This window comes from Thamnophis elegans, chromosome 1, assembly GCF_009769535.1.
Source record: "Thamnophis elegans isolate rThaEle1 chromosome 1, rThaEle1.pri, whole genome shotgun sequence".
NCBI classification, from domain to species: domain Eukaryota; kingdom Metazoa; phylum Chordata; class Lepidosauria; order Squamata; family Colubridae; genus Thamnophis; species Thamnophis elegans.
The window spans coordinates 168,372,933-168,490,535 of NC_045541.1; the positions used below are offsets into that span (position 1 = coordinate 168,372,933).

General features: G+C 45.5%; 2 protein-coding genes across 2 annotated transcripts; both read left to right on the forward strand.

Annotated features, from left to right (window-relative positions):
* Nucleotides 1-29,321: 29,321 nt before the first annotated feature.
* Nucleotides 29,322-62,099, forward strand: YJEFN3 (YjeF N-terminal domain containing 3). Its single transcript, XM_032214148.1, has 6 exons — nt 29,322-29,339; nt 29,427-29,576; nt 37,422-37,532; nt 48,466-48,579; nt 56,707-56,857; nt 61,900-62,099. Exons 1-6 carry the CDS (start codon nt 29,322-29,324, stop codon nt 62,097-62,099), a joined length of 744 nt encoding a protein of 247 aa, XP_032070039.1.
* A 7,160-nt stretch (nt 62,100-69,259) lies between these two features.
* CILP2 (cartilage intermediate layer protein 2) lies at nt 69,260-107,357 on the forward strand. The gene is made up of 8 exons (XM_032214160.1): nt 69,260-69,323; nt 84,197-84,460; nt 86,585-86,776; nt 92,309-92,467; nt 98,558-98,872; nt 100,844-100,952; nt 103,715-103,872; nt 104,977-107,357. The coding sequence occupies exons 1-8, from the start codon at nt 69,260-69,262 to the stop codon at nt 107,355-107,357; spliced, it is 3,642 nt and encodes a 1,213-aa protein (XP_032070051.1).
* The last annotated feature ends 10,246 nt before the right edge of the window (nt 107,358-117,603 follow it).

The window sequence follows — 117,603 nt, forward strand, 5'->3', positions numbered from 1 at the left end:
TAGTTTATGCTTTGGTGTGGGACGTAACCTGTGACTTAATTGAGTAAATTATAAAGTAAAGTTCTACATTTAGGCAAGCAAAACAAAATGCACAGGTACGGTATATGTGGTACCTTGCTCAATAGTAGTAACTGTGAAAGGGATCTTGGAATCCTAGTGGACAACCATTTAAATATGAGCCAGCCGTGTGCAGCAGCTGCCAAAAAAGCCAACACAGTTCCAGGCTGCATAAACAGAGGAATAGAATCAAGATCCCGTGAAGTGTTAATACCACTTTATAATGCCTTGATAAGGCCTCACTTGGAATACTGCATTCAGTTTTGGTCGCCACAATGTAGAAAAGATGTGGAGACTCTAGAAAGAGTGCAGAGAAGAGCAACAAAGATGATTAGGGGACTGGAGGCTAAAACATATGAAGAACGGTTGCAGGAACTGGATATGTCTAGTTTAATGAAAAGAAGGACTAGGGGAGACATGATAGCAGTCTTCCAATATCTCAGGGGTTGCCACAAAGAAGAGGGAGTCAAGCTATATTCCAAAGCACCTGAGGGTAGAACAAGAAGCAATGGGTGGAAACTAATCAAGGAGAGAAGCAACTTAGAACTAAATTTCCTGACAGTTAGAACAATTAATCAGTGGAACAACTTGCCTCCAGAAGTTGTGAATGCTCCAGCACTGGACGTTTTTAAGAAGATGTTGGAAAACCATCTGAAACGGTATAAGGTTTCCTATCTAGGCAGGGGGTTGAACTAGAAGACCCCCAAGGTCCCTTCCAACTCTGTTATTCTATTCTATAATTAACTATGGGAATGTATTAATCTAAGTGCAGCTGCTATGGCCCGATTCACATAACATGCTATGTCAGATATATGCAACCCTTCACAAGTCATGTGTGAGTACAGTAGAGCATTGAATCTTCTGGTTGAAGATAGGGTGGGGGAAAAGGAAGGATCTTGCTTGCAGATTTTTTAAAATTATACTTTACTAAATGTATACAGGTGCCCAATTCAGCATCACCCCATTAAAATGAATTTCAACCAATTAAGCTTTTGAAAAGGCAAGGTATGTGATTCCCTTCATACAAATCTAGATTTTTCTCTTTGTTGTGTTGCTCTTTTATCCTACTCAGCAACAATATGAAAAGGCTGATTATACTTTAACAGCAGAAATCAATTTGCATGCTTTGAGTCAACTCTGCATTTTGGATCACACCTTCAAACATTCCTGACTGGCTTGTGTGTGAGAACTACAACGTTATGTGCTTGATCATCCTTAAGGATTTAGAGAGGCAAGTTGCTATTCCACCTTCCAGTTCCTGCAAATCCAAAATGGCAATATAAACATAAAACTTAGAACTTGATTAAAAACTCATTTAAAGAAGAACTTGACTTTCTGTCTACGACAATGTTTCTCAACCTTGGCAGCTCTTAAAGCTGCCAAAGGTGAGAAACATTGATCTGCAATGTAAAATGCAGGGTCTTAAAATCTGGGTTGCAAAGATATCTAGTTGAGTAATCAAATGTCTGCCAGAAAACAACCAAACTCAGAGAACATCAAGGATTCTATATCGATTGCCATTAGAGGGCAGCAGAGCAACAAATTAGAATTTTCTGTATCACTCTGCTGCCCTTTAGTGGTCATTCAGAGTGTTGCAGCCCATACAGGACAGGTTTAAAATCATATATACAGCAATAAATGGGTGAACAAGCTAGTGACTTAGCAACATTTGTGAATCTAGCTCAGGAGCAGCATAATGGTACCAGTTGCTCCGCCATGCAGCTCCCACAATTCCCAGTCAGGTTTAGTTCCCATGCATCTGGAAGACATTATCCTGGGAAACACCAATTGAAATTAATTCAAATATTTAAGTAAAAGTAGTCCTCAACTTACAACAGTTTATTTAGTGACAGTTCAAAATTACAACATCCCTGAAAAAAGGACTTATGACCGTTTTTCACATTTATGACCATTGCAACATCTCCTTGGTCATGTGATCAAAAATTCAGATGTTTGGCGATTGGTTCATATTTATGACGGTTGCAGTGTCCCAGGGTCATATGATCCCCTCTTGCGACCTTCTGACAAGCCAAGTCAATAGGGAAGCAGGATTCACTTAACAATGTTGTTAACTTAAGAACTGCAATGATTCACTTAACAGCTGTGGCAAGAAAGGTCATAAAATGGGGCAAAACTCAACAAATGTTTCATTTAGCAACACACATTCTGGACTCAATTGTGGTTCTAAGTCGAGGACTACCTGTATACCAACAGTGACTGTATTGCGCACTAATGATGGGCCAGTGGTGGGTTCCGGATCCCGGTGCAACCGGTACGGTACAACGGGGCCAGGCATCCACCACATGAATGTGCGCATACGTGCATGCATACTTACCCACGACACTCCAGCTGCTCAGTGGAGTGTCGTGCTGGCATCATACACTCCGTGTGTGGAAGCCCCGAAAACCGGTAAGGAACGCGGGTGGGTGGGTGGGCCTTCCAGAGCACTGCACTGGAACAGTACCTGGTGCTCCCGGCAGGCACCGGTACGCCCATGCCAGGGCATACCAGTTGTAACCCACCACTGTGACGGGCTATATCTGCAACTAACACAAGCAGAGTTTTAAAGTCTTGTCCTTCTTCAAAAGGGGACAACACTTGGATAGCATCTCAGGCAGGGGTGGGATTCAGCCGGTTCGCACCTGTTCAAGTGAACCTGTAGTTACAGCCAGAGGCACCCGCCTTGGGGCTATCCCGTCCTATATAATCGCTGTGTTTTTGACGCAGTGTGCATGTGCACAAGGCGCGTGCACACATTTTCGATTCTGGGCAAACTGGTTGTTAAATTATGTGAAGCCCACCGCTGATCTCAGGATGGTCAGCAGAGGAATATTACTGCTAACATTTTAACAGCCTTCCAAAAACACAGAGAAAGAGATAAGATCAGTGTATTACAATCATGCCTGTGCAAAGCAGAGCACAGATCCATGCTTGGGAAAAACATCTAAAAACACTGAGATTCTAATCAGCGGGAATCCAATAACCTGCTATGTTGTCATTGTCCAATGAATGCTGGCTTTTCTGCAGCATTCGTGTAACTTTTTCCAAGTTTTTGTACACTTGGAAGGACAATTCACTTTTCCTGCTGATTGGGGGAGTGTTTCCTGTTTGCAGAGACACAACTCAGGGGGAAATATTATTTCCTTTGTTTAAACACAAGCAAGGAGGTGGATTTTCCCATCAGCGGCACTTGGTTCCTACCCTTTTAATTATGGAAGAATGCCTCTAACATGGTTTTGCATAACAACCCAGAATAGGGTTTTGGCTACAGCACAGTTATCTTAGGCAAGATCAAGGGTCTCCAAAGTTGGCCACTTACCTACTTATTTTACAGTGATCTTGGAGACTAAGGGCCACACAAACTCTGTAAAAAACAAATGTCCTGTCTATTTTTCTATATGCTACATTTCCCCCATAACCTTTAACCTTTAGCGAGTGAAGTGAGCATCTGTGTGCAAAGTGCGCGCTCATCAAACCGGTTGTTAAACCAGTAGGATCCCACCCCTGGTTGGAAGGGACCTTGTAGGTCATCTAATCCAACCCACCACCCAAGCAGGAGACCCCATTTCTGACAGATGGCAGTCCAGTCTCTTCCCCCCTCTGACCCTCACAAAAAGACCCTGAAGGGGGAGACTCTCTGCAGCAACACAAACATTCCTTGCACGTATCTGGCCCAGAGGCCGTAGTTTGAGAACCCCTGATGTAATGCAATATAAAAATGCAAATAATTTTTCTGCGGACCATCAAAATTTTCTCGCTGACCAACAGTGGTCCATGGACCACCAGTTGGGGACTGCTAGACTAGATGACCTCCAAGTTTCCTTCCAGCTCTGTTATTCTGTTATAACAGGACTATTGAAATTATGGGGCTCAACAGTACCAACTGGAAGCTCAGCTGGTGTCAGGGCTGCTTCACTTAGTAACCAAGAAAGAAACCACTCAACTCCATTTTGCAGAATTAAGAGTACTTTTACTGGTTATAAGTAAATAGTAGCTAAGCAAAGCAGGATCTGAGACAAAAGCGCACGCAATCATAGATATCAATATGTGACCCATTCCCCTCCCCTTGGTAACCCCAGCCCATAGTCCAATCCAATTACTCCACAGGTGTCATGTGGGAGACATCTTCAGAAATCATCATCAGGTTGGTATGCCGGATAGTTGGCCTTGGCGGCAAACTCCCCTCCTGTCACATGCGCAGTAGATGGTGAGAACAACTCCTTCCTTACAGTCGCTCCTGCACAGAATATTTCCCATGCCCAAATACCATGCCCCCCCTCCCCGTTTCAATGGCAGCCGAAAAAGCAAGCAGCAACACAGAGGCTGACAGCTGGTTCCTGAGCAGTTCCTTCTTCTTCCTCCCTGGTGCCTCCTTGCTTATCTTAATTTCACCAGTGCCTCATTCTACTTTACCCTCAAAGCAGATTGTATTCCCCAATGCTCATTCTGTGACTTCTTTTTTTTCTTTTACTAAAGTAGCTTGTTAAGACATGCAGTGTTCCTGCTGTGCTTTACTAATGAAAGGGAAGATGAAAGGGCACTTTGTACAAATATATGGGGACCCAGTTATATGAGGGCGACATCTGGAATTTGTCATGAGGCACTTATCTTTTCTGTATGCTTTCTCTTTACTTCAAAGGCTGCCCTCTGAGAGATTCAGCAGATGTTATCCAATGCTTTTGAATATACTTACACCCATGAGACCTCAGAAACTAGGATACTTCTTTCAAAGAAATCCTGCGCTGACATAGTAGACTTGGTGGAATTGTTAACACAGAGAGAGATTTAGTGCCAGAGTTTACTGGCAAAATTCAGTGTATTATAGCTGAGGAGATGCTTTGGCCCATTTTTTAATTATTTTGGGGCATGTGTTATAAGGAAATATACAATACAATACAATAGCAGAGTTGGAAGGGACCTTGGAGGTCTTCTAGTCCAACCCCCTGCCTAGGTAGGAAACCCTATACCGTTTCAGACAAACGGCTATCCAACATCTTTTTAAAGACTTGCAGTGTTGGGGCATTTACAACTTTTGGAGGCAAGTTGTTCCACTCATTAATTGTTCTAACTGTCAGGAAATTTCTCCACAGTTCTAAGTTGCTTCTCTCCTTGATTAGTTTCCACCCATTGCTTCTTGTTCTACCCTCAGGTCCCTTGGAGAATCTCCCTCTTCTTTGTGGCAGCCCCCGAGATATTGGAACACTGCTATCATGTCACTCCTAGTCCTTCTTGTAATTAAACTAGACATACCCAGTTCCTGCAACTGTTCTTCATATGTTTTAGCCTCCAGTCCCCTAATCATCAAATTTGAAACAATTGGGGTTTTTTTTAAGTTTTTTTTATTTTTTTACAAACATGAACAGTGTGGCACCTGGGTGTCACACATTCTAATACAAATAAAATTAATAGCATTAGACCTAGTTATCACTTTCAACCAACTTATATATTTCTATTAGTAATAAGAGTCGTGGTGGCGGAGTGGTGAGAGTACAGTACTGCAAACGACTTCTGCTGACTGCCAGCTGAACAATTAGATTCTGTAATAGCTTTATACCATATAATATCTATCTTGTTAACTCTCAAGACTCCTTTTTTGCTATATACTCAAAATGGATTTTATATATATATAGGTGTTGGTACAAGTTGGCATTTTTGGATTCTGCTGCTATTATATTATTATACCGTAGTTATCCTTGGGACGGTGACATTGCTTAGTTGGGGGTGTTCCTTCTTTTGAGAACAGTGCATTGAAATTTCATTTCAATGTGTGCCATGAACCGTGGTGGCGCAGTGGTTAGACTGCAGTACTGCAGGCAACTTCTGCTGACTGACAGCTGCCTGCAATTTGGCAGTTCAAATCCCACCAGGCTCAAGGTTGACTCAGCCTTCCATCCTTCTGAGGTAGGTAAAATGAGGACCCAGATTGTTGGGGGCAATAGGCCAACTCTGGAAACCGCTTAAAGCATTGTGAAGTGGTACATAAGTCTAAGTGCTATTGCTAGTACATATTTATATAAAATGCAATCTAGTCATTATTCAATTATTCCATCTTTTCTCTTATTATCGCTCTTATTTTAGTATATAAAAGCGCATACACTAATATTCCCATTTTCTCTTATTTCTATCTCTTATTCTAACTTTTAATTATGTTACCCTTTGTTAAAAAAACATTTTTCTATGCTACCTAACTTCTAATCATGTCACTTTACCTACAAAAAAAAAAAAAAATAGAAAGGAGAGAGAGAGAGAGGAAAAGCAAATCAAATCAAAACAACACAAAAAATGTAAAATCATCTATCATCTCTTGCCCGCTTCAATACTTTAATTGCTATGCTTTTTTTTTCTTTTTGACTTGTCTCCCATATTCCTCTCTAAGATCTTTATCTCTTTCTACCTCTGCTTCTTGGCTGTTCAATCGGAGTATTTTAACAATTTGGTTTTTATAGTGGTCAGAGTTTTCTTCAGCAAAGACTGGATTGGGCAGGTTGCATTGGACTGCAATTAATCCAGAGGTGGGTTCCTACCGGTTTGCACCAGTTCAGTAGAACTGGTTCGTCAAATCTACCCTAACCGGTTAGAAGAGGTTCCACCAGTGGACTCGGAAAGCAGGCCACACCTACCGAAGAGGTTCCAAAATTTTTTGAAACCCACCACTGGATTAATTGTATCCTTAGTTTAATGAAAAGAAGGACTAGGGGTGACATGATAGCAATGTTCCAATATCTCAGGGGTTCCACAAATAAATGGAGGTCAACCTATTCTCCAAAGCACCTGAGGGCAGGACAAGAAGCAATGGATGGAAACTAATCATGGAGAGAAGCAACCTAGACTTAAGGAGAAATTTCCTGACAGAACAATTAACCAGTGGAACAACTTGCCTCCAGAAGTTGTAAATTCTCCAACACTGGAAATCTTTAAGAAGAGATTGGACAACCATTTGTCTGAAATGGTATAGGATTTCCTGCTTTAGCACGGAGTTGGACTAGAAGACCTCCAAGATCCCTTCCTTCCAACTTCGTTATTCTATATTTTTAGGAAGAGCGTGGACACTTTTGAACTTTGGTGTTGGAGACGTTTCCTGGATAGCCATGAAAACAAAACATTGAACAAATCAATCTGAGAGTTCTCATTTACAGGCACAAATGACTAGACACAAAATTGTTCTACTTCAGACACATTATGCAAAGACTTAGGTCTCTGGAGAAGTCTATTCTATTGGGAAAAAGGAAGGAAAGAAGAGGATAACCAACAGCAAGGGAGAATGGAAATTGATTACAGGAGCAGTGGATGCACTACTGGGAGATCTGAAGGACATACTGGTAATAAATTATCTATCTACTGTCATATGAAAAAGAAAGTACACCCTCTTTGAATTCTATGGTTTTATGTATCAGGACACAAGGAAAAATCATCAGGTCCTTAGCAGTTCTTATAAGTTAGGTAGATATTATCTCAGAACAGGGGTGGACTTTTGGTTAGGTTAGGTTTATTGGTTTTGTATGCCGCCCACTCCCGAAGGACTCCGGGCGGCTCACAATAAACAGGGGAGGGAATAAATAAGACAATACAAACAATTTTAAAATCCACAATAGTCACAATTAAGACGGGTCTGGGTGCTTTAACAGCCCCCAGTCTGCCGGAACAGCCAGGACTTAGTAGCTTTACGGAAGGCCGGGAGGGTAGTAAGGGTCCGGATCTCCACGGGGAGCTCGTTCCAGAGGGCCGGAGCAGCAACAGAGAAGGCTCTCCCCCAGGGGGTCGCCAGCCGGCATTGGCTGGCAGATGGAACCCGGGGAAGGCCAAGCCTGTGCGATTGAATTGGTCTTTGGGAGGTAATTGGCAGGAGGCGGTCTCTCAGGTACCCAGGTCCAATGCCATGTAGGGCTTTATAAGTAACAACTAGCACCTTGAAGCGAGTCCTGAGACCAATGGGCAGCCAGTGCAGCTCGCGGAGGATAGGTGTAACGTGGGTGTACCTAGGTGCACCCACAATCGCTCGTGCGGCTGCATTCTGGACTAGCTGAAGTCTTTGAACACTTTTCAGGGGCAGCCCCATGTAAAGCGCATTACAGTAGTCCAGTCTTGAGGTCACGAGGGCGTGAGTGACTATATGAAGTGCCTCCCGGCCCAGATAGGGTCGCAATTGGTGCACCAGGTGAACCTGGGCAAAGACCCCCCTGGTCACAGCCGATAACTGGTGATCTAAAGTCAGCTGTGGATCCAGGAGGACTCCCAAATTGCGAACCCTCTCTGAGGGGCGTATAATTTAAATTTTTTAGCAAGGGGTTCTCTGTCCGGTTGCATTGTGGGTGTGGCCACACTGGGCATGGCCTAGTCAGCCTCCTGCATCATAGTGGGAGGGGGGGGACTTTTTGCCCTCCCCAGGCCCTGGAGGCTTTTGGAAACAGGCCCGTTTCTGGCCTTCCAAAACTTCATTTTTTTGCCCTCCCTGAGCCTCCACATGCATCCTGCACTTACCTGCATCCAAAACAGGCTGCGTGGGAACTCCTGGGAGGGGTGGGGTGGGCAGGGCCAGCCAGGAGTGGGATTTGGGGGCTTCTCCGAACTGCACAGAATCTTAGCTAGAGGTTCTCCTGAACCCCTCCGAACCCCCAGCAGCCCTGCCTCAGATACACAACAACACATGACATACATCGTAATTTACTTTAGAACAAGAAAACTTCACAACGGCTGCATGTGATTGCTAGGGGTCAATTTAGGCTTGATATTCTAAAGCACTCAAGAGTTTTTGGTTGGACTTACTGTGTGCAGAATTTTCTTGCCATTCCTGGATTAGAGAGCTTGAAAAGCCATTCCTGAATTCAGGATTTGGGAATACTTCCCACACCTTTTTCTAATTCAAAGTGTCAACTCTCACAGACTGAAGGGATGGTTAAGGTTCATATGTTTGGCAAAACTATGATTTCTTTTCACCAAGGACATATTAGGCAAACCATAATGGATCTGATCCACACACAGCACTAAGATGTACAGTACAATACAATCTTGTTTGGAAACCAAAGAAGGAAGATACATGATGGGTTAGCACAATATGTGAAGATAGAGAAAATCTAAGATAAATGTGAGCTAACCCTATACCTTTTGGTACAGATGTAGATTGTTCTTCACCTGTGGTGATGCTGGCTCAGAGGTGGTATTCAGCCGGTTCGGACTGGTTCACCCAAAGTGATAGCGGTGAACTGCGGGTAGGCTCCAAAACGTCCTTTGTAGCCTCGTTTTTGATGCCGCACACATGCGTGCACGCCACACATGCTAGCAAAGCAGGGGTGGGTTTCTTGCCCCGTTCCAACCGGTTCGGTTGGAACAGGGCCGGGGGTGTCCTCGTGCACACACGCGATGCGTGCGTACACGCACGCAGCACGCGCATGCGTACTAGCGTCTGTGCGATGCTCCAGCTGCTCCTGGAGGATTGCGCAGGCGCTGTATGCGTCCTGCGCATGCGTGGAAGCGCAGAACTCGTCAAAACCGGGTAAGGAGCGCGGGCGGGCGGGTGCGCCCTTCGCCGTTCCCGGAAGTTAGTTACTTCCGGGTTCGCCAACGAACCGGTTCGCAGGGACCGCTGCGAACCGGTTGAAACCCACCCCTGTAGCAAAGCGAATACACGGAAGGCCCCATGCATGTGTGGAAGGCACACATGTGACATGAGCATGCACACACACTCACATTTGTGAACTGGTGGTAAAGTTATGTGAATCCCACCGCTACCCTGGATAGTTCTTCTTGCTCGTGTACATCAGCATCAAGGAATTTAAACTGAGAAGAAAATAATAATAATTAAAAAAAAACCAAAGAGAAATCATAATTACAGCACGACATATTACTTAATGCATTAAAGATCAGAACAGGTTCCAACCAGTTTAGACAGTTAAGTCAAGATAATAGAAAATAGCTTGTCTATTTATAGGTTAGGGAATAAATGCAGGAACCTCAATTTCTGGAGGATGGTTTTCACTACATTTAACTCACCCATGTTGAAGAAGAAGGAAAACTTTACCTTCTTACATGTGTAATCCAGGGGTGGTGTTCACTTACCTTCCCTACTGGTTTGCAAATGGGAGCGTCCTCGCACATGCGTTCAGCTTTCCGTGCATGCGCTTCGGCTAAAAAAGTGCCTAAATGGGAGGCCATAGAGCCGTCATGTTGAACCTATGGCACACGTGCCACAGGTGGCACGCAGATCCCTCTCTGCGGGCATGCGAATTGTTGCCCAGCTCAGCTCCGCCGTGCATGTGCGTGTGCTTCCTGCTGGCCATCTGATTTTCAGGTCTCTGCTGCGCATGCGGGAGATGCTCATGCAGGTGTGGGGGTCGCGTGCACATGCACAGGGGGAGCATGGGGGGGGCGCTCCCCTCTCGCTCCATTTTTGGTGCCAGGAGGCTTCAGGGAGAGCCTCCAGAGCCCAGGGGAGGCTGTTTTCGCCATCTCAGAGGCCCAAGGAAAGCCTCCAGAGTCCGGGGAGGGCAAAAAACGAGCCTCCCAGATGTTCCGGAAGTCTGGAAATGGGCCTGTTTCCGGTCTCCAGAGCCCAGGGGAGTCTGTTTTTGCCCTCCCGGAGTCTCTGCAGCCTGGGGAGGGCAAAAACGACCCCCCCAGGTAGTGCAGGAGGCCGAGTAGGCCATGGGGGGTGGGGGAGATTGTGCGCACATTTGCAAGGGGGCAGGTGCATTGCATTGTGGGCGTGGGCACGCGTGTGCACACAATTTCGGCATGCTAAGAGAAAAAGGTTAGCCATCGTTGCCATAGGGCCAGAGTAGGTGGGCGGGGCCAGCCACGATTTCAGCTACCGATTTGGGCAAACTGGTCCGAAGCGGCAGAATACCACCTCTGGTGTAATCACTTGAGATGTTCTGTTCTTTGTTTGTTGTTTGTGATCTTGGTCAGGTAGCTTGTATTGGTTGTCCTGTCTGACTCCAGCCACACAGGTGGCTCATTTGCACACACACTCTTCGTTTCCTGCAGACGCAGGGGAGAGGTGGCCAAAATAGGCCCAGATTGCAAAAGCTTTGCAACTGTAAAGGCCGATTACTAAAATAGCTTTGACGCAGAGAAAGGCTCTGATAAAGAACATGAAAGGTTTTGTGGGGAGATTCCCCCCCCCCCTGCATCCGTGTATATTCTGAGACCTTTTGCAAACTGCCTACATAGAACAGATAGCAAGATTGGGGTGGATGACTGGGGAATTCTGGAAGCTGAAGTACACACATCTCGACCCCTTCGAAGAAATTATTTCTAAAGCTTTCCCCCTGTGCAAATCACCTTTTTTTTCCTTCCACCAGGAGTCACTCTCCATTCACAATTCTTTCTCCATGGATAGCGACTCACAGTCTGTGTCTCTTCTCTGAGCTGGGAGGGACTCAGCTGGAAAGAACAGGTTTGCAAGCGTTGCTCGTGCGGACAGAGTTGAGATTTTTCTGAATAAAATCCTGCAGTGCTGTTGATTACCTTCACCTTTCTATTTTTAGGAAGTCCCCCTCTTTTTTAAAGTCCTAGCTGGCAACCTATTGTAGGAACTGCCTGGCAACGCCCTCCCCCACTCCATTCATTGACTTTTAGAGAAGCAAAGAACCAGATTTCTCAGTTTGGAATAAAAGCAAATGTATATTGCTAAAGAAGAGCCCTAATTTATGAAGACCCCCCCCCCTGCTGTACGTTTTGAGCATGGGAAAAAGGTAACCCACGTATTTTGAAACAAGAACATGTGCAGTTCTGATGGGCATAGAGCTGATTGGATCTATGATACCATTCAACCTTTTTTTATATTTGCAGATTGTCTTTTGAGGAAGGTTGGCCCTTAAAAATACATTTTTGTTCAAGAAAGAAATATCGAGGTGGGCAAGAGACAATGAAAGGATGATTTCTTTTACTGTATTTTGCTGTTCTGATTTGCTTCTCCCTCTTTCACACACACTTTGCTTTTCTCTCTTTTTTTTAGGTAGGTGAGGAAAAGTTTCTTAATTAAGGATGTGATTAAAGGCTAGAATAGGTGATAGAAACAAGAGGAGGGGGAATATCAATGTATGCATTTTTATATAATAAAATGAAGTAATAATAAGAGCAAATGTGGAATAACTGAACAGTAACAAAGTGTACTCTAAGACAAATGTGCATTATTTACTAGAAATATGTAAGTGGGTTGAATGTAATAATTATGATTAAGTTTGTTAGTTTTATTTTGTATCAGAATGTATGATACCCAGATGTCACACTGTTCAAATCAAATCAATGATACATTTATAAAAATTTAAAAAATTGAAAAAAAGAAAGAGAAAGAAAGACAGAAAGGAAGGAAGGAAGGAAAGAAGGAAATAAAAATGATAAGCACTTTAAGTGAAAAGAACACATAAGGGACACCTGTGGATAGTGAAAATGGAGAAAAAAGTTTACCACCTGTACTAGCAGATAATTTGCATGTGAACCAAATTAGAGGAAAATGTTAAAAAATGCTTAGGTGTCACATAGTTAGGCCAGGTGAATTATGGACCATGTTCTCATCTTAATTTTCCTCCAGATTTGTACAGACTGAAGAACATTTATACAGACTGCCACATTCCCACCGACCCTACCATCATCCATGGTCATTGCATTGACACCGAATTGGGCTAGGATAGTGCAGGTGGGCGGGGGGAGCGAGCGATGGAGCGGCTTCCGGACAGGCGGGGGTGAGTGAGGAGCGACAGGGCCTGGGCAGGCGTTCTGGAAGTTACTTCCGGGTCCACCAGTCGAACCTCCTCTCACCGGATCGGTAAATTTCACCATCCGGTTCTCCTGATCCGGTACGAACTGGCAGAAACCCACCACTGATTTGTGTGTTTTGCAGCAGACTCATCTTTATGGCTGATTGCATTTAACGACCACAGCAAAAGAAAGACAAAAAATTGGATCAGGTAACATGATGCCTCAACAACTGCAAAGACTTTACAACTGTCATTCTGGGCTTAATAATGGTCATGGGTTGAGGATTATCTGTAATAATATCTCTGTTTGATGATTTTTGCAGTTGGTGACTGTGGGTGGGTGACCCGAATCTTTCTCTCTGCTTGGCTTCCCTGTTTTACTCACTGCTGCAATGTTACATCATCCTTTTTTCTTGAACCTTCTGACTAAGCAACGAGTTGGTTAAAAACTCAGCAGCAGGAGCAAGAACAATAATAATAATGATAACAAAGATTGATGTTATAAAAGAATGTCTGTTTACTTATTCCAATTTATTAACAATACATTGGCATACGAACAGAAGGACAATACATTGGGTTGCTGCCGGTTCGGCCCGGTTCAGTTGAACCGGTAGTGGAATTCAGGCCTGGGTCACAGAACCAGCAGCGACCCATGCCTGCCATGCCCCTGAACCGGTTCCCTCGCTCACACTTGGCTAACGTCATTTTGGATTTTAGTGACTGCGCATGCACAGTTCACTGTAAATTGTTCTGCACGTGCACAAAGAACAATTTACATTGAACAGTGCATGCGCGCACGGCATGTGCCTGGTGAGCATTGCACGCGGGTTGTAAACCGGCAGTAACGCCAGCAGCAACACGCCCCTGACTCAAGGTTATTTAATTAGATTGTCTAGGTGCCACACTCAAACATTTTGCCTTTGTTACTATAAATAAGTTTAAACCAGGTAAAGTAAAACATTATCAAAATTTTCCATTTGGGGAGGTCAATGTTTCCATTTTGCAGCACATCTGCCACCTTATGGTGATATTCAAATCATTTCTTAGGTTCTTGTTGCAGCCGATCACTTAAAAAATACTATCAATTCTTTATGTCTCACAATGCCATTTGGGTTACCAAGAAAACCTAGTTAAACTAAGACCCAAAAAATAAAAAATAAAAATGAAATAATGATGGATACTGTTAAATAAATGATTGATAATGATAATAATGTAACATTTGTATTGACATGTTAAAAGGGAAATTGGATATAAATTGTAAACGGATTAAGAAAGGAGGACTAGAAACTTTGTTATTAAACATAATTCATTTTTATTTAGAAAGTGTCATAAAGATGTAATGTTGCTGAATGTTATTGAAAATAGATAACAGAATGCCACCATGTGGTTTTGCTTTAAATTTTGGAATATTTTATATAAAGGGACGTAAAAACTATCATAGTCATATGAAGATTGAGCTATGATGATAATAATATATATAAATATATTTGATTTAAAACATGTAATTTGATATGAATTGTAGGTGATGACTATGGAAGGGATGCACAAAAGCTCTTTGTAACCAATTGACACGCTCTTTATAATTTGTAATGGAAGATATTTTTGTGGTGTTTTGTCTGTTTGTGTTTATTCAAAAATAAAAAAAATATTATTTTAAAAAAACCCTAGGCCAACGTAGGATCCAATATAATGGGCTGAGTGGCGATTGGTCTTATTTTCATCACACACAAAAAGTTATGGTCTGAAAAACCAGGACAACTTTCCAAGACCACCCCACAAACTAGAAGTCTCCCGGGCATCTGTTATTCCTTGCCAGCCTGAGTCACAAGGTATGGAAGATAAACCACTCTAATCCTCCCCCCCCTTTGAGAACAGAAAGAGTTAACCACTCCCCCCCCCCAGCTGTGCTTTTCCATTGGGTGACTGCAAAGCTTTCTCTCCCCCCCCCCTTTGATTTCTGTTCTTTGGAAGAGCCAGCCAATCAAGCGCCACCGTGCTTCTGGGGTGCCCACATTGGCGAAACTGCCAGCCGGGGAGAAATTGTTACCGCTGCCCATTTCATTTAATCTCTTCTCATTACTTCTCTCCATCTTCTGTCAGCCCTAGAGGATAGAAAGGAGGGAGCTGTCGAGGGTCTTTTTGGGGGTGGGGGGAGCAAGGGTCCCCCAGGTGTAAACTTGGAAAGGCAGACTCTCTCCCCTCCCTTCCTGCCATGGAGAAACCCACTTACAATTCGACTCACAGCAAGAAGGCGATCCAACCCCTTCATTATCTTAGGTAAGTGACTGTGCACTGAAAGGGGGGCGAACCATTGCCATGTTTCCCCTCCCAGCAGGGCTCCTGTGCCTGCTGGGATGGGAGGCAGAGGTGAGTCACCCCTGTGCCCGTTTTTCTTTTTTCCTGAGTTGAAAGGAACGATCTTAAGTTTGGATGCTAATTGTCCCAGGCAAAGCCAGCCTGGGAGAATCCTAGCTAGGAAGGGGCGTTCAGACACCCTCCTGGGTTATTGAGTTGCCCCTGATAGAAACTAGGGTTGGACCAAAGAGGGAAATCCAGCCTGTGAACGTTGCACCCTATTTGCATAGGGGGAGAATGTTATTTTTGGGGGCTGCTGAGCGAGGGGGATAGTGCAATGGCTGAGATGAACAAAGAGCGAAATTATTGCTAGCTCCTCCAATACAAATGAGCAAATCAGTAAAATATGGTAGTATTAGTTTTGACCCCTTCTTCCCCCCACTAACTCACTCCCCCCCATGCAATTGCATGCTGCGAGTGTTATTATTGTGCAACGGTTAACATTTTCAAGTAGGATCGGGGGGAGATGCCTGAGCGTAGCCCCTAAGTTTGTTGTTGAGTTTGGGGCCCGTCCCCCCACCTAACTAGGCTCTGCAGAATAGAAAGGAAGGATGCGGACTAAAAATAAACCGGTTCACTCTCTTTTGCACACCTGAGAAGCATTTTGGCTGCACGCTCACGAGCGACGCACAGCGCAGAGCCAAAGGATGCAGCGGCCGCAGTTTGCAAGTTTTCTCTCTCTCTGCTTAGGTCCACAAGCACATTCCCCAAAACCTCTATTTTAAAAAAAAACAGCAGTAAGAAGAGGAGGTGGGGGGTTTAACACCCTTTCCCTCATTTCCTGGAGCAGGGATGGCAACCCAAATCGTTCCACCCTCTTTGCCATTTGACAGGAGAGTTATGTGAATAGCTTGGCTTGCCACGATCACCATAGTGACCATCAGGGAGCCGCGTTCATGAGTGAAATGTGGGTGGTGAGATGGGCAAGGAAGGGGGGGGCATATTCTTCCAATGCTTAACAGTTTAGTTGCTGAATCCAAGCTTATAGTTTTCATTTTTCTGCTGGCTAGAATTTTAGTTTTCCATGGATTTCCCAGAATAAGAGGTTTCAAACCGGGAAAAAGAAAAGCTTGTAACGAGGGTGGGGGGAATCAAAAAGAAAAGCTCTTTCAAGGCAGGAGGAAAAGGGTGGATGCCCCCAAAGCACATGCATTTATATAGAATAGGGTGATGCGCTTTCATGCATTTAGAGAAAACTAGGTTCTTTCAAAAGGGACGAGGTGGCTTAGTGGCTAAGACACTGAGCTTGTCGATCAGAAAGGTTGGCAGTTTAGCGGCTTGAATCCCTAGCGTCGCTTAACTGAGCGAGCTCCCGTTGCTTGTCCCAGCTTCTGCCAACCTAGCAGTCCGAAAGCATGTAAAAATGCAAGTAGAAAAATAGGGACCACTTTGGTGGGAAGGTAACAGCGGTCTGTGCGCCTTTGGTGTTTAATCATGCCGGCCACATGACCAAGGAGATGTGTTCGGACAGTGCTGGCTCTTTGGCTTTGAAACAAGAGATGAGCACCAACCCCTAGACTTGGGAACGACTAGCACACACGTGCGAGGGGAACCTCTATCTTTAGGGTCTTTGCAGGACTGTCGTTTGCAAGAGGGCGCAGCACACTCTAAAGAACTCCATGCCACTGAATCATCAAAGCGTGAGGAAGATTATTTTTAGGATAATTTATAAGATAGGATTCCCTGCTTTTGCTCCAAAATGAGTGTGTGGGAGTGGGAAATCCACTCGGTATATACTCACGATCCTACAAAATAGCTTCTAAGGCTCGGGGAAGGAGGCATTGCGGTGGAAGGTTTCTTTTTTAAAAAAAAAATAAGAATGAAGTGTTATCATTATGATGAGCAGCACGGAAATTAGTTAGCCAGAGTTACAGAGGCTTTAGGGCAAAGAGAAGTTACCAGGATCTGCTTGTGCACTGCTGCTGTATTGTTTGAATCAGATTAGTTCTCTTGAGCAAAATCCTCCTGTTTCCCCGTTACTGTAGCAACCGATCCAAAGGATCCATCGAGATGGAAAGCTTGTTTTTGGGGAGTCTCTTTCTGAAAGAAAAAAGGGGGGAAAGTATCTGGAAGTTAGGGATATCGTAACGCATGGGCCTGATGGGCACTTGTCCGGGGCCCCAAGAGCATAGGGGCCCCATACTAATCTGTATATGTTAACCCTTCAATGCACCTTGTATCATATAAATACAGCAACTGTAAGGCTTACTGAGTATTATTGTGTTTTTCAAGCCTCGTGTATTGCTGAAATGTATATCATGTTGATTAGTTGTTGCTGCACAGCAAGTTTTTAATGTTTCAACACCGATTTGGTTGGAAGTGCCAATAAAATAAGTATGTTTAATTTTATCCATCATTTACATTTTTATTCCTATGAGTTGCTGTCGTAGGGGCCCCAATGCACTTTGCCCGGGAGCCATAATGCTATTAAGACAGCTCTGGGTGAGAGAGAAGAGTGCAAACGATTCTTTTCCAATTGCATAGACTGTGGATTATGGGAATTAAAGTCAGATAAGGAAAGGTGATGCAAAAATGAACATTAATGCAAGTAGCCTTTCATTCACAGTCACAATTGGGATCAGAATTTCTGTGGATAAGCAAGGCAGTTGTTAAGTGAGTCACAGTTGATTTTACCATCTTTTTTTGTCATAGTGATTAAGAGAATCAGTGCAGGTGTTAAGCGAATCTTGTGGTCGTTAAGCAAATCCAGCTTCTCCCATTCACTTTGCTTGTCAGAAGCTGGCTGGAAAGATCATAAATCATGATCACATGACCTCCCAAGACATGGCAACCACTGTAAATACATGCCAATTGCCAAGCACCTGAATTTTGGTCACATGACCATGTGGATGTTTGCTGCTGGTTCCGTGGGTGTGGCTTGGTGGGCATGGCTTGGTGGGCGTGGCAGGGGAAGGTTACTGTAAAATCTCCATTTCCTCCCGATTATCTGGGACTCGGGAGGCAGAGAATAGATGGGGGCGGGGCCAGCCAGAGGTGGTATTTACCAGTTCTCCGAACTACTCAAAATTTCCACTACCGGTTGTCCAGAGCTGGTCAGAACCTGATGAATACCACCTCTGTACTAGTGGTGGGTTTCAAAAATTTTTGGAACCTCTTCTGTAGGTGTGGCCTGCTTTCTGGGTCCACTGGTGGAACCTCTTCTAACTGGTTCGGTAGATTTGACAAACTGGTTCTACTGAATAGGTGCAAACTGGTAGGAACCCACCTCTGCTCTGTACCCACTCCTTTATGTATTAAACTCCTAAGGGTCATGACAAAGGAACTGATCTTTCCTGAATAAGAAATCTGTTCAACAGATGTGCAAATTAAAAAGACAATCATAAGGGCAAAATTGTGACAGTAATGTATTTGGGAATGTTAAGAGTCACAGAAGACCTCTTGTAGGTATACAGAGGAGATAATAGAATAACAGAGTTGCAAGAGACCTTGGAGGTCCTCTAGTCAAATCCCCTGCTCAGGCAGGAACCTTATACCAGTGATGGCAAATCTTTTCGGCACCAAGTGCCCAAACTGAAACATGCATGCAGGAGCACCAGGTAGCTGGCTTTTGGGTTTCCGGCACGCACATGCACGCTGGCCAGCTGGTCTTTGGGGTCCTGGTGTGCGCGAAGACCCGCTGGCTGGAGCACATGCACACACTGGAAACTAGAAGAGCAGCTAGCGACAGCGCATGTGCCCACAGAGAGGGCTCTGCGTGCCACAGGTTAGTTGTCATAGCCCTATACTATTTCGGAAAAGTGGTTGTCCAATCTCTTCTTAAAAACTTGGAATACCCACAACTTCTGGAGGCAAGCCATTGAAATTTCTCTTCAGTTCTAGATTGCTTCTCTCCTTGATTAGTTTCAATCCTTTGCTTCTTGTTCTACCCTCAGGTGCTTTGGAAAATAGGTTGACCCCTTCTTCTTTGTGGCTGCCCCAGAGATATTGGAACACTGCCATTCCATAGTCCTTTGGAACACTGATAAGTAGTTCACAAGACTGTTTGGCAAAGGGTTAGGCGCGAGACAAGGGGAGAAATATTGAGGAGTAGTTAAGAAATTATGCGTAACATATCCCTATTTATTTTATTTAGCATATTACACATGGACTAGCTAGATTTCTCCTAGAACAGTGTTTCTCAATCTTGGCCACTTGAAGATGTCTGGACTTCAACTCCCAGAATCCCCCAGCCAGCATTCGCTGGCTGGGGAATTCTGGGAGTTGAAGTCCAGACATCTTCAAGTAGCCAAGGTTGAGAAACACTGTCCTAGAATAATAAAACACAATAAAATATAAATGTTAGAAGTATCTGTGTTCAATTACCAATGTCTAGACCAGTGATGGTTAACATTTTTAGTGTTGAGTGCCCAAAGCACCTGCAAATGCACACATGCGTGCCTCAATCCCCAAAATGCAATGCAAGCACCCCCAGTGCATGCGCCCCATGCCCAGCACATGCGCACATGTTCCCCATACATGCACCCTTCCCTCCCCGCTTTCCAGGCCCAAAACGGGGCATGGGGGGGACTCACGCAGGCCCTGATTTGGCTTCCCCAATCTCCGCAGTTTCTCCCCCCAGCGCTCCCTGGCTTTCTCCTGCATTTCTGCCACCCGTGCCTTCCCCGATCTCTGCAGTTTTCCCCCCCCCCCCCCCACGCACCCTAGCTTTCTCCTCCATTTCTCCCACGGAGAGGCACCTGTGGAGGGTGGAACCTGCAGAGTTCGGGGAAGGCACGGGCGGCAGAAATGCAGAAGAAAGCCAGGGGGCGCAGGGGGGAGAAACCGCAGAGATTGGGGAAGGCACGGGTGGCAAACATACAAGAGAAAGCCAGGGTGCACCGGGGGAGAAAAAGATAGGGCGCGCTGGGGGTGTGTGAAGCTGCAGAGATTGGGGAAGGCCCCACTCCCTGCACATGCGCAGCAGAGACCTGAAGACCAGCTGGCAGATGGGAGGCGTATGTGCATGCGCAGTGGAGCTGGGCTGGAGTGACGGCTGGCATGCCCGCAGAGAGGGCTCTGCGTGCCACCTGTGGCACGCGTGCCATAGATTTGCCATCAGGGGTCTAGACCATCTAACCATTGAAGCACAGCATAGTTTATATGAAAAAAAATCAGATATTGGACCAATACATGCCATCAGCTTACAGCCCGTCATAATGTGATCTACGGCAGTGGCCCTCAGCCGTTCAGGTGTCAGGGACCGGTTCTGTAGAAGGTAGTTTTTCTGCTGACTGGGGTGTGTGGGGTTTTTTTGTACTGCCTGAATGAAGCTTTGCTTGCTCGCATGACCTGGTTCCTGGTGGACCGTGGACCAATGCTGGGGTTGGGAACCCCTGATCTACAGTTTGATGTGGGACCTCATAGTCACACTAAGGGGAAGATACTATGCCCCATACATACAGGGAGTCCTGACCATGCGAGATGCATATACAGGTACATATAGTGTCTCTCAAATTTCAGCTTACTATTTCTTGCAAAGTTGTGTAAGCCCCAAAGGCTTTTTCATTAGGAATATTAGAGTAGGCGTAATATTGGCTAAGTGGCAAAGGTGCAATGTGCACAGTCCAACCAAGAGTCCTGCACATTCTGTGCATTCCCTCCGGCCCTTCATATGATATGCAACGTGCTCTACATGGGGCAGCCCTTGAAGAGCATTCGGAGACTTCAGCTTGTCCAGAATGCAGCCGCGCGAGCGATCGTGGGTGCACTTCGGTTCACCCACGTAACACCTATCCTCCGCGAGCTGCACTGGCTCCCTACTGGTCTTCGGATACGCTTCAAGGTGCTAGTCGTCACTTATAAAGCCCTTCATGGTATTGGACCTGGGTACTTGAGAGACCGCCTGCTGCCAATTACCTCCAATAGACCGATCAGATCCCACAGATTAGGCCTCCTCCGAATTCCATCCGCCGGCCAATGCCGGCTGGCGACTACCCGGAGGAGAGCCTTCTCTGTGGCTGCTCCGACCCTCTGGAACGAGCTCCCCGTGGAGATTCGTACCCTCACCACCCTCCAGGCCTTCCGCAAAGCCCTTAAAACCTGGCTGTTCCGACAGGCCTGGGGCTAAAGAGCTTTTGCCCCCCTCCTCGAATGGTATGGTTGTTGTGTGCTTTTAAATTGTGTATTGTTTTGTTCGTCTTTTTTATCCCTTATCTGTATCCCCTTCCCTGACTTGGATTGTGAGCCGCCCTGAGTCCCCTTCGGGGAAAAGGGCAGCATATAAATGTAATAAATCCAATCCAATCCAATATATTGTGCACAAAAAAGAGACAGATGCTTATAGGTAGTCCTCGACTTATGAAAATTTATCTAAGAAAGATTCAAAGTTATGACAGCGTTGGAAAAAAAAGTGACTCGAGACTAGTCCTCACTTGATTGTGGCAGCAGCCCTGAAGTCACAAGGTCAAAATTCAGGCACGGTTGTGGCCTCCGGGGGGCGGGGGGTGTCACGTGATATCAATTTGTGACCCTTCCAGCAAGTGTCTGATGAGTAAAACCAGTGGGGAAGCTGGATTTGCTTAACAGCCGTGTAACTTATCTAACAACTGCGGCAAAAAAGATTGCAAAATCAGGTGCAGCTCACGTAACAAGCGCACTACTTAGCAATGGAAGTCCCATCTTAGGTGTGGTTGTAAGTCGAGGACTATCTGTACTTCCCAGTTAACTTCTATCCAGGGCTGGGCTTCAAAAATTTTAACAAGGGGTTCTCTGCCCGGTTGCTGGGTGGGCGTGGCCTAGTCAGCCTCCTGCACCACGGTGGAGGGGGGCATTTTTTTACCTCCCCGGGCTCTGGAGATTTTTCTCGAGCCTCCGGGAGGACGAAAATGGCCTCCCCAGGCTCCAGAGGCCTTCTGGAGGCCAGAAACGAACTTCCTGAACTTCTGCTAGGCCCCTTTTTCACCCTCCCTGAGCCTCCCCACGTGCCCTGCACTTACCTGCATCCAAAACAGGCGGCATGGGGACTCCTGGGAGGGACAAAATGGGGGGGGACAGCCAGGAGTGGGATTTGGGGTTCCACCACAAAACCGCGTTCGCCTAAAGCGCGCTCGACGAAACCGCGTAGCTGACGTCATCACAGGGCGACAACAGCGCGGAGACAGAAGCACGCTGTAAACGCTAAACCTAAAATTAACCCCTAAACCTAAACCTAACCCCCCTAAATCTAATCCTAATCCTAATCCTAAACCTAACCCTAAACCTAACCCTTAACCTAACCCTAAACCTAACCCTAAACCTAATCCTAACCCTTAACCTAACCCTAAACCTAACCCTAACCCTAACCCTAACCCTTAACCTAACCCTAAACCTAACCCTAACCCTAACCCTTAACCTAACCCTAAAGCTAACCCTAACCCTAACCCTTAACCTAACCCTAAACCTAACCCTAACCCTTAACCTAACCCTAACCCTAACCCTAACCCTAACCCTAACCCTTAACCTAACCCTAAACCTAACCCTAACCCTTAACCTAACCCTAAAGCTAACCCTAACCCTAACCCTTACCTTAAGTTGAATCGGCTTGCTTTCAAAGCGCTATTTAAAGCGCCCTTCTTTCTCCGCGCTCGCTGTTGTCGCCCTGTTGATGACGTCAGCGACACGGTTTAATCGAGCGCACTTTAGTCGAGCGCGGTTTTGTCGTGCCACGGGATTTGGGGGTTCTCTGAACTGCACAGAATCTTAGCTAGAGGTTCTCCTGAACCTCTGTCAACCCCCAGCAGCCCAGTCCTGCTTCTATCCCTCTAGGAAGCCTTGATGAATGTGCATATATCTCTGCTATATTTTGTCCATAATGCAGGCAGTGTACAGAATTCCCTGGTTAACATATAATCTCCAGGAAATGTAACATCAAATTGCTGCAGGCTGGTTTTTCCGAGAGTGAACAGGTTATAAATGCAGTAAATAAATAATTTGTTTTGCCTCAGGCACAGAAGTAATAACCACAGTAAACTCTGCAGTCTTTAACCAACCTCCAGCATCTCTTCTACCTCCTCTCCTGAGGTGGGTTGTTCCTGGTTCGGCCCAGATCGGACGAACCAGCAGTAGCGGTGGTGGGAGGCTCCGCTCACATGCCCACCCGCTTCTGTACATGCACAGAAGTGTTGTGCGCAGAAGCGCACCCAAACCGGTAGTAAAAAAATTGGCAACCCATCACTGCTCCTCTCATTCAGCTAAATACCAGAGAAGGAGCATCCATGACCAGCATTTCTTAAAAGTCCTACTGCTTAGGGGTCCCTGGACACAGTATGCACAATTTGTACCACCTGAGTGAAGAGATAAGATTTCATCTTCTGTTCCTCTAGCAACAGACCTGATGCTTAGAGGGGGGGGGACCAATTTCTTTTTCTGCTCTAATATTTTAATGTTGTGAAAGGTGGAAGGAAAGATAAGAAGATGTCCATCGGCAATTGAACAGACTCGGTTACAGTGGCGATGGGAGCACCTTTGAGAGACTTAAGTGACCACCTTAGGGGTAGATTGTCACGGAGAAAATCTCTCTGTGTGGTTGCTAAGAGTTGCACTGATTTGATGGCACATAATTAACCTGTCAGTCAGTTAATCAGTCAATCAATTACTCTGCCAAGTTGGCCATCAGAAAATAGCTAAGAAGAAGGAGAAGATGCATGGTTTTCATCTGATGCTCTGCCCCTTTCTTGCCACCTCAGTTGGCCTTTACAGAGCAATTGTGTAGGTGGAAAGAAATGGAGGGAAGGGGGAGGAGGATGTGCCTTCTGTGACTCCATTCTCACACATGCATGCACGTATCGTTTTCATTCAATTCTTTAATATTAATGCACTTCCTACGGCATATCCACTAATTCGCAAAGAAACCAAACTAACCTTGCTCGAAACCCAGTTCCGAAAATGTAGCTGCAAGGTTGGGTCGAGCAACTGGCAATTATAGGTCTGGAAGTCCTCCCCCTCTCCCCCGATGTTGAAGCCATTAGTGTCAGCCTTCCAAGGTAGACCAGACAAGAAACATAACCAGCTGAGGTAAATCTCGTTTATTGTAAGGCTCTATTAACGGAATCTTGCAAGTCTGAAAGTGCAAATCTGACACTTTTCACAACCTGACAAGTTTAGGGAGGATTGTCCCAAAGATGCTTTTCAAAAGGCAACTGGATTTCCCTGTATTTTTTGGACTATAAGACACACCTAAATTTACAGGAGGAAAACAAAAAAAAAAGTTTTTGGCCTCCATGTGTCGTGTTGTCCCCCTCCCCGGCCCCCAGAAGCACGCTGCAGTGTTCCACATATCCCGTTTTCACCAAAAACACACCCGTTTTTGGCCTGCAGAGTGCTTTTCGGGGCCAGGGAGGGCAAAAACGCGATGCACTGAGTGCTTGGGAGCGCAAAAAAAGAGCCCATTTTTGGTAAAAATGGGGTGTGCGGAGCACTGCAGAGTGCTTCTGGGGGGCTTGGAGGGTTCAGGAGGCCAAAAACGTCCCTATTCCATCTATAAGATGCACCTATATATTTACCCACTTTGGGGGGCGGGGCGAAGGTGTGTCTAATACTCTGAAAAATACAGCACTTTATTTTTCCCTTGAAAGCGTTTCCCTTCTCATCTAAGAAGCTTCTTCAGTTAACTTAGAACTCAAGCAAAATGTTTCCTGAATGAGAAGTGAAATGTTTTCAAGGAAAAAAAAACCCAAGGAAGTCCAGTTGTCTTTTGGAAAAGCATCTTTTGGAATAACCAGAACCTGGATGATTGAGTGTCTCCACAGATTGTTAGAGAGATTCTTTCTGAGCTTCTTTCTCTGCTCATTGTACAGCTGAGGACTTCCCCACTCTTATCTGTTCATTCCCTGGGCATCATCTCTTTCTCCAACTCCCAAGGTCTTTCCCACATACCATGACAGTTAGAGCTCCCTGAAACCATGATGGCTGAAAACGGACAGCGCCACTTTTTATGGTTCTGAATGGGAACTTCATGAAAACTACTATAGTGTAGACTTATGAGAGATTGTGGGATGGAAATGGGGAAGGGGTGAAGTTTAGGGGGAAAGAAGGAATAAACAAGCAGGGCCCTTAATGCATTCAGCACCCCAGGCACCGGAATATACACAGGTTTTTAGGATCGGGCCTTTCTGATTTCTGAAGGTTTGATTAACTTTGATTGATTGATTGATTGATTTAGTTTATTTGTATGCCGCCCTTCTCCGGAAGGGACTCAGGGTGGCGAACAACTCAGGGGGGGAAAGGGGACATAAAACATAATACACGTAATTAAAATACACGAGAATCACACAGCCATACAAGTCGAGAGGGGAGGGGAACTCATCAACCCCAGGCCTGCCGGCACAGCCAGGTTTTGACGGCTTTCCGGAAGGCCTGGAGAGAGGTGAGGGTCCGAATCTCCGCGGGGAGTTCATTCCAAAGGGCCGGAGCTGCTACAGAGAAGGCCCTCCCCCGGGTAATAGCCAGGTGGCATTGGCTGGTGGACGGAACCCGGAGGAGGCCGACCCTTTGTGATCTAACGGGTCTTTGGGAGGTAACTTATTCCTGAATAGCTGCTTTTCTACATAAATTACCTCAAATGCAAATCAACACCCTCTTTTTATTTTTAAGCAACATGCACAGGCCTATTCTCTTCTCTGTTTCTTTCCATCCACTTCAGTCCCCTTGCTCTTCCACCATCACCACTAGGTTACCACTTAATCTTAACACTTGTCTTCAGGTTAGTAGGCTCCTAACTCTGGCATGGTGGGCTTGTCTCTTCCACTCACAGTCTTTGACCTCTGTCTTGGTCTCTTTTTGAAAGCTTGTGGTGTCCTCCTTGAGAAATTTCTCAGCCCCCACCCCCCAATCTCCCATAGGGAAGATCCATGATTGTGTTTCGCTTCCTTGATGTGCAGAGGTGTGGACTTCAACTCCCAGAAATTTTTAAAAAATAATTTATTTTATTTTAATACAAACAATCCATCTTCCATTAAACAGTGTGTCGCCTGGGTACAAATGTCTTGTGCGATAACAATTAAGATTTACAGCCTTAGTCATTATTCGTCTATTCTTAACTTAATATTGCTATACATAACATATATAATACTCTAACAGTCCTCATCTTATCTTATTTAAGTCTATTGATATATTTTCTATACTTCACTAATCTACTTTTATTTCTTACTTTCATATTTATTCTCTAGCCATCGGTAGAATAGTTCCCATATAATATAATATTCTGTTTGTTCCTTCTCTTTAATTGCAAGTGTTAGTCTGTTCATTTCTGCACATTCTAATATTTTCCTAATCACGTTCTCATCCTAGGAATCTCTTCACTTTTGTGCAAGTACAATTCTAGTTGCAGTTAATATATGAATAATCAGATATACATTTTCTTTACTATAAGTTCCTGGTAAAATCCCCAGCAAGAATATTTCGGGTTTCAAATCAATGTTCTATTGTATCATCTTCTCCAACCACATATGTATTTTTGTCCAATATTTTTTGGCTTTTTTGGCATCAACTCCCAGAAGTTGATGTACGGACTTCAGCTGTCTGGGGAACTTGAAGTCCGCACATCTTAAAGTTGCCAAGATTAAGAATTACCAATCTATGCATATGGATGGAATTAGAGCCAAAGGTTTCTCCTACGAGTTCTGGAAGGAAAGCAAATGCAGCCAGCTTGGAGGGGTGGGGGATCATAATTTGAGATCAATGAAGTAATCTTCACTCCCAGATTTCCATTAGATCCTCACATCCAATAACTTGCACTTATTTAACTGCTATGCTGTCTGTTCCCAAAGATTAGAATATTTGGAGCAGACCCTCAAGGCTTCCTCCGGACCCACCTCCCTCCACTTTTCCTTTTAACCACCAACAATGGTGGTCAGTAATATGACCTTTCTCTCTCCTTTGTGATCCCTCGGGTTGAATGAACTGACATATGTGAACAATTCTTTCCATCCCTCACCCCGGCCTTTACACCGCCTGCCAGGGCTTTTGGGGGCTGTGAGCCAGGAGTAGAACAATCGGAGTATTGTCTCCATTTTTGCCATGTACAGATTCCTGTCTGTGGCTTCTCTCATTCCAGCATGGAAAGCCCAGAGGTAACTGTAAGGGAAGAAAAATGGGGTGAGGGGAACAGTTTGTACCCATTATTGTCTGAAAGCCAGATGACCTGATCTTGGCTTGTGCAATTAAAATGAATATATGTATAATATATTCATACTCACACACACACACATTACACATGCCCACACATACGCAGCCAAACACTTCTTAATGCCTAAATGTGCAAGCCTAATTAAAAGGTCAGTCTGTACAGGTTGAACAAAGAAACGTGACAGATTGAGGGCATGTATATAGGAGGACAGCCATTGATGCATTTTCACACAGCGGTAAATGCCCAACTGCTTTAATTGCAATAGGAGGGGGGAGTTTTCAGCTGTGTTATTTTAACATTCACTGAACAAAATTATATAGTCTTGTTGGGAGAAATGTCCTTCTGGGTTCGGCTCCAAGTGGGGAAAAAGACACTGGAAACATGGAGGCTGCTTGGAAAGATAGTTTTAATGGTGGACAGCACCACATGGTTTGAGGTCCTGGAGGGGAAATGCCTTGAAGATCTTGAAGAAAAAAGGGCAGAGATGCTGAGAGCCTATTTTATACCCTCTCTTGGGCCCTGCCTTGGAGCTTCCTGTTCCTGTGTAAGAAATGTATTCTGATTGGTGGTCAGACTCCCAAGGGGCTTAGCTAACTTTGTAGGCTGTCTGTGTCCCAGGCTTGGTTGAGCCTTGCTGGATGATGTAATCTTCCCAGGTGCCATGTGGCGAGATGGGTACTAGAGGGCTAATCCTATCATGTCCTGAGGGCCGTGTCTTTTGTGTTGGAAATGATCTGGCTCAGGCCTTAATGGTCCATTAACACAGGTGGGGAGTCTGAGTTTCTTTCTCCCTTTTAGGGGAAATATTCTGCCCTTTGAATATTTCTTAAAATATTTCATTTTCCTAGGAGAGGGTGGTAACTTCCTACAGTCTTGTATGTGGACATCTGGAGAGCTGGAGTAGAAATAGGTTAAACAGGTAGTCCTCAACTTACAATCACAATTGAGCCCAATGTTTCTTTTGCTAGGCAAAGCAGTTGCTGAGGGAATTTTGCCCCGTTTAACAACCTTTTTTTTGCCACAGTTGTTAAGTAAATCACTGCAGTTCTCAAGCTAGAAGCATGGTTGTTAAGTGAATCCGGCTTCCCCATTGACTTTGCTTGTCAGAAGGTCATGAAAAGGTAATCACATAACCCCAGAACACTGCAACCATCATAAATATGAGTCAGTCTAGTTCCGTGATGGCGAACCTATGGCACACGTGCCACAAGGAGCACACAGAGCCCTTTCCGTGGGCACATGAGCCATCGCCCCAGCTCAGCCCCGCCACGCATGTGCGTGCACCTTCCACTGGCCAGCTGGTTTTCAGATCTCTGCCATGCATGCACAGGGAGGTGCATGTGGAACCCATGTGTGCATGCACAGGGGTGGGGCACACATGCCAGGGCGCGTGCGCATGATGGGGGTCTCGCGCACAGGGGACTCATATGCATTCATGGGGATCACACATGCAGGGGGAGCACAGGATGGGGTGCATGCAGGGCAGTTGCACACACATGTGTGTGGGGTTGCACACGCATTACACTATATGTGTGGGTACATGCCAGTGGTGGGTTTCAAATATTTTAGAACCTCTTCTGTAGGTGTGGCCTGCTTTGTGGGAGTGGCTTGCTGGGCATATGACCAGTGGGAGTGGCTTGCCAGCCATGTGACTGGGTGGGCATGGCCAACTTGTAAAATGTGGTAAAACTCACTTAACAATGCTCTTGCTTAGCAACCAAAATGTTGGCTCAGAAACTCTGGCATTTGAAGCACGCAAGTCTTAAAGCTGTCAAGTTAGAAGACCCTCGCATCCCTAACCCTTTAGAAAAAAAAACCCAGGAGTGTTCAAACTTGACAGCTTTAAGACTTGTGGACTTCAACTCCCAGAATTCCTCCTCTCGCTCTTCATCTTGATGATGTGCGGACGGGCAGGGAGAGGGATCTGGAACTGGTTCTAAACGGCACTGTAGATTTGTAGAACCTCTTCTATAGAAGAGGTTAGAACTGGCAGGAACCCACTCCTGGCACACGCTTACTGCATGTGGCAACAAAAAGGTTAGCCATCACTGGTCTAGTTATTGCCTATTGTTTGTTCTTGCATCTGGAATTTAGAAGTAAACTATTTCTGAATGTGGACATTCAGTCAGGTAATTTGGTAGGAAATTCATCAGCACTTTGATTACAGCCCAGCTTTTGAAACAACATGCAAGTAGAATTTTCACTTGCATGTTGAGAAATGTAACTGTCCTTCCCCCTACCCTTCTTTCTTCTGCAGCAGAGCGGAAGCCACAGCTATTGAGAAGGAGCTGCTGGAAGAGTTTAAATTTGGCCATCAGCAGTTAATTGAGATCTGGGGTCATGCTTCTGCCATGGCAGTGACCAAGGTGAGTTCATAGTATCCACGACAGCCAATGAAAGTTTTCCAGATTATCAAATACAATGTAAGGAACCTCATTATCAAGATACTGCTTCAAGGAATCTCAGTTGAATCTCAGTTGGCTGCCCTGGCAGTAGAGATAGTTGGACAGCTGGATCTAACTCAGACTTTCCCAACTTCAGAAACTTTAAGATGGGTGGTCTTCAACTCCCAGAATTTCCCAGCCAGCCGGTCAACTTCCTTCCTGGAAGCTGAAGTCCACATATTTTAAGGGGGAAGTAAGATTGAGAAGCACCGATCAAGGAAACAGCAACAGTGATTTCAGGTCAGGGTCATTGAGGAAATAGTGTGAGGTTGAAGAATAAAAGTGACCGCATGCAGATAAAACAGAATATTTGGATTTTTCTGTGGATATCAATTTTTACTTCTTTATAGATAGAGCTTGACTTACACAACCACAGTTGGGGCCAGAATTTCTATTGCTAAGCAAGGCGGTTGTTAAGAAAGCCGTGCCTGATTTTACAACCTTTTTTTTTGCCAGGGTTGTTAAGTGAATCACAGTAATTGTTCAGTAAATCATGAGATCATTAAGCAAATAAGTCTTCCCCCATTGACTTTGCTGGTTGGAAGTTGTCTGGGAACATTGCCAATAACAATCATATCCCCAGGATGCAACCATTGTACATACATGCCATTTCCCAGCGCAGAAGGGGGCTGCTGGGGGTTTGCATGGGTTCGGGCAATCCTCTAGCTAGGATTCTGCCTAGTTCGGAGAGAAACCCCCAAATGCCACCCCTGGCTGACCCCTTCCACCCCACCCCTCCCAGGAGTCTCCACGTTAGGGGCGGGGTCCAGCTTCTTCTACTGCCAATTCACTCAGGTATGCCTTTTGGGCATGTGTGCAATTCGCGCACGCACAGGCACCCATGCGCAGTAGGTAAAAAAAGCAAAAAACATGATGGCAGCACCTATGGTGCTGCCGATAGAACCGGTTCGGGGGCATGGCTATCTTGACCCCTTCCAGTCTGGCTTCAGGCCCGGTTACAGCACTGAAACCGCTTTGGTCGCATTGACCGATGATCTCTGGAGAGCCAGAGATGGAGGCTATGCGTCCATCCTGGTTCTCCTTGACCTCTCAGCGGCTTTCGATACCATCGACCATGGTATCCTTCTGCGACGACTGCGGGAGGTGGGGGTGGGCAGCACTGTTTTACAGTGGTTCTCCTCCTACCTCTCGGACAGGTCGCAGTTGGTGTTGGTGGGGAGGGAGAGATCGTCCCCGAGGCCCCTAACCTATGGGGTGCCGCAGGGCTCGGTTCTGTCCCCCCTGCTATTTAACATATACATGAAACCGCTGGGCGAGATCATTCGGAGGCACGGGATTAAGTACCACCAATATGCGGACGATACGCAGTTGTATCTGTCCGCCCCGTGCCAACTCAATGAAGCGGTGGACGTGATGAACCGGGGCCTTGAGGCTGTTAAAGACTGGATGAGAGCTAACAAACTGGTGCTCAACCCGAAAAGACCGAGTGGCTGTTGTGTTTTCCTCCCAAAAATTCGGCTAACGTTCCATCAATCAGGCTGGGGGGGCAAAATTTATACCCCTCAGACAGGGTCCGCAACTTGGGAGTCCTCCTGGATCCACAGCTGAGTTTTGACCACCATTTGTCGGCTGTGACCAGGGGGGCATTTGCCCAGGTTCGCCTGGTGCGCCAGTTGCGGCCCTACCTGAACCGGGAGGCTCTCACAACAGTCACTCGAGCCCTTGTGATCTCTAGGCTGGAATACTGCAATGTGCTCTACATGGGGCTGCCCTTGAAGAGCATCCGGCGACTTCAGCTAGTTCAGAACGCGGCCGCGCGAGTGATCATGGGCGCACCACGGTTCGCCCATATAACACCGATCCTCCGTGAGCTGCGCTGGCTACCTGTTGATCGTCGGGTGCACTTCAAGGTCTTACTTACCACCTATAAAGCGCTCCATGGTAGTGGATCTGGCTATCTGAGAGACCGCCTCCTGCCAATTACCTCCCTGCGTCCCATCAGATCGCACAGAGTAGGCCTCCTCCGAATTCCATCCGCCAGTCAGTGCCGACTGGCGACTACGCGGAGGAGAGCCTTCTCAGTTGCAGCTCCGACACTATGGAACAACCTCCCCGTGGAGATCCGTACCCTCACCACAGTCCAGGCCTTCCGCACAGCCCTCAAGATCTGGCTATCCCGTCAGGCCTGGGGATAGGATTTACTCTCACCCCGCCCGAATGTTGAGTGAATGTTGTGTTTTTATGGTTAATTTCTTTTATTCACGTTTCTTTTTCTTTTAAGTCTTGTCTTGCACTCCCTTCCCCCCATTGTTGTAAGCCGCCCTGAGTCCCCTCAGGGAAAAGGGCGGCATATAAATGTTCAATAAAATCGAAATCCAAATCCAAATGGCCAGTTGAGTCACTACCTACTCGTCCAAACCGGCCCAAATTGGGAGGAACCCACTTCTGCTGCCGCGGTCCGTTCATCATGCCAGGTAAGTGCAGGGCCCCCATGGAGACTCGGGGAGGGGGGAAAGCAGGCCTACTGGAGATTCCGGAAGTCCAGAAACACGCCTGTTTCCAGCCTTCAGAGGGTCTCCAGAGCCCGGAGGAAGAAATTTTCGCCTTTCCAGACACTCGAAGAAAGCCTCTGGAGCCTGGGAAGGGCAACACCCCCCCTCCCCGCTGTGGTGCAGGAGGCCAGCTAGGCCATGCCCACCATGGTCATGCCCACACAGCAACGGGGCAGAGAACCCCTTGCTAAAATTTTTGAAGCCCACCCCTGACCCAGGGCCCAAATTTTGACCACAAGTCTATGGGAATGCCGCAGTGGTTGTCAGTGTGAAAACTGGTTGTAAGTCACTTTTAAAAAAAATGATGTTGTAACATTGAATGGCCACAAAACAAGTGGTTGTAAGTTGAGCACAACCTGTGTATCCTCCTAGTTCTGAATCTATGTTCCCTTGCAAAAGTTTGCTCTATACCCGTGATGGCGATCCTATGGCATGTGTGCCACAGGTGGCACTCGGAGCCATTTGTTAGGGCACACAGGGCATTGTCCTGTCAGCTCCAGTGCGCATGTGCACGCTGGCCAGATCACTTTGGCTTTCTTTTGAGGCCGTTTTTTCGCCCTCCGGAAGCTTCCTTGAAGTGCAGAAAAACGGCACTACGGGCAAACCGGAAGTTCGGGAACGGACTTCCGGTTTGCTTATAGGTCCATTTTTCGTCCTCTAGAGCCTTCAGGGAAGCTTTATGAAGGCTACAGAGGTCGAAAATCGGCACTATGAACAAACTGGTAGTCACCATTCCTGAACTTCCGGGTTCCGTTTTTCGCCTTCAGTAGGCTTCAAGGAAGCTCCTGAAGCCTCCGGAGGGCCTCTTGGGGTGGGGGTGGGGGTCGGTGGAGAGGCTTTTTTTTTGCCCTCCCCAGGCTCCTAGAAAGCCTCTGGAGCCTGGGGAGGGCAAAAAAACTGCTCCAAAAATGGGGGGTAGGGGCCTTGCTGGTTGTGCACGCATGCGTGCACGGTGAGGGGGCACGCATATAGCATTATAGCAATAGCAATAGCAGTTAGAATTATATACCACTTCATAGGGCTTTCAGCCCTCTCTAAGTGGTTTACAGAGTCAGCATATTGCCCCCAACAATCCAGGTCCTCATTTTACCCTCGGAAGGATGGAAGGCTGAGTCAACGCTGAGCCGGTGAGATTTGAACAGCCGAACTGCTGAACTGCAGTCAGCTGAAGTAGCCTGCGGTGCTGCATTTAACCACTGCGCCACCTCGGCTCCATTATGGGTGTGGCACACCTGCACACGACCCCCCCCTGCACTCCTCCAGCTTTTGGCACAGGAGCCAAAAAAGGTTAGCCATCACTGTTCTATACTATGTTCCTTATCCCCTTGGCTAAAACATTCTAAAAATAATCTGGGGACTGGAGGAAACACAGACTGCAACTGCATTTCCCTCAATTTCATAAAGCAAACAAAGAACACATTGAAAAGGATTTTCAATGACTAATAGAGATTCTAAAACAGGTGCAGAAAACAGGCTTCTTGAATTTTTTTCTGAACCTTTTAGCAGCCTTGGCGGCCGCGGCCGTAAAGAGGTGACTCCAGTTTCCCCTGCATGACAAAGCTGGTGCAATCGTGTGCCCGCACTTTTCTTTCTAGGATCTAATCAAGGTTTATGCGTACACCTTGCCTGTATGTGAGGATCTAATCAAGGCAGGTGTAGCATCAGTGTAGTGTGTCCTTGTGCAATGTATGTTCACCGGGAAAGCAAGGTTTAGGCTGCATTTGCTATTTTTGGTCACATGACTAGAAGTGAGATGGCTTGAAGCGATCAATTAAATCCCAAACCACAGCCAATCGCTGCTGTCACAGAGACGCATTGGTAATTCCTAGACTAGTCCTTCCTCAAATTTAGCAACTTAGAAGACAGAGCCGAGGTGGCGCAGTGGATAAATGCAGCACTGCAGGCTACTTCAGCTGACTGCAGTTCTGCAGTTTAGCTGTTCAAATCTCACCGGCTCAGGGTTGACTCAGCCTTCCATCCTTCCGAGGTGGGTAAAATGAGGACCCGGATTGTTGTTGGGGGCAATATGCTGACTCTGTAAAACGCTTAGAGAGGGCTGAAAGCCCTATGAAGCGGTATATAAGTCTAACTGCTATTGCTATTGCTATGTGGACGTCAACCCCCAGTTCAGTTCAGTTCAGTTCAGTTTATTGTATTTGTATGCTGCCCTTTCCCCCCGAAGGGGGACTCAGGGCGGCTCACAACTCGAACCGGGGAAGGGGGATACAGACAAAATTTAAAAACAAACATAACAATATATAATTTAAAAACTCACAACAGTCATACCATTCGAGACAGGGGCAACAGTACCCAGAATTCCCCAGCAGGGCATTGACAAGTTGCAGAAAAACTACCCTAGACCTGTGTTGGCGGACCTGTTCGGCCCCGAGTGCTGAAACGGGAGGGCACCCACCAGAATCTGGAAGAGCAGTTCTCTGGTGCATGCACGCAGGAGCACCAGAAACTGGAAGAGCAGCTCCCCGGCACACATATGCATGCTGGGAAGCTGAGCTTCCACTTTCCAGCATGTGCATGCGCATCGATCCCCTGGTCTTCCGGTTTCTGGCGCACACGAGCGTGCAAAAACCGGCTGGCTGGGGGCACATGTGTGCACTGGAAACCAGAAGCTCAGCTCTGGTTTCCCAGTTTCCGGCACTCCTGCGCATGTGAAAACCATCTGGTGAGTTCCATGTGCGCGCCAGAAACCGGAAGCTCCATCACCCGCTGCTCTTCTGGTTTCCGGTGCTTCCATGCATGCAAAGACCAGCATGCCAGAACCCCGAAGAGCAACAGGCGACGGCTGGTGTGCCCAGAGAGATGGCTCCAGCACATGTGCCTTAGGTTCACCATCACGGCTCTAGGTTGATCTACCCCATTTTAAAACTTAACTGTTGCTGGATTTTCCTCTTCGGGAGTGATAGTCTAAAAAGGCAAGATGTCGGTCACAGCAATGTGATGAAGGGCCTGCCCCTTCGTATGTCTGCTTGTTTAACCTACTGTAATATAGAGACTTTCAGTAGGTTACAGTCTGAAGCACAAAACACTGCGAAGAATGTTTATAGCCATCAGTAGTAATTAAAAGTAAAATCATAATACAGCCAGTCAAAAAGAAGGCGCCGTCTCTAACTTAAAGGACTTTTTAAAACCTCTGTTTTTAATCATTTCATGAAGCCTAGCAAAGTAGGGGTTATTGGATTTTGGAGGGAGAGGCAGGGAAATCTGTAGCCTTAGAGAATGGCAATGTTTGGGTTTTTTTTTCCTGCACGGGACACAGAAAGTGGGAGAACAAAATTGGAGGATACGTAGCATTGGCAAAATTGTCAGTTTATATATCCATAACAGAAGCCAACTCAATTTAAGCATGAATAGCTCCCGTGGATGCAACACACAGCAAGACAAATTGAGATATTTGGAGCATGATTTCTAGGGAAGACAGTCAGGAGACCAATAAAAAATAATAGATGACGTGAGTTAAGCAGATATTTAGCTGCAACCCACAGCGCTCAATGCCCATTTGCAAAGTACAAATATTTAGGTCAGCGGTTGGGAAACCAATGGAAGGGAAGGGAAGACAACATCACTAGAAAAAACTGTTTTAAAAAATCAGAAAAAAAAATGGCTGGACTTCATCCCTGTAATCTTTTTTCAGGGGGGGAAAAAGCTGCATTGGGAAACTGCTGCAGGTAGTCCTCTACTTACAACCATTCATTTAGTGACCATTCAGAGTCACAACCCAACTGAAGAAAGAGACAAATTGCTATTTTTCATTCTTAGCACTGTTGCAACATCCCCATGGTCATGTGATCAAAATCCAGTCGCTTGGCAACTGGCATTTATTTATGATGTTTGCAGAGTCACGCGATCGCTTTTTGTGACCCCCTGACAAGCAAAGTCAATAGGGAAGCAGGATTCACTGTTAGTAACTTCACAACTGCAGTGATTCACGTAACAACTGTGGCAAGGAAGGTCGTAAAATGGGGCAAAATGACTTTAACAAATGTCTCACTTAGCAACCGAAAGGTGGGGCTCAGTTGTGGTCGTAAATCAAGCCAAGCATCCAAATTTTATTCACGTAACTGCACGGATGCTGCAATGGTTGTTAAGTGTGAAAAACAGTCATAAGTCACTTTTTTTGGTGCCATTGTAACTTCAAATGAATGGTTATAAGTTGAGGATTACCTGGTATCCAGTCAGCATTGCAACAGCACAGTGGTGAAATTCACTGGTTCTGTGGGCGTGGCTTGGTGTGGCTTGGCAGGTCATGTGACTGGGTGGGCGTGGCCAGCTTAAAAAAAACACCTTTTAAAGCATTTTTAACTACCTGTTCACTTTTTTACTTTAAAAAGTAAAAAAAAAAAAAATTCCGACGATCAGCTGTGTGACAATCACTGTGCTGCGCGATTGTCGGAACTTTTTAAAAACTTTTTTTAGCATTTTTAGACTACCGGTTTGGGCGAACCCATAGCATTTTTACTACCGGTTCAGATGAACTGGCCCAAACCGGTAGTATTTCACCCCTGCAATAGCATCATCTGTTTAGCCAGGACTGGAGACTGTAAAACTGGGTATCATCATTTATGGTTTATGGTTTATGGTTTATTATTTATAGGCCGCCCTTTTCCCTGAGGGGACTCAGGGCGGCTTACAATTTATGGGGAGGGGAATACAAGACAGTAAGACATAAAACAATACATAAGTAAAAATAGAACACAACATTCATTCATCATTCGGGTGGGGACGGATTACAATCTTTATCCCCAGGCCTGACGGGAAAGCCAGGTCTTAAGGCTGTGCGGAAGGTCTGGACGGTGGTGAGGGTACGAATCTCCACGGGGAGATCGTTCCAAAGGGTCGGAGCTACTACTGAAAAGGCTCTCCTCCGCGTAGTTGCCAGTCGACACTGACTGGCGGATGGAACTCGGAGGAGGCCTAATCTGTGTGATCTAATAGGTCGTAAGGAGGTAATTGGCAGGAGGCGGTCTCTCAAGTACGCAGATTTATTTAATTGCATAGTTCAATTGGTTATATTTCCTGATTCCCAACGACACCGGGAGACTTTTTATCAATTTCATGAACTTCTTTCATCCGCTAAATTGAAGAAATATATTGTGTAGTTTGTGTGTTGGGAACTGTGTTGGGATTCTGCTTTCTTCCTGATCTAAGCTTTATTTTTAGCAACAACGTGAACCTGAACAATCTTATTTATTCATTTATTGCTTTTCCACATTCACTTGCTAGGTGTTTTTTGTTACAGGTTTTCCCCAAGCAGTCTCTCTCAAAGAAGCAGCCGACACTATTGGTGATCTGTGGTTGTGAACAGAATGGGGCCATCGGCCTGGCATGTGCCCGGCATTTGCGTGTATTTGTAAGTATCTAACTAACTCTGAATGCTGTGGGGGTGGGCCACTTTTGGATCATTTATATCTTGCCTTTACTATATTTATAAATAACTCAAGGTACGATGGACGGACCTAATACTGTCTTCCTGACAACAACCCTGCAAGGTGGGTCTGAAAGAGAGTGACTGGCCCAAGGTCATCCAGTTGGCTTTCATGCCTAAGACATAACTAGAACTCACAGTCTCCTGGTGATTGGCCCAAAGTCACCCAACCGGCTTTCATGCCCAAGGCAGGACTGGAACTCACAAGTCTCCTTGTGATTGGCTCAAAGGCAGCCAGATAGATTTCTTGCCTGAGGTGATACTAGAACTCACAGTCTCCTGGTTTCTAGCCTGGTTCTTTCATCAGTAGACCAGTGAATGAATGGCTGATGCCAAAGAGCATAGGTCTTGTGTCAGAGTTTGCAGCAGCAATCACATCCAGAAAGCACACACAGGTAACTGATTCAGCAGGATTCACTAACTTCTCTTTATATATATATAATATAACAACTGAAGTACGATACCAAAAGCAAGTTTTCCAACGTGGTAGTAAATACAAGTGAAACACAATTAGAGGAGAGAACAGTTTTAGTTTCAGTTCAGAGCAGCAGACTAGTTTCGAACTCTGCACAGACTCAGAGCTACAGGGCTAAGCTACACCCTGTCTCCTTGCTGTCTCCTTGTTACTGGCACAGCAAATACTGTTTTCAGTTTCCAAACAGTCCCCATTGGCTGACCTGTTGCCATGTCTATTCTGGTCTATGAACAAACTCTTGCCTTGCATAAACTCAGGGAATTGATAGATTGGCTATCCCCTTTGTAGTCTATTTGCAAACGGTTCCCTTGGCCAAGTTTCTGCCCCACTAACTTGAGCTTTTTAAATGCAGATTCTTGCAACCGAGACTCCCTCCAAAATCCTTTATCTCCAGATATCTGCCTTAAAGGCAACAATGCCACCGAGAAAACTTGTCCAAGGCTTTCTGAACTGCTATAGCAAACTTTGTAACTTGCCCAATGCCAAACATTTCTCACCCATTAGCAGGATTGCTACTATCTTGGTATCCATATTCTGTATTCAGGGCCACCAAACATGATACATTCATTTTAATCGTACATATTTTTCCTTAAAAACTACATTTGTACAGTTGCTATTAAACCAAGATGTCAGGGTTCCAAGTAACACCCCCCCCCCCCCCCGCAAACGAAAAAAGACTCCATGGCCAGCAATTCCTTAAAGCTCCATTTTATTAGAGATGTCATATTGGCACGTCTTTGGAGCTTCAGGGCTGCCACAAGAATTGTATCACATAATTCGGTGATTTGGCAATTGAAAAGATCGTTGTGTTCCCATGCATTGAGTAACTCCAGAAGTGCAAAATTGGATTTGTTTAATAAGAACAAGTATTAAACAAATGTTCCTGCCATCCTGCCCAAGATTTAAAAATATATCTTAAATTGACAGATTTACAAAATTGGGATTACAGAATTTCTGAAGAACGTCACCAACATCCTAGCTTTAAGTGTCTTTACAGAATCTTATTTTCTGAGGCTAAGAGGTCTTCGTCTCTGCATTAAGGACCCAGATATATTTCAGAATCTATCACAGAGGTTTCTGATCATTGGATTAAACCAACATGAGATGTTCAGGGTCTTATGTAACTGATAAAAGTCCTGGAAATGACCTTCTGAACCTCCCCCATGCCACCAATTACAAAAGTTTTAATGTGACACAAAGAAAAAACAATACACACAGAAACCAATGTAAAATAGTATCAATTAAAGTAAATTTTGTTTTTGCTGTGATCCCCTCTCACTATTCTTTCTCCAAGTATTAACTAAACCTTTCCCTGCTTACATTTACGAGATTACCAGGGGTGGGCTGCTACAGGTTCGCCCAGGTTCGGGAAAACCCATAGCTAACGTTATGGCTGGTTCTGAGAACCTCCAAATCCCACCCCTGGCTGGCCCCGCCCCCTCGCCTCTCATGAGTCTCCATGCTGCCTGTTTTGGATGGGAGGTAAGCACATGGCCTGTGCACTTACCTCGCATCCAAAAGGCTTGGGGAGGCTTGGGGAGGAGGAAAAACGGGCTTCCTGGAAGTTCCTCTGGGAGGCCTCCGGAGCCCGGGGGAGGCAGTTTTCGCCCTGGCAAAGGCTCGAGGAAAGCCTCCGGAGCCTGGGGAAGGGGGAAAAGCCACCCCCCCTGCCATGGTGCAGGAGGCCGACTAGGCCACGCCCAGCATGGCCACACCCACCCAGCAATGTTCCCTCTAATTTTTTTTCAGTGTGAGCGGAAAAGTACAGTGTTTGAGCGGCACAGTTTCATGCCTGAGCACCTAAGAGAGCCACAGTTTGAACTGCTGTCACGTCTGCTGGACATTTGCGCAACATTCCAAGCGTCAAGCGCCGATTGCGAGCGAGGTTTCAGCCTGATGAATGCCAGGCATGAAAAGTGCCACTCAAAGACTATACTTTTCCGCTCACCCTGAAAAAAAAGAGGCTCTCTGCTCAGCTTTTAGATTGTTAGACTGGCTAGAGAGAGACATGGCACCAACAGGGTCCTGGGTCCTGGCATTTTGCAGGCAACCTGTCCTCTCACATTCCTTTGGAATGCAACCCATCACATGTGAATTAGATTTTGCCAATTATCCTATTAAAAGATAACGCTATTATTCTAAAATACGACTAACTCGATATTAAAAACTGTAAATATGTAATGCTGATAAATAATAGCAGTAATTGTTATTTAGTATGATTAAAATCAGTATTGATATATCAATATAATATCTATCGAAATTGACAATATACACTAAAATAACAATACAAATATATAATGTGGAATATAAATGTAATAAATATAATATATAAATGCAACATAAAAAACTCTCCCCCTTTAAAGTAGTAAGATCAATTAAATAGTCTAGCAAGTTTGGACAATATGCTATATGTTATGTTACTTAAGAATATATATACCTCAGAATCAGATACAACATCCACATCATTTCCAACTGAGTCAATAAAATCATATGCCATGCCAAAACTATTTTAAATAAAGATATGAAATTAATCAAGTCTTGCATTTATTTTTCAAAATGAATGTACAATTTTTTTATTATTTAAGTTTTGTACCCTATCTTTTCTAACTAACGTTAACTTTAAAAAGATGTTATATCAGACTACAATACAAGTAATTAAATGAAGACTAAAATAAGTGTTTTGGCATATTGAGCTTTTTATATTTCTTTCTTATATTGCTTCCTTAGTTGAGAACTTGCTCCTCAGCTTACTTACGCATTAACTGTTTGTTGCTTTTATGGTTTATTCATTCACTGCTCCATCTTCAGTTTTTTTCACAGGGGGCAGGGCTTCCTTCCTCCCTCCCTCCCTCCCTCCCTCCCTCCCTCCCTTCCCTCCCTCCCTCCCTCCCTCCCTCCCTCCCTCCACTCCTTTGGCCACCAATTTTGATCCAATTCTCTCTCTCTCTCTCTCTCTCTCTCTCTCACACACACACACACACACACACACACACACACGTTCTTTTGGGGGGGGTTGAATTACTCCGCCTCACTGTGCAAAGTCGGCTCAGCATGTGTTCGGCCCCCACTTACGCCGAATCAAATCCGCGGCCGGCGGGACCAGGTGGCGCAGTGGTTAAATGCAGCACTGCAGGCTACTGCTAGATCAGCAGGTCAGCAGGTCAGCAGGTCAGCGGTTCAAATCTCACCGGCTCAGGGTTGACTCAGCCTTCCATCCTTCCGAGGTGGGTAAAATGAGGACCCAGATTGTTGGGGGCAATATGCTGACTCTCTGTAAACCGCTTAGAGAGGCCTGAAAGGCCTATGAAGCGGTATATAAGTCTACTGCTATTTCAAAGCCGCCAGTCCTCTTGCTTCTTCTCCTTCACAGCTCCCGCTGGCGCCCCCGCCCATGGCAGCGGCGGTGGTGCCTCCCCCTCCGCTCGGAGCACCTCAGCTGGGCTCTGGGTTACCCCTGCCACTGCCTCCACCTCCGCCGCTTTCCTACTAGCTCCCGCGGCCTCAAAAGCACGGCAGAGGAGGAAGGGGGAGGGATAACGCGGGAGCCAGCTCAGGTGCTCCGCGTGGAGGGAGAGGCACCACTGCCATGGGCGGGGGCGCCAGCAGGAGCTTTGCCGGTGAAGGAGAAGAAGCAAGAGGACTGGCGGCTCATCAAAACAAGTCTGGGGAGGTCCTTTGCGGGCGGCCAGTTCTAGCCGCCTGCAAAGGACTTCCCCACATTTGCTTTGGTAGAAATCTCTGCACGGCAGTTAGAAACTGCTGCGCGGGGATTTCTTTGCATGTGCGCGGCCACGCAGGCGCGCACCTTAGAGGGAACAGTGCCACCCAGCAACCTGGCAGAGAACCCATTGGTGGAATTTTTGAAGCCCACCCCTGGAGATTACCATTTAGATCAGTGTTTCCCAACCTTGGTTACTTTTGTAGGAACTTAGAACCCACCCCTCTCCTAGAAAAATGAAATATCCTGGGAAATATTGAAGGCAGAATATTATATTTCCCTGGAGAAGAAATGGAGAAACATGTTTTTAGGCAGGAAACAGACTTATTCTTAATAGCCTCCACCTTTTAATGGGCCATTAAAAAAGCCTGGGCCTGTCTATTCTACACAACAAAGATCCACCCTTAAGACCCATGTGATGGGATTAAAGTATGCTAGTATTAGCACTTTACCCATCTCACCACAGGGCACCTGGAAGAACCAATGCTCAAACAAACTTGGACTCAAAACACAGCCTACAGAGTTGCCCCTGCATGGCCCCATGGGAGTCTGACAACCAATCAGAATACAAGATCAAGATCAAAGGCCAGAGAGGGCATAAAACCAGGAACTTTCAGCATCTCCCTCTCTTTTCTTCTTCACCCAACATCTGGATGCATATGATCCCCCTTTTCTGTTCAGGAGCTCAAGCCATGTGGTCCTGTCCACCATTAAACCATCTTTCCAAGCAGCCTCCATGTCTCCAGTGTCTTTTTCCCCACTTGGAACTGAACCCGGAAGGACATTTCTTCCAACACTTTAAAACAAATAGAATTCAACTCCCAGAATACCCTAGCCATCATGGCTAACTGAGGAATGCTGAAATTCTTGATGTCCACTAGTCCTAAACTTGCTAAGGTTGAGACACCCTGATTTATATACTACCACCTACCAGGGCTGGCATTATTAATATACTGTACATCTCTATCATCAGACTATTGATAAACTCATCTATCAACACAAGGCTTCGTTGATAGATAAACAGTTATTATATCTCTTTCAGACAACCTAGAGAGAATGAATTTCTTTTTTGGGAGCACTAAATGTCTTTGATATTTGAAATCTGTCAATCCAGTTTCTCACCGTTCCATGTTTGAATAGACATGGTCAAATACATTTGTACATATTGAATATTCAAGGGTTCATTAATATGTATAAGCCATGCAAATGGCCTCGTTGTTTTAAGTACTTCAGCACCCCTGTGCTGGTCAGCAACAGCCTCCTCCGTCCGGATTGGTTAGGACGCGAGGGAGGCTGTTGCTGGCTGAAAGTCTGTTCCTATTGGTTGAAGCCCCAGTATATAAGGTTTGGCGGGCTAGAGTTCTGACTGAATCGCTGTCATACTTATCTGAGTAATAAAGTCTGTTCTTCGTTCACCCTGTGGTCGCATCCCTCCTTGCGAACCTCAAAACTGGCGACGAGGATGGGATTAGCGATTCCGCGACGCTAGGGTGAAAAGAGAGAGACAGGCAGTTAGCTGCCGCCGTCCAGACCGGCAACGAACGCTGCCTGAAGAGGAATAAAATTTTTTTGTGTGGCCTCTCAGTGTCTCTCCCTTCACGACCGTCAGGATGACATCTGCTCTACCTCCTTTTGCCCCCTTTGGTTCGGCCGGTGAATCATGGGAGGGGTTTATGGAGAGGTTTGAGTGTTACCTGATCGCTTCCAAAAATCAAGCTCAAACCGAAGAGGAAAAATGCAGCTTTTTCCTCTCATGCTGCGAACCATCTATGTTCGCGTCAGCGAGAGCCTTGGCAGCCCCAAGGCCAGCATACAAGCTAGGGTGGGACGAACTCATGGCCAGATTGAAGAACCACTACGCACCCACCCCTTCTGTCATCGCTCGCCGTTTTGCTTTCCGCAGGCGAGTCCAAAAACAAAATGAATCAATCAGCCAATTTTTGGAAGCTTTGCGGATGGTGGCTGCCCAGTGCGAGTTCTCAAACCTTGAGGAAAATTTGGTGGAACAGTTTGTGTGCGGGGTCCGCGATGTCAACCTGCGGAGCCGCATGTTCAGAAATCACCGAATTACCCTACTTCAGGCCGTGGAAACTGCCCGAGCCGCTGAACTATCTGAGCAATCCACGGCCGATATTGAGCGGTTGCAGATTGCCACACCGGAGCGACCACCGCCGGAAGCATCGCCACAAGCCCACATGGTCGAGGACGACCTGGCTTATGAGGACCCAGAAGAAGAGGTGGTGGCCCAGATGAGGACTTTGCCTAAGAGAAAGCCAAAACCGCAGCCTGCAGCGCAACAGGCGTCCGCAGTGCCCTGCCGGGGTTGTGGAGGCCGTCATAAACGCCAGGCCTGCCCATTTTTAAATGCCATTTGTAACCGGTGCAAAGGGGAAGGCCACCTGGCTAAGGTCTGCAGGGCCCTATTGCCGGCACCCTCGTTCCTTCAATCTCCCAGCCGTTCCCAGGCGCAACCGCGCCGCCAGCAGCAGCGGCCACCGAAGCGGGCGGAAGATTGCTACCAGTCCACCAGTCAACCATCTAATTTTGACAGTACAGCGAGCCAAGCCATTGCAGGGGCCCGGAAGGTCTCAACCTCCGTCCAGCTGGAAGGTCAGCCGTGCCGGATGGAGGTGGACTCTGGCTCTTCTCGGTCCCTCCTGCCCTGGTCTCTCTTCGCCAAGCTATGCCCTAAAGTGCCCCAGAAACGCCTAAGGCAATCTGAGGTTTCCCTAAGGGATTACCAAGGGAGGTTGATCCCTACTCTAGGATCCTTCCCTATCTCAGTACGTTATGGCCGATTCCAGGGGAGGCTACCCATTCTCATAGTCAGGGATGACCTGCCGGCCCTTTTGGGCCTGGACTGGTTCCCAGCCCTGGGATTATCTATTGGGGGGGTCCACCGGGTGGTTCCTAGCACCCTCGAGGACACCTTAAGGGAATTTTCGGACGTTTTCGACGGCCAGTTGGGCTGTTACAAGGGGACCCCCATATCTTTAAGTTTAGACCCTCAGGTTGCTCCCATTAGGCTGAAAGCCCGTAGGGTGCCTTTTGCCTTAAGGGCCAAGGTTGACGCCGAACTGGATAAGTTGTTGGCGCAGGGAGTCATCGAGCCCGTTGATCATTCCCCTTGGGAGACACCCATTGTTCTCCCAATTAAACCAGACGGGTCGGTGAGGATCTGCGCCGACTACAAGTCGACGATCAACTTGGCCCTTCAGGCAAACCCCTATCCAGTCCCTGTAGTGCAACACCTGCTCCATTCCCTGGGGCAGGGTTGCACATTCGCCAAACTGGATATGGCGCAGGCCTATCAACAGCTCCCGGTGGATGACGATGCGGCGGCCGCCCAGACCATCGTCACCCATCGCGGGGCTTTCCGTTGTCGCCGCCTGCAATTCGGTGTTTCCGTGGCCCCGGGGATCTTCCAAAGCCTGATGGAGCGGTTGCTCCATGGGCTGCCGGGCGTGGTTCCGTATTTCGATGACGTTCTGATCGCTGCTTCCAGCCGCTCAGAACTCATCGAAGTACTGCGGAAGGTCCTCAGTCGTTTCAGGGGCGCGGGCTTAAAACTGAAACGCAGCAAATGTTCATTTGCTGTTCCGAGGGTGGAATTCTTGGGCTTCATGATTGACGCCCAAGGCATCCACCCCACACCTTCTAAGGTCGCTGCCATTAGGAACGCCCCTGCACCCACCTCCAAGGCGGAGCTGCAGGCGTTCCTAGGGCTCCTGAACTTTTACGCCCCTTTTATACCGCACAAGGCGTCACTAGCCGAGCCGCTGCATCGGTTGCTCGACCGATCGGCAGCCTGGCGCTGGGGGAGCCGCGAAGCGCATGCGTTCGCGGCTGTCAAAGAAACTCTGACGTCAACGGCAGTCCTGGTCCAGTACAATGACAGGATGCCACTGACGTTGGCATGTGACGCCTCCCCCTATGGAGTCGGGGCCGTCCTAAGCCATGTCCTCCCAAATGGCTTAGAGGCCCCTGTGGCCTATTACTCCCGGACACTCTCCTCGGCGGAGCGTAATTACAGCCAGATAGACAAGGAGGCTCTGGCTGCAGTGTCCGGGATTAAGAGGTTCCATGACTACCTCTATGGTCGGCCTTTCACCCTTGTCTCTGACCACAAGCCACTCCTTGGGCTTCTGGCAGGTGACAAGCCGACCCCCCCCCCATCCTCTCCCCCCGAATGACTAGATGGACGGAGTTCCTTGCAGCGTATTCTTATACGCTGCAGTACCGTCCGGGCAAGCAGCTGGGGCATGCCGATGCCTTAAGCCGCTGCCCGTTACCGGAGACCGATACCGCCCTAGTGCCCTGTCTCTCAATCCTGTCCATCGCGTCTTCCGGGTTCCCAATTTCGGCCGCGGATGTCGCGGCCTGCACCAAGGCCGATCCGATCCTCTCCCAGGTCGCTTCCTGGGTCTCGAGGGGATGGCCATTGGACAAAGTGGCAGAGGGCTTCAAGCCCTTTAAAACCCGGCAGGCGGAGCTCTCCCTCCACGGGGGGTGCCTCGTTTGGGGGGATCGAGTGGTGATCCCCACCGCGCTACGGCCACAAGTCCTGTCCCTGCTCCATAAGGATCATCCGGGCATAGCACGAATGAAGGCATTAGCCCGTAGCTATGTTTGGTGGCCCTTACTGGACTCAGAGATAGCGGCCTATGTTGGCCGCTGCAACCCTTGTCAACAATCTAGGCCTAATCCCCCAGCCGGGCCGGCTCGTGAGTGGGAGGCTCCGAGAGGCCCATGGTCACGCCTCCACCTAGATTTTGCCGGTCCCTTTCACGGCCAGAATTTCTTGGTCGTGGTGGACGCTTACTCCCGCTGGGTGGAGCTGGTCCTGATGGGCTCCACCACAGCTGAGAGTACGGTCCGGGCCTTGAGAAGGCTGTTCGCGACCCACGGGTTGCCGGACCTGATTGTTTCTGATAATGGGCCCCAATTTATGTCCACCACGTTCCAGGAGTTTCTGGCCATGCAAGGGATTCGACATGCGCCCATAGCCCCGTACCACCCGGCCAGCAATGGCCGGGCGGAGCGGGCGGTCCGCTCAGCAAAAGAGGCACTGGGCCGCATGGACCAGGGCGACTGGCAGGAGAAAGTGGCGGCTTACCTGCTAAGCCAACATTCCACTCCCTGCCCAACGACCAACCGAAGCCCCTCGGAGCTCTTGATGGGCAGGCGTCTGCGGACTCCCCTGGACCGGCTACATCCGTTATATTCAGGGGATCAGCCGAGCAACCTGGGGGTTATCCCTTCCCGTTCATTTAAATTAGGGGACGCGGTATGGGCCCGGGCATTTTCGGGGCCTACTAGATGGGCGCCAGCCACTGTGACTGCCCTGACAGGCCCGTGTTCTTTTAGAGTCGGATTGGCTGACGGATCCCAATGGAGGCGTCACCTGGATCAATTGAGGAGACGCCTCCCACTGCCAGCCGGCAGCCCGGACCCAACCGATGCCGGCACCGCCTGCCCGGAAAAGCAGCTTGAGGCCTTCGCCACTCCAGGCCTCTCCTGTCAACAACCGGGAACTCAATCCGGAGAAACAACGCCTGGGGCCTTCGCCACACCAGGCCCAACCTGCCCGAGCGCCCCCTGCCGGGAACGTCCACCAACATCTCAAGCCGCCGCAGAACAGTCCCCACCTAGGCCAAGGTTCCTCCCTCCCGACACGCCTTCCAAACATGACACTATCGCCGTTGACACGCCACCTCGCCCCTACTCACCAGTACCGTTGAGCCCTCCTTCTGGGCCATCCCAAGAAGGCGTGCCTTGGAGCTACACCCCCTTCCGGGAGGAGCTACCACAAGGAGGTCCTCCTCCGCCGACGACTAGTGTCGAACTGCGTAGATCAGGGCGGGTCCGGCGGGTCCACCCGCGGAGCATGCGTGGAACTGGGGGGAAGGGGTATTGAATATTCAAAGGTTCATTAATATGTATAAGCCATGCAAATGGCCTCGTTGTTTTAAGTACTTCAGCACCCCTGTGCTGGTCAGCAACAGCCTCCTCCGTCCGGATTGGTTAGGACGCGAGGGAGGCTGTTGCTGGCTGAAAGTCTGTTCCTATTGGTTGAAGCCCCAGTATATAAGGTTTGGCGGGCTAGAGTTCTGACTGAATCGCTGTCATACTTATCTGAGTAATAAAGTCTGTTCTTCGTTCACCCTGTGGTCGCGTCCCTCCTTGCGAACCTCAAAAGTACAAACTTTTGCCAAACTAGAGTGGATTTCAATTTACTTAACTGAAATCTTTATGCTGTTTCAAGGACAGAATTATGACTCATTATGTTTTATAATTCGGGTACCCTTACACAGGACTGCTGAAAACGATAGCATCCTGAACCTTGAAAATATCCTAAATTTCTTAGAAGTTTCAACTCCTGGACTGAGCATAATGTCCAGGATTTCTTACAAAGCTGCTTTGAAATGCTACCCAGTTAATTCGCCTCATAATTCATCAGGAAAATCTCATGAGGAATTTCCCAATAACAGTTTGTAACTCTTCTTTCATTATTCCCTCACCTATGTTCCCTTCCATGTCCTGCTTCTTGAATTTTAATTTGAAGGATTTCTGGGATTAAACACAATCACATTAGCTGTGGTTATAATGAGGGAAGTGATTGCCCTTGATGCTTACCTGCAGTCATCTCTTGTTTTCTGTTCCAGGAATACGAGCCGACCATTTTCTACCCCAAAAAGTCATCTAATCCTCTCTACAGAGATTTCACCACGCAGTGTGAAAAGATTGACATTCCTTTCCTTTCCTACCTGCCAGCAGAGGTAAGACGAGACGCTTAATCGCATTTAGGAAAGGAAGCCGATTACAGTAAAAATCCTTTTATTTCCAGCTTTCACACGTATTAATGTTTCCATCCCACCTTTAGAACTATGCGGGCAGAGACTTACATTTTAGCATCTCAGCAAGGAAGTTTTCGACTTACAACAATTCATTTAGGGACTGTTCAGAGTTACAACAGCAATGCAGAAAGGCGACTTACGACTGTTTTTCACACCACCATGCCAGCATCGCTGGGGTCACGTGATCAAAATTTGGATGTTTGGCAACTGACTTATATTTATGACCGTCACAATGTGCCGTGATCACACGGTCACCTTTCGAGACCTGACAAGCTAAGTCCACGGCGAAGCCAGATTCACTTAGCAACCGTTTTACTAACTTAACAACTGCAGTGATTCACGTAACAACTGCGGCAAGAAAGGTCGTAAAACGGGACAAAACTCAGTGAATAATTGTCTTGCTCAGCCACAAAAAACGTGGGGCTCAATTGTGGGCCCCACAATTGACAAGTGACAAAAGTTAAGGACTACCTATAAAATGATCCAGATCTCTTTTTCAAAAGAAGAGTAGTTAGCTGCCCTTCTGTTTAGAAGGAAGTTAGGAAGGATGGATATCTCACCAGCTTTTGTCGTCTGGATGTGTTTGCCTACGGTTCCCATTATCTTGTAGGTGAAAGCTGTGCAAGTAAGACATTGAAGGGCACCAGATTGGGGAGGTACAGAATGTTTCCCTCTTTCTGTGTATAGTAGGAGCTCATAGTCTTAGTTATATATCCTGAGCCATCATTTCCACTTCTGTCTACAGTTTTCTATTTTATTGATCAAATTTTTGCTGTTTTCCCCCTCTATAACATCTTACAATTATCACATTAACATTGTTGTGTCATCATACCTCTATATATCAATCTTATATCATTTCTATATTTATATACGTTTCATCCACAGTTCTATACATTTCCCTATTGTTTCTTGGCTGAATTAACTTTATTCCTGTTATGCAACCATTTATACCAATTAGCCCAAATTTCATAGTATTCAGACTCCTCTTTGTCCTTTAATCTTAATGTTAACGTGTCCATTTCTGCGCAATCTAGAATTTTCTAAATCACTAATTCTTCTGGGGGAATATTACTTTGTTTCCAACATTGGACAAACGTTGCTCTGGCTGGAATCAACAGGTGTATTAGTTATGTATTTAATTTTCTTTCTATAGTTCCCCTTGGTTATTATTGCTAGTAGAAAGAGTTCCGGTTTATATTCTGTTCGTTCCTCTGTAATTTGTTGTATCCATTTCCAAATTTTAATCCAATACTTTTGAGTTTCTGGACAAGTCCACCATATATGATAGAAAGTCCCTTGCGTTTTTTTGCACTTCCAGCAGGTTGGATTCATATTCAGATACATTTTGGCCAATCTCATTGGTGGTAAATGCCAACGATAGAACATTTTGTACATGTTTTCTTTGCATGCTACTGATCTTGTTAATTTATAATTTGTGTTGCAAATTCTTTCCTAATCCACTAGCTCTATATTGTGTCCAAAATTTTTGGCTCACACTATCATGCAACCTTTAACTACTTCTTCTTCCAATGTTACTTCTAATAAATATGTGTACATTTTTATTATCAATTTATCTTCCGGGCCTGTTAAAATTATATCTATTTGTTGTAATTCTGTATAGATTCCATATTCTTTTACATCTTTTTTGTACCTCGATTTTAATTGAAGATATGGCCACCAATCTATATTTATATTTTGCTCCTTTAATTCCTGATTTGTTTTCAGATTCCTTTGAATGTCTAAAGTTTCTCTGTATTTAACCATTTTAGATAGATCTAGTGTATTGGGACGTGTCCTGGCTTCCGTAGTGGAAAGCCATGTCAGTATTTTCATGTAGTGTTTTTCCCTAATTTTATTCCAGACCTGTATCAGTGCATCTCTAATATGGTGTCTATGAAAATATTTTTCTTTCTTTTCCCCCTCCTCCCATAAGTAGAAATGCCATCCCGTTTGCAAATCGTGGCCCTCTAGTGTTAATACTCTTTTATTTTTTAAATTAATCCAGTCCCTGATCCATGTTAATGCTGTTGCTTTATAATAAAGCTCCCAGCAGGGAGTCTCATACCACCTCTGTCTACCGTTTTCATGTGATCTGAATTTGAGGTTGACTCAAGAGTGTTTTGGTTATATTTTAGCACTGATTGCACACGTTTGATTTCCCCAAAGTATAGTGCCCACCTCGGTGCAATCATACGTATGATGCCATCGTTGATGTTTCGATGCATATTTCTGCATCGTTGAATCTATAATGCAGAGCACACTCTGAAATGGCAATATGGAAGAAATACTTGAAAAGGGATTTCAAGAGAACGCTTAGCTTTCATCTCCAGAATTAGTTTTAGAAGTATTAAAGGATAATCACAGATAATCTAGTTACTATGATTATTCTGGGTTCTCAGTAAGTCATCCGATTAAATCATTCTCAACATTTCTTTCTCTACATATAATAAGCGTATAATTTTACCCTATTAACAATGATAAGCTGGCAGAACTTTTGGGGGGGGGGGGGCTGGGTAGGTGAGGGATGGGATACGTGGCCTGTGATTTAAATTATACATGCTTGAACTATATTTGAATTACTTTCTTAGAGAAGGCAGTTGCAAATGTTTCTGATGAATTAGAAAAAGGCTTTAATATTTCTTTTCGTGGCACGACAAACCGCGGTCCACTAAAGCGCGCCCGATTAAAGCGCGTACCTGACGTCATCAGCAGCGCGACAAATACGACCGTGGAGAAAAAAGGGCGCTTTAAAAAGCGCTTTTAAAGCAAGCCGATTCACGTAAAGGTAAGGGTTAGGTTTAGGGTTAGGTTAAGGGTTAAGGTTAGGTTTAGGGTTACATTAAGCGTTAGGGTTAGGTTTAGGGTTAGGTTTAGGGTTAGCATTAGGGTTAGCGTTAGGTTAAGGGTTAGGTTTAGGGTTAGGTTTAGGGTTAGCATTAGGGTTAGCGTTAGGTTAAGGGTTAGGTTTAGGGTTAGGTTAAGGGTTAGGTTTAGGGTTAGGTTTAGGGTTAGGTTTAGGGTTAGGTTAAGGGTTAGGTTTAGCGTTAGGTTAGGGGTTAGGTTTAGGGTTAGGTTTAGGGTTAGGTTTAGGGTTAGGTTTGGGGGGGTTAGGGTAAGGTTTTCGTGTTAATTTTAACTTTACCGCTCACAGCGTGATGTTTTCGTCGCGCTGTGATGACGTCAGGTATGCGCTTTCGTCGAGCGCGCTTTAGTCTACCGCAATTTTGTGGTGGAACCTTTCTTTTAATGCCTAATGGCAGTCGCTATCATCACCTGGGAAGAGGGGGGCATGCTGGAGGACCTGGCTCCCCTTTGGCTCAAACCGCTCTACGGTGAACAGAGGAGATGCCTGTGGAAAAAAACACAAATCTTCGGCTGGCCTCGGCCCGATGAAAAATACTCCAATGTCGCCGCCATGTTCTTCACACATGCGCACCCATTGTAAGTCCAAAGGGTGCACATGTGCAAAGAACATGGTACGACACCAGAGGACTTTTTGCCGGCTTGTGGCCAGCCGCTGCCTCTGAGAGCTGCTTTGCAAAGTGGCTCTCAAAGGGGCAGTGGCTGGGAGATTTCTTTGCCAGCCAGCCGATTCCCAGCAACGGTGGCTGTCTGGGGGCCGCCAAAAATTCCCTTCAGCTTGCCAGAAGGACTCTGGACCAGCCGCAGCCCAGCGGCGGCAAAGGAAGTGGTTCGGGGCCATGGCAGGCCTTGGTCTCTGCCGGTTCTGCGACCCAGGCCTGAATTCTACTACCAGTTCAGCCGAAACGGGCTAAACCAGGAGCAACCCACTTCTGGATTAGTTCTGTCAAGATGGAGAGGGGCTTGGAAAGATCATATTTCTTTGCAGTCATCTGGTTGTTAGCACTCTCCCTGAGAGCTCTTGAAGCAGTTTCCTGTTGCCTTTTGAAAAAGGACCTTTTAGACATCCTATGAGTTCCAGAGGTGGTACTCAGCAAGTTCTGACCAGTTCTGGAGAACTGGTAGCAGAAATTTTGAGTAGTTTGGAGAACCGGTAAATATCACCTGTGACTGGCCCGGCCCCCATCTATTCTCTGCCTCCCAAGTCCCAGCTGATTGGGAGGGAATGGGGATTTTGCAGTAACCTTCCCCTGCCATGCCCACCAAGCCACGTCACGCCCACCAAGCCACACCCACAGAACCAGTAGTAAAAATATTTGAATCCCATCACTGCCTATGACCCAGATGACTGAGAATCTAATCTGTAGAAATTAAGCACAGTTGTGATTCTCTTTGTGACTGCTTTGCTTAATGATCGAGTTGCCGGTGCCAATTGTAGTTGCTAAATGAGGGCTACCTATAATGATTCTGTAGCATGATCTAATAATATGTACCTGATTCTTCTTAAAGTTGAAAAATATTTCTTGATACTAGAATTATCTCTGACTTAGAGATCATTTTAATTCCATATATCTATTTGACACTATGTTCTTTTTGTGCCCAAGTTGGTCTCACCTGCAGGTCATCATTGGTCTAGATCTGCTGGGGAAAGGACCATTATAGAGAGCCTTCTTGACGTTAGCATGCCTCTACTTCTCATGAATTTTATGGGACCAATAAAAAGAGGAAGAATGTGCTGGAAACAAATGAATATTATACAGATTGTATGGAATTTTAGCAACAGTAGAGAATTTTCATGACCTATTTTGCTCTGAGTAAGCTTTGTATTCTATTGCTCAGTAGATAATTGGTTAATTGCTCTGCATTCTTTGAAGAAATGGATGCCTTTTGTGAGAGATATCCAGACCTGAGGATGTATAGCAGTTGCTTTCTTATCTTTTCTCTTTCTGCTATTAATTCAGGGTTATTATGTTAGCTTGACTGATTCCTTTATTCTGCGCTACGGTTAAGGCAGCACGTTCAATATTTATGCTACTGAAAAGAGTAAAATTGAAACACATCCATTTTTAATGGCCATTTGTGATACCTGAGCCTATGTCCCTGTATACATTTGTGAGTTATATGATTTATCCCTTAATTTTTATTTTTATGTACGTATTTAGAAAATTTATATGACCGCCCACTCACTCTTAGTTTTAATGTTGGATTGATGTGTTTAAAACTTTTTCTTTTCCTTTTAAAAAATACACACAGATTGGGGTGAAATGCTATCAGTTCGGGCCGGTTCGGCCGAAGCGGTAGCAAAAAATGCTACTGGTTCGCAGAACCGGTAGTAAAAAATACTAAATAAAGGAAAATCGCACGTTGCACAGCTGAGCTTCGGAACATTTTTTTTTTAACTTTTTAAGCATTTTTTAATACTACAGGTTCCCGGGAAACACGGGGGTGTGGTGGGATCCGTTTTTGCTCCCAGCAGCCTGCTAGGCCAAAAATGGGGGGTGGGGGAGGTCTGTTTTTGCTCCCAGCAGGCTTCCCTGAGGCCTGCTAGGCCAAAAATGGGGGGTGGGGGGGTGCTGAGAAAGAAAGAAAGAAGGAAAGAAAGAAAGAAGGAAGGAAGGAAGGAAGGAAGGAAGGAAAGAAAGAAAGAAAGAAAGAAAGAAAGAAAGAAAGAAAGAAAGAAAGAAAGAAAGAGAATGGGAGGGAGGGAGGGAGGGAAAAAGGAGAGGAAGGAAGGACTACAAACCTGGCACTAGCTTCAGAGGATAATCCAGGGCTGGAAGGGACATGGAGGTCATCTAGTCCAACCCTGATCCAGCAGGACATTGTGAGTTTCTGTCTTTTGATCCCCCAGTTACATGGCTATAGCCACGCCCATCCAGTCACATGACACCCCCAACAAGCCACGCCCAACAAGCCACACCCACAGAGTTGGTAGTAAAAAAAAAATAGATTTCACCACTGACACAGATATATATCTATGTTATAAACATTACATTCATTCTCTTATATATTATTTTGCAAGCTATTGTTTTTTTCTGATGCTTATTGATTGCAATAATTGGTAAAATCATGTCTATTTAGACAGGGCCTAACATTTTATTATGCATCAAAAACCAACAAAAAGGGCTAAGGAAATCCTTATCCTTTCTCCGCATCTCTGTGCAAATGTGGCACTCTGTTGAAAATTTTTGCATGGGTAACCCAGAGTGGGATGGAGCCCATCAAGTGGCTTGTTTGACTGACTGCTGTCACCAGGGGATAGCACTAGCACTAGCAGTAGCACTTAGACTTATACAACCTATTGCCCCCAACAATCTTGGTCCTCATTTTACCCACCTCAGAAGGATGGACAGCTGGGTCAACCCTCAGCCTGATGAGATTTGAACTGCCGAACTTCATCTAGCTGTCAGCTGAAGTAGCCTACAGTACTGCACTCTAACTACTGCACCACCTCTGCCACCTCGGGATGGCAGATTATTGATTTTATGGTTGTATACTGGGATTTTATTTTTTGTAAGCTTCCCAGAGTCACCAAGAGTGAGTGGGCAGTGCTATACATTTTCTAAACAAACCAACAGTTTTATGTGGCTTTCAACTCAATACTTCTATTTCATTTTTCAAACAAATCAAGAGTCCAACCAGCTTCTTCGGATCACGTTTTCTAATATAGCTGCTGTTGCTACTGCCTTCTTGGAAAGAAACTTCAGGAGAAATGGGTTTGGCTGGATTTCGGTTGAAGCTTTCCAAAAGCATTATCCTCTAAATGATTGCTGGATTCTAAAGTTTCCCTAATTTCAATATGGATAGAGGCAGAGAAGGGGGGAGGGGAGGGAGTATTTTTATTTTTTTAAGGTTTTGGCTTTGCAATTTGACTTCACCTCATGAAATGGAAGTTCTTTTCGTCAAACTTGTGGTATAGAAGCCACCCAGAAGTCAAGTGAAAAACAAAACGTTTTGTGAGAATACAAAATCTTCAGTAAAAGCTTACAACTGAAACCTCTAATGGCAAAAATAAGACTGGGGGCCATGCAAAACATTTGCTCTGTTTTTCCTCTTATCCAAAGAGAGCTTCTGCTAAATATCCATGCCATTTAATCTATCACACTGGTTTCACTCATTGACAAGCTGGTTATTATGCATTTCCTTGTTCATTCCTTCATTAGATTTATGTCCAATTTTCCTCCAAGGGTTTGAAGCAGAGGGTGATGATCAAGTTTTTCCGCATGTGAGGCTGTTTGAGCTAAGTAATAGTGAAGGATCTACATCTCTGTTTCTCAACCTGGGCAACTTTAAGACGTATAGACTTCAATTCCCAGAATTCCCCAGCCAGCTGGCTGGGGAATTCTGGGAATTGAAGTCTATACATCTTAAAGTTGTCAAAGTTGAAAAACAGTAGACACAGAACGATCCTAGATAATCAGGAATCACAGATGTTCTTTTCCTTTCGAGATGCTATTTCCTGCCCTTTGTGGATGCATTTGGTCAAGTTGTATTTTCTCTTCAGATCTTCCCATCAATGCCGAAGAATTCAAGATATTTGGGGTAATGAGCTGTCACAGTCTCCCTTCCATGGGAGATGTTACAATGCGAATAGTACTTGTATGAATACCATAGCCCAAGAGAGAGATTCAGGTTTGGCTTGGTGATAATATCCCTGAGCCAATTAAATCTGGTGAAGGCTAAAAACAGAGCCGAGGTGGCGCAACAGAGCCGAGGTGGCGCAGTGGTTAAATGCAGCACTGCAGGCTACTTCAGCTGACTGCAGTTCTGCAGTTCGGCTGTTCAAATCTCACCGGCTCAGGGTTGACTCAGCCTTCCATCCTTCCGAGGTGGGTAAAATGAGGACCCGGATTGTTGTTGGGGGCAATATGCTGACTCTGTAAACCGCTTAGAGAGGGCTGAAAGCCCTATGAAGCGGTATATAAGTCTAACTGCTATTGCTATTGCTAAAGTAATATCAGAATTTATTTGTCACGTAGCTAATGTAACACAATGTACAGGTAAGAAACAAACAGAAACAGATATTAAACTTCCTGTGCAAAGGCTAAATATAAAACTGGATGCATTAAAAAAAAAACCCTGCATGATGAATTCTGAGTAAGCTTGTTTCATTCTGGAAATAATAAGGAAATAATTTGGAAAGCTAACATGGCATTGAATGCAATTTTTTCCCTTTCCTTCTGGCAGGTTCAGCTAATCAGTGATGCGTACAACCTGGTAGTTGATGCCATGCTTGGCGTAGAAGACAGCCTGGGGGAACTGTCGGAGCCCTACTGCACAATCTTGGCAACTCTCAAACAAATTCGGATTCCTCTTGTCAGCCTGGATGTCCCATCAGGTGCGTAGATGAGCGCTCTGATCTCCCTTTGCTCCCCTGCTCACACTTGGAATACTGCATCCAGTTTTGGTCACCACTAGAAAGAGGGCAGAGAAAAGCCATATGTCTAGTTTAATGAAAAGAAGGACTAGGGGTGACATGATAGCAGTGTTCTGATATCTCAGGGGCTGCCACTGTTATGTACGTGCCCCGAGGATGTGGCCACGCACACTCCAGGCAATTGGGAGGGGCATTGGCCAGGGCGGGACATTAGGTGGCCGTTGATTGGCTGCCCCGCTTGACAGCATGCATATAAATAGCTGTCAAGCGGGGAAACTGTCGTTTTGCCTTGGTTCTGAAGTTGTTGTCGGTTGGAAATAAACGGTTGGTTTAAACTGCTGCCTCACCTCAGTCAATACCCCTCTGAGGATTTAATAGCCACCAAGAAGAGGGAGCCAAGCTAATCTCCAAAGCACCTGAGAGTAGGGCAAGGAGCAATGGGTGGAAACTAATCAGGGAGAGAAGCAACTTAGAACTAAGGAGAAATTTCCTGACAGTTAATCAGTGGAACCATTTGCCTCCAGAAGTTCTAAATGCTCCAACACTGGACGTTTTTAAGTAGAGATTGGATATCCATTTGGCTGAAGTAGCGTAGGGTTTCCTGTCTGAACAGGGGGGTTGGAGTAGAAGACCTCCAAGGTACCTTCCAATTCTGTTATTCTATTGTATTCTATTTGCATTGGGCTGGCTCTCCTGTTAGGTAAAGGGAGGCAGCCACTATCCTTGGAATCAGCTTTTGATGTTGTGAAAGGGCAGCCATTTGCTGGTCATTAGATAATGGAGGGGATGGGGCTCTGCAATGCCTCGAGCAATTTCATCCAAACTTGATACACAGATGACTTATTCTCTGGAGACAAATACTGTGGGGGTAAGACACCCTCGGGGTGTGTTTTCTGTTAACACAAATACTGTGGAGGTGACACACCTTCGGGGTGTGTGTGTTCTGTTAAGATACAGTCTGTTGTGCCTTTAAATGGGTTCTACTGTACTGCTGTAAAATTGATTCTAGTGGAGTTGCTATGGTAACGGCTTCACAGTACTCCACAAGGGGGCTCCCTCTGGTAAGGGGGAAAATCCAATATTAGAAATTACGTTTGGTCCGGACATTTTCCCCCTATAAATAAATACCTGGACAACATTGGGTTATCAGCTAGTATATTAATATAAATCATTCCACATCAAGGAATATACTTAATTCATATACTCTTTTAATGTCCTGCTGGAACAAAAATAACTCTTCAGAACCTGAAGTTCTGCTAAAACAACCAGGTCTTATTTATTTTATGAAAAGAAAACAATTTCAAAGCTTACGTTATTGGGAGACGTCTACCAGGTTGGCTCCAAACCACGGGTGAAGCTGGTCCTGCAAGTAACCAGATCCTAAACAATAAAGAGCTTTAAAGGTGACAACTGACAACTTGAATTGCACTGAAAAATCAGCAGGTATCCCTAAATGTTTGAGCCACTGCTTCTGGACCAGCTGCTAGTCTTCAAGGGTAGCCCTCATTGTAATAATCCAAGCTGGAGGTGACTAAGACAGAAAGGATAAATATCATACGTCCCCAATGTTTGATAACTGATGGTAGACTACTCCTGCACATGGAATTTCAGTTTTGCCGTATTTGCCGTGGGCACATCAAATCGACACCATTTATATCTACACTACATTCAATGCCACAACTGTTTCTTTTTAATCAAATATGTTTCAGCAGTTACTTTTATAAAATGGAAATAACCCAGTCCCTTCAACTTCATTTGCAATCCCAAGCCTTGCCTAGGGAATTCTGGGAGTTGAATTCCATATATCACAAAGTAGCTGAGATTGACAAATGCTGGATTAGATAGATTAGAACCGTGATGTAGAACCTATGGCACGCATGCCACAGGTGGAACGCGGAGCCCTCTCTGCGGGCATGTGAGCCGTCGCCCAGCTCAGGAGGCATGCACGCCCTCTGCCAGCCAGCTAATTTTCAGGTGTCTGCCACGCATGTGGGAGACGTGCATGCATGCGTGGGGGGGGCGGGGGTGCACCCCGCACCCCGTTTTTGGTTCCAGGATGCTTCAGGGAGGCCTGCTAGGCCCCAAACCCCCGCGCCCAGTTTTTGATCCAAGGAGACTGCAGGGAGGCCTGCTAGGCCCACAACAGGGCGTGGGGGGTCGCACACATGCATGAGGGGGGGAGTGGTGCATTGCATTATGGGTGTGGGCACGTGTGCGCAATTTCGGCACACGAGGAGGAAAAGGTTAGCCATCACTGGATTAGAACGTCCCTTCCAAGCTGATTCCATGCATTCCTTAAAGCTTTGTGAGTGGAATATTTGTTATGTAGTCATAAAAAAAACACTAAACTAAATTAAATTAGGACAAAATGCTGACTGCTGGCTAGAGATTCTGAGAAGTAGTCTGAACACTTCTGAATACCAGGTAGGAGAAAAGCTGCTTGAAAGGCTAAATTTCACAAACATGAAGCCTCTATTAGTGTTGCCCCCGCGCATTGCCATCAACATTTCCCTGTTCTTTCAAAACATGACATTCCTTTGTTCTCCCTCATCTTCATTTTAATCCCTTCTCCACTTCTTCGTACTTCCGTCCCTTGCCAAGTTCCAGCTTGGCTCGTTGGCACCTGCGGTGGCTGTCTGAAGAGGCGGTTCTTTTGAACGGCGGAGCTTGCTGTAAGAAGGAATCAGTTTTCCTAAAACGAGACATGATGTCATCTTCAGACACGTTTTGCTGTGTCTATAGAGTGTGGTAGCCTGCAACCTGCTTTCACCATCAAGGGAAGGAATTTCTTCTGTGGAAGAACAAACAGGCAGATGAGACATGAATGGGAATAAACTTCTCCTCCCCTAAATGTTCTAATTTCTTTCCACTGACAATGGTATAATCAGAACTTAATTTAATTTAAGTTAAATTAATGGAACAAGAAATGTGATATTCATCGGCACAAAACATTGGTCTGTTTTTAAACAAGTTGGCCAGGGAATTCTGGGATTTGAAGTCCACACATCTGGAAGTGGTCAAGAGTGAGAAACTGTTCTGAAAGAGGCTTCCCGAGAGCATGAAGCAAACTCCTTGTCCCGACAAAAACCCTTTTATTAATTTACTGTGAATTCTGCTCATTCACATCCAGCAAAGTCTTTCAAGGGAGAATTTACAGTCACAGACCTTATCTGGCTTGGAGAACTGACAGACCGATATCGGCAAAACTTGCCAAAGAGTCTCCGATGAACCAATTAAGAGAACTAATTGTCTCCTGCAAACCCCACTCCCCTTTCACTCCTCTTTTATTTCTTCTGGGAGGGGCCATTCATTGTCCACCTGTGGCCTTACTCCCACGTCGACCCCTGATCCTTAGCTGTTCCCTTCGTCTGGCAACTCTGCACATGCACACACTGGGAACAGGCTCCAGCTGTTCGTCTGCCTCACTGATGCCTGACTCTGAAGGCAGCTGATAACTGGCACATGGCTCTGTCCCCCTCTCTGCCTCTGACACAGAGCCCTCATCAGAGCCTTCCCCAGACTCCAGGACTGGCCCATGTTCTTCCCCAACCTCCTCACTGTCCGAATCTGCTGCCAGCTCTGCTGGCCACTGGCGGGCCACAATAGAAACACTGCACTACACTATCCCTGCTATTCTGTTTGAAAATATCCACTGAAGAGATAGAAACCATTCCATGCAATCATCAATTCAACTGTTCACCAGTTGTTTCTGTCAAGGTCTTCCTAATCTCTCTTCGGTATCTACCTCCTTGACAATTCATCCCATTCATTTTAGTGCTACCAGATAGAATCATGGGGTCAAAAGGGACTTTAGAGGCTTCCTAGTCCAAACTTTGCCCAGGGCAGAATCCACAAACTATGCAGCTACCAAACAAGTCTTGCAAATCTCCAGCAATTAAGCTTCCATGACTCCAAGAGCCAAGTTGTTCCACTGCCTGATAACATTCATGGGTGGGAAATTCTTCTTCAGTTTGAGTTTGGATCTGCTTCTTGCCCTCATTTCAGGAGTAATAACAACATTCCCAATGTGGGACCCACGCCCCAAAGGGGGGCAATTTGATTTTTAGGGGGGGGGATTTGAACCTTGTTTAAACCAAGTTAGTGGCCTTTTACGCTTTCTCCGCATGAGTAGAGTTTACTTTTGGAGTAAAGTAAGAATTATATGTCACGGGGGGAGGCATCAGGATTTTAGAGATTAGGTGGGACAAGGCCAAAAAAAACTTTGGGAACGACTGGTCTAGGGGTTAAGGCATCATACTAGAAACCAGAAGTTGTGAGTTCTAGTCTTGCCTTAGACATGAAAGCCAGTTGGGTGACTTTGGGCCAATCACCAGAAGACTGAATTCTAATCCTGCTTTAGGCATAAAAGTTGGCTGAGTGATTTTGGGCCAGTCACTCTCTCTCAGCCCAATCTACCTCATAGGGCTGCCATTGAGAGGAAAAAATAATGGGGGAAAGTGAAGTACGTTTGCTGCCTTACATTATTTATAAGAACAAAAAAGGTAGAAAATAAATAAATAAATAAATATAAATAAAATCAGTCTCCATCCTCTATCCTGGGACAGCCCTTCAGGTTTGGGAAGTCTGCTCCCCTGTGGGATGTGCCAAGGCCAATATTTTTATTTTATTTTATTTAGTTTGTCAAAACTTGTACAAGATAACAGGTATGTATAAACATGGATATCAACAAGGGAAATGAGTACAAATAAATAGGGACAGTAGGACAGGGACGGAAGGCACGTTAGTGCGCTTATGCACGCCCCCTTTATGGGACTCTTAGGAATCAGGTACCACAAAGTATAGATTTAGGAATAGTACCACAAAGCTTCAGCATCTAGAGTTTCCTTTAATTAAAGCTGTAAAAATCTTTGAAAATGGATCATTGAAGGAGAAATAGAGAATACACCCCCCCCTTCCCCTCCCCGCTGGGGATATTTGGATAATTAGAGCTTAGATCAGGCGGTGTTTCTGTAATTGTCCTGATTTTTGCTCTTTCTTTGCAGGTTGGGATGTAGAGATGGGCAGCAGTGATGGAATCAGCCCCGATGTTCTTGTCTCTTTGGCGGCTCCAAAGCAATGTGCCACAAGATTTATGGGCAAGCATCACCTGGTGGCTGGGCGCTTCCTCCCTTACGACGTGCAGAAAAAATTCGAACTGAATTTGCCAGAATACCCTGGCACAGAGTGTGTGGTTTCTCTGTAAAGCAGGGGTGTCCAACCTTGGCAGCTTTTAAGGCTTGTGGACTTCAACTCCCAGAATTCCCCCAACCAGCATGGGGAGTTCTGGGGAGTTGAAGTCCACAGGTTCTTAAAGTTGCCGAGGTTGGACACCCTTGTGGTAGAGCTTGGAATCATCCAGCAGTTTGTGGCTTCTGGATATCTTGGCCCTGCTGAGAATTCCCTGGTTTGCTTCTCTTGAATGTCAAAACGAGATCCCCAGTATTAATCAGTTCCATGTCTAGGCTTTGGAATGTATAATAGTATTGTTTAATTCATTGTAAAAAATCTGGCAAAACCATTTGGAAGAAACGGAATGCTCAGACAACTGAGCCACCTAAGGGGACCCCTCCGGAAAATGTAAATTAAAAGAGACACACATAAATTCCTCTTCAAATAACAGTTATGAAACCCATTAAAATTCAAGCCAGTTTCTTTTTTAAAAATCTGCTGAAAGCTGATTTATGTCTAGGTTGTGTGTCTGTCTGTGTGTGCGTCTGTGCGTGCGTGCTTTTAGGAAAAAAGTTTTTTTTTTAATGAAGGCACACTCAATTTTTTAATTTTTCTTCTTTCTTCCCTGTTGACTCCTCAAAGCAGTCTTTAGCAATTTAAGCCCAAAAGCTGATCTAAATATATTTTATATGTCATACTTTCAGGGGTATGTTTTCTCGAGATGGTCTCACCCATCTGGGACTAGGCCATTGCAATCAAGGTAGGGGTGGCTGCCAGGGAAGGGGCTAATATGCTCACCTCTTGCAAAATTTAAATATCTCACCTTACCCTGCCTTCAGATTAACCCACCTGAATGGAAAGAGCTCAATGTATAGGTGAGGCAAAGGTGCTGGGAAGAGGCATTCAAGTTTGCTACGCCTTAAGGAACAGTTTGGGACAGGAGTTGGACAGGGATGAGCGATGTTCTATTTATTTCTCCTTATTTATATTAAAATTCTTCCCTGCCCTTCTAATGTATACACATCATCAAGCAGGAGGTGCTTAATATCGAAAAAGTGGAAGGACAACAGATAGCTGGGTACAAGTCAGGGCTGGGTTCCAGAAGTCGCTACTGTAGGTTCGCTTGATGTACGCAAGCCCGCATGCGCAGAGCAATAAAAATTGTTCTGCGCATGCACAGAACCAAAAAACAAGATGGCGGCACTATTGATGCAGACCGGAGAACTGGCTCAGGGGCGTGGCAGGCTTGGGTCGCTGCCGGTTCCAGCAACCCAGGTCGCCAAACCACTACCGGTTCGGCCCAACCAGTCCGAACTGGTAGGGACCCACCACTGGTACAATTGCAACTGGCCTTTTTAAAGCTTTCTCTCCCCGCCTCCGCCTTCCCTTCTGTTAAAATGGACATACAGGTAGTTCTTTGACTTATGACGGTAATCGAGGCCAGAATTATGGTTGTAAATCGTGCTGGTTGTTAAGCGGGTCACCATATGATCCTGACCAGTTTTATGACCTTTTTTTGTAGAGGTTGTTAAGTGAATGGAGCGGTCATTAAGCAAATCCATTGTGTGTAAGTAAACACAGGTTTCTGGAAAAAAACGCCATACATCATAGGCTGGTTGCCGAGCTCCCATGCTATAATCACATGACCACATGTGGGTGTGGCTATCGGAACTTTGAATCGGTGTTGTAAATAACACTGGGTGGTCCACCATAGCTTCTAACAGTCGCTAAGCAACCAGCCATAAGTCCAGGTCCACCTGTACCACTAGATGTCAGTAAAGATATAGAAAAAGACTTTTGCTTCCATCTAGTGATTGTTTTAATTTTTTCCAAATAAATTTTTAGGCTTCCAGAATAGTTCTTTTAAGACCATCACCAACCCTTGTGCATAGGGCATAATCTAAAGCAGAGGCCGCCAACTGGTGGTCCATGGACCACTGGTTGTCCGCGAGAAAATTTTGGTGGTCCGCAGAAAAAATATTTGCATTTTTTATATTGCATTAGATCAGAGGTCCTCAAACTATGGTCCCTGGGCAGGATACATGCAATGAACATTTGTGTTGCTGCAGAGAGTCTCCCCCTTCGGAGTCTTTTTGTGAGGGTCAGAGGGGGGAAGAAATTCTGACTTGGGGTCTGCTTCAGCCCCCTGATGCGGAGCTTTGGGTGAAGGCTGGAGGGAAGTGCCGCTGGTGATGAAGAGCCAGAGGACCTTGTTGCAGTAGGACAGCATCATGGTCTGGAACTGGCTGACCATCTCAGCCTGCTGAGCCTTCAGGCGCTGGTACCTGGCCTTGTACTCCTGCAGGTCTTCCCTCTGCTTGGAAAGCCTATACTCCTAGTCCTCAGTGAAGTGCTTCTGCTGAGTCTCCTCCTCGGTCAGATCCAATTTGAACTGAGCCAGCTGTTTTGCCAACTCTTTCTCATGGTGGCTGCTTAGCTCCAACAACTGCTTCCTGTTGGGGCCCTAAGAAGCCCGGGTGGGCAGACGAGGAGTGGCTGGGAGGGGAAGGGTGAGTAGAGGCTGGTGAGGTGCCCCTTGTCGTGAGTGACATTGAGTTGGCTAAGCGCACCCAGTCACATGGCCACCTAGTCACACCCAGCCAACTGGTCATTGCGCAGCTCATATCAGTGGTCCACGGGATTTAAAATTATGAATTTAGTGGTCCCTGAGGTCCAAAAGGTTGGGGACTCCTGACCTAAAGGATCTAATTTATCTGGAGTTTTAAAGGGTTTTCCAGAAATGTCCCTCAGTTGGCCAATCATGGGATGATTTGCGTCTGTTTACATCTGTAACTCTCCCCAAAATATCAAAATATTTTTTGTACACAACCTTAATGTGCATGGTTTGTAATGGAATTTCCCAGAGAAACACTTTGTTAACACAAATGTTCCTGATGTCATATTTGTAAACTTTTCCCAATACAAGCTTTTAAAACATAAATATCACAGATGTCAGCTCTTCTCTTCTTGTTTTTTTTTTAGACAAAACAAAAGTCCTTTTTGTATAGAATTGCCTGAATTACACATTTGGAAGTTTAACTGTGGGGGGAAAGCTGATTAAGACAACTACCAACAAAACATCCAGCACCAAGTCGAGTTGAGCAATGCAAGAAGCCATTAAACTGTTCAAAAAGTGGATTTAAATTGAAATGAGTATGAGAGAGAAACTGCATTCTCCCATAGACAGAGGCAACCAACCGCTTAGTTTGGTATTCAATAGAGATTCTTGTCTAGATGCAACTTGCTCAAGCTTTGAGTAGCTGCTTGCCAAAACTGAGCCAGCGAGTGTAAATTTTCCTCAAGCGTTTACAAGGGCTGTTGTCGGAGCAAGTGTTACGTGTGCTTTCTTGAGTTGTACAAATAAGAAAGTTGAGGTATGGGCCTAACAAATAGACCAGTGCAAAATCTGTTTGTAGTTCATGCCAGAATGAGGAATATAGTAAAACTAATAGATGTAACAGAACACGTATTCTCCTGAGGGATAATGAACAAGAAGCTATTGTAAAAAGTGAATTTGGAGAATTTGAGTAGTTCACAACAAGCAAGGAGTGAAATAAGGATTCATGGGGTCTCCTCCATGTCTCTTTAATTTGGAATAGTCCTCGACGTACAACCATACATTTAGCGACCAAAATTACAACAACACTGAAAAAAGTGACTTGCAATCACTCTTGGCACTTATGACCCTCACAGCTTCCCCCCAAATCATGTGATCAACATTTAGGTGCTTGGCAACCAACGCCTATGGTCGCCATTTGTGAGCATCCCAGCCTGCTTCCAACAAGCAAAGTCGGGGGGGGGGGAGCCAGATTTGCTTAATGACCATTCTCTTAATAATTGCAGTGATTTGCTTAACTGCTGTGGCCAAAAAAAAAAAAAAAAGTTGGAAAATCGAGTGCAACTCAACAACTGCTTTGCTTAGCAAAAGAAATTCCGATCCCACTTGTGGTTGTTAAGTCGAGGACTTACCTGTATCTCATCATAGCAGGGAAGTTTTCTTGAGGGGCGTTGATGTTGTTACCTAGCCCGGTGGAATGGAAGATTTGCAAGAAAAGAACCAAGCTCGGAGGGCGTCAAGGAACCAATAATTCAAGCTTGATCTACACATATTTTCTTCCACTGGAACAATTGTAGAGAGGCAGTGTCAGCCTCTGTTTCGCTACTTGCTTTCGGCTGCCATTGAAACGGGGAGGGGAGGCATGGTATTTGGGAAGGGAAGTTTTAAGTACAGGAGAGATTGTGAAAAGGGAGTTTCGTTCTCACCATCTACTGTGCGTGCTGGAGATAGTGGATGGGCCCGCCAAGGCCAACTATCCTGCATACCAACCTGATGATGTTTTTTGAAGATGGAACTCACCTGACACCTGAGGGATTTGCAGATTGGACTAGGGATGGGGTTACCAGGGGGAGGGGGTTGATATCTATGATTACGCGCCCTTTTGCCTCAGATCTTGCTTTGCTTAGCTGCTATCTTTTCATAACCAGTAAATTTATTATTTATTTATTTATTAATTAGACTTATATACCGCTTCATAGGGCTTTCAGCCCTCTCTAAGCAGTTTACAGATTTTTTTTTAGCAAATTGAGTCAGCAACTTGCCCCCACAGTCTGGGTCCTCATTTCAACCACCTCGGAAGGATGGAGGGCTGAGTCGACCTTGAGCCGGTGAGATTCGAACCGCTGAACTGCAGATCACAGTCAGCTGAAGTGGCCTGCAGTACTGCACCCTAACCATTGCGCCACCACGGATCTATCAAAATGGAGCTAAGTGGTTTCTTTTTTGGTTGCTGAGGGTGGCTGGCTTGACAAGCAGGTTCGCCAACCTAACTCAGAATCTGCGACTCAGAAGACGCAATTATGAGGCTAAATATGGAAGGAGGGGCATCTTGGAGGTGGGGAGAAGAAAATCAAAATCAACGCTGCGAATAGCTGTGGCAGTCATGAGTGCAGTGGTTGAGGGGGGGTGGGTGCTATTTGAGGGACAGCCTATATCTAATAAAGGGTGGGATGTTACGGGTTCACCTTGGTTCGGGAGAACCCGTAGCTAATGTTATGGCCAGTTCGGAGAACCTCCAAATCCCACCCCTGGCTGGCCCACCCATCCTGCCCCGCCAACTCTGCCCCTCCCCTCCCAGGAGTCTCCACGCGGCCCATTTTGGATGCAAGGTAAGTGCAGGACCCACTCGGAGGCTAGGGGAGGGGGAAAATGAGCCTCCTGGAAGTCTCAGAAGGCCTGTTTCTGGTCTCCAGAGCCCAGGGAAGGGAGTTTTTACCCTCCCAGAGGCTCGGGGAAAGTCTCCGGAGCCTGTGGAAGGCAAAAATGCCCACCACTCCCGCCATGGTGCAGGAGGCAGACTAGGCCATGCCCACCATGGCCACACCCACCCAGCAACCAGGCAGAGTGTTTCCCTCCCACCAATTCAGCAAGTATTCCATCTCTCAGGCTGGGGGGTCAAACACTACACCCCTCAGACAGGGTCCGCAACTTGGGAGTCCTCCTGGATCCACAGCTGACCTTCGAACACCATTTGTCAGCTGTGACCAGGGGGGCATTTGCCCAGGTTCGCCTGGTGCACCAGTTGCGCCCCTACCTGAACCGGGAGGCTCTCACAACAGTCACTCGTGCCCTTGTGACCTCTAGGCTGGAGTACTGCAACGTGCTCTACATGGGGCTGCCCTTGAAGAGTATTCGGCGACTTCAGCTAGTCCAGAATGCGGCTGCGCGAGCGATTGTGGGTGCACCTCGCTTCACCCACATAACACCTATCCTCTGCGAGCTGCACTGGCTACCTGTCGATCTCCGGGTACGCTTCAAGGTGCTACTTGTCACCCATAAAGCCCTTCATGGTAGTGGATCTGGGTACTTGAGAGACCGCTTACTGCCAATTACCTCCACGCGACCTATTAGATCTCATCGATTAGGCCTCCTCCGAGTTCCATCTGCCGGTCAATGCCGACTGGCAACCACGCGGAGGAGAGCCTTCTCGGTGGCAGCTCCGACCCTATGGAACGATCTCCCCGTGGAGATTCGTACCCTCACCACCCTCCAGACCTTCCGCACAGCCCTCAGAATCTGGCTATCCCGTCAGGCCTGGGGCTAAGACTGTAACCCGCCCGAATGGTATGAATGTTGTGTTTTAATTATGTATTGTCTTATATGTTAAAAGTTTGTCTCCCCCCCACCTTTTGGGTTGTGAGCCGCCCTGAGTCCCCCCAGGGAAAAGGGCGGCATATAAATAAACTTCTACAATCTACAGAGAACCCGTTGCTGAAATTTTTGAAGCCCACCACTGTATCTAATGGTCTCTGCCTGTCCAGTTGGTCCAGCAGGATGAGCCTAATAGTATGGGGGAATGACCTTAGAAGATGTAGGAAGAGCCGAAGACTAGTCAACTTTCCCGCTAAAAGTTATCTCGGTCCACAGAAAGAGTCAGGGGACTTATGAAAAGCGTTTCAGAAGGGACCCTCCCTAATTTTCCAGAAAGCAAAAAGAGAGGCGGGGAGAAAAACTTTCAGACTTGCAAGATGCTGTTAATGTGTGACCTTAACAATAAAGATAGAACTTGCATGTATTGTCCTGCTTCTTCTCAATGAGGTTGTGCTGTCCACATATTCCGACACAAACTTTTCAAAAACTCGTCCGTTCCCCACCACCCCCACTAAAAATATTGGCGGGCAGGTTTGTACAATGACAGCTTTTTAACCGCGACTTCAAAAGGGATCCAGAAGTCTCTATTCCCTCCTCCTGCCCCGCACACCAATTTAAAAGCCACCTCTATCAGGAGAACTCTTTAGCATGACCTCGCTTCACATTAGCTCATTTGTGGTTGCATTGCCTTCCAGCTTCTGTCCAATTTTAGCAGCCCACACTAGAATAGCTTCTGTTGAAGCCTTCCCAAAAACAATAATAATAACAGAAAAATCCCCTGATATTCTTCCAAGTGCTGCTCAGGTTGAAATGCTCTTGAGTTCTGCGTCTCTCTAATTTCTCCCGTCCAGGCAGTCTATCCAAAAAGGACTCCCGACCAATGAAGGCTGAAGGCTGAGTCCTATAAAAACCTGCTGCTCTGCTCAGCCTAGGATCTTTCCAGCTCAGCTCAGGATCTCAGCCTAGAAGTCCCTCCCCAGAGGTGCAGAGAGAAGCTTTCTGACCCCCCACCCCACCCCACCCCGAAAAAAAGACCTTCTGGAGCAATGACAGGACTCAAACCGGCCCTTGTCTTCATTTCTTTTGTCTTCATCGGCGTCTTGGCTCAAGGTATTGGTACCTCTAGATGTGTGCATGTATTTGTGTGTATGTGGTTAGAGAAAGAGATATATTTTTTCTGTCCCTCCCCATATCACACGACAGACTTTTTATAGATTTGCATAGCTATCTAGGAATTAAAATGGCAACAATCTTCAAGAACAGGGAGGAGGACAGACTTAATTAATTTCATTGTCTTCTGTCCCCAAGGCAGCATACCTCATCCTCTTGCTCCTATTTTTCCCCCACAGCAACAACACTGCTGTGACGTAGGTTGGGCTTGTAAGAGGCTAATTTACCATGCGGCTGCAATTAATGGAGAGTTGATAATTGTCCCTAATTGCTAGATGATATGCTATCCAGAGAAAGAGACAGAATATTTCCTTCCTTTCTAGTGGGGTCACAATGTGAGGTTACATAAGGAAAGGGCCTCTTCCTATGATTTGTGACCAGAACGCACTACGGTAAGAGATAATGAGAGTGAGCTGTTGTGTTGACAAAAGGCAAATATGCTCTTAAAGCAAGTTGTAGCTAACTTGAAATGGTGACTGGCCTTATCTATGGTGGAGAAAGATCTAATAACAGAATGATTAAGCATGGTCTTGATAGAGACAGATAATTATTGAAGGTGGGGTGAGGGGAATGTTCTACTGAACTTTGAAAAGGCATTTTCCTGCCCAGTCTATGAACTCAGATTGCTAGACAGGACAGATCTCCTGGTCTCTTCTATGCCGGTCTCTCCTATATTATTTTTAGAATTATCCAGGGGGGATATCCAGCAGGTTCTGACAGGTTCTGGAGAACCAGTAGTGGAAACTTTGAGTAGTTCGGAGAACTGGCAAATGCCACCTCTGGCTGGCCCCAGAGTGCGGAGGGAATGGGGATTTTGCAGTATCCTTCCCCTGCCATGCCCACCAAGCCACACCCACAGAACTGGTAGTTTAAAAAAAAAGAATTCCACCACTGGATCTATCCATATTTAGATCTATTTATTATAAACAAAGGGCGAGAGAACCCTATTCATTTCAGCAGATTACTTCCCAATTTGCATATTTAATTCGTAATTCGTAATTTAATGAGCTTATATGCCGCCCAATCCCTGAGGACTCTGGGTGGCTTACAAATACAAGATAAAATAAAAATAACAGATAGGGGAAAGAAAACGAAAAACAGTTTAAAAAACACAACATACATTCAGCTTAGCTGGGGGTTGGACCTGATTTATAGATCAACAACCTCAGGCCTGCCGGAACAGCAAGGTTTTGGTGGCTGTTTGGAAGGCCGCGAGAGTGGGAAGGGTCTGGATCTCTGTGGGCAGATCGTTCCACAGAGCCGGAGCAGCTACAGAAAAGGCTCTCCCCCGAGTGGTCGCCAGCTGGCATTGTCCGGTCGACGGCACCCGGAGGAGGCCTAGCCTGTGAGTTCTTATCGGCCGTTGGGAGGTATACAGCAGGAGGCGGTCTCTCAGATATCCAGGTCCAAGGCCATGTAGGGCTCTAAAGGTAATCACCAGCACTTTGTAGCGCGTCCGGAGACCAATAGGGAGCCAGTGCAGCTCGTGGAGGATAGGTGTAACATGGGTGTACCGAGGTACACCCATATTTCAGTCCCTGTATAGCAAAAGTAAGATGGGGACTCCATGGGAACAGGTGGTCTAGTTCCAAATTTTAAATACGGTAGTGGAGAAAATCAACCACAGGCACCCTAGTCCAGAGGAGACCCCAGTTCAGACAGAGACACATAATCTGATCCAATCACTTTTAATGTTCTTACATGTAGCTTTCCCATAATGATTTTAATGCAGGTGATTGTTTTAGTAAAGCTAAGCAAAGGGGAGCATTGAAGCACAGGCAGATGACATCTTAAACGGCTGACCTCCAATCCATGAGGCAAGCAGAGAACTATGCTGGCATAAATTGCACTGCCTGAAGTCTGATCCCTCTTCTATCCCTAGCAGATGAGTAGTGTTCCCTTTGCTGTTTTAACGTGGAAGATGTTAAGGAAACATGTTCAGGCTTTCCCTCTCCTGCTGAGTGTCATCTGCTGACAGGAAAAACAAGCACCAATCAATCTCTTTAACGTGTGGTGGGTCAGGCAAATGCAGGCAGGTATTTTGACGAGCTGGTTTAACCACCAGTCAAGTTGCCTAAGTAATCTGGGTTTAATGCCCTTCTAAAAGAAACTCATCTTTAAAACTAACCAGTTGCAGAGCTATTTAGCTCTGGCTTTTGGAAGGAAGAGGCGAAAAATTGCTAAACCCTAGGAAAGCAAGAAGAGTGAGAAAGAGTATTAAAATAACCCTGGACAATATTGTCCTTAGCAAACTGACAGGCTTTGAAGATACCATATAATAAAGTGGCATGGAATCCCTCTGGTGTTTGTTTCTCAACCTGGCCTACCTTGAAAGACTGATTTGGCTTCTGTAGCAGTAGTGCTAGTGTAGGAGAGGACCAGGCTAAGCCCGAGGGAGGAGTCAAACATGTCATCGGACTTCCTTTGCACCCACACGAGATCTAACTCCAGCCGGCCTTGAATTCCATTGACTCTACCACCAATTTGTTTTGACGGTTAGTAGTTTAGATTTTTGTAGAGACCTTAAGCTTGCAATAAAACTTCATATATTCATTTGAACTTCCTGGATTTTATGATTTCTTGTGCTTGACAGCTACCCTGCCCCCCCAAAAAACCAAAACCAGTGAAGAGATGCCTTTGTCAGGAAAAGCTGTGTAAAAATGATCATTGGTACCAAAATCAGCAATATGCAACTGGCAGAACTCAATTTTCTTTACCCTCTTGATTTGACTTTCTATGCAGCAGTGGGTTAGCACTCTCTCAGGAGACTTATTTTTGCTTTTAAAACACTCACGCTAAATTCTGACTCGTTTAGAGTTCTATCCAAAGAGCACTAAGTCTGAGTAAAGAAGGAGCCAGCGCGTGTCTTGATGGCGTCTTCAGAAAATGGGGAGAAGGCGCAGATCCCTCTGCAGAACCAGATGTTGTGAGCCCAGTGGGCAGAAGGGAGGGGTAGGAAGAGCTGAGCGAATTAATTAATCAATGCCCATCTGCCAAAAACAGCCACTAAGGACTGAAAGAAATCCTAAGGGTAAAACTGCATTGTGTTCCATATTTGTCAGAATAATTTATAAAACTATGAAAGATCCTGACGCACCCGCCTTCTCTTTGAATAAAATCCAGGTAATTTGTGATGTTGGATTCTGCCAAGATAGAGCTCCACTTGTTAATACCAAGTTTCCCCAAAAATAAAACAGGGTCTTATATTCTTTTGACACCACCACCCCTGAAATAAGCGTTTGGCCTTATTTTCAGGGAGGTCTTATTATTTTTGAGGTGCAGGAGGTGGCGAGCATGGTCACCTCCTGGCTGCTACTGTCTTGCAGTATTTTCAGGGAGGGCTTATTTTCAGGGAGGGCTTATTTTCAGGGGAGGGCTTATGCATGCACTCAAAACCCAACTGGGCTTATAGCAATAGCAATAGCAGTTAGACTTATATATCGCTTCATAGGGCTTTCAGCCCTCTCTAAGCGGTTTACAGAGTCAGCATATTGCCCCCAACAACAATCCGGGTCCTCATTTTACCCACCTCGGAAGGATGGAAGGCTGAGTCAATCCTGAGCCGGTGAGATTTGAACAGCCGAACTGCAGAACTGCAGTCAGCTGAAGTAGCCTGCAGTGCTGCATTTAACCACTGCGCCACCTCGGCTCTAATTATCCAGGGAGGTCTTATTTTCAGGGAAACAGGGTATATTGGGCGGCACTGTACCTCCAAAAGAAAGGAAGCATATCACACATGCAAAAACACACACACACACACACACACACAAAGCAAGAGCAACACAGAGAGAATGGTGGAAGAAGACTCAGCACACAGAGAAGGAAATGATAAACTGTAGGATTTTGCTATCAGCCGGTATGCCAAAGGCAGCATCTGGAGAGGTCTGGTTAAGTTCATGGAGGGTCAGGCTATGAATGCTCTTTACAATGACGGTTTGCTGCCTTCTGACGCAGAGGCAGCAAGGCTTAAATATTGCTTGCTGGGAAGCAACATTTCAAGGGGGTTCTTGGCCTCCAACCTGGGTTGGCAAGTTTCCCCAATGCATCCCTGAGGACGGTGGTGGGATTCAAATTGTTTTACTATCGGTTCTGTGGGTGTGGCTTGGTGGGTGTGGCAGGGGAAGGATACTCTAAAATCTCCATTCCCTCCCCATTCCAGGGGAAGGTTACTGCAAAATCCCCATTCCCTCCCAATCAGCTGGGACTCGGGAGGCAGTGAATAGATGGGGGCGAGGCCAGCCAGAGGTGGTATTAACCAGTTCTCCAAACTACTCGGGATCAGTGTTATCTCCTGGCAAATGCCTGGACGAGTCTCTGCAGTATTCTTGCCAAGATTTTAGAAGCGGTTCGCCATTGCCAGCCTTTCTAAGGCTGAGTGAGAGTGACTGGCACGAGGTTGCCCGGCTGACTTCATGCCTTGGGTAAGACTAGGACTTAGCCTGGTACCTTAACCACTACCCCAAACTGGCTTCCCATCAAACAGTACCAGAAGATCCCCTTTCTGAATGAAGTTGGACAGCCATCAGCATCTAGATTCTTGCAGTGACCATAGGTTGATCCTATGGCCTTCAAGGGCCTTTTTGAGCCTTGTGATTCTAGAATGAGCTTCCCCCGTAGGGATGCTTGCTTGTCCATTCCTCTCCGCACAGATGGTTGTCTGAGAAACAGCAAACATATTTAAGTATCTGTCTTGCAAACATTTCTCCAAAGAGCCATCTGTTTCCTACTTTGCATGAAGATATGATCATATCAGAATTGAAGCTTGCTTTAAAAAAAAAAAAAGCAGTTGGGACCACAGTACCCACGGGAGACTAAAAAAGACAAAATAACAGCTTTTAAATTGGATTGGATTGGATTTATTGCATTTATATGCCGCCCTTTTCCCCAAAGGGGACTCAGGACGGCTCACAATTCAAGTCAGGGAAGGGGGTACAGACAGGGGATAAAAAAGACGAACATAACAATACACAATTTAAAGCACACAACAACCATATCATTCGAGGAGGGGGGCAAAAGCTCTTTAGCCCCAGGCCTGTCGGAACAGCCAGGTTTTAAGGGCTTTGCGGAAGGCCTGGAGGGTGGTGAGGGTTCGAATCTCCACGGGGAGCTCGTTCCAGAGGGTCGGAGCAGCCACAGAGAAGGCTCTCCTCCGGGTAGTCGCCAGTCGGCATTGGCCAGCGGATGGAATTCGGAGGAGGCCTAATCTGTGGGATCTGATCGGTCTATTGGAGGTAATTGGCAGCAGGCGGTCTCTCAAGTACCCAGGTCCAATACCATGAAGAAATGTGGTACCAGCCACCATTGTGACTTCCCTGAACTCCCTGAGGAGTAGAGAGGGCAAAATAAAAATATAGGACATTGAGGGGAAAAAGAGACATTTGCTTTTTCTTTTGGACACTTTACTCTTCCTAGAGAGGTTTTTTTTTTTTAAATTATTTTATTCTTTCTTCCCTCGGCTGACATTTGCTCAGTTTACATCTCTGAATTGTGTGACCTTCAAGGTGAGGTACATTTCAGATTCCCAGCATGAGGTTTAGCTGGTTCCGGAAGATTCCCAGCATGGCTGCACAGCAGTGAAAAGCTGTCTGATATGTGTAGGGCAGGCACTCGGTTGCTCTGCTCCGCAGTCGTCCCTGCCACCGGAGTCATGTCCTTTCCTTCTTTCTTTTAATAATTATCAATAATATCTGGGAAAGGAATACAAAAGGAACCAACATTTAACCTTTAAAGCAGCATTTCTCAAGCTTGCAATTTTAAAATGTGTGGATTTCAATCCTTAGAATTCCCCAGCCAGCATGAGAGAGACACAGTTTTAAATAATTATGGAATAGGCCAAGTAATTTCCCTCAACCATTTACTTAGTGAAGTTTAAATGAAGAATATCTTTGCTGAAATCCCCATTTACCATTGAAAAAATTAAATTAGGGATTAAAAAAAGAACATTCCATAAATAATTTCTACGTTAAAACCTTCCGATAACAAGCCCTTTAAATTTTCAATACATCCTGCAGAGTTTTCATTTTAATGTGTTATGAAATAAATACTGTCCTGTCAATCTAAATAAAATAATTCTTTCTTTCTTTTTTTTGAGCAACTGGATTTTTGTCAGAGACTTTATCATTAAGATTATCAACTCTTTTTTTTTTTAGTAAGACATTATTCAAATATTACCACTGGTGGGCATGTTGTCTCCACTGTTCTCTCTAAGGTGCGCGCGTGCGCGGCCGCGCACGTTGCAAGAAAATCCCGCGCAGCAGTTTTTATCTGCCGCGCAGAGATTTCTTAAGGAAATGTGTGGAAGTCCTTTGCAGGCGGCTGCAACTGAATCCGGCAGTGCTGTTGCCTGTTGGAGGAGGAGGAGGCGAACCAGCCTGCCACCACCGCCCACCGCCAGCCCCGCTGCTCTTCCCGCCCCCTTCTCAGCCCCACAGTCCAGCGGTCGCAGCAGAAACTGCTCCGGGTTTCCGCTGCCGCTCCCCGCATTTTCTGGACAGGGTCTCGCAGGAAGGAATCCCCTCTCCAAGGGATCCCCGTCCAGAAAATGCGGGGAGCGGCAGCGGAGACCCGGGGCTGCTTCTGCTGCGACCGCTGGACTGTGGGGCTGGGAAGGGGGCGGGAAGAGCGGCGGGGCTGGCGGTTGCCGGCGGTGGCCGGCTGGTTCGCCTCCTCCTCCTCCAACAGCACTGCCGGATTTCCGCCCAACGCTGCGGGGGCACCAGCGGGAGCTTCGGTGGCTTCACCTCAGCCGCAGCGCTGGGCAGCAAATGTGTTGGTGCTGTTGGAGGAGGAGGAGGAGGTGGCAGCAATAGCACCTGAGGACAGGACAAGAAGCAATGGAAACTTGTCAGGAGACTCACGATGGAAATAAGGAGAAATCTGACAGTAAGAACAATTAAAATCAATGGAATCTTAATTCATTTGCTGCAGGTTTTCAAAAGACTGGACGGCCATTTGTCTCAGATGATATAAAGACTCCTGCCTTGGACAAGGGGCTGGACTAGAAGACCTCCAGTATCCCTTCTGATTCTATGATTTTAAAAACCACAAGCTTTTTACAGCTCGCTTGCAACTTTACCAAATTTAATTCAGCCATTTCCTTTTGTTATTAAATGGGTATTGCTAGTTCAATGCACATGCGCTCCACTTTTAAGATGCTGAAAAAATCCCCATGACCTGCAACAAAATTCATTCTTCCACTCTTATCTTGCCCTAACTTCTGATAGGTTCCTGAAATATAGATCTACAAAATTTAGTGAAAATATTTCTATCTATTTTAATACAGACTCGTAAAACAGATTGGGACAAATGAAATTAGTGCTCTGGGATAATAGCAGGTTTACTCTATTTGGATTTTCAGATAAAAGGTATCTTTTGTGCTAAGTTCTAACAATGTAGTTCTCTAATGTAACTATGAAACAGTCCAAATATATAATTCCCCTCAGGGAGGAATTCTGGGAGTTGAAGTCCACAAGTCTTAAAGCTGTCACGTTTGAAAACCCCTGGGTTTTTTTTCCCTAAAGGGTTAGGGGTGCAAGGGTCTTGTAACAACAGCTTTAAGACTTGCGTGCTTCAAATGCCAGACTGTCTGAGCCAACATTTTGGTTGCTAAGCAGGAGCGTTGTTAAGTGATACTGATATTATATAACACTTTTAATTAAGCGGGTACCTTGAATAAACATAACTTTGAGTTTCAAATAATACTGATTTTGTTGTTGTCTTAGGTGACATATGTGAAAAAAATTCAGGTGCTCAGGCATGAAAATGTGCCGCTCAAACACTATACTTTTCCGCTCACACTGAAAAAAAATTAGAGGGAACATTGGTTGTCTCTTTGTAAAAAGATAGATTATAATTTGCTGTAAAGTAAAATACAGTGCATAGTAGCTGGGTCACACCAATGGACATTTTGAGTTTGTAATTAGGCTCTGTGATTGCAGCTGATGGGAAATGTAGTCCAACAGTATCTCATGCTGGCTGGGGAATTACACCTATCCTCCACGAGCTGCACTGGCTGCCCATCGGTCTCCGGACTCGCTTCAAGGTGCTAGTTATTACTTATAAAGCCCTGCATGGCATCGGACCTGGGTACTTGAGAGACCGCCTCCTGCCAATTACCTCTCAAAGACCGATTCGATCACACAGGCTCGGCCTTCTCTGGGTTCCATCTGCCAGCCAATGTCGGCTGGCGACCCCCCGGGGGAGAGCCTTCTCTGTTGCTGCTCCGGCCCTCTGAAACGAGCTCCCCATGGAGATCCGGACCCTCACTACCCTCCCGGCCTTCCGTAAAGCTACTAAGTCCTGGCTGTTCCGGTAGGCTGGGGGCTGTTGAAGTATCCAGCCCCGCTTCAATTGTGACTGTTGTGTATTTTAATATTGTTTGTATTGTCTTATTTATCCCCCCCCCCCCTGTTTTATTGTGAGCCACCTGGAGTCCTTCGGGAGTGGGCAGCATACAAAACCAATAAACGAACGAACGAAGGGGACAAGGGTAGAGATATGCATAAGATAACTGCATAAGCCATAGTAGTCTTCTTCCGATTTATATGGCACTACAAAACAAGCATGGCAGAAATGATGCCCAAATGCCAGGCTAATGGGTTTTTCAGAAGCCTCTTTGCAGGCTGTAGTTGGAAATCGGATGCTGGCGTAAATAGAGCAGGGGTGTCAAACTCAATTTCATTGAAGGCCACATCAGGGTTATGTTTGACCTTGGGGGGGGCAGCGTGGGCATGGCCAGCTCGACATCACTTGTGTCAGGGGCGCCTTTGGTGGCCCAAGCGCTCTGCCAGCGAAAATGGACTCCAGAGCTCCGTTTTCAGCTGGAACAGTCTCCTACAACTCTCTTGGGAGAGCCACAACCTCCATTTATGCTGGCAGGAGGCACTGTGTGCCAGTCCTTTGCTGTTTTCAGGGTGGCTCCGTGGGCCAGGCCTTGAGTTTGACACGTACTCCCTCTCCATAACAACCCTCTAGGGTAAGTTGTGCTGGGAGAAAAGGACAGACCTTAATTCAGCCAATAAGCTTCCATGGCTACGTGAGGATTAATTCCTCGGTCTCCCTGCTTCTAGTGTAGGATCTTCCCCACTACACCTGATGGCTCCTGAGCAGAGAGGGAGGGAATGGGCCAAAATTAGCCAATGAACTGTCACAGCGGAGCGACAATTAGAATCTGCTTCTAGCCTAGAATCTGCTTCTAGAATCTGCATGCAGTTTTGGTCGCCACGATGTAAAAAAGATGTTGAGACTCTAGAAAGAGTGCAGAGAAGAGCAACAAAGATGATCAGGGGACTGGAGACTAAAACATAGGAAGAACGGTTGCAGGAACTGGGTATGTCTAGTTTAATTAAAAGAAGGACTAGAGGTGACACAATAGCAATCTTCTGATATCTAAGAGGGTGCCCCAAAGAAAAGGGGGTCAACCTATTCTCCAAAACACTTGAAGGCAGGACAAGAAGCAATGGGTGGAAACTAATCAAGGAGACAGGTAACCTACAACTAGAGAAATTTCCTGACAGTTAGAACAATTAATCAGTGGAACAGCTTGCCTCCAGAAGTTGTGAATACTCCAACACTGGAAGTTTTTAAGAAGATATTGGAGGAGCGGCCCCCGGAGGCCTCCTTGGTTCACCGAGGAGCTCCGGGAGATAAAGCGCCGGAGGAGACGCCTAGAGCACTTGTGGAGATCAGACAGGTCCGAATTGAACCGGGCACGTGTAACAGCATGCACCAAGGAGTATACTCGAGCTTTAAGATCGGCAAAAAGAACACACATTGCCTCCTTGGTAGCGTCCGCCGAGTCCCACCCAGCCGCCCTGTTTAGGATAACCCGCTCCCTCCTAAATAGGAGGGAGACGGGGGACCCCTTACAGGGTAAGGCTGAGGAGTATGTTCAGTTCTTGGCGGACAAAGTTGCCCGGTTTCGAGCGGACCTGGACTCCACTCTTGCAGAGCCAGCTGAGACACAGGGGAAAGACTTGGCAAACCATCTCTGGGTTGAGTTTCAGGAAGTTGCCTCTGGGGATGTGGACAAGGCTATGCGAGCTGTGAGTACCTCCACTTGTGTACTGGACCCGTGTCCCTCCTGGCTGGTTGCCAACAGCAGTGAGGTGACACGAGGCTGGATCCAAGCGGTTGTTGTTGCATCTCTTCGGGAGGGGCACTTCCCCACCGAGCTTAAGGCAGCGGTGGTGAGACCCCTTCTGAAGAAACCGTCTTTGGATCCAGCTGTTCTTAATAACTATCGTCCAGTCTCCAACCTTCCCTTTGTGGGGAAGGTTGTTGAGAAAGTGGTTGCTCTCCAGCTTCAGCGTACCTTGGAGGAAGCAAACTATCTTGACCCCTTCCAGTCCGGCTTCAGACCAGGTTACAGCACAGAAACCGCTTTGGTCGCATTGACCGATGATCTCTGGAGAGCTAGGGATGGAGGCTTTGCGTCCATCCTAGTTCTCCTTGACCTCTCAGCGGCTTTCGATACCATCGACCATGGTATCCTTCTGCGACGACTGCGGGAGGTGGGAGTGGGCGGCACTGTCTTGCAGTGGTTCTCCTCCTACCTCTCGGACAGGTCGCAGTCGGTGTTGGTGGGTGGGCAGAGATCGTCCCCGAGGCCCCTAACATATGGGGTGCCACAGGGGTCGGTCTTGTCCCCCCTCCTATTTAACATATACATGAAACCGCTGGGCGAGATCATTCGGAGGCACGGGATAAAGTATCACCAATATGCGGACGATACACAATTGTATCTGTCCGCCCCGTGCCAACTCAATGAAGCGGTGGACGTGATGAACCAGGGTCTGGAAGCTGTTAAAGACTGGATGAGAGCAAACAAACTGGTGCTCAACCCAGACAAGACCGAGTGGCTGTTGTGTTTTCCTCCCAATAATTTGACCACCGTACCATCAATCAGGCTGGGGGGACAAAACTTATACCCCTCAGATAGGGTCCGCAACTTGGGAGTCCTCCTGGATCCACAGCTGAGTTTTGATCACCATCTATCAGCTGTGACCAGGGGGGCATTTGCCCAGGTTCGCCTGGTGCGCCAGTTGCGGCCCTACCTGAATCGGGAGGCTCTCACGACAGTCACTCGAGCCCTTGTGATCTCTAAGCTGGAATACTGCAATGTGCTCTACATGGGGCTGCCCTTGAAGAGCACCCGGAGACTTCAGCTAGTACAGAACGCGGCCGCGCGAGTGATCGTGGGCGCACCTCGGTTCGCCCACATAACACCTATCCTCCGCGAGCTGCGCTGGCTGCCTGTGGATCTCCGGGTGCAATTCAAGGTCTTACTTACCACCCATAAAGCGCTCCATGGTAGTGGATCTGACTATCTGAGAGACCGCCTTCTGCCAATAACCTCCCTGCGTCCCATCAGATCGCATAGAGCGGGCCTCCTCCGTATTCCATCCGCCAGTCAGTGCCGACTGGCGACCACCCGGAGGAGAGCCTTCTCAGTTGCTGCTCCGACGCTATGGAACAATCTCCCCGTGGAGATTCGTACCCTGACCACAGTCCAGGCCTTCCGTACAGCACTCAAGATCTGGCTAGCCCGTCAGGCCTGGGGATAAATTTTATTGCCCCTCCCGAATGCTGAGTGAATGTTGTGTTTTAGTACTTTTTAGTTATCTCACATTTTTTTTTCTCTGTAATTTGTCTTTCACCCCCTTTCCCTTACTATTGTAAGCCGCCCTGAGTCCCCTCAGGGAAAAGGGCGGCCTATAAATGCTAAATAAAAAAAAATAAATAAATAAAAAATAAAATAAAGGATAGCCATTTGTCTGAAGTGGTGTAGGGTTTCCTGCCTAAGCAGGGGGTTGGAGTAGAAGACATCAAAGGTCCCTTCCAACTCTGTTGTTCTGTTCTGTTCTGTTCTGCTCTGCTCTGCTATATTCTATTCCATTCCACTCCACTCCATTCCATTCCATTCCATTCTATTCTATTCTAGCCTAACAGTTTCCAGGGCCCTCTTAACAGCATTATGGACCCCAGGCAAAGTAGTGTACTAGGGCCCCTATGACAACTACTCATAAAAATGTAAATGTAAAATAAAACATATATTTGCATATGTTAGTACGGTATTAATTTTAAAAATGCAGTAAAATGTAATAAATATGTTGCTGTAGTTATATGATACAAGGTGCATTGAAGTGTTAACATACACATATTAGTATGGGGCCCCTATGCTCATAGGGCACATGGGCAAGTGCCCATCAGGCCATGCGTTAAGACACTCCTGGCACTTTTGCCGCTACACCTGATTGACTCTTGGACTGAGAGGGAGGGACTAGCCCAATGAGCTTCCACGGCTGAGCGGGAGAGACTAGCATCTGAGTTTCTCTGCTTCTTATCCAGCATCTTCTTCAATACAGCTGGTAAAATTCCATTTCAATCTGGCCAGTGGGCGCTGTTATTATTTTTAATGGCAGTGCTTTGATATAATGAATCTTAAACGGCTGAGTTTTATGGCCTTCAATTTACCTGATCGATCCCTTGAGAGCTCTGTTTGGTAGCAAGAGAGCCTTCTGGTTTAATAAATCAAGTCTTCCCATGACTCCACGGATGGAGCAGACAGCCTGCTAAAGGGGGAGGGGGGCAATTTGTTTTAAATATATATGTATAAACGTATTTTTATGACTGTAAGTCACCAAGAGTTACCCTATAGTAAGATTGGCAGCCAATAAATTGTATAAATAATACATACATACATACATACATACATACATACATACATACATACATACATACATACATACATAACCAGTGATGGGTTCCTACCGTTTCGGCCCGTTTCGGCCAAACTGGTAGTGGTATGGTGATCTGATTCATGGAACCAGCAGCGATCCAAGCCTGCCACGCCCCCAAACCAGTTTCCTGGTCTCCGCCGCCATCGCTGCCATCTTGTTTTTTAGTTCTGCGCTTGCGCAAGACAATTTTAATTGAACTGCACATGCGCGCACAGCATGCATCCAGCACGCACGTGAGCGAGCGAACCGGCAGTAAAACACCCCTGAAACACACACACACACACACACACAAACACACACTTATGGTCCTATAATCAGCCTTGGTTGTTATCCTGAGGGCGAATAAGGAGCCTTCAGAGAACTCCCTTTTAATTCCATCTCCATTTGGGGGTTACAGCCCCTCATCTACCCTATCTGCCAATCAAAAACTGTAAAGCTATTTAATAAATAATGCAGCTGGATTTCCAACCAGGACTGGATGGTTTAGCTGACTAGGTAAGCCCAGTCAGAATATAGTTGGTCTAGGAGTGTTTTCTAGAGCCAGTGAGGTATATATTATTCAGTAAGCCACTGCTTAACCACAAGGTATAAAAATATTATTTTTTATTTGAACTTGTGGTTTTCTTCACAGATCCGCAGATGAAAAATGACTCTGAGGCAGCCAAGACAAAAGGACCGAATAAACATAAAAAAAGGATAAAAGCCAGGACACGTCTTGATGAAAAAACAGTCGGTGGGTCATCTTTTTAAAAATATGAAGGCTAATTCATGATTTAAGACCTAAGGATACACAGGGCTGCCCACAAGAATGGCAGAGTGTGAATATGGTGGCTTTCACTGGGCAAGCAAAGGCCCCTTTTTAATGTTTGTGATGTCATATGTATAAAAAAGGGGCAGGGTTTTGATTGAAATTGTGGCCACCTTCTTGACTTTTTTGACCTCCCTGGTGGAGACTCCTGTTGCTGTAAGCTACACTTAATCCCCAGCATTCCATTCTATTGCCTTCTGTCTTTTGTTTAGTTCTTCTTAATTCTGCTTTGATTTCTTCTTAATTGTCCTTAGACTAGAAAAGAACATAGATAATTCCAAAATTGGAATTGATAGCTTTCTGGGTTTTATTTTTTATTTTTATTTTTGCAACTCTCCTTCTCCTCTTATAAAACATGGCTCTGAAATCATGAAAAGGTTAAGCTTTATTTTCAACAAAAGCTTTACCGCTGAAGCTTTAGTATTTAGGAAAAAAATCATTACAGGTAGTCCTCAATTTACAATCTCAATTGATCCCAAGGTTTCTGTTGCTAGGGAAGACAATTGGTGAGGTTTGCCCTATTTTATGACCCTTCTTGTCACTGTTGTTAAATGAATTACTCCAGTTGTTAAGTTACTAGTATGGTTGTTAATATATCTGGCTTCCCCATTGATTTTGGTTGTCAAAAAGCCACAGAAGGTGATCACATGACTACAATTGTCATAAATATGAGCCAGCTGTCTGAATCTTGAACATGTGACCATGGGGATGCTGCAATGGCTGTAAGTGAAAAACAGTCATAAGTCAATTTTTTCAGTGACTTTTATAACGGTCACTAAATGAATGATTGTAAGTCGAGGACTACCTTTACAGCAAGGATCTGGGTTAACAATTGTTGTGTTTGCATAATATATGACTGAACCACAAGTCCTTAGCTTATACAATTGATATAACAACTGATTTCTTTCGACACCATTGCTTATAATTATATTTTCTTTATTTTAGTTGTTGTGAGACACCCCAAGTTGTGGGGAACTGAGCATCATATAAACTTGAAACAGAAATGAAATGGAGAAAGCTCATTTGAAAACTTCCTCTTCTGCCCTTCTCAGTGCACATTATGAATCTATTTTTTTTCCTCCCTTGTTTTGATCCCTTGAAATCCGTGTCCTAATAAATGGGGATTCTTGATTTCTCGATGTACCCATCTGTGAAATGGGCCTCTTTCTGGATGGCCTGTTGTGGAAAGCCCTGTTGCAGAGTGGCAACCCTCCACAACACTTCAAAGAGTCACAGGAGTCTTTTTCCTCCTCTTCTACCTGCAGGGGAATGGACCTCTTGGTTCAATGTGGACCATCCTGGAGGCGAAGGGGATTTTGAGACGCTGGAGGCCATCCGGTTCTACTACCCCGAGCGCATCTGTGCCCGGCCCCTCTCTATCCAAGCCCGCACCACTAAGTGGGAGCTGCCCAAGGAAGTGGGAGAAGTTGTGCGCTACAGTCCCCAAGAAGGCTTCCACTGCCTCAACAAAGAACAGCTCAGCAATAGGACCTGCTCCAACTATCATGTCCGATTCCTCTGCCCTGTGGGTAAGTGTGAAAACAATTCATCAGTGGAACAACTTGCCTCCAGAGGTTGTGAGTGCTCCAACACTGGAAGTTTCTTCTTAACTGGACAACCATTTGTCTGAAATGGTATAGGACCGTGATGGCGAACCTATGGCACACATGCCAGAGGTGGCACGCATGCGCGCGCTGGCAAGCTGAGTTCAGCCTTTTTAAAAGCCATTTTTCGCCCTCCCCAGGCTCCAGAGACTTTATCCTCGGGAGGGCGAAAAAAGCATGCAAAAAATGGGGGGTCGCACCTGTCATGTGCGCATGCATGTTGGGGGGGTGTCGTGCATTGCATTATGGGTGCGGCACGCCCACGCACGACCCCCCTGCGCTCCCCCTGCTTGTGGCACCTGAGCCAAAAAAGGTTCGCCATCGCTGTTATAGGATTTTCTTGTTTGAGCAGGAGGTTGGACAAGGTCCCTTCCAATTCTGTTATTAGGGATCTCCTGCTGGAGCCGGGGGTTGGACTAGAAGACCTCCAAGGTCCTTTTCAACTCTGTTATTCTGTCATTCTGTCTGATGTTTATGGTCATGGCATAAAAAGTATGAAAAACTAGGCTTTCTTGAGCAGCCCAGGATAATTGACAAGGTAACTGATGGCAGTCATTTAATTAATTGTGTTATTAATTATTTCCCCAAATTCTGGCAACTCAGGGAGATCTGGAGGTGGAGACAATTTTAAAAGCAGTTTTGGTCGTTAAATTACCTAGAAGCATCCCACTGTTTCTTGGATGCATAATGACAGCCAAGTGTATCTCCCTCCTAATGATAATTACTCTTTGCCCCCAAAAAGGAAACAAAGAAATATGGGTGAATACCTCTTAGTTTTTCATTTGTACTCAAAGAAACAAACAATATATCTGCATTCTTTTCAAAATATAGTTGTCCTTCATGACTCTTTGTAAAGCTCACCTTGCCTTCAGAGCCAAAAACAGAGGATAAATAAATAGCGTTTTTAGCAGTTTTTATTTTTTGATGCCCTTAACGATGCCCAGGATTATTTTTGTCATTTTTTGTATTGAGTGGGTTTTTTGGGGGGGAGGGGGGGAGGTTGGGACTTTTAACTTTGTAAGCCACCTAGAGATATAGCAGTCAGAGAGGCAAGAAAAATAAAAATAATAAAATAAACAATTAAATAAAATAATAAAGTAAAATAAAATAAAATATAAAAAATAAAAATAAAACAGTAATAAAGTAATAAAGTAATAAAGTAATAAAGTAATAAAGTAATAAAGTAATAAAGTAATAAAGTAATAAAGTAATAAAGTAATAAAGTAATAAAGTAATAAAGTAATAAAGTAATAAAGTAATAAAGTAATAAAGTAATAAAGTAAATAATAATAAAATTAATGATAACAATAAAATTAATGATAACAATAAAATTATTATTAATAATAAATTTATTAATAAAATTATTAATAAAATAACAAAACAAATACACGATAAAATAAAAAATAAAATAAAAAGGATGAAATAAAATAAATGAAAATAAATTAAAAAAATAAATAAAATAAAGCAATTGGGTTCTAGGTCCGTGATAATGAACCTATGGCATGCATACCCAAAGTGGCATGTGGAGCCATGTTGGCTGGCACGTGCAGCGTCCCCAAAAACAGGAAGAGCTGGTCTTCTGGTTTCCATTATGTGCATGTGTGCCGTGCGTGCATGTACGCATGCACACCAATAACCGAAGACAAGCTTGCCGGTGCACATGTGTGCACCGGAAACCAAAAGTTCATTTTCCGGAGCTTGCATGCCCACTAGGCAGCTTCTCTTCTGGGGCATGTCCCCGACGCGCGTGCATGTGCACTCCCTTTTTGGCACCGGGTTCACCATCACTGCTCTAGATCCTTCAACATAACATAATCTATGAAGAAAAGCCTTGGTCATCACCGGAGGTGGGTTGCTCCTGGTTAGGCCTGGATCGAGCGAACTGGTAATGGTGGCAGCGGGAGGCTCCACCCACCTTACCCGGACACACGCAAGCAAACCGGTAGTAAAAAAATGGAAACCCACCACTGGTCATCACCCAATCATCATCGTTCTAGACACAATTCTCTTCCTGAGTTTCTTTTCCCCTTAATTTGTTCTGCCCAACAGATCCTGTGCAGAAGCCGGGATGGTCAACCTGGTCTCCCTGGAGTCCCTGTTCCCAAACAGCATGTGGCCTCAGCGGTATCCAAACCAGACACCGGACCTGTCTGAAGAACTCTGCAGCAACACTGGGACAGCTGTCGAAATGCCCTGGGAAATCCATGGAACGTCGGACCTGCAGATCTGAACCCTGCCAAGGTTCGTTTTGGCCATCAACCTACTTCGATTTCATATTGGGACCAGGGTGGGGATCTGGTGGCGATTAAGATATTTTGGAATCATTTCTGACAAAGAATTTAGATAAAGTTTGTCCCAAAGGTGCTTCTAGAAAGTCCAGTTGCCTCTTGAAAAAAAAGCACCTTTGGGACAACCATAACCTGGATGACTGAGAATCTTTGTAGACATTTGGACAAAGTTTCTATGGTTTTTCTTATTACAAAAATGGAGAAATATTTCATTACTCTTCCCTCGCCTCCTTTTTTTATTTCAACCCCTGACATTTTCCCAGCCACATCCTGTCTCAGAATTCAAATATTATTTATTTTTTTTGGTGTCTTGTGACTCCTGGACAAGTCCCTGCAGTTTTCTTGGCAAGATTTTGGAAGTGGTTTGCCATTGTCTCATTGCTAAGGCCAAGAGAGAATGACTGGCCCGAGGTCACCCAAACTGATTTGGGTCTAGGGCAGGCCTAGAATTCAGAGCCTCCACGTTTTCTAGATTGATGACTTAACCACTGCCCTAAACTCCAACACTGGAAGTTTTAAAAGAAAATGTTGGATGACCATTTGTCTGAAGTGGTGCAGGGTTTCCTGCCTAAGCAGGGGGGTGGACTAGAAGACCTCCAAGGTCCCTTCCAACTCTGTTATTCTAAACTGGCTCTCAAGGTCTGAAATGCCATCTAGATTATTATTTTTTCTCTGTGAAACCGCTGACCTTTTTCAAGAAAGGAGAACTCTCTACTTGCCTGGGCAGTCAACACAGCTCTACCACGCCCAGGCCTGGGGTCAAGACATCACCTGCAAGGAATGTCAGCAATGGCCTTGCGGTCTCCAAAGGGCCAGAGAACTTCTGTTTTTACGGGCAAAGCAATTCCTTTCTAATTAACATGATCCCTGCCAAGGTTTCCTGCCAAGTACGTTTTTGGGCAAGCATTAAACATTTTTTTGTCCAGAAGGTCTGACACTCGATCCTTTGTTCTGATGGGGCTAAGAGGTGAATTTGACCCTAAGTACACACACATCTATCAACGTTGTCTAAATTCTTTGTAAAAAAATAATAATAATAATGATCCAAAATATCAGCCCGGCACAGTGTGTTTTCTTGAAGCTGGTGATGGGGATTCCAGGGATGGCAGTTGACCTGTGATGCCCGACAAGGGGTTCCAAGTGAGAAAAGCATGTGCCACTAACAATAAAAACATTGAACAAATAAAGTTTTTCCCATTGCTGCCCTGTGTGATTTGCTACTCCGTCTTCCTTCCTTCTAAACCTCAGGAGGACAAGGGGTTTAATCCTGCCAGTGTATTTATTTTATTTTATTAGATTTTTTAATCTCCCCTTTATTACTTTTATCAACTTTAATTTGCCCAGAACAGCAAACACACCTAGTTCCTTTTTCCTCCACAACAATAACACTGTGAGATGGGTTGGGGCTACAAGAGAGTGACTGGCCAAAATCCTGCTATATTTGTGTAATGTAGCCAGTATGAAAGTGGATTTGCAGGACAACAACACTGCAGAAAGACAGCTGTGTTAATCTTTGGTAGCCAAAAATAAAGGAGTTGTTACATAGCATGTATTTTTTAATAAAATGGGTTGATCAGAAAAGGTCCTATTAGACTGATTTGAGGTGATTTGAGGCCAGTCTCTCTCCAGGATCTAATCTACATTATTGGATTAAGGTGAAGGTAAGAACTAGAAGGAATATTATTTAACCCTGCAGTTCCTAGAGCTAAGGTGGTATATCGATGAATAAAGAAGTATCATTTTGCCAAAATGAATGCATTCCTATTTATTTGCTTCCTCTTCCTGAACTTATTTAATATTTTTTAACATAATGTATCTTACATTAAGAAGGACTAGGGGAGACATGATAGCATAGAGCCGAGGTGGCGCAGTGGTTAAATGCAGCACTGCAGGCTACTTCAGCTGACTGCAGTTCTGCAGTTCGGCTGTTCAAATCCCACTAGGCTCAAGGTTGACTCAGCCTTCCATCCTTCCGAGGTGGGTGAAATGAGGACCCGGATTGTTGTTGGGGGCAATATGCTGACTCTGTAAACCGCTTAGAGAGGGCTGAAAGCCCTATGAAGCGGTATATAAGTCTAACTGCTATTGCTATAGCAGTGTTCCAATATCTCAGGGGATACCACAAAGAAGAGGGAGTCAAGCTATTCCCCAAAGCACCTGAGGGTAGGACAAGAAGCAATGGGTGGAAACTAATCAAGGAGAGAAGCAACTCAGAACCAAGGAGAAATTTCCCGACAGCTAGAACAATTAACCAGTAGAATAACTTGCCTCCAAAAATTGTGAATGCTCCAATACTGGAAGTTTTTAAGAAGATGTTGGATAACCATTTGTCTGAAGTGGTGTAGGGTTTCCTGCCTAAGCAGGGGGTTGGTCTAGAAGACCTCCAAGGTGCCTTCCAACTCTGTTTATTCTATTCTATTCTTATGTGATGTGTTTTGTGGGCTTAAGAGCTTGTCCCTTCCTCTTTTCCCACAGTCATTGTCATTTTTGCTACTACATTATAGTCTTGCTCTTGAGTCTTTAAAAAGTGGCATGCAAAAGCCACGATTAAGACACCTCCTGCTTTTAGATTTGTACAAGAAAAGTCCCAACTCGAAAGGAAATGGAATTGGAAGGACAGAAGGGAGAAAAAAAGCAGAGTTGAGCACGCATTCCTCATTATAATTTTGTACCTCCTATTTCTTCTCTACTCAAAAGTTGGTGCTAAACATTCTTCTCCTTTGCCACTCCAATCTATCTGACCAACGTATATCTATAAAGGGACAAATAAATATATAAATAAAAATTTATATAAACAGACACTTTGGAAAAAGTGCAAAGAAGAGCAACTAAGATGGTTAAGGGCCTGGAGACTAAAACATATGAAGAAAGATTGCAGGATTTGGGTTTGGCTAATCCGCCCCCCCAAAAGGATGGGGGGGCATTGTTAGGTAAGCTCCCCGTTGGGAGAGCGAGTACGTTCAGCGAAGCATTGTGAGAGTTGTGTTGGAGAACACACAAACCAGCATACAGAAACACTGCAGTTTAAATAGGCTTTTACTTTCGTGGAAATAGAGGTATCAGAGTCCATCAAACAGTCCAAGTCATACACGGATAAGACAGTCAGTCATCAACGTCTTTCAATTAAGGGATAATCCAAATAACATAGTCCAGTATCATATAATCAGTCCGGTACACAAAGTTTGCTAACAGTTGCAAAACTTACAATAGCTCACGGCACTTTCTAACAGCCAGCTTCTAAAACACTCAGATCAGATCAGCCCAGCATCTAATGAAGAGAGAGCTAACAGTCATTCTGGCTCCCTCTTATGGCTGATTGAGGAAAAACAGAAACCAATCACATTTTACAGTATGGTTTAAAGAAACAGGTACAACATTGTTACATGATTTATATATTGCCAACCCAACCGTTAGAATTATATTCCTAACAGGCATGATAGCAGTATTCCAGTATTTGAGGAGCTACCACAAAGAAGTGGGGGGGGGGTTCAACTTATTTTCCAAAGCACCAGAAGGCAAGATAAGAAACAATGGATGGAAACTAATCAAGGAGAGAAGCAACCTGGAATTAAGGAGAAACTTCCTAACAGTGAGGGCAATAAAGCAGTGGAAAAGCTTGCCTTCAGAAATTGCAGATGCCCCATCACTGGAGGCTTTTAAGAAAAGACTGGACAGCCACCTGTCTGAAATGGTAGGGTCTTCTGCTTGAGCAGGGGGTTGGACTAGAAGACCTCCAAGGTCCCTTCCAGCTCTATTCGGATTGATTAAAAAAGTGATACAACTCTCTAGTGACATTTAATAACTTGCTGGGCACATATTCTTTTAGGGAATAAAAACTCCAGCATTTTCTCTGTTCAAAATGTGGGTCTGGGTGGTTTTGGATTGGAGAAGCAAGCCAACTGCTTGTCTCTTTTTGCTTACCTTCTCAGGCGCAAGAATTCCTGTTCTAAAACGGGTTGGGAGAGACGTTGAACTTTTACTTGGTTTAACACACACATTTTGTGTGTGTGTGCAGAAGTCATAGAATAAATTTGTAACAAAAAAAGAAATGTGTTTGTGGTTTGGGAGTAGAGGCTGGAGAGGAAGGAGAATAAAAACGGAACTTCTGTCAGCTGTTCCAAAAGAGCTTTGCCAATGCAAAAAGGGCAGTTTGCCTAAAGCCACCTTAATGTTCATACTTTAAGAGGCAAAATGTTCCTTGTGCCAAGACATCTGACCTTCCAAAGTAATCTTCAAATCCTTCCTTGAGGTTGGGATCACCGTAAAATCTGAAGAACATCAGTATAATATGCATTCACAATAATTATAATAAAACGGGTGGGGTTTTTTAGTGATGGGTTCCCATGGACCTCTGTTTTGTTTAAGAAAAGTGGCATGGTTTTATATGAAGACACACCTCAACTAAAACTCTTTCGTGGGATTTCTAAATAAATGGGGACAAAGGTAATCCCCGAGTTTTCTTCATCACGGATTTCGAAGCACAATTCTATGCATGTCTCCACAGGCATATAAGCTACAGGTAGTCCTCAATTTACGACCACAATTGAGCTCAAAATTTATGTTGCTAAGAAATTTGTTAAGTGAGTTTTTCCCTGTTGTTTGTTTGGATTTGCGTTGCCACATTTGTTAAGTGAATCCCAGGCGTTGTTAAATTAATAGTACGGTTGTTAAATGAACCTGGCTTTCCCATTGACTTTGCTTGTCAGAAGGTCGCCAAAGGGGGTCACCTGACCCCAGGACAGTGCAACCGTCACAAATGTGAATCAATTGTCAAGCATCCAAATGTAAATCAGGTGACCATGGGGATGCTGCAACGGTCGTTAAGTGTGAAAAATGGTCATGTCACTTTTGTTATCGCTGTTGTAACTTTGAGCAGTTGCTAAATGAACTGATGTAAGTCGAGGGCTTCGAGTCGAGAGCCGAGGTGGCGCAGTGGTTAAATGCAGCACTGCAGGCTACTTCAGCTGACTGCAGTTCTGCAGTTCAGCTGTTCAAATCTCACCGGCTAAGCCTTCCATCCTTCCGAGGTGGGTAAAATGAGGACCCGGATTGTTGTTGGGGGCAATATGCTGACTCTGTAAACCGCTTAGAGAGGGCTGAAAGCCCTATGAAGCGGTATATAAGTCTAACTGCTATAACTGCTATTGCTATTCCTGTATTGATTGGCAATAGAAGAAACATCTGCAGCTCAAGGTTGAATTGTGGGGTCCTTGGCGCAATGTGAGTTGGGAGATTTAATTACCCAACTAGGTAACATCATCACTGCTACCACTGATGATGTTACCTAGTGGGGTAATAAAATGTTTGCAAGAAAACAACCCAGCTCAGAGAGCAGCAAAGCTATGGATTTCCAAAGGACTCAGTCCAAGTAAAAATATGTAGGGCTGATATCAGGTATGCCAGTTTCAGAAACTTTTGGATAGGTTGTTCCATGAAGGCAAATGCACAATTGATTATTAATGCCAGTGGCTTTTCTTACCCTCAGAACTCCAATGGAGCCAATGGGGAGCCTGGAGTCCTTGCTCAAAAACATGCGGCAGTGGTAGGAAGCAAGTGAGGCGTCGAAGTTGTCAAAAAACCAAGCACTCACATTGTGTGGGGCGTCCCTTGGAGGTGAAGATATGCGCCAACATATCTTGTCCAGGTAATGGCAAGAATCTCTCTGACTGTATTTAACCTTTATTCAAAGGTTGTGTGACTCGTATGCATATTTTTGTGGCCCTCACTGTCATCATTTAACGACACCCCCCCCCCCCCCAATAATCCCTTGCAAAGTGGAGTCTGGGCAACTGAATGGAGCTAGTTTAATGGCCGGATGCCCTTTCTGTCATCAAAGCGGAGCTTTGTTCAGCAGATATATTCTCATTGTGCCCAGAGAGAGAAATATCTGCCTCTACCTAGGATTGAACTCACAGCCTCCTGGTTGTGAGGGGAAAGCTCTACCTCTAGGCTACCGTACCACTCTTTTTTGTGACCCTCAGTGTCCCCACCACAAATTCTTAAAGGCAACGTTTCTGTTAATCTGCATGTCGAACATTTTAATTTAGAACTTGCAGGAGAAATACCAAAGAGAGAAGCCGGGACTTTAATAAATCTTAGAAAAGATGAAGAAATTGCTCCTAAATACTTACAATGTCATGAGGACAAAAGCCCAATTAGCCAGAGAGGAGTCCTAACAGCAGGGAAGGCTCATATTCCCAAATTCAGTTCATGAGAAAGTTGGAAGAAGGAGGCAAATCTTATATAGGCCTTTCCCCCCCTGCCCCCTTCGAAATCCTCACCTTGATTCTAGGGCAGAGGTGGGTTCCTACCGGTTTTGATCGGTTCGGCCGAGTAGGTAATAACTTGGCCTGTCACGCCCCCAAACCGGTTCTATCGTCAGTGTCGCCATCTTGATTTTTGGTTCTGTGCATGCGCAGAACAATCTTCATTGCAAAAATTTAATTTTTCCCCCTTTTCTTTTTTTTTTGAAATTTTTTTTTATTAAGCAAACAACACACACAAAAAATAATCACCTTACATTACATCTTGTAGAAAGTGTGTCAATTGGTTATAATTAGCTTTCGTGCATCTCTTCCACAGTCATTACTTACATTCATATCAAATGTCAAAGTTCTTTTTTTTAAAATATATTTTTATTTTCAAAACAAACATACAAATCCTCCTTCTTTACATACTGTAGAAAGTATATCAGTTTGTTACAAAAGGCTTTTGTGCATCTCTTCCACCGTCATCAAATATAATTCATATTAACTCTAATATCTTAACTCGGATATTTATTATATTACCATCCTCATACCTCCACTTTTATTTGACTATGACTATTTAAACGTCCTTCATCATAAAATATACCAAGATTTAATACATAACCACATACTGGCAATTCATTTACTTATTTATAAAATCCTCCATTAACATTAAATCCTCATATCCTATTCTAGCTAAACATCCATAATATTTAATACCAAAATTTTCTAATCCTCCTTTCCAAATCCCTGTTTACCATTTACATCCAATTCCCTTATATTATACCCATACATGTATATAATTTATTATCATTATCCTTTCTTTATTTAACTATATCCTATATCATAACATTTCCCCCCTAATAATTAAAACTTAGCTGCGTCTAATTTTGTTCTTTTTTATTGTTACTGTTACTAATAAGCTTTATATATAGTCCAAAAGTATTTCTAGACTTCCCTTCACAGATAACATTCAATATTCTTATCCAATTATTACTTATCATAACACTAGACATTGTATACATTACTATCATTATCAATTTTTATTTAATTATACCTATTGTCACTAAATTTAACTAAGTTTAGCTAGTTTTAAATTATACTCTTTCATCTATCAGCCTGTATCTTTCCAATAGCAAAACAATCTAATGTCTTCTACCATTTGTGGATCCAGTCCTCCAAACATCCTCTTGATCAAATCTGTATGGACTCCTCTTAGCAACTCCTTGCTTGTAATATCTCTCATGTAGTCTTGACACCCTCTTTCTGTTTCCTTGTTCAGCTTGTCTTTAATTATCAGCAGTGTTATCAAATATTTTGCAAATAGTATTTCATAGTCCATAGATTCTTTAATGTTTTCTTCTTCTTCTATGTCCTATCCTTTGAAATAAATTTTCTCTCCATTTAATTCCTCTTTCAATATTCCATTCTTTCTTTTTTCAGAAATAAACCAATTGCCGTGAATATCAACAGGTTTAGTCTCTTTATATTCGTCTTCCATTTCAGTTTTTTGAATTTCAATCTCCTTATTTTGTATTTGAAAAACATCCTCAGTTTTTTCATCATATTTTATTGTTAAATGCTCCAAATATTCCAATTTTCTCTCAATAGTTTCCTCTGTATTTAATAATTTTTGCAGTTCTAAAAGTATTCCTTGCAAATTCAAAAACTCTGCGGATGCCATATTCATACACAGTTATTTTTTTCTTAGAAGTCAACAAGATTAAAACATACATTCATAAACTCTCTGTAAGCAAAAACAGATTTCAAAGGGACAGCTTTGGAATCTTATCAGATCTTAAGCCAAACAGCCAGGCAGTAAAACCTTGCAATGTCGAAGTCAAAACAATCAATGTGTAGCTTGCAGAAAGTCACAAAGAAATGTTAGAAGAAGAAAGCTTAATTCATCCATTTGAAAAAGGTTTGCTTAGATTCAATCCATGTAAATAGCATTTAAGAAGTAAGATAACCACTGTCCAGAACCATTACAAAGATCAAATTCGCTGCTAAGTTCCTCTATTCTTTGATTTAAGTTGGTTTTTAGGTTTTATAGGTAGTCTGTTTTTTTAAAAACAATAAAAGTTTCTCACCAGCTGGAAACACTTTCTCTTTCCACATCATTCCGTTCTGAGGCCGCCCTGACTTTGTCAGTCTTGACAAAAGACTGGAATTTTTATTACCGGCTTGAAGACCTTTTCTTGCTTCTTTCGGAGATTTTGTGATATCTCTGAGATCAGCAAGACGTAATCTTCCTATACTTCATTTTAGTAGATTTTTTTTAGTAGATTTTAATAGCATTTATAGGCCGCCCTTTTCCCTGAGGGGACTCAGGGCGGCTTACAATAACAAGGAAGGGGAGTGAAGACAAAACATAAAAAGAAATGTGCAATAACTGAAAAATACTAAAAACACAACATTCTCTCAGCATTCGGGAGGGGCGGAAGAGTTTATCCCCAGGCCTGACGGGCTAGCCAGATCTTGAGGGCTGTACGGAAGGCCTGGACTGTGGTCAGGGTACGAATCTCCACGGGGAGATTGTTCCATAGCGTCGGAGCAGCAACTGAGAAGGCTCTCCTCCGGGTAGTCGCCAGTCGGCACTGACTGGCGGATGGAATACGGAGGAGGCCCGCTCTATGCGATCTGATGGGACGCAGGGAGGTTATTGGCAGAAGGCGGTCTCTCAAATAGTCAGATCCACTACCATGGAGCGCTTTATGGGTGGTAAGTAAGACCTTGAATTGCACCCGGAGATCCACAGGCAGCCAGCGCAGCTCGCGGAGGATAGGTGTTATGTGGGCGAACCGAGGTGCGCCCACAATCACTCGCGCGGCCGCGTTCTGTACTAGCTGAAGTCTCCGGGTGCTCTTCAAGGGCAGCCCCATGTAGAGCACGTTGCAGTATTCCAGCTTAGAGATCACAAGGGCTCGAGTGACTGTCGTGAGAGCCTCCCGATTCAGGTAGGGGCGCAACTGGCGCACCAGGCGAACCTGGGCAAATGCCCCCCTGGTCACAGCCGATAGATGGTGATCAAAACTCAGCTGTGGATCCAGGAGGACTCCCAAGTTGCGGACCCTATCTGAGGGGTATAAATTTTGTCCCCCCAGCCTGATTGATGGTACGGTGGTCAAATTATTGGGAGGAAAACACAACAGCCACTCGGTCTTGTCTGGGTTGAGCACCAGCATCTCGAGGTTCGAGGTTCAAGGTTCATTTTATTTATATGCCGCCCTATTCCCAGCGGGACTCATCTCTTCAGGATGATTTAGGTCCGATGGGACCCCCCAGTAATAAAAGTGTCAACTGCGATCTCAGAGCTTTGAGATCGCACGTCGTCTCGTCATGGCTTCGGCCCCGCCCTCCAAATGTCAAAGTTATTAATAAGTCTTGCTTTCAACATATCATAGTCTCATTTGACTGAAATTGTTTTAGTGTGCTTTTGCCTAGAATAATCCATAGTTAAAAACACAACCACCTAATGGCATTTCATTAATTACTACAGAGTCATCCAATAGCCTTAAACCTTTACAACATATTCTAAACAAAAATTAGCCCCCCCTTTCCCCCCTTTTCTAACGTTGTGCGCACGCACAGACCTTTTTAGGTGCAAATGTTCCTGCGTGCGGAGCGCACATTTGCCATGTGAGCGAAGCGAGCGCACGCAAACATTTTTGTGAGCCGAACCGGTAGTAATGCAGTAGCAACCCACCCCCTGTTCTAGGGGCATAATTAGCAAGGGGAAATCAATGTTTGCATCTCTGCTCATTGCAAAAGGAAGAGATTGCAAGCACACAACGGCGAATACACATTGAAAGGTTTGCCTTGGTACCAGCAAGCTTAAAAGTGCTCCAAGCTGCTTAGGATACAAAAGGAGGATCATGGCAATTTCAGATAGCAGCACAAGCTGTGCCTGGGTGCTAATTAACTAATCATGATTACAGAGCTGAGTTGATTTGCAGCTTTCAGGGAAGCATAGCCTGTACGAAAAAGAAAAGCAGTTTAGGAAGAGATAGGTTGTCAAGCAATCTGCCAGGGAAGAAATTATCCCTGAACGGGAGCGGGGAGGAAAACTCAGGATAGGTAATCAGATGCAGGAAATGCAGTTTTCGTCTTTGGCTGAAGAAAGGTGCCCCCAGCATTCCTCATTTTGCAACATTTGCTAACTCCATGTTTACTCCAGGAGTTTGATCCTGACGGGGCCCAAGAATGACTCAACCTGCCATCCTTCCGAGGCTGGTAAAATGAGGAGCCAGATTGTTGAGAGCAATAGGCAATGTGTGTGTGTGTGTGTGGTGTGTGTGTGTGTGGTGTGTGTGTGTGTGTGTGTGTGTGTGTGTGTGTGTGTGTTCCAGCATAACTCTGCAACGCCTCAAACAATTTCAGCCAAACTTGGAACACAGATGACTTACTCTCTGGAAACAAATAATGTGTGTTTGTGTGGGGAGTCACCCTTGGGATGTGTGTGTGTGTGTGTGTGTGTGTGTGTGTCTTCCAGCATAACTCTGGAGTGTCTTGAGCAATTTCAACCAAACTTGGTACACAGATGACTTACCCACTGGAAACAAATACTGGTGTGTGTATATGTGTGTGTGCGCATGTGTGTGTTTAAGACAGCTGTGTGTGTGTGTGTGTGTCTTCCAGCACAACTCTGGAACGCCTGGCCCGTTAAGGAGAGCGAGTGCAGCATCCTAGAGTGGCAATTGTTTATGATGTCATGGGAGGCGGAAGAGAGAACCTCGGCCCTTAAGCAGAGCGAGTGTGGCGTCTAGAGCGACAATGGTTTGTGAAGTCAGTTCCTTTACAGCTTCCTCTGGAAAGCCAGCCATGACGTTCGTTCTCCAGTGGACCAATGGGGACGTGCCGGATGGATTTCGGGCAAAGTGCCAGGATCATAGACAGGGTGGGAAAGAGGAGTGCATGGGAGGAGAAGTGTGAGGCCAGGGATGATGGGCATGGGAGTAGGGGGAAGAAAGGCCCCTCTCAATGGCTCCCTGTCAGACAAACACTTTGATATCTATAAATACCTGGGCAATGGCGGGTCATCAGCTAGTTCCTTATAAAACAGGGGTGTCAAAGGCAGTTTCATTGAGGGTTGTGTTTGACCTCACGAGGGAGGGGGAAGGGGGGCATGGCCAGGGGGGCATAGCCAGCTCGATGTCTCGGGGTACCCGTGGTGGCCTGAGCGCTCTGCCAGGGAAAACAGAGCTCCGTTTTTGCCTGCGATGGACTCCTACAAACCTCTGCCAGCGAAAATGGAGCTTGGGAGAGCCTCTTGCAGCCCGCCCGAACTCCATTTTTGCTGACTCAGGGACCATGGGCCAGCCCTTTGCTGCTTCCAGGGTGGCCCCATGGGTCAGATCTAAGCACCCTGTGGGCCCGGATCCTGCCCCTAAGCCTTGAGTTTGACACCCCCATTATAAATCCTCATTTGCTCCTCCCCTTCACTAACAAGACCTGACTCTTAATGCACCCTCTTGGTTCTCTCTTCTTAGCTTGCCAGCTTAGCTGCGCCATCGGCATCCCCAACAAGGACTGTACTGGCTGCATTTGTCCCAACCACACACTCTTGGGCACTGTACGGCGGGCTGATGGGATGCCCCTTGCCGATGTCCCAATAGCCCTGGCAGACCAGCCTCTCACCCCCTTGGCCCAAAGCAATCGTTGGGGTCAGTTCACCATCCGTGGCATCTGTGCTGGCAATAGCACCAACGTCACTGCTAAGCTTGAGCGCTTTGCACCAGGTAGCGCCTCACCTGTAGTCAATGGCTCTGGGACCTCTTTGGTGGAGATCACACTCCACAGACTGGGTAAGTGCACTGTGGATCCAGGCTGGGGGTGGGAAAATCGTGGTCATAAGTCGAGGACTACCTATTCCTGATCTGCAGGCTGAAGGAAGCCCCCTCCCCAATTAAATATGGGAAGATTGCTTTATTGTGCAGCTCCCACCCACCCTATAGATTAGAATAGAATAACAGAGTTGGAGGGGACCTCGGAGGTCTTCTAGTCCAACCCCCTGCTTAGGCAGGAAACCCTATATCATTTCAGATAAATGGCTATCCAACATCTCCTTAAAAACTTCCAGTGTTGGAACATTTACAATTACATTTACAATTTACATCAGTTAGTTCCAGATTTTGATAAAGGGCTAAACCCATGGGTCTCATTAATGGTTATTCATTTGACTTTTGTAATCTTATCTTTATTATGATTTATAAATAATTCAAATCAGCAAACATACCTAATACTACTTCCTCCTCTTATTTTCCCCATAACGCCAACCCTGTGGGTCAGGTTGGGCTGAGAGAGGGCGACTGGCCCAAAGTCACTCAGTTGGTTTTTCATGTCTAAGGCAGGACTAGAACTCATGGCCAGCAACTTAACCACTAATATTCTCCGAATACAAGAAATCAAGACACCGCAATCTGGCAGAAAGACTGGAATAGAGACTATAGAGGCAGCACTGGAAGTGGCCCGAGGGCAGCAGAGTTTATGCTCAGAGTTGGAAGGGCTTCAAAAACTTTAGCAAAGGGTTCTCTGCCTGGTTGCTGGGTGGGTGTAGCCATGGTCGGCATGGCCTAGTGGGCCTACTGCACCACCAGTGTGTGTGTGTCTTTTTTCACCGTCCCCGGACTCTGGAGGGTTTCCTTGAGCCTCCGGGAGGGTGAAAATGTCCTCCCCCGGGCTTCAGAGACCCTCCAGAACTTCTGGTATGCCCATTTTTTGCCCTCCCTGAGCCTCCGCGCAGGCCACGTACTTAACTGGCATCCCAAACGGGCAGTGTGGGAACTTCTGGGAGGGTGGGTGTGGCCAGCCAAAGGTGAGATTTGCGGGTTCTCTGAACTGGGCAGATTTTTAGCTAGAGGTTCTCCCAAACCTGTGTGAATCCGCAGGAGCCCACCTCTGGGTAGAGGGCATTTCAATTGAACTCTGGGTCAAAGACACTGAACCCGGCTACTGAATTAACCCATTTTTTTTTCAATAGATTGGCTGGTGAGGCAATCCAAAAGCAGACTGAGTTTGTACTTGGCCAGAAAAAATAATAATCGCCTGACCTTATGAAACAGTATATGATGTGACTGCATCGGCTAGATATAAACTTTGTTGTGTAACACTTCCTTGAAACTCACAAAAACTGACAAATTACACAGGATTCAATTCTGGAATTAATACTGGAGATGTCCTAGCTAAATTGGAAGTTGGCTAGGCAATTTGGAGGCATAGCAAACCCATAAAACACTGAAGGAAGGCAAAGGGAAAACTCATCATCCATAAATTGCCTGTTTTTAGTGAGACAAAGGTACTTCAGGGTGCCGTCGGCCAGACAGTGTCGGCTAGTGACCCCCAGGGGGAGAGCCTTCTCTGTGGGAGCGCCTTCCCTCTGGAATGAAATGCCCCCGGAGCTTCGTATATAATCCCCGACCACCGGTCCTTCCGACGTGCCCTAAAAAGTTGGCTTTTCCAGCAAGCCAGCCTGGCCTGAACAAAACAAAATAAAGTATTGATCACTGTTAATTTTAATTCATTTTTTAAAATTGTATTGTCAATTTTAATTGGGTTTGGGATATTCCATTTAATTTTTTTTTAACTTTTATATTATGTGTTTCCTTTTAATTGTTGTACGCCGCCCTGAGTCCTTGGGAGAAGGGCAGCATATAAATTTAATAAATCTCAAATCACTTTGGTCAGATTAATATTTTTGTTTGTCCTTTCCCTTTCCTCTTTCGTTCCCTTCTGTCTTCCTTCTTCCTTCCCTTTCCTTCCCTTCCCGTTCACGGCAGAACAACTTTACATGGTCACCAGTCCTGAATCAAAAGTGAGGATGGTTGGAGAAAAAGTGAGATTCTGCTGCAGTGCCCAAGGCACCCCTGAACCCCAAAAATATTACTGGTGAGTCATGCTGCAGGTGGAGTTCAGGAGAGCAGAGGGAAAACTCATAGTGGAACTTAAGCCTGTGTCTGCCTCGTTCTCTGGGAATAAAAAGATGAAGTGATGGAGGGAACAAAAAAAAAGAAGAAGTCCTCGACCACTTTCTCTTGCTACTATCATTTTTGCTGTAGAGTCCTGGGAGGAAGTTGCCGTCATAACTTTGGAACTTGCATTACTCGCTCTTGTTTTTAAACCGGAACTTGTGGACTAGCCAGCAATAATCCCAACAGGCAGCCCTGTGTGATAGGTCAGTGCTATGCACCATTTTGCAGATGGGGAGACTGAGGGCTGGTGCTGGCAAACAGGAAAAACTGGATCCCTGACAGGTGGAAGCGAAGTTAAAGAGTTTTCTGCATCTCTTTGCTGCCATCTGGTGATCATTTGTTTTTTTGCAGCCCAGATTTCAGGCTGAGGAAGATTGACAGGTCTAGCATTTCATGGAGAAAGCAACATTCAAATTTATTTCTTTTTCCAATTTAAACTTGCTATTCTTAATTGAGACTCTCAGAAGTTTAAGAGCATCAGATTAAAAAAACAAACAAGCAAAGAGAGTAAGATCGGGTCAATTAAACATAAGCCCGAAAACAAACTATTAAAAACTAATGCCAGTCTATCCTGACACCTGTCACTCACCTGAGACCTTCTAATCTAAAACAACTTTTCAGTAGATGCCAGAAGACATCTGTGGAAACTTGGGACACCCTGATCAATCATAACATTTGTTTTTCTCGGGTCTCAGGCCAATAAAGGCTGCCAGTAAGAACTGGCCTTTATTTCTCCAAAACACAGCTATGTTTTATAGGGCCAAATGATACATTAAACTATTCCATATAAATGTCTTTGAAAAACAAGCCTATAAAATGTTGAGATTATACAATGGGGGAACATGGATCAAAGCCCTTTTGAAAACGTCACCAAAATATCCATGTAAAAAATAAATAAAAGAACTCTGTGTGTGTGTTTGTTGTGACTACAAGTGGACACACACACACACACACACACACACACACACACATACTGCAGAACATTTCAAGTTACAGGTTGAACTGAGGTAAAAGCAATTTCGAAGCCAGGATAACAAGAGAGAAACACCTGGTCCTTTGGCTCTGTTCCCTTTCTGTTCAACCTGATCTGCCCTACTGCCATACCACCACTTCAGCAAGCTTTCTAAAGTGAATGATGACTCTTAAAAAAAAAATTCACAACCAATGGCAGGGTGAACTAAAGGTGAGGATGGTGGGTTTATCTATATACGTAGACATACATACATGCATGCATGCATGCACATACACACACACCATATTTTTCAGAGTATAAGATGCACCTTTTCCACTCAAAAAAAGAGAGTGAAATTCTGGGTGCGTCTTATACACTGAATACAGCATTTTTGGCCTCCTGAAACCCCACCCTCTTCATCAAAATGGCCATGCATAGCCTTTAGGAGGCTTCCAGAGTGCTCCTGGGGGCTGGGGAGGGCAAAAATGAGCGAAAAACAGGCTGTTTTCTGCTCATGTTTGCCCCCCCCCCCAGCCCCCTGGAGCACTCTACAAGCCTCCTAAAGGCTATATATGCCCCTTTTTTGACAAAAATTGGGTCCATTTTTGCGAAAAACGGGCCAGTTTTGGGAGGTCTGCAGAGTACAAAAACTTTTTTAAAAAATTTGCCTCTTCAAAATCTTTGGTGCGCCTTATACTCCAATGTGTCTTATACGCTGAAAAATACGGTACATATTTAATCTGGAGAACAGCAGAGTGCAAGGACTGTCTTGGACTTGAGAAGTGAAATACATCCGGGAGAGCAGTGAATGCCACAAGTAGCTTTTGCTGCCAAGAATATACATATTCGTATAGTCAGTAGGAGCTGAGCCTTTTTCTATTAAGAGTTTACCAATACAAAGACAAATGACTAATACAAATTAAGAAAAAAATGTAAAAAGTGAGGAAAAAGAAGTGCAAAGATATGGGGGGGGGGGGTTAGAAAATATATAAAATATGACTGCCCACTCCCTCCAGACAAGTATGAACTTTAGAAACTTAAAAACCCTCTCTAATATTTCAATAAGGAAGAGGTCTATTCTTCCCATATCCCCCCTTATAATAAAAAAACCAAACTATAAAAACTCATAAAGATACTTTTTCAAAAGGCAACCGAACTTTGCATTTCCTGGAAGACGTTTCGCTTCTCATCCAGCAGCTTCTTCAATTCTGACTTCAGTGAACTGGAGAAATCTCTTGGATGAGGAGCAAAATGTCTTCAAGGAAAAACAAAGTCCAGTTTGCCTTTTGAAAAAGCACTTTTGGGACAACCATGATCTGGATGATTTGAGAATCTCCACAGACATAAAAACTCACAATTCAGCCCTAATTTGTAAAAGGCTACTAAGAGTTACGGGAAATAGTAACATACTGTATTTTAAACTTAATCTAATAAGTCCATTTTGTATTCCAACTTATCACTTTCTCTAAAAAAATAAAATAAGTTTTTCTTAAGTAGGAACTCGATCATGGCAATCCTTACATTTATTTGCCTAGTCCTAAAATTTCAGTGTGTCCTGCACAAAACAGTGAGAAAAGTATGGCATAAGGCAAACTGGCTTTTGAAGGTTTGGGGAGTGGAAACAGTCTACAGAACTGACCAAAGAAGAAGGTAATTGCTGCCAATTCAAATATAAGTGGTTCCCCCCACCCCTTTCTGCCTCTCTCCATCTCCTTCTGTTTCTCTAGGTATCACAATGGAATGCTCCTGAACTGGAAAACATACAATTACAGCAGGAGCTTAGTGTTACGTGATTTGAGAACTCACCAAGCTGGCTTTTACCACTGCAAAGCCAGCAACAACCACAGTTCAATCAAATCCTCTGCTGCCCACTTGACAGTAATAAGTAAGTAGCTGCTTTTTTGTGTGTGACAGGGCCTTCTTGAAACATCTGGTTTCAGGATAATGTGGTTTGTTTGAGCTTGGCTCAGTATTGGGTGAACATAGTCGCTGTGGTAGATGAATCATAATGCGTGCCTTATTTATTTTGATTCCTAAAGTTGCCCACCCACCTGCAACTCTGGGCAGCTTATAAAGAAAGATCATCATAATTTTTGTATGTTTGTGCCTTTGAGTTCAGTGTTGAATTTTACAGGGTTCCCGTAAGTTTTCAGATTGAAATATTTCTTGGTGCTGGAAGTAACATGCAGTATTAGCTTCTCAGGAACAAAAGATGGACTGAGTGTTCTGACCCCAAAAAGCACGAAGCAGATTCCTGGTCCCAACAAAACCCCTTTTATTAAACGAATGCGAATTCCTCTCATTCACATTCAGCAAAGGCCTGGTAAACAGCCTTTCAAAGGTGAAGTTTTGACCACAGACCTTATCTAGCTTGGAAAGCTGCCATGCAAATGTTTCCCAAATGCAGTGCAGTGCAAGGAAAGAATTGGCAGAGAGTCTCTGGGATTCACAGACAGATCTTCACACTCCTGAAACAATTGAACAAATTGTTTCCTGCAAAAGCCCGCTCCCCTTTTGCTCTTTTTTATTTCCTATGGGAGGGGCCATTCACCGTCCACCTGTGGCTTTACTCCCAAGTAGACCCTGATTTCTTAGCTGTTCTTTTCTTCTGACAGCTCGGTGCATATGCACACTGGGAACAGGCCCCAGCTGTTCCTCTGCCTCACTGCTGCCTAGCTCCGAAGGCAGCTGAGAACTGCCAGACAGCCTTGGCCACATCTCTGCTTCCAACTCAGAGCCCTCCTCCAAGCCTTTCCCAGCCTCCAGGACTGGCCCATGTTCCTCCCCAACCTCCTCATTGTCCAACTCTGCTGCCAGCTCTGATGGCTCCTGACGAACCACAACACTGAGAAGCCCCTCTGCCATTCTTTGCTACCTACCTCTTGTGATATTGCAGAAGCCCCTTTTGCCTGTTATTCATAAATGTCACAAATCTAGTATAACTGGGCCTTAACAGGACACCTAATCTCATTCTTTCTTCTTCTTTCAGGTCCAGATGTTCCAGCATGTAGAGCCCAGCCAGAGGAATACCTCATAAAACTCCCTGATGATTGTTTTCAAGAGGCAACAGGTTCCCACTTTTACAATGTTGGTCATTGCCCCAGTACTCCCTGTGCTGGAAACTCTTCAGATGGCCTGCGGTGCCAAGATGCTACTCAGCATTGTTGTGGGACGCAACGCATGGAAGTGAGAGAGATCCATTGCACTGGTTACATCCTTCCCGTCAAAGTGGTTGCAGAGTGTGGTTGTACCACCTGTACGCGGCCCAAAGTCCTGGTTCGGGGCAAAGCATCAGCTGCTGACAATGGCGAACCTCTCCGCTTTGGTGAGATCTATCTGGGTGCAGAGAAAATTGGCTTCACTGGGTATCAAGGCACATTCACCATAGAGGTGCCACCCAACACAGAGAGACTTGTGGTCAAGTTTGTGGATCGGCTGCAGAAATTTGTAGACGCCATCAAGGTTTTCCCACTTGACCAACGTGGTGGGGCTGTTTACCAGGAAGTCAAACTGATGAGGAAGAAGAAGCCGGTTGACCTGGCATCAATGGAATATAATACTATTCCATTGGGAGAAGTATCTGGAGAACATCCTATTGGGGAGATAGTCATCCCACCTGGATCTTTCTTCAGATCTGATGGGCAGGTCTACAATGGGACCGTCAAGGCAAGCATTACTTTCGTGGACCCACGGGACATCGGTACAGTGAGCACTGCCTCCAGTGACCTGAATTTCATCAATGCCGAAGGGGATCTCTTCCCTCTCAGGACATACGGCATGTTTTCGATGGATTTCTGGGAAGAAGAAACACACCAGGGCTTAGAAGTCGGGCGGGCAGAGATAAAGATGGACACGGATCTCATCAAAACACTGGAACATACAGAGAAAATGAAACTCTGGTCCCTCAATCCTATTACAGGCCTGTGGGAGGAAGAAGCCTCTCTCAAGCTGGCCAAGAAGAAACGCAAGAAACGGGAAGAGAGAAATTTCTTGATCGGCAACTTGGAAGTCCGGGAAAGGCGCCTATTCAATCTGGATGTTGCAGAAAGACGTCGCTGCTTCGTCAAAGTCAGAACATACATCAATGAAAAGTTCTACCCTAGTGAGCAGCTGGAGGGAGTCATCGTGACACTCATCAATCTTGAACCCAGACCTGGTTATCCTTCTAACCCTCGGGCCTGGGGCCGATTTGACAGTGTGGTGACAGGTCCCAACGGTGCATGTTTACCTGCTTTCTGCGACAGCGAGAGGGCTGATGCCTACACGGCCTATGTCACAGCAACCATGGGAGGAGAAGAACTGGAGGCTGTTCCTTCAAGCCCAAAGCTCAACCCTCGGGCTATAGGTGTCTCTCAGCCTTATCTCAACAAGCTTGGCTACCAGAGAACCGACCATGAGGACCCTGCCCTAAAGAAGAATGCTTTCAGGATCAACCTTGCCAAACCCAACCAGAACAATATCGATGAGACCAACGGGCCCATTTACGCCTATCGAAATCTGAAGGAGTGTGATCAGGCTCCCGTCACAGCCAACCACTTCCGATTTTACCGAGTGGAGGAGGACAAATATGAATATAATGTTGTGCCTTTTAAAGAGACTGACCTGACCACTTGGACAGGAGACTACCTCTCCTGGTGGCCGAACCCTCAAGAATTCCGGGCCTGCTATATCAAAGTGAAGATTAATGGGCCACACGAATACATGGTGAGGTCACGAAATGTGGGTGGCAGTCATCCAAGGACTCGGGGACAACTGTATGGACTAAGGGATTCCCGTAGCATCCGGGACGTTGACATACTTAACAGCTCGGCAGCCTGCGTTGAATTTAAATGCAGCGGGATGTTGTTTGACCAAGGAATGGTGGACAGGACTGTAGTATCTGTCATCCCACAAGGGAGCTGCCACCGCACGGCTGTCAACAGCTACTTGAGGGAGTATCTAAGCCGTCACCCGCCTCTAGTGGAAAATAATGACACTATGGCTTTCTCCATGCTGGCGCCAGTGGATCCCTTGGGGCACAACTATGGCATCTACACTGTGACTGACCAGAATCCACACCTTGCCAAGGAGATTGCAATTGGGCGCTGCTTTGCTGGCGCCTCGGATGGCTTTTCGCGCGAGATGAAGTCCGATCGGGGCACGGCTCTGACTTTTACCTGTTACGAAAAGCCAATCGGGACAAAGAGCTTCTTCCAACGCCTGCTTGAATCCCCATCCCAGACGTTGACCGAGATGCGCCGTGAGATGAGCGCCAACGAACAACTCCAGGGCCCTTCTCAAGTGGTATCTTACCCATCTGGCTTACGGACCGTGTTACAGCGCCGTCCCAGCCGCCGAAGAAGGGTGGGTACTTCTCCGATCCAACAGTGAGAAGCATGAAGAAACATTTGTTAAGCTTTGTGACCCAACCGCACTCTGAAGCTCCTCAGGATGGGTATCTGAGCGAGCGAGGCTCATTGCAGCAGGTTTTATTCCCACGGCCTTCAGAATTTATCTTAACATCATAAAGTACATTCTGCCAATCTCCATGATCCAATGTGATAAATCTCCCTTCCAGTCCCAGCTGTAGACCTGCTGTGTCCTGAGATTTATAAATTACTACTATACCGCCTGCAGGGACATTCATAGGGGGTCAAAATCAAGATGGCTCCCATCCCTATGCAATCAAAGCCATGCCTCTTTTATGCATAAAGAGTGGAGTTTCAACTGGACAGTCCCACTCACCATCCTGGGTGAAATCTATGCCATTGTACTCTTTGTTTTTCTAAGCAAAGTGGTTTCTCATGTAATATTTCTTTATCCGTTCTCTTTTCTGTTCTGCTCACCATTTTTCCTGGATTACAATGTAGCTGCAACCTGATTCAGAACAGAAGTACGCGTGACTAGTTCTTTTCAAAAAAAATTCTATTGGCACATTTCTTTGCCTTCTTTTGCATCACTGCTCAATGGACATTCCTAGAGATTTAACACACACAGAGCATCTCTTGCCTTTGCAGTTTAACAATCTTCCTGTCAGTCCCGTGTCAACAACACAAAGCAACAGTGAAACACTCTACAAGCAGTCCTTGACTTATGACTGGTTGCTTAGAGATGGTTTGAAGTTACGACAGCAACAGCAATAGCACTTAAGACTTATATACTGCTTCACAGTGCTTTTCACAGCCCTCTCTAAGTGGTTTACAGAGTCAGCATACAAACACCAAACCACCATGATGGACCTTGAAAAGGGGAATTAAGACCCAGATTCAAAATTCTAACACCCAGGGCACCCACCACAATCATGTGACTGCATTTTGGGCCCTTTGCAAACTTGCTGGCATTTATTGCTATTTGCAGCATTCTGTGGTGACATGACTGTAATTTACAATATTTTCTTTTTTCTGGAAACTGGTATTTGCTTCCAGGATCTTGCAAACACTACAATGGGTTCGCTTAAAAACCACGGCATTTCCCTGTTATTAAACGCAAATGTTTATTTCTCAGAAAATGTCTAATAATTAATATCAGAACGCCTGCATTGTTGGGCCATTTCCAAGGTTCTTTTTTTTGGTTGTGTTTTAGTAGTGTGGATAAACGCCACACAGACACAAAAAAGATTCTTATCATACAGCACATAAACTGCTTTTCTCAGCCTGAGGGTGTTTGGAAAGTGCACAAAGAATCTCCACAGAAAAGTGTTGGACATTGTCCACTTTTCTGTTCTTTGAGGTTCTTTGTGCACTTTTCAGATAGCCTCATGCTGAGAAAAATCAATGGATGTGCTATATAGAAAAAATATTTTTTGTGTGGCGTTTAACTACACAGATGAAACACACATACACACACAAAAGAATCTTAATATGGACCATCACACAATGCTACCAAAATTGCCTTTTTTTTTGTAATGTTTTATTAACAAATGCATACCTACAATAGGTATAATGGATGGGGATATGGGAAAGTATAATAAAGTATTGGAAAAAAACGTGCTACAGTACTTATCCATCTTTACTGTAAGTGACCTCCCATTCCTAATCCATAGGGTTCAATATGACGTCGGTCCACCCTTTGCAGCTATAACAGCTTCAACTCTTCTGGGAAGGCTGTACACAAGGTTCAGGGTTAGGGTTAGGGTGTTTATGGGAATTTTTGACCATTCTTCCAGAAGCGCATTTGTGAGGTCACACACTGATGTTGGACGAGTTTACGTGGCCTACCATGGCTGAGTTGCTGTCGTCCCCAAACACTTCCACGTTCTTATAATACAGTTGACTGTGGAATATTTAGGAGCGAGGAAATTTCACGACTGGATTTGTTGCACAGGTGGCATCCTATCACAGTTCCATGCTGGAATTCACTGAGCTCCTGAGAGCGACCCATTCTTTCACCAATGTTTGTACAAACAGTGATTTTATACACCTGCAGCCATGGAAGTGATTGGAACACCTGATTCTGATTATTTGGATGGGTGAGTAAAGTATGAAGAATGGTTGCAGGAACTGGGTATGTCTAGTTTGATGAAAAAGAGGACTAGGGGAGACATGATAGCAGTGTTCCAATATCTCAGGGGTTGCCACAAAGAAGAGGGAGTCAAACTATTCTCCAAAGCACCTGAGTGTAGAACAAGAAGCAATGGGTGGAAACTAATCAAGGACAGAAGCAACTTAGAACTGAGGAGAAATTTCCTGACAGTTAGAACAATTAATCAGTGGAACAGCCAGCTGGTTGGGGAATTCTGGGAGTTGAAGTCCCCCAGGATTAAAGTTGCTAAGGTTGGAGACCCCTGCCCTAGACTGAGCTTTAGGCCTTTCAATCAGTAAAAAAAATGTGAGTGTTTTTTTTTTTTTAAATATTATTCATGGAAAGAAGTCCCAACAGAGACTTGCTCTCTTCCCCAAAACCTGTTTAGGCTACGTTTGGAGGGGGGAAAAAAGTAAACATGGATTGGTTTCAGCTAGACATTTTCCTCCTTGGAAATTCAGCAGAACCGACCCCCCCTCCCGCCCCGCTTCCAAACATAGGAACCTTCCCTCTTGTCCACCTCCACCGGGGTGGAAGGAATCGAGCTTTACAAGACACCTCTAAGCTCAGAGGCTGTGGCTTGGCATCCTCCCTGCCTCCGTTTCTCCATCCTGCTCCGTTTCTCCAGGAGCAGTAATGAGAAAAGCAGGCCAGAGTGTTAAGAGGAAGAAGGCAGCAAATTCCTGGTGCTTGGAAACTTCCCGAGTTGGCCTCAGCTGCTCTTGTACTTACAATAGCACAAAAAAGGACCAAAATCAGCCACTCCTTCCGTTCCAGCTTCCCCATTGTCTTTGCCAAATGCTAACCGCTATTACCTGCCTTGACATATGGCCTGAAACCAATACAAATGTACACGTTGTTGGCAACCTTCGGTTGGCTCTCCTTGCTGGCATTCTTCGTTGCCACAAAGGAACAATGGCTCACCCAGATGCCGACAATGCTTGCTGGCTGAGAACAGAGGCTAAACAGAGAAGAGGACACACAGTGGTGTGTGTATGTGGTGGGGACTCACAAATGTTGCCCTTTTGTGCAGCATGGGGAAATGTTTCAGTGCCCAGGTGTGCAAAGATGCTTTTGGACACTTCCCTTAGGGGTTTGCTATACTCCAGTGGTGAAATTCAATTTTTTTTACTACCGGTTCCATGGGTGTGGCTTGGTGGGCATGGCTTGGTGGGCGTGGCAGGAGAAGGATACTGCAAAATCTCCATTCCCTCCCCACTCTGGGGCCAGCCAGAGGTGGCATTGGCCGGTTCTCCAAACTACTTAAAATTTCCGCTACCAGTTCTCCAGAACCTGTTAGAACCCGGTGGATTTCACCCCTGCTATACTCTCTGCTGTCAGGGTTCCAAGTAACACCCCCAACGAAAGAAGACTCGGAGGCTTGAAGTTCCTCAAAGTTCCATTTTATTAGAGATGTCACATTGGCACATCTGGGAAAACTCCGAATCTGAAAGCTTCCAGGGTTTCCCCACCCAAAAGAAAGCCCTTGCCCAGCACCCGAGGTGGCACAGTGGTTAGAGTGCAGTACTGCAGCCACTTCAGCTGACTGTTAGCTGCAGTTCAGCGGTTCAAATCTCACCGGCTCAGGGTTGACTCAGCCTTCCATCCTTCCAAGGTGGGTAAAATGAGGACCCAGACTGTGGGGGCAATATGCTGACTCTGTAAACCGCTTAGAGAGGGCTGAAAGCCCTATGAAGCGGTATATAAGTCTAACTGCTATCCTCTTGTCCATCACATGGTCCAATCAAACACCGCCCCAACTGGAGATGCTTCCCAGTCACATCACTCCAAGGTGCAGGGCAAGATGTCCTTGACTCTCTGAGAAAGGAATGTTATTATGACTATATATCTCCCATACTCCATATGATCCCCTCCCTCCCATTTCCCCCACAGCAGTAAATGTGGCAGGCCTGCAGGCCCAATGCAAAAGGTGGCTTCCAGGCCTGACATCTGCCCTATCTCCCTTTACAGATAGTCCTTGGCTCACAACCCATTTGTTTAATGAATGTACAGCATTCCTGAAAAAAAGTGATTTATAACCAGTCCTTGCACTTACAACCACAACGTCCCCACGGTCACATGACCCACTGTCAAATGGGTGCTTGGCAACTGCCATGTCTTTACAACTGTTGGGAGAAATATCCATTCAGTTCCAATCCGGGAAAAAGACACTGGAGACAAAATGGAGGGAGGAAGGCTGATTGGAAGGAGTGTCCACTTATTGATAAAGCAGAAGCACATGGGTGGTTCAGGGCAGCTGAACACATGGAGTTGAGTATGAGGGTTATTTATACCTTCTCTTGGCCCTTGCCCTTCAGCTTCCTGTTCCTGGGCGAGAACGTGTATTCTATTGGCTGTTGTCAGACTCTCATGGGGCCATGTGCAAATCCTAGGAATTTGTCTGAGATAAGTTTGATTGAAGTTTGGAATGATGCAATGTCCTTAGGAGATTTTGTAATGCAGTGAGCCCTGCTGCTAGATAATCCTATTATGCTCTGGAGGGTCATGTCTTAATCCCATCACTGTGGAGCTGAAGGCCTTTTGCCTTGTAGATAGGCTGGTCCAGTCCTGCTGGGGCTATTAAGAAAGGTGGGGGCTGCTTTCCAAGAGCATCTTTCTCTTTTATGCCTTTTTTAATATTTCTCAAAATATTTCAATCTCCTAGGAGAGGGATGGGTGCTAACTTTGTACACATCAATCATAGCATCCTGGATCACATGATTGCCATTTGTGACCTTCCCAGCTGGTTTCCAACAAGCAAAATCAACAGGGGTGGGTGGAGGAAACCGGGTTTGTTTAATGACCACATATTCACTTAACAACTGCAGTGATTTCCTTAACAACTGTGGCAAAACAGGCTGTAAAACTGGGCACCGTTCCCTTAACAACTGCCTTCTTTAGCAATGGAACTGTGTTGAGGACTATCTCTGTTTATTTAAAGAGTATCCAAATACATTTTAAAACAGTTTTGTGCTACAGTACGAGCAAAACATTATGTTCTAAGATCATGTAAGAAGCAGTAAACAGGGAAATTGGGGTGGGCGGATGGCGACTATTATCTTAGTAACAACCCCATGCAATGCTCATCTTCTTTCACAGATAAAGTTTACGCAGCCACGGACCAGTTCAAAATAAAAACGCTAAATATAAAATTATAAAAACACCATCAGTGACGGCCAGCTACAACTGAAACTAATTCTAGAAATTCCCCCCACCCATCGGAGTCCTTCGGGATCGGGCAGCCTATAAATTCATTAAATTCAATTCAAATTCAATTCAATCGAAGACCTGTGTACATGGGACCCACTTGTGTATGTGTGTCAGTGGTGGGTTTCAAAATTTTTTCGAACCTACTCTGTGGGTGTGGCCTCATTTGTGGGAGTGGCTTACCGGCCATGTGACCTTGTGGGAGTGGCTTGCCGACCATGTGTTTTCTCTCTCTCTCTCTCTCTCTCTCTCTCTCTCTTTTTCCTTCCTTTTGTCTCTCTGTCCCTTTTTCCTTTTTTTCTTTCATCTCTCACTTTTTCTTTCTTTTTTTCTTTTTTATTTCTTTCTTTCTTCCTTTCTTTTTCTTTCTCTCTCTGTGTGAGTCTGTGTGTATGTGTGTGTGCGTGTGTGTGTGTGTGTGTGTGTGTGTGTGTGTGAGAGAGAGAGAGAGAGAGAGTGGTGGGTTTCAAAAAAATTTGGAACCTCTTCTGTAGGTGTGGCCTGCTTTCCGGGTCCACTGGTGGAACCTCTTCTAACCAGTTCGGTAGATTTGACGAACCGGTTCTACCGAACTGATGCAAACTGGTAGGAACCCACCTCTGATGTGTGTACATATATGTATGGGTTGCTCAGGGAGGGGTAGCACCTCCGGGGTAGGGGCATGTCGTGTCCTTTTTGGGCCAGCTCATTTTAGGGCAGCTTTGGGGCAGCTCATCCATCTTTGGTCCCCACCAGTCACTCAGTTCTCACCTGTGGCTCCTAGTAGCTGTAGCATGCGCAGTGGCCACACCCCGGGCAACAGCTTTGACAGGCTGACCAAACCAGGTTGAGAGTAGCCATTGGGTCATTGGCCTTCGGTGAGATAGGGACTTGTCTATCCCGAGCGTGCGAAGACAGATTCTGGGGGGATTGAGCAGATGAAACCTACAAGAATAGGACAAGGCAGTCTCTGCAAGCGATGTGGTACGCTAAGAACATGGCAAGACACGAAAGATGCTCTGGTCAACCACTGCGCCCAGCCCGTCCCCAACTGTCTTGACTCTTGTCCTACTTTTGGAGCAAGATGGAATCGGGGAAGAGAGAGTGAGGCTGATTCTGCGCACCTCTCTCCCCCTTTAATCCAATTCACACGCAAGTCTTGACCTCCCCCCAGATTAGATGTTGAGGTCTTATTCAAATACAATGGATGAACATCATCAGCATCATCAGCATCACATATGTGCATATGTACAATCTGCCAGAAGCTGTAGAACAGGGATGTCCAAACTTGGGAACTTTAAGACTTGTGGACTTCAATTCCCAGAATTCCCCAGCCAGCATTCCCCCATGGCTGGCTGGTGGAATTCTGGGAGTTGAAGTCCACAAGTCTTAAAGTTCCCAAATTTGGACACTCCTGATGTAGAAGGACCAGGATAAGGCAAAATTCTGCCGATTTAATAGTGACACATTAATGCCAATTATCTGAAAATGAAAAATATCCATTTTATAACATCAGCTTCCACTCCCTCACCTACAGTGTATCAATCAATCCTTTTCTCACACACAAAACCATTCTTATACACTGAAATACAAATTCCCTTCCAAGAGAAACAGCAAAAAAAAAAAAGAAAAAAAAGAGCAGGATTTACACTGGCAAGTGAAAGGATTAATTGGAAGGAGACAGAAGAGATGAATGGAAGGAATGCAGAGAGGAAAAAAGCTGGTTGACGTTTGGACAGAAAGGGTTAAATTCTCTGCTCCATTCCCAGTTCAACTTCCTTTGGCAGCTGTCATCTGCAGAGAACTGCATTTCCACCAATTCCCTTGTTTCCTGCTCAGTAAATACATAATGATGTCCATTTGCCCACAATTCACGGCTAATTATGGGCAGCACAAGGAACCACATTTTTCTGATTGAGAATATACGAGTCCTGCACAGCAAGATATGCATCCTTAACAAGAAGCAATGGCTCGACAAGCACACTGGCAATCTTTCAGATTTCAAACCAATGTGGCAACTTGAGGAGATGAGCTCAAAGTTGAAGCTCTTCTCTGAATCCCCCCCCCCTGAGCTGTAAGGCATCATTAAAAGTTCCTCCAGAATTGTTTGCCCTTATTTCCTTAATTCCCCCCAATGTTATGAGATGCAGCGTTGTCATGGTTTAATCTTGGTAGATCAGTTGGTAGAGTCAATTTGGTCCAGTGGTTAAGGCATTGGGCTAGAAACCAGACGACTGTGAGTTCTAGTCCCGCCTTAAGCATGAAAACAGACTAGGTGACCTTGGGTCGATCACAAGGAGACTGTGAGTTCTAGGGTTCCACCACAAATTTGCGAAGCCCTTATCCGCGGAGACATAAGCGCGAAGACTAATTCGCGCCGTTCTAAGCGCTAAGGAAAAACGCGACCCTACCGCGATGACATAATCGCGGAGGGCAAATCCGCGCATTCCCAAGCACTCAGTACCCTAAACCTAACCCTAACCCTAACCCTAACCCTAAACCTAACCCTAAAACAAACCCCTAAACCTAATCCTAACCCTTACCTTAATTGAAATTGGCTTTCTGCCGCGGCGCCGTTTTAAAGCACCCTTCTGTTGCCGCGCTGTTGTCGCGGCGGTGATGACGCGCAGTGATGACGTCACGGCTTTAGCGACGCGCTTATGTCTCTGTGGATAAGGGCTTCGCGGTTTTGTCGTGCCACGAGTTCTAGTCCCACCTTAGGCATGAAAGGCAACTAGGAGACCTTGGGCTAATCACAAGGAGACTGTGATTTCTAGTCCCACCTTAGCCATGAAAGCAGACCAGGTGACCTTGGCCCAATCGCAAGGAAACTGTTAGTTCTAGTCCTACTCTGTGGTACCACAGACATGAAAGCCAACTAGGTGATCTTGGGCCAATCACAAGGAGACTGTGAGTTCTAGTTCCACCTTAGCCATGAAAATCAGCTGGGCGACTTTGAGCCAATCACTCTCTCTCTCAGCTCAACCCATCTCACAGAATTGTTGTTATGGGGAAAATAGGAGGAAGGAATATTAGATATGTTCACTGCCTTGAGCTATTTATAAAAAACAATAAAGGTGAAATAATAAATAAAATAAATAAACATACTGACAATTGCCAAGAATGTGGTGGCTCAGACTTTATAGATGTCCCTAGCATTCTTGTGCTTGGAATTTCCAGACAGGGCCTGGAAAAACAATATTCTTCTTATGCCTCATTTTCCGAGGCCGGGCATCTGTGGGTCTTGCTCCCATCCGCAGCTTTTCCATTGGAAATCCTGGAAATTTTGGTAAGAGAAAATGATCAAGAAAAGATACAAGGCCCAAACTGACTTCCCTGGCTGTAAATCACTCTGAAGTCAATACAACTGCGTGCAATGGGATGAAATGCTCATTCGACCTTGCCTCTAACTCCCAAAGGTGCTTTTTTCAAGAGGCAACTGGAAACTTTGTTTTTTCTTTGAAGACATTTTACTTCTCATCCAAGAAGCTTCTTCAGCTCTGACTGGATGGTGGGGAATGGAAGGTTTTATACTCCTTGAAGACAGATGGACATTTGCATTCATTTAATGGGTGCAATGGTGGGTTGCACGTGGTACGCCCTGGTACGGGCATACCGGTGCCTGTCGGGAGCACTGGGTTCCGTTCCGGTACGGTGCTCCAGAGGGCCCACCCTCCCTCCCTCCCTGTATTTGAGCTCTTTGGTGCTTCCTCGCACCCCATAGATCGTACGGCGCTTGCACGATGCTCCGCCAAGCAGCTGGAACGTCGCGGAGGCGTCACGGAGCGTCGCAGGAGGTAAGGATGCATGCACACGCTGCGGGCATTCATGTGGTGGATGCCGGGCCCCATTGCACGGTACCGGTTGCACCAGGATCTGGAACCCACCACTGAGTGGGTCGTTAAGGTCCTTCCATTCCTTACTATCCTGTCAGAGCTGAAGAAGCTTCTTGGATGAGAAGTGAAACATCTTCATAGAAGAACCAGAGAGTCCAGTTGTCTCTTGAAAAAAGCATCTTTGGGACATCCGTGACCTGGATGACGGAGAATCTCCATAGACACTTGCCTGTAGCTGTCTTGGTCCATGATCTGCTAGCTAAAGATAGCTTGAATTGGACTTCCTCACATCTGTTGAGCTCTAAGAAAATTAATTTGGTCCAGTGATTAAGGCACCAGGCTAGAAAGTGGGAGACTGAGAGTTCTTGTCCCACTTTAGGCATGGAAGCTGGCTGAGGGATTTTGAGTCATGGCCAGGAGACTGTGGTGATTTCATGCCTTTGGCATGAAAGTTGGTTGGAGGACTTTAGATCAGTCATTCTTTCTCAACCTAACTCACCTCACAAGGTTGTTGTTGCGGACACAGGAGGAGGAGGAGGAGAAGGAGGAAGCATATTGCTGCCAACAATTTGGGTCCTCGTTTTACTGACCTCGGAAGGATGGAAGTCAACCTTGAGTCCAGTCAGGATCAAACTCCAGGCTGTGGGCAGAGTTAGTCTGCAGCACTGCATTCTAACCACCGCGCCACCAGAGTTCTGTATGTTGACCGCCTTGATTAATTTTTAACAATAATAAAGCCGTAGAGGAAGTTAGCACCCACCCCTCTCCTAGAAAAATGAAATATTTTAAGAAATATTAAAAGGACAGAATATTTCCCCTAAAATGGAAGCAAAAAACTCACCACCACCCCATCTTTGTCAATCGGCCATTAAGGGCTGGCCCAGTCTACATAACAAAGATCTACCCCCTTCAGGCAGAGCCATAATAGGAATTGCCCAAAGCCATTTCATTACATCATCACTCAGCAAGAGTCAACCAAGCTTGGGACTCTAAGACAGCTTACAGAGTTGCCCCTGCATGGGCCCATGAGAGACTGAGATCCAATCAGAATACAAACTCAAATTCAAAGCCCAACCGACGGTGTAAATCTCTTT

Coding starts and splice junctions, on each gene's coding strand:
- YJEFN3 (XM_032214148.1), top strand. Junction 37,533..48,465: donor CCCGGCATTTGCGTGTATTT/GTAAGTATCTAA, acceptor TTTCTGTTCCAG/GAATACGAGCCGACCATTTT. Junction 48,580..56,706: donor TTTCCTACCTGCCAGCAGAG/GTAAGACGAGAC, acceptor TCCTTCTGGCAG/GTTCAGCTAATCAGTGATGC.
- CILP2 (XM_032214160.1), top strand. CDS start 69,260: ATGACAGGACTCAAACCGGCCCTTGTCTTCATTTCTTTTGTCTTCATC. Junction 86,777..92,308: donor CAGATCTGAACCCTGCCAAG/GTTCGTTTTGGC, acceptor TCTTACCCTCAG/AACTCCAATGGAGCCAATGG. Junction 100,953..103,714: donor GAACCCCAAAAATATTACTG/GTGAGTCATGCT, acceptor CTGTTTCTCTAG/GTATCACAATGGAATGCTCC.